Raw genomic sequence first — 144179 nt, forward strand, 5'->3', positions numbered from 1 at the left:
GACCTGGGGGCTGGAGAGATGGCTCAGAAGTTAAGGGCACTTGCTGCTCTAACAGGACTGGGCTTCCATTCCAAGCACCCATATCAGGAAGCTTACAGTCACCTGTAACTCTAGTTCCAGGGGCCCCAATGCCCTCTCAGTCTTTCTTGGGCACCTACACACATGGGATGCATATATATACATTCAGGCATTCATATGCACATGAAAAATAATAAACCTTTAAAAGTTCATCAAGAATCCATTGGAGGCAGTTTCTGCTTTGTAATTTTAGAATATCAGAATGCTGCACTGACAGATGAATGGCTGGCTAAGCACATCATGACACAGCCACACAATGAAATAATACTCCGTTATTTAAAAAAGGAATTGGAATGCTAACCCAGGCTACAACATGAACAGTTCTTGAAAACGTGCTAAGTGTACGAAGTCAGACACCAAAGAATACTAGTATACTTGCACAAGGTACTTAGCATGGACAAAAATCATAAGATAGACAGTGGAATGGTGATTTGGTTTGTGTTACAAAAATGAAAAATGTTCTGGAAATGAATGGTGGTGACATGAATGTACCCCAGACCACTGAACTGTACACTTAAAAGTGGCTTAATAAACGTAATTTTATGGATATTTATCACAATAAAGAATGTAAGAAAAGGCATTTAATCTGCTTGAGCCACCTTTACGAATATCACTAATCAGGAATGCCTTCAATAACAAATTGATATTCTTCCAGGTCTAGAGGCCAAAGGTCAAAGTCAAGCTGGAGGAGTTGGTGTGGAGTGAGGCCTCTCTCCCTGGCTTGTAGGTGGCCACTTCCTCACATCTCTGTGTCTTCCGCTTTCGATAAGGACAGCAGTCCCATGGGGTCAGGGCCCCGCCCAAGTGACCTCATTAAACTACCTCGTTCAAGGTCCTGTCTCCAAATATAACCTCATTGGGGGCTAGAACTTCAGCATATGAATTTTAACGGGGGCACACTCTAGTCTACAACAGAAGGTGACACTGGCTGAGAAGTGACGTTGGCAAGTGCTTCAAGCATTGGGGATATGAACAGAAAGCTTCCAAGGGGAACTGTGTTGAGTGTGGAGTTCCTTCTCAAGCCACAGCACTCAGTGGATAATGGCAATGATTATCCCTCTTTTTTTAAAAAAAAATCATATTTGGGATGGCAGGCCACTAGTTATGTTCTTATGAGTTGTGGGCAGAATTCAGCAGCACCAGTTTGTGAGTCTCTGCAAATCCAATATGCCTCACGGCTTAGAGATATTCCAAGCTCTGAGTGACCTTTAGTCCCAAGCTGAAGTGTGCAGATCCTGAGCAACAAGCCTGGGCTTGGCTTGACCTGCTAAGAACAGGTGGTTTGAAAACTGTCACTCAAACTAACCCAGTTTCATCAAAAGATTACATAAAGAAAATTGAGGTAGGCTACAACCCAGACTCCTTGAGAAAAGCCCCAGGGTTGTGTCTCCTCACTGACTCCCTTCAGTTCTCTCCCTCCAAACAACTTCGTCTAAGCAAGAAATGAAAATTGGTCAGACTGGACTCAGAGCTGAAAATACTTTCCGAGTGGTGTTTACACCCCTCCTTGGCTGCTCGGCCAGTTCGTCCTCACCTTCTGTTATTTGATTATAGAAACTAACCAGTAGGTGTTGGTTTGGAGGACTCAGGTTGAGGGTGTGGCTTTCCTAGGAATGTGCTTCTTTAGTCTGAATGAAGCTCTTGACAACTTTATTTCTAAAGTAAGAATGTGCACTCTCTCTTGCTTTCTTCTTTAAGATGTGTGTGTGTGTGTGTGTGTGTGTGTGTGTGCGTGTGTGTGTGTGAGAGAGAGAGAGAGAGAGAGAGAGTAGTATGTGTATGTATGTGTGTGGTGAGAGAGAGAGAGTAGTATGTGTATGTGAGAGAGAGTAGTGTGTGTGTGTGTGTGTGTGTGTGTGTGTATAAGAGAGAGAGAGTAGTGTATGTGTGTGTGAGAGAGAGAAAGAGAGAAGTATATGTGTATGTGTGTGTGAGAAAGAGTAGTGTATGTGTGTGTGTGTGAAAGAGAGAGGTATGTGTGTGTGATAGAGGTGTGTGTGTGTGTGTGTGTGTGTGTGTGTAATAGAGATTGGGGGGATACATATGGGAAATAGGAAACAGATAGCCCAGAATCCTGGCTCTGGCTCTGCCCTTGCTGACAGGCAGCTCTTTTGTGTTACAGCTTTCTGTTGCGTGACAAAACCCGCGAGCAAACAATCTAAAGCAGAGATTTATTCAGACACATGGTGGCAGAGGTTTCATCCATGGCCATTTGGCTTCATCACTGTTAGTCCTGTGATAAGGCAGAAAACATGGCAGAAGGCGTGGAAGAGGAGGCTGCTCATGTCAGGGCAGTCAGGAAGCAGGGAGACAAGAAGGGCTGGAACCAGATAAACCTTTCAGATTGTGTCCCCATTAACCTCATTCCTTGAATCAACTAAACCTCATTTCCATTACCCCTTTACTAATTCTATGGAATTATGAATCTATCAGTGGTTTAATCCATCGATGCAGCTAACAGTCCATGACCACTTCCTAATGGCTTGATGCACTAGCCGTGAACAAAACCTTCAAACCTGCAGCCTTTGAGGGGGCATTTTATATCCAAGTTATAACACCCTTCTTTTCTCTGCAGCTTAGGTCTCCATTTCTGTAAATGGGGCTCAGGTGAGCTGCCCACCCTTGGGGTGTTTGTGCACGGTAAGATGGTAGATGAAAGCAGGGGTGCAGAACACTCAGGGCATGTTGGGCAGATGGCTCATGTTCAATCTTTGCTTCAAGTGTAGGTATTAAATACTGAATCCAAAGCTGGAACAGATCTTTGAAACCAGCGTTTCCTTCATTTGGAAGATGAACATGTGGAGGTCCAGAGAAGGGAAGCCACTGCTTAATCACAAGGATTGAAGGTTCATCTCCTCATAAAAACCATACATTGTATTGTGATGGCATTTAGTGGTGATTTCTCTAAAAAAAATTATTTTTATTGGCATATGTGTGTTATAGATACTAGTGGGTTTTATGCAGACAGTTAATTATATTATGTACACTGACCATATCCACCCCTCCCATATGCTCTACTCTCTCTTCTCTCTCTTGCTGGTCCCTTTCTTTTGATCAGATAGACCCCTATCTACTTCATGTCATATATATGTCAACACCCCCCAACCCACATACACACATGAGTTTTTTATTTTGTTTTGTTTTGTTTTTTTAGTGAAATCACATCATTTGCAGAGAGGCAGATGGAACTTTAGGTGGGTCTTTGGGAGGTGACTAGATTGTGACAGTGGGGCCTTTATAAAAGAAGCTAGGCAGCCAGCTCCCGCTCACTGGTGTCGGAGCACAGATGATTGAAGAGAGGTCCCAGTGTAACTGTGGGTCATCCTGTCACCCCGATTCTCAGATACTAGCCCCAGAATGAAGAACTAAATGACTTACAGCCACTTAGTTGGTGGCATTCCGGACATCAGCACTTATGAACTAAGAAAATATGACAATTTGGATTCAAGACCAGGCCTGACTCCAAGGTTTTTGCTCCTCTAAAGGACACAGGATGCAACCTTGGTTCCTTTAGGCAGGGAGGACCAGGATTTGACTATGTTCACAGTCTTCTGCCCCCATCCAGCAGAGGAGAAAGGCTTACTTCAGGCTGCAGACTGCAGATCCGTGGCACTCCAGAAGGTTGCCACTCTTGGAGCTAATTGGCTTCCTCTGAATTTTTCCTGGGGTCTTGTCTTCTCCCCCCACCCTCACCTGGCCCAGGTACCTGTAATATTTCTCTGTTGCTGCTTCCTCCCCAGCTAAGATCTCCTTAGTGTTCTGATCTTCTGTGTGGTCCTCAGGTACTTGGCCCCTTCATTGTGATGTAGACACTGGGGAGAACCTGACCCCACCTGAGCTGTAATGGACATCTCTGCAGGCACAACGACAGACAACCACATGGACAGCCAGTGCAGACTGCTTCCAGGAGGTAAGAGTGGGTAGGGCCAAGCATGAGAAAACTGAGGTGGGTTCAAGGCAGGCTCCATGATTTTGACACCCTTGCTCACCAAAGACATGCGAGCTCATCCTTTCTGTCAAATCAACACAGGAGTTAGGAAGCCTGTGGAGTTGGGGTGCCAAGAAATAGACAAAGACCAGACCTCAAAAAGGGACTTCCAGTACAGGTCCTGATACTGCTGCTATCTAGTAGTTATGGGCTCTCATGGGGTGCAGGCGCCTATTACCACAAGTTGAGTGGTTGTGTGGATATCATATTCTCCACAGTGGGCGGCCAGTAAACACACAGACGTCCAAGCAAAAAGAATCTGTTTAGCTATTGACAAATTCCCAGTTACGGAACTTGCCATTGAGGTGACTGGGGGCAGCTGAAATGACTTTGGTAGTACTGATCTAGGAGCCAGCAGGAGAGTCTGGATCAGGTTGTTGTTTCTTCCAGCTTGGCCTCACATCTCCTTGTTATCAGCCACAGCTAAAGTATGCGAAGAGAGAAAAGTGGCCATCTTGAGCTTTACCAGACCACCGCTATATGCCAGGCACTGTGTGTGTGTGATATGCTATCTCATTTGGTCTCAGTAGATTCAGGACATGAACACTCCTGGCCTCATTGTATAAAGGAAGAAAGTTCAAAATGGGAGTAGCTTGCCCAGGGGAAGCCTGACAGACCTGGCAGGTTTGAACACAGTCTGTTTTAGGGAACTTGGGATCGGGGTTGACGAAGCATTCAGGGAAGATCCTGTAACCCCAAGATGATGGTGAAGGTTACAATGAAGGGAAAGAGGCTTTGGGAACTTGGGGCTGCAGAGGGCCAAACAAGACCTGCTTTCCTCCATTCTTCACTGTGTCATGGCATTGCAGCCCACAGCGCCCTTCTGCCATATAAGGGCCATTTCCAGCTACTTTTAATTTGGAGCAAACTAGCCGCTCCCCTGTGGTCCTGAAGTTAATAGGATGTCTGTGCAGCATTGTCAGGCTAAGCATCCTTGGATAAATTATTCTTGCCTGCATTAGGGTTCTCTAGAAGGGAGGCCAGGAAATTTAGGGGAGACAGCTTTGGAGTGTGGCTTTCATCTGACTGTGGAGACCCAAGCGAGCATCTGGCCAGCTGAAATAGGTCAGTGGAGTGACGGGCCTGTTAGAGAGGAGCAAGAATGGGAGAGCTGGCAGGCAGAATGAAAGCTACTGCATGTGGACATAGCCAAAGCAAGTGCAGATCTCAGTGTGGTAGTCCCGACCTGGGGCCTGGCAGGCAGCTAAGATCCAGGAACCCAGTGGTTGAGCTTTCTGCCTACGGCAGGGCACCAACCCTGAGGGGCGCCTGGGAGGGAGTGGGCTGTCTGACATGGCTCTAGTGCTGGCTTATCTTGCGCTGCTGGGACAATGAGCTAACAGGAATGTGGTGGTAGGAACCTGCTTCCCCTAGCAAGGGGCTGAGCTTGCTAAGGAAGGGGTAGTGTCTTTTCTTAATAGAGGCCGTTACCGTATCTCACAGATCCCAAGTGTGAAGACCACTGATTTCCCAGACAAGTTCTAGCTGCCAGCTCAATGCCAGATGACCGACTGCCCCAAACCATGCCTGCTCCTCAACAGATAAGAGTACCTTTCATAGTTTCTCTATAAAAAGAGAAAGTTGTGGGGAAGACCTCTTGTTGGTATAAAGCCCATCTAACATCTGGCACATGCCTTAGCCCTGCCCACTTCTCCAGGAGGTAACAGGGATGCTGAAGAGCATGGGTGTGGCTATCATCTGTCCTTGGCCTGCAAATGGTCCCTTTTTTAATAAAGCATGTTCTTTAACTCAGGTCATATCTCCTTCTGGAATTTGTCACAACTCCTGAATAGTAGGTGGCTGCCCTGAAGAGATCCAGCTGCTACAATAGTTCTCAACAGGCCCACCATCACAATGACTAGGGAGTTAGGGTGGGCGACTCTCTGCTGGACAAGTGGGGAGTGGCACAGGTGGGGACATCTAAGCTCTGTAAGTGAAGAACAATGTGCCTGTTCTGGGCTCCATGGGAGCTGGTGTCTAATGTCAGCGCTGCCGTTTCCCAATTGGGCCACGTGGTCTAGTTAATCAGTTTCCTTGCCCTGTAAAACTGGGATGGCAATTCCTAATTCCAGGGTTGGGACTAGAGCCAGGCAAGGGGGATGCACAACAAGCAAAGAGAGCACACATCCTTAGTTCTCTGCAGCTGCAAGAAGAACATCTGCCCTACTAACTGCCTGCCCTTACTTCATGATCCTCAGTAAATAATAAAAAAAAAAAATCCATGCCCAGTTGGCCTTGCTATTCTCAGATCAAAAGCAAAGACCTTCCAGCACTCAGGGACCTTGTACCATTCACTCTCACAGCTGGTAGACAACAAAGTTGGGATGCAAGCCCAGCTGGCCTAAGGCAGAACCCATGCCAGGTCCAAGGTCAAGCTTGAGAGGACCTGGGACAGAAGTAGGGAGGAGACACGGGGGAACAGTGTGTCTTCAGGTTTGTAGTCAAGTCTTCCCTTGCTTAGACAGGAACAACCTGGTCTAAGTGGGAAAAAGAGTTGAAACCAAGGCTTTGTCCTTGACACAGATATCAGTTCCCAGTCTCCTCTTGTCCTGTTGCCTCATGGGTGGCCTGGACCTTGCTGTGTGCTCTCCTGGATTAGGTTCCTCCTTCCTGCTTACTGTGGCTTTGTTGTCTGTGCCTCGGGTAGCAAATTAGTTACAACGCACAAAGGAAGAGGCTTTGAGCCTCCCCAGAGTGCAGCCTGCACCATTTCTGGTCTCTAGTTCTTTGTCAAGGGTTGGGAATGAGGAAAGAGAAGCAGGTACCCAGACCTTGAGTCTTTCCAGGCATGCAGCCAGAGGCTGGACTTATATAGTAGGTGATGACCAGGCTGTGGGAGTCACACAGCTCCCCCCTTGTGTGTGTGTGTGTGTGTGTGTGTGTGTGTGTGTGTGTGTGTGTGTGTATGATGTTGACTGACTGCCAATGTCTTTCTCAATTGTTTTCCACTTTATTTTTAGGGCCAAATTCTCTCAAAGAATCTGTGGATAACCCATTCAACTAGACTGGCTGGTCAGCAAGCCCCAAGTGTCTTCCTGTTTCCACTTCCGTGGTGTTAATGATTGTAGACATAAGCCACCATGCCCAACATTCACAGGGATCCAAACTCAGGTCCTCATGCTTGGGTGGCAAGTACTTTATGCACTGAACCATCTCTTGAGCCCAAGAGTTATGTTCTTAACTCCTAGAAAGGGGTGAAGAAAGAGGGGTGCTCAAATATCCTTTGACGGGCTAGTGAGACGGCTCTGCAGAGAAAGACATTTGCTGAGACTCCCAATGATTTCAGCTTGATACCCCGGTCCCATGTGGTGAAAAGAGAGAACTGACTTCTGCAAGTTTTCCTCTGATGTCCACATACATGCTGTGGCAAACATACACACACACACACACACACACACACACACACACACACACACACGAATCACGCATCACTAAATACAATAAAAATTTTAAGAAGTATTTTTGCTCACAGAAGGCCTTCTGGAGAGCAAGCTGGACAGAGATTAAACATCATCTGGTGCTGGGCACCAGCCCAGCGACATAGAGGATTGAGAGCGAGAATGTCCCTGCCCTGAGCACTCACAGCCCTGAGGGTACAGGCAGTTAGTAACAGCCACATTCACCCACATCAACTGAGTGTAGTAACAGAGGGTACTGGTTCCATTTTATTGATTAAGAAACTGAGGCCAGAAGTGAAAGATCTAGCCCAAAGCTTCCCTGCCTGGGTGGAGGGTCCTGCGGGGGCCCAGTCTGATGCCTCCCATTGAATTTGTGATGTGTGTGTGTGTGTGTGTGTGTGTGTGTGTGTGTGTGTGTGTGTTTAATTACTTACTTTTGAGACAGGGTCTTCTTAGGTTGCCCAGGTTGATCTCCAATCCCTATGGTCAAGTTATCCCCATGCCTCAGCATCACAAAGAGCCAGGTTCATTAGGCACCTGCTCATTAGGCACCACCGTGTCCAGCTTGGGAAAACTTTTAAAGCAAAAGCAAACCATGGAAGAGAGATCTAAAACAAATCCAAACAGAGCTGAGGCAGGGGGAGTGCCAGAAGTTTGCTTGCCCAGCTCCTCTCGGAGGACATTTGAGACCATGTGAAAGTCCAGGCAAAGCTCTGAAGGCCCAGGCTCCTGCCCCTGCAGAGTTCAGCTAGGGTTGCCCTTCAGGTGTGGGACAGGTGACCCACAGTGATTCCCAGAAAGTGCCTGTGTGAGGCCTCCCCCAGCCCACAGGCTGGTGGCTCTGATAGATGGTACATTTCATTCACTTAATTCTGCTGATGAGCCAGCCAGGCTCTGTGGTCATCACCCTGGCTACAGTGGGAATGGAGAATGTGTGCTAGGACCTCCTGCAGTGTAAAGCTAGTGGGGAAGGCAGCCTTTCAAATACTACTAAGAGGTTCACACATCACAAACTGTGACCAGGGCTGTGAAGGCAAACGTCATAACCAGTGAGATACATGTTCAGGGAGACCTGAGCAGTTGTCTCTACAGCTGGTAGGAAATCTGGGTCTCTTGGTACCTTTGACCAGTCGCAAAAGTGGGTGTTGGCATGAAGGGAAGGTGACCAAGGACCAGGAGGTGGCAGAGGGGCTGGCGTGATCTTTCCCCATTCCCCAGGCATTTCCAATGACATAGAGAAGGGGGAGGTTCCCAAGGTTGGAACAGGAGCATGACAGACGCGTTCATTTCCCAATTCAGAGAAGGGCAGAGATTAATTCTGCTTTGGAGGGCTAGATTGTTGCAAATCTAGAATTCAGTGCAATGAATCACAGACAGCTGAAAGCAGAATGGAAAGCAGAAACCATGATACAATCATGACGTGTCCACGCAGGATGGAGTCTGAATAGTACACGTTGTTTACACACTGGAAAGCTTTCATTCTGGACTCAGTGAAGACCTTTCTCAGTTCTCTGGCTCCAGGTCTGGCCCAGCCCCCATTGCCAGCACTAATTTGGCAAATATTTAGCCAACACCTGGGTTCAGCCACACTACTCTCCCTGCACACGTCTGGCCCAGAGCCATGGCTATGTAAACATTTGGTCCTTTCTGCAGCGCTGAGGCCAAGGGTATAGGTAAAGTTCAGACACAATCCTCCCCCTCCCTCTGTGTGCTGCCTCCCCGAGACCTAGTTCTTAGGAACCTGCTATTGAAGCAGCTTAGAGGAAGGCCAGGCAGCCACTTGGTCCCCAGTGTAAGTCCTAATCAAGTTCCTTCTATGTCAGGTAGATCTTAGTTTCTGGGATTCTGACCAGGTGTGTGCATGCCTGTGTGCGTGTGTGCGTGCGTGCGGTGTGTGTGTGGGGGGGGGTGTTGTGGGTCTTGCCTCTGCATAGCTGGCCTCTCTGCAGAGATCACCATTCTAGACCCACCAACTGTCTGCCAACCCCATCCTCCCTCTCCCACCCAGCCCTGCCTCGTCTCCACCTCAGTTTAGAAGCTACAGTTTAGAGGAGCCCCTCAGCCTGCCCAGGGACATGTCTTCTGTGCTTACTGTCCACACCCACACCCCGGGTTTCTGTACATCTCAGTACTCAGTGTGGTGTCTAGGGGGGGACCCATTTTGGGATCTGCGTCCCATTAGACACTGCTTTCTTACAGGGGAAGTTGCATCCATGAAATAATGTATAGTGTATGAGTGTGGCACATCAGAGATAGGTGTCCAATGCATAATTAATCTTTCCTCTCTCCGGAAGTCTGTGTCTCTCTTACACACACACACACACACACACACACACACACACACACACACACGTCCTTTTGACACGCTCTTTCCTTTGCTGACTCAATTCCTCATGTTTATCTCTTCTGTTGCATAGTGTCACTCTGGGGTCTATAGACCCACTTTTAGTTAGCTAAAGAGTTTCTGACCTTGGTCCTGGAGAGGGCTGAGGCTGGGTCCTTCATCATACGTGCATACCCATCTCAGCCTCTGACCCACTTCTTTATATCTAGATACAGCCACGCATTCCACAAAGGGATTCCACATGTGGATTTCCTGGGTCTTTGCAACAGTACACAGCAGGAGGTAATGAATTCATTTTACAGATGGAAAAAAAAAATCAACCAGCCACGGAGAGGTTGTGGCTTTCCCAGGTGGCAACGTTGGAGCCGAGGCCTAGGCTTCTTCTATCTGGGCTGGAGCTGTTTCCGGGGCACATCAGAGAGTAGAGGTGGGGTAGGATGCTACCTCACCTGTCAGTCCCTCAGTCTCAGAGGTTCTAGAACACCCTCACTTGTCCTAGGACAAATGGAGAACTTGGTTAAGTCTCATGCCCTGCTTTCTCCTCCTGGAAATGAAACCACTGAGCATTGCTGCAACTGTGCCCTGCTCATGTCCCGATCTCTGCCCTAACCCCCAACACTGGACGCTTAGTCCCCCGGGATATCCTGGAAGGACAATGTCCTAGTTCAGGAAGAGGCTGTGGAAAGGGTGGAGTCATTGAAGACCTAGGAGAGATTGTAAGAGGCTCTCATAATCCTTGTCACAACAGCCACACAACTGACACCAGGCAACCCTGTGCAGCTGGGTACCTGGGCAACGTCATGAGAGATGGCTCATGAGAGATGGCCATCCACGGCTTTTGCCTCCTCAGATTCTAGGGTTTGAGGGCTTCCTCCCTGAAGTCTGCAGCTTCTAGTGTCTCCCCCCCCCCAAAGACTTATTTTTCCAGTGAGAGGGCATGAATATTTAAAGACATTTTCCCAGCCACTGGAACCACACCACACTGCTGCTCTCCCTTTAAATTTATGCCCAGAAAGTTGTCCAAGTTCCCTCCATGTCCCACCGTCCCTGGCACAGAGCATCAAATAGAGTCCCTGAGAAGTTAGCCTCCCTTCTGTCAGGAGGGTTACCAGGGCTGCTGGCTGGCTTTGGGGGCTGAAGATGTATGTGTAGTCCTGATGCTTCTCCATGGCCACACAGAGAATTAATCTGCAAACCTCTTGACACTTCAGTACTTGGAGAAGGAGAAAATCGGACATGGGGGGGACAGTTGTCAGAGACAGCAGATCTGTGGACAGAGTCCAGGAGCACAGGACCCCCAAATCCCAACAGGGCAGCCTCAGCATTGACTGCGGAGCTGATCAGGATTCTGAGTTTACCACTGCATAACTACTCCAGCCCCAGGGCCACCTCCTGCTGCCCCCCATCAGCATCTCTGCTGTGCAAAATTACTCACAGCCCACTGCATCAAATCTCTCTCTTATCAACAAAACACAACACTCCCAGGATAAGTTTTTAAAACTCCAGTCACGCCAAGCCGCTTCCCAGGCTCCGGGAAGGGTTCCGTTTCTCTGCCCATCTATAACCAATCAGCCACACATCGCCAACTCCATTTCTAAAGTTCCCGGCAATTACAGCCTCCTGAGCTCCCTGGCAGGGCGCCTACCTGCCCAGGGCCAGATCAGGTTGTCAGCAGCCTCTAGTCCCAGGTGCTTGTTCCTCAGCCTCCTCAGAGACTCAAGACTCCCGCATGCCAGGAGTGGCACACTCTGCACACACGATGTGACCAGTCAGGTCACATCAAGGCAGAACACAATGATGGAAGTCAGTCTCCCTACCTTTGCTGAGGGTCCCGGTGATGAGTTTGAAGACGGTCTGGGCAAATTTCACGAACCCGAGCCTGCATCTTTTGGAGCAACCACTCATAATGGTAAAGGTGAGGCAGATTCTTCGGTCAGCACCCAGAAGGGATGGCACCCACCTCGTGTGCCTCTGGACCTTGGAGCCTGCCTAGGTGAACCCTGTGAGATGGATGCACCCCAGAAACCAGTCTCCGGCAACAGCACAGCTGCCTCTGCAGCGAGTCCAGCTCTGCATCCAGAGAGCCTGCAGGGCAAGCCCTCCCTTCCTATCCACCCCCTCCTTCTGTCCACTCAAGTCCTCACCACAGGAGCACCTCAGGATGCCAGGGCTGGGACGGCACTGCCAGGGTACCTAGGGCTGGGAGAAGACTGAGATGCGAGTGAAATTGAGCAGAGCAGGGAGGGAGGAGCTGGAACCCTCCCAGGCTTTGCTGACAGTCTTGCCTACATGGCAGCAGTAATGTAGCAATTAATACTCCAGTCAGAAGGGAGGGACTGCTACACAAAAACACAGCCCCACAGCTCCTGCGCTCCGCAGGCTCACTTCAGAGCTCACTCACTCTTCCACCCTGTCCTTCCCAGTTAAGCTAATAGATCAATTCTTGGAGCCTTGATCCAGATCCAGGAGCATGCCCCACAGAGCAGGAAGCTGCAGCTGCCCCAGGCACTCAGTGAAAAGTTTGCAGGCAGCCTGGGACCAGCCTGATTTGTATCACAGAGAGGCCAGGCTAAGTGGAGAGCCAGAGCACAACCCCCAACCAGCTGATCGCTCCATCTTGGGTGGGAAGACAGTAGGTGCTATATGCCTCTCTGACTCAGGATGGCCAGTGGCTCCATCTCCTGGCTTCAGGAGCCCCATCTCAAAAGGAACTGTTAGAATCTAACCTCTGCCCCTGCAGAGCATGCATAAGTACCTGCTGCCATTAGCCCCAGAAAGACATAAAGGGGTGACAGAGGTTTCACTAAGTTCATCACAATGCAATACTACAAACAGAAACTTCATGTAAAGTTATGTAAACCTTATGTAAAGCTCCACCATTGCTTAATAAACACTTGGCTGATATTTGGTATAAGAAGACTGTATGAGTTATAAGGGACCTCAAGGGACATCTCATTGCTCCACAGTAGTTCCATTTCACTTTCTTGGTGACTCAGAAGGTCACTGTGGTGGACTTGGGCCATGAGCATCATCGACAGATGCTTTGCACCTATGTATGCACAGCAGTTATGGAGTCCACCTCCTGAGCCCAGCCATTCCCTGGGAAAATCTCTATTCTACCCTGGCTCCTCTCTGTGACCTTCCCCTGCTGGGTGATCCAGAGCAATAGGTTGGAGAAGAGCTTTTGAATGGACCCCGGAATTGACAGGATGTCAGATAAACCAGAACCCAGAACTCATGCTGTGTCATCTGTTCTCTCTCTCCTGGGAGTGACAGGGAAGTAAATCTTAAAGAAATAGACCTCAGCCCTTTGGGTGGTCACCAAAGAGGTTCAGCCCCAAGGAGAGCTCTGGGAGACAGTCTGCAAGCTTTTCTCTACACCCCCAGTCTCTCCAGCTTTGTTAGAGTGCTATGCCACTATTTACACATCAGTGCTGGCAGAGACTATCCCACTGTGCTTGATGTCTTAGCCTCTGAGACAGCTACCTTATCTACCCTTTACTTTTAGGCATTAAAAGCCCCTGTTACAACACACATAGTTACAACATCTCTGGGGATGTAAATGGTACTTAATCTTTTGTTCACTTATTCACTTGTCCAATATTTACTGAGCTCCCAGCATGCAGAAGAGAACTGGGGGGAATCTGCATTGAGAAGCTGAAGCCAGTGTCTGATGTCAGCAGCAAACAACTTGAGCATCCTTTTCCTTCTGCCTTGAATTCTGTCTGGGACAAGCAGTCTGTTGGACAGTGTCACCCATATGCACAGTAAGCCGTTCCCTTCATTTGGCCAATCCCATGTTCCAATCATTTCTGGAAGCACCCTACATACACATCTGATGTGTGCTTTGCCAATTCTCTGTGTCTCTCACTACAGACAGGCCAACAACTAAGATTCACCACCACACTTAGTCCTTACTGCTTGGGTCCTGAGGTTTAAATAAAACGAGCAAGCTCATTGGAGCATCTGGTACAGTACATGGTGAAGGCTACTGTGTCCATTGCAAGGCTGTTGCTGCTGCTTTCATTGTTCAACCTGTTTCCACTACTGCTACTGCTCCCATCCTTGTCTCCAGAACATCTCCAGAACATCTACACCACTGGACAAGGGTGTTGCTCACAATCGACATTCCTAAACATATGCTGCTTGCCCAGATTTGTGGGAATGCCATGGGAAGCTACAAAGCAGGTATAAGATGAAATCTCCGTCCGAATACAAACTCATTCCAAGAATCACTGTTTACATCAAGTAAGGCTAAGAGAATTACAGAAGAAGGAAAGAAACTTAAAGACAGTGAAGGTCTTTGCGTGGGAAGAGTTAATAGATGCAGAAACAAAGCCATCACATGGAAAGGAGGAAGAAAATAGAGGCTGTACAGGCAGAGCCTCAGAATTCTGGGAACTGCCAGGCTCAGTTTTTATCTTTCCCAGCAGCAACTCAAACTCAAAAAAAAAAATTGGATTCTTCTCTGTTCTCTACAAGGCATCATGTGTTTGAACTCTGTCATAGATAAATGAGTCAGGCCCAGAAAAGGTCAGCAATGTCCAAAGTCCCACACAGCAGTATCCCACGAACATAAGCTGTGTGTTCATTGCACCAAGAACATTAGTAGAGAAGGAAGCATTGAGTTTATGGTAGGAGATATAGGACAAAATCATGCTTAAGGACCACACTGTTGTACAAGAAACAGGAGACAGAGGGAAAGAAGACTTGCTGGGTAAATTAGAGCATTTGAGCATGGATTCCAGCATCCAAGAAAAATGCTGGGCATGGTCAAATGGTCACATGCAGAGACAGGAGGACCACTGGGGCTTGATAGCTGCCACCTAGATCCAGACCCATCGAGAGATCCTATCTTAGGGCAATAAGGTGGAGAGTGATAAAACAGAACACTTAACCTCCTCCAATGGATGTCCTCTGCGTGTGAGCACAGCCATATATGCCCCACCACCACAGAAAGGAAGAAAGAAAAAAGGAAAAGAGGAAAAAAAGGAAAAGAAGAAAGAAAGAAAGAAAGAAAGAAAGAAAGAAAGAAAGAAAGAAAGAAGGAAAAGAAAGAAAGAAAGAAAGGAAGGAAGGAAGGAAGGAAGAAAGAAAGAAAGAAAGAAAGAAGGAAAGAAAGAAAGAAAGAAAGGAAGGAAGGAAGGAAGGAAGGAAGGAAGGAAGGAAGAAAGAAAGAAAGAAAGAAAGAAAGAAAGAAAGAAAGAAAGAAGAAGGAAAGAAGAAAGGAAAGAAAGAAAGAAAGAAAGAAAGAAAGAAAGAAAGAAAGAAAGAAAGAAGGAAGGAAAGAAGAAAGAAAGAAAGAAAGAAAGAAAGGAAGAAAGAAATAAACAGGAACCAAGCACTCAGGCAGCATAGAGAAACTAGCTCACCAGCAGGCTTGTAATTCCCTCTGCACCGCAGATGTGCATTACCAGGGGAACACAAGAAGTCAGACTTATGCTCCACCTGACTCCACTGTGGGAATCTTCACACACTGGCTCCAGGAGCAAGAGGGACTCTAGGCAGTCTCTGGGTGGTTGCACTGACTGGTTGCACCAGGGTGGGTGCACTGACACATCTGAGTGCAAAGATAAGAGGGTGGACAGGATTTCCACATGAAAAGAACAGGAAGGCTATCCTCCAGAGGATAGCGATGGTACCACCATGCACTGAGGTCCTTCTCTGAGCAAACGCCCTGAACGTTTATTTTCCATAGCACAAATCCTTCTTAAACTAGTGAGGCAGCCATTATTATAGCACTTATTCCATAGCCTAGATATGGAAAGTAATGTGATGGGGGTCAGGGAGGGATGGAGGAAGGGAGAGAGAGTGAGTGAGACCGACTCTCGCTGGATATTCTTGGCTAGCCTAAAATTCTTTTTTTGTTTTTTGTTTTTTGTTTGTTTTGTTTTTCGAGACAGGGTTTCTCTGTGTAGTTTTGGTGCCTTTCCTGGAACTCGCTTTGGACACCAGGCTGGCCTCAAACTCACAGAGATCCGCCTGCCTCCCGAGTGCTGGGATTAAAAGCATGCGCCACCACTGCCCAGCCAAGTTGCCCTAAAATTCTTATATAGACCAAGTTGGCCTTAAACTCATAGAGATCTACCTGCCTTGTCTCCCAGCCTCCTGAGTGCTGAGATTAAAGGCAGGCTTATTTATTTCATGTCTTATTAGGGTTCCAAATTTAAATGAATAGCACCTTTAGAGGGTTATGTTTGCCTTGCTATGGGAGAAAGCGAGCGTTTGCCCATCATAGTTGTAAACTCAAGGAGAAAGCATGGTCCTGAAGTAACACTCTCTCCACGGTCATAGTTGCAGGGTGGGGAGAGCAGACGGGGTGGTCCAGCCAGGAAGCTGAACACAGGCACTGCCTATCAGAGCATTTCATGTAGGGACTCAGGAAGCTGGTGCCGTGGGACTCGGGAAACTGATGGGAACTTGGAGGAGTCACAGAGGTGACATTACAGGAACCAGCTTCTACCTTTTGAGATGGACCAGGAGACAGACACAAAGGAAAGGGAACGAGATCCCCTGGATCCGGAAGCTTGGCAGAAGGATCCTAGAAGGCGGGGACACAGTCCTTCCAGGAGGCTGTTGCTGGACTGTTTTGAGGTCTCTGGTCAGGAATGATGAGGATGTTTCTGGTTTTTGTTTTTTGTTTTGCTTTGTTTTGTTTTGTTTTGATTTTTGGAGTTCAAAATCACAATGATGATTCAACTCCTAGAGGCAAATCCCTGCTCCTGCTGAGGGGATGTTGGCAGGAGAGGACAGCCTGCAAGAAACATGTTCCTCACTCCAGCCAGCCCTTCTTATGCTCTGTTGGAGGTTGGCATGGGGCCACTGGCAAAGCAGACATGTAGATCTCAGCTGTAGCTTGCACATCCCAAATCCAGAAGGGAAGGAGGAACCCTGAACTTGGTCAAATGCTAAATAAGCAGCATGGTCTAGATATCATCTTTTCTAATACCCCACGATCTTTTTACTGGTACTTGTTCACTCAACAAATATTTATTCAACACTTTCTATAAGCCAGGGAGTAAGGATCCTAAGGTGAGTCCTACAAAACCCCTTCCTATATGGAACTTGTAGAGTTTGAAGGGGCGGGAGTGTTAGGGTCGCAAACAAATGAAAAGTATGGAACCTCCCAGAACTTGCTGGGAAGAAGAAAAGGTAGATTCTGTGGTAGTCACAACCATCATACAGACATCAGCAGGATTTTCCCCTCTGGCCCAATATGGTTCTAGGTGTTGGGTTTGGGGGATCTCACCCTAGTCATATTATAAACTCATGAAGCATTTGGACACAGTTATTGACTCTACCCGTTTATAGATAGATAAGAAAGTGAAGGCTTACATGGGGCTCAGTGGAGCTTCACTTCATGGAGGGCAAAAAGAGAGGTGGAGTCAATGCAGCTAGTGACTGAGAAGCGAGGCTGGGGGAAGGAGAAAGCTCCAGGAATTCCAGAAGCAAAAATGGTTGGAGGGTTTGGAGGATGGGGTGTTGGGAGAGAGTGAGCTCTAGGTTCTGAATGTCTTAGGGGATGGCACCATCCCTGGAGTGGGAACTGGAGTAGGTACTCAGGAGAGAAGGTGAGGACTAGAATTCTTATAAATAAATTATTCTCATGGCTGCTAAGGAAGAAAATAAATGTAGCAACCTAATAGGCTCCAAATATTATCATTTAAATGCAGGCTTACATAGGTGGATTAAAAAAAAAAACAATTTCCTGAGATTTAAATCTGATTTTATTTTTTCCTCCAAGCTTCAGAAAAATCAGTTCTGCTTGAGTGTGGGCCTCAGAGAGGGAGTCTGCTTGCTCCAGGGTGGACCAGCTCCATGTTCTCTGTGGGAGTTTGCAGCTTCTCCGTGCTATAATTGTGAACAAATGGTGCCTGAGAAGCCAAGGGCAATTCATCAGCACTGTTTGCAGAGATTTTAGGGCTCACTGCATTGAGAGCAAGGCACCTCATCTTGGGATCTGCATGCACTCTGCTCTTGGCTGTCAGCAAGTCTGTACCCCGCTAGGCCCCCAGAATGAAGGATGCTGCTGCAGGAGCTGTCAGGCAGAGATGGGAAAAGACTGCTGGTCCCTGAAGCTTCCCTTTCTCTTCCTATTGCCCCTGGATACTAAGCGTCTCTAAGCCCCACACTGCCATGACGGTATGCCCTGTCCAATTCCATATTCTCCCATCCACATTTGTATCCCATGATAAAAACAGACTCACTGTGGTAGTTTACCGTGTAACCATGGATGAGGAAACCCTGGTCTAAATGGGATACCAAAGGCTACCAATTTGGGTGGTGGCTAATCCTGGCAGTAACCCATACCCAGCCTTACAGGGCAGACTAATTTTCCTCCTGCTTTCTATAGCCACTGGAAGCACAGCAAGCCCCACAGATACAGAGTCCAAATTCCTAAATAAATTTTGATTCTGGATGCTACTTCATTTATAGCAGCCACACTCACGCTCCCTGCTCCCTTCCCTAAAGATGCCTCCCATGGTCCCCTGACCAGCAGGATTAGTCAATTCATGGAACCATGGAATAATGGAGTTGTGTCTGTACACACATCAGTGTTCAGTGCTGTGGTCTGGTGTGGCTTGTTCCTTAGCAGCACACGTTGGAACAGAGTCCCCACTGTGAGTTGAAATGAGAAATCATATTCTGAATTTGGTGTTTAAAGGTATGTTTTGAGAAGGAAACCAGAGTGGAGCCCCCACTATTGAATCTTAGTGGCTTTGTAAAGGAAGAGAGAAGCAGTACAGGACACATGCACACCCTCCCATCTCTCACCATATGATGCTCTGAACCACCTATAGATGTCACCAGCAAAACTGCCATCATCACATGTGGCCCCTTAACAGATGCCGAGTCTCCAGAACCACAAGCCAAAGTAAGTCTCTCTGCTTGTCATAGCTTACCCAGTCTGTGCTATCACGCCACTGTGACTTCATACTTTCTGTAAAGCCTCACCCAAGCCTCACTGGTCCCATTTTACAGATAAGGAAATTGAGTTCCAACAGTTGATGTGACACACATGGCTGGACCACAGTCACCAGCCTTCCTGCCTCCTTCTGCATGCTCACACCCTTTCACCAGTTAAAGGTCTGATTTAAGTATCATGTTTTTCAGATGGTGCCTTTGGCTTTGGGGTAGTAATGACCAAAGAAAGCTGTCTTCTCCCCTTGAGGAACATGATCTCTGAATTTCTCCTTTTCATACCTTTCTTTAATAGACCCCACACATTTGGAGCTGCACACAATGAAGGATGGGTGAGGGGTTTAGAGAAACTAAAGAAAAGTGGAGACTCCACAGAGAACAAAGAATAAGCCAGGGGAACATAGAGCAAAGTCTCTGCCAGTCAACCCAGGACAGGACGGGCAGCAAAGGCTCCACACCGCTGGCAGAGCTTTGCAGCATGGATGCTAGACAGCAGACCCTGGAAAGTCCTCATCAGTAAAACAGCCTATCGCGGTCTTCCAGGAAGACCTCTCCATCCTCTGGCTCACAATGCCTTTCCCCTACCAAATGGGGTGAAATTCCATCTCTAGATATTTGTTCTTTTAATTTCTGACCTTTCCATCCCAAAATGCAGACACTCCCAAGATGCTACATCTAACTCCCCCCGCCCCCCAGTATCACACCCTGACCCACAGTTTCCTTGATTATGACCAGGGATGAGGGTACATCTACATCGGGGGGGTGGGGGGAAGAGATCCATGAAAGTGAAGGGAAGAAGGAGACCTTGTTACAACCTGCAGCAGGGACTTCACATACAGGGAGTGTGGGTCTCGGCTTTGAAAGCTGAGCCCTCCACCACAGGGGAAACTGCTCCTTCACATCACAAGACTTTTTTCTCCTCTCAATCCTGACCTTTCTCTACCTGTCTTTCTGCAAATCGCTTCACAGCCTCCAGCTCCTAGGCAATGCTCACCGAAGAATCAGTAGTCCTCCTAATAGGTCTGCCAGGGCTGAAGAGGAACTTCTCCCCAGGGGTCCAGCCAGCAGGAAGATCTCTCTGGGGGTGACACTGATGAGGTTTTCAGTTGGAAATGAGTGTCCCAAAGTGGCACACTCATCTCTCAGTGCTGTTTTGAGCTGGTGGGGACCACAATCCATGGATGCTCAAGTCCTTCTGTAAAAGGGCATGGTGTCCACATAAGTGTCTACTCTAAGTCAACTCTGGATCCCCTCTGATGGCCACTACAAATGTATTGGTCAGAGAACAATGTTAAGAAAAACATCTATCCACTTTCAGTAGAGATGTGTCTAAATTTTTATTAGTCTCCCCCCCTCCCCCCCCCCGTTTATTTGTTGAGTGGTGGACACATGTTCAGGCCCAGAGAATAACGCTGGTGAAGGGTCTCTCCTTCCACTATGTGGGTTCTGGGAGTCAAACTAGGTCCACAGCTTGGTGGCAAGTGCCTTTACCCACTGAACCACCTCACAAATCCTAATTCGCTGTTATTGTGTGGTTAATTGAACCCTTGGATGTAGGACCTCATTTGGAACATGTTGAGAGTGACGCTGAGTGGATTTAGGAAAGCTGGCATAATCCACTTTGTGTTCATAGATGCCCCTCAGTGCCCTCAGCCTGAGTTCCACGTGTCCCCACAGCCTATCCCTAAACAAGTTCACAGGAATATGCTTGACATATTGATCTTTTTTTGGGGGGGGAGGGGACTTGCTCAGTTAGATCCGGTCCGAGCACGATCATAAAGGTCTTGGAGCCCCTGAGAACTGAATGGGCTTGCTCCTGTGCTATGGTTTGCATATGTCTCCCCAAAGTTCACAATGGGGAAACTCAAGCCCCGAATTCACTGCTAATAATTAAAGAAAAAAAGAGGGACCTGAGTTGGCACAGCTCTCAATGTGGAGTGCCCTCTCCCGTGGCAGGATAAAACACAAGGCCCTCACCACATGCCAGAGAGATGCTGGAGCTCTGTTCCTGGATTCCTAACTTCCAGAACCATGATCTAAATAAACTTCTGCTCTTTAAAGATGAGCAGGGCTCAAACATTCTGATACATTCTGAAGACTATTATCTACATGCACACAGCTCCGTTACTCCGGTTCTTTAAACTTTTAATTTCCTATTTTAAACATGAAAGCAGAGGAGGGACTATTTGAGAGAGGGTTGGGCCACAGAGAAGGACAATGGTAAGTAACAAAGTATAGTGATAGACACACACATACGATGCTGTTACAATGAAACCCCATTATTTTACATGCTAACAAAAATAGTGATAAGAGTGTGCATGAGCAGCTCTTCTGGTGTCCTAATGGCTGGGGGACTTTCAGTGCTGAAATGAGAACAGTCCCCAGTCATGGGGTGGAAGCAGAGTAGTCAGCACCCTGAACTGCAAGCAACCGCCTCGTTTCTGTCTGCATGCAGACTCTTGGTTGGTTGTGTTCTATGTTTTGCTGCGCACCCTGTCACAGACGGCCCTACATCTTCTGTGGTGCCACAGATTGTCAAGGATTAACAACAGTAGGCACCCAGCTCATTTTGCTTCTGTGGGTACTCAGAGGGTCATTTGTGCAGACTGACTTGCTCACCACCAGGTCAGCCTGGCTGTCCTTCTCCATCCCAAGGCCATTTGCCAGGAAAGGTTAGGGGGGCAGGGACGGCGGTTACATGAACAAGATCCAGGCAAGGCAGCTCCAGGTCTTCATCAGAACGTTGCTCTAGATACCCACTCAGAGACTCCCCTAATAAAGGGAACTTGGAGGGGTGTTTGCTAATTTATTAGGTGACTAAGAGTCTTTTAGATACGCAACTCATTTTGATAATTACATCAGTGCTTGGAGGACCTCAGAGCCCTATAATGGATGGACATCTGGAGACACTGGGAGCTTACTCGGGTCCCATGGAGTAGGATGCTATGCAGGCACTGTTTCCCAGACTCTGGGCCATTGCCCACTTCAGATCTGAGAAACCCGCCCCTTGTCGTGGTGCCCAGTGCCTCAGATGGTGAAACCAACTGAATGATTAATGCAACTCAAGCCCAGTGCCAAGCTGGTGTGTTCTGGGAAGGGCCAGATCTGGGGGAGGGGCATGAAGGTTTTCTGCTCATATTGACTTTGTGTCAGTTTCCTGCACCCAGCCTGTAGCCCTGTTGATCACAGAGGACACATCCTGAGTGATTACAGACACACACGTTCTTCCCTGCATCACAATACAGGTAGCTACTACGTCTGCATTAACCAAGGCAGAGCTTGTCATCTGGGTGAGCCTTGTTTCCCTCATCATCCATAGGCTTGTCTACCAGGTGAGAAATAAATCCAGCACACAGGATTTGATTTCTAAAGGCAGGTTGTTTATAAAGCATTAAAGGATGGTTCCTGAGGATGGCAGGTAGCTTGCTTTCTAGACCTTCTATCCCTGTGAGTTCAGACAACTCTCATAAGCTAGACAAATGAAGACCTTTAGGTCCACAGCTAAACCCTCCAGGGTGTCCTAATCCCCCAAGGACTTATGAGTATCAAATACCTGTGACTCTGCCTTCCTAACATATAAGCTGTCTCTGAACACGAGCCCCAGAGCTGGGTGTCCTTGGACTTTGGAGCTCCAGAGTAGGCCGAAAGGCTGAAACAGTTGTATCTGGAGGATTTTCCTTGTTACTCTTGCCTTTTGGCTTCAGCATGGATGGAGAAAGATATGAGCTACCTCGGAGTGTTACTGTAGGACCTCACATGACACACCTTCATCGAGACTTTCTTGAGTTTGACTCTGTAGTCTTCATCTAGGGAACTAATGTTTTTTAGAGATCACTATGATTCAGAAAAAGGAGAGGCCTGGCTGCCCTCTCCGGGTATGTGTAAGACAGGCTGCTGAGGGCTACCTGGCTTTATCAGCTGTCAGTTTTCACCCCTTTATGTCTGTTATGTGTATGAACGGGAGGAACAGGAATAGATTTTTTTAAGATGTGTTTATGCTAAGTATGAGTGCTTTGCCTTCGTGTGTGTAAGCACATCACATACCTAGATTCCTAGAGAGGCCAGAGAAAGAGTGTTCGATCACTAGAGTTAACAGATGATTGTGAGCCACCATGTGGATGCTGGGAACCAAGCCTGGGTCTTCTGCAAGAGTAGGAAGTGCTCTTAACTGCTGAGCCATCTCTCCAGTCCATAGAAATATACTTCTTTCGAAGGTAGAAGGGAGAGAGAAGGCTGCCCCTGAACTGTTCTTTGGGAACGGGTTGGCTTGGGTGAGGTATGGGTCCTGGATATCCTCTTCATAAGCAAAATTGTCTGAAGACACAGCAGAAGAATTCCGCTATTCTAGAATCTCAGAAAAAAATTCATGTGCAAGAGCTGAAGAGAGAGGAGATAGAGGCTGCCCTCCACCTACTGCGAACAGCTGGAGGGCTTTGAAGAACAGTATATCTAATACTAGACTTTAAATTGTCTGCATGGCTCCCAGTCCCTTAAACCCCCTAGGAAGTAGGCCACACACAAAGTACTTGTCAGGTTTTCCATTTTAAAAGTGGAAATTAAGGAATGTAATTGATACAGAATAGACTAGTACATACAGAAAGCCAGGAAACTGCCAAGTCAGTGGAAGCAAATGTCCAGAGCTCTAGGTGCCTGACCAGCCCTTAACTCTACCTATTCATGCACCATGTCCCCACTGCACACACACCCCACTACACACACACACACAGGCACAGGAGCAGAATGATTGGAAGAGAAGGATCCTATATACAATGGAGTCACATTCTCACAAAATTAATTTGGTTCCAAGCAACACATCAACTTAGCTGATTTCTGAGCTATGAAAATAACAAAAACACTAACGTCAGCTTGGACACTGTCCTTTCCAGAAGTACTTCCCTATATTTGTCTGTTTAGCCGCAGAATTCTGAGTCTCAACTTTCAGACAAGGAGAGTGCAGACTTAGGAGGTCACAAGACTGCCTCAAAGTGACCCCTTCCAGGGTCTGTGCCCACGACTGTTGGATGTCTGTCGACTCAGCAGAGAGGCATCTGTTTGCAGGAGTTTTCTAATCATTAGGGTATTAAGCAGTTCTAAAAATACAATAAGATACCTTCTAGAAGGTGAAGCTGAGCCAGGAAATGGGGTTGAAGACCCAACTCTGTCTTGGCTCTGGACAGGATGAGGGGTGAGTAGAAAAGAGGCCAGTCCGTTAGGCCAGCAAATGGAATGATGTGTGTTTGACCTGCCAGAGGAATGTTGGTGAGGAGACTCAGTCTCCTGAGGAGGTCTGAGAGGAACCACACACAGCCAGACCCCCAGGGACCTGCATGCATACAGATGGAGTTCAGAGTCATGATCTTCAGAGGAGTGAGCATTCTAAGATAGGTTGGCTTTCTGCCCTTAGGGACCACAGAGTAGCCAATTTGTACCAGGACCCTGCAATAACCTCCCAGACTGCAGAGGTGGCCTGTGGGCATTTCTGAAATGCCCCGCTTTGTCACTAGAGGGAGCCCATGTTCCCACTCCTTTCTGCTCCAGAGATGTGGGAGAGGGAAGTGGACTTTCTTTCTCACCTCTCAACAGAATTTAGGGAATCAAGGAGCAGATACTGTGATAGATGCATCTATAAAATGATTGTTGTTTCTAACTTATGTTGTGAGACCCTGCAATACCCAGCCTAAGCAATAATCCTACGATGAACTTACGACCCCATCTCTGGATTCAGACTCTTCTCATGACCAAATGCACGGTCTAGGGACCCTAGAACCAGGGGACTTAGATAGAAGAAGCAGAAGAAGTCACTCCATTGGGCCAAGTCCCTATTTGAAAGAAAGCTCTGCCTCTCTGGAAAGGGTAGGGAAAGCTGTGGTAAAGCAGGATTTATTGGACCTCTCAGATTTTCCAGGCCTGACCCTCTGATGGATTTCTTCACTCCAGCTATGTGCCCAACAATGACAATAAGCCCCACCACTCACCAAGGAGGCAGAATGCAGAGTGATTAGATCTATGGGCTCTGGATGCAGACAATTTTGCTTCCAACCCTTCCCAAACTACACAGAACTGCCACAGGTCCAGGAACCATGTCTACCCTCTGTACCACAAAACCCCCAATGCCTAGAATAGAGCCTGGCGCTGGAGGTCATTAAATATTTTATGAAAACACCAAGAACACCATTCTCCAGTGTGTGTGTGTGTGTGTGTGTGTGTGTGTGTGTGTGTGTGTTTAACCTTGGACTAGTTACTTTGTGTCTTGGTCTGTTTTATTTGAAATGGAACAAAGGATACTAGGCAACAGAGTGGTACAGGACAAAGGACAACACAGCTGAAGTCCCTGCTCAGAGTCAACAGCCATATGCTTCAGTGGTGGCGATTGGATCTAAGCAGCTGCTTGTGTGTGTGTGTGTGTGTGTGTGTGTGTGTGTGTGTGTGTGTGGTCTAATAGGGACACAAGCCTATTGTTATCTTATTTCACAGTCGAGGAAACTGAGGCCAGAGAGGCTGAGTGAACTGCTCAACTTTATCTTGCCGACAAGTGGTGATGGATCAGGATTTAAGACAGGGCAAGAGGACTCTATGGTTTTGTTCCTGTGCTTAGCATTAGCTTGCATAGAGCCCTTCTCGACATTATATTCCATAAATGACAATGCATGGTTTCTGGTTGTCTTGTGCAGATTTCCTGTCAACCATTTCTGCATCTGGCACTAACTGCTGATGCCCGATAGCACAGGCACCTGGTCCTCTAGTCAAGTGCAGGTGTCAACATCACCCCAGTCCACAGCATGTTCAGATGCTGATTTCCATGGGCCTGAGACATTGAGATCAGCATCTCTATTGAGTTATGATACATCCTAACATACATATTCGTGGGGTAAAATGTGATGGTGACACAGGTCCAATTTGTGTAATGTTCAAACAGGGTGACTAGCATGCCTGTCGCCAGCATTCATCATCTCTGTGATAAGGACATCCAACAGCCTCTCGCTTAGCTGTTTGGAACCATGCGCAACATGACTGTTAATCTTCACCATCCTGCTGGGCAACAGAACACTAGGACGCACTCCTCTTAGCTAGATTGGAGCAACTTCTGCTTCCCCTTCCCAACCTCAGCCTACAGAACCCACCATTCTGCCTTAACCTCTAGACAACATTGAGGATTCCATGTGTGAGAAAGCTAATCCAGGATTTGTCTTCCTGTGTGTGGCTTATTTCACTTAGCACGTCTCCTGTCTCCAGCTTCATCACAGGACTGCCTTCTTTTCTGTGGATGACAGAGACCTGAATCTTTAACAAACACTTGGATAATTCTAATGCAAGTGCTCACCCCACTTTGGAAGTTCTCTCTCTCTCTCTCTCTCTCTCTCTCTCTCTCTCTCTCTCTCTCTCTCTCTACACACACACACACACACACACACACACACACACCCCTTCCTTAGAATTATTTAGCAGTGGATCTCAGGCCCTTGTGGCTTTCAAGATCCTCTGCCTAAGACCTACTGACTCCATTTCTCCCTCCCCCAGTCTTCAGGTACCACCTCTGTGGCCTGCCCTCCAAGGACAGTGCTGAGTTGGCTCCGAGGCAGCCACCCAACCCTGCAGAGAACATCACACCCAGAAAAGAGAGAGAGTGGGGAATTCGAGCTCTTCCCTGCATCTCCTTCTTCATCTCACTCAGCTTCCACTTTGGAAAAAAGGAAAATTGCCAAGTAATTGCTCCTTGACACCCCCTGCTGGTCCACAGTGATTTGTTTTTGCTGGAATTATGAGGGATCAGTGCATTTAAGTGGGAAATCCATGAGCAGTGCAGACCCTAAAAATGCCCCTCACATTTGATTTGAGTAAGGACGCCCTTTTTTCAGGTCATGTGTAGCCAATGAGGTAGAGAGAGCAGCCCCAGGCTATCTGCAACGGTCAGGAGTGACATTAACGTGGCTGTGAAGTGGCCGTGTGTCACACCAAGTTGTGCACTTTCTCACAGGCTCCTATTCCATCCATGCTTGCAGGAAGACACTCATTTATTCCTATTTTGCCGATGAAGAAACTCAGAATCAAGAGAGATGTCCACAGACACTGAGGGACAGGGCAGGGACCTAAGGCGTCACGCAGCCGAGACTAAGCTTCTGTGTTTCAGGCTGAAATGTTACTCCCTTTCCCAGGAAATGGGAGTCATGGCTCCAGACTTGTGGAGACTCCAAGTTATGTGTGTATTCCTTGTTCCTTTACAGAGGATGTCAGGAAGGTGCCACAGCCAACCTCGGGCTTGGCATCTCTCTTGAGAGTCCAGCCTCCACAAGTCAAGGTGAGGCCCCTAGAGGGATGGGGGAGGGGAAGAAGACCCTGCAGCTCCCCCTGGAACTGTGACATTTTTCATTGTTGATATTTCAATTAATTTTGGTTAGCGTATAGAGAAATGTCATCAAAACATTTTATAATACAGATAGCATTATACTTTGTTCTTATTTACACCCCCACTGCATCCCCATCCTGTATCGACCCTTTTGCTGGTCCCTTTCCTCTTTCCAAACAGTTCTTCCTTCTGCTTTTATGTCAGCATTCACAGAAAAACAGATGGAGCTAGACATTGTGTGAGGTGGAGTAAGTCAGATTCAAATATGGAATAAACACACACACACACACACACACACACACACACACACACACAGAGAGAGAGACAGAGAAAGACAGAGACAGAGAGACAGCTAGCCCGAGAGAGACAGAGAGAGACTGTTTTACTGGCTAACCTGGAACTCACTATATAGAGCAGGCTAAAAGACACCTTAGTGACATGCCTCTGGAGACTCCCTGAGGGTCCCCGCAGAGTGCCTGCTCTGAGATCTTGGGCACCAGCTCAGAGCCTGGGAGACAGTGACACCACTGTTTATCATCACAGTTTTCCCGTCTTGGGAACGCCTACCTAAGCCTGTCTCCTGGTGTCCTAGAAGTAAATAAACACTGGCGCATCTGAGAAGAATTGAACCGACCAAGAATCAACTGAGTTTCTGCGGAGCACAACCTACTTGAAAGACACACCTGCGCCATCTCACCACCTGGAGGGAGCAAGAAGTGAACAAGGGGAGGGAACTGATGAACTAGCCTGCCTCCATCTTAGGCTTAAAAGCCAGATTATAGTAAAGACAAACTAGGTTCATTCCTGTGTATGGTTAAACCTCTGTTTCTCAAGGATTGGGTTGTGTACCACCTGTAACCTAACTATGAATGCTTCTGAACTGCCTGTTTCAAGAAATGGCAACCATGTCTTTGTTTAAAGAAGTTGTTTATAACCATCTTGCAACCCTACCTTTGTTTCAAAAGGTTGTTATGACAACTGGCCATGACCACCTTGAAATCATGTCTTTGTTTCAGGATGTAGTTATGACTAACTTGCTATGCTTAGGTTCTGCGCCTGCAACCCCCGCCTATTATGCTCTCCAAATACCCTGCGTGGAAACCCCCTACCCGGAGCTATAAAAACCTTGTCTTCCTCACATGTAATGCTGACCTCTTGAACCTTGCCTTAGGGGGAGACGGCCTGTGTACAAGAATTTTAAAGTTTAGTTTAATGAATTGTTTCCTAATTAACTTAGCCATGATGATTTGGGTCAGTGGTCTTTCCCTTCCTATTATTAGGACTAACAGGAACCAACCAGAAGAGTAGAGAAAGAGAAAGATCCAGCAGCAGGCAGTGGAGAAAGGGATGCTAACACCATGACACCAGGAGAAGCATGGCCACAGGGGGTGTCTCTCTCATTTCATAGGGTAAAGAGTTTGGTAAGAGGCTTTCCATCCCCAAGACAGATGAACTGGGGAGATTTGTGCCAACCCTAGAAGAAGGCAGGTTTTCTCTAAAAGGGGAAGGCAGACACAGTGCTCCGGTGCTTTCGGAACCCTGGAAGTGAAATCCAGAGTCCTCTCCTCTTCTTCCTTTGGAACTGACCTAGTCTCTGAGGCTGAGGCTGCCCTGTGGTCCTGCACAGGTGTGGGACAAACAGCAGCATATGGTGCTGAAGGAGACGCTTCCACAGCCCATGTTGGGATCCACAGTATGAGCAGCATCCCAACTCCACTTTAATCAAAGATCATACATTGATGCAAGCGTCTTCACAGTAAATGACCAAATAGGCTCTAACCTGGGGCAGGGGTGTGGTGGATTCAGGGCTCCAGAGAAGCCTTTTGCCACTTCCCTAGGCTGACCTTTGAGACACTGCCACGGGGCCCTTCAAGATGCTTCAGCCCCAGAGCACATTCCCATAATCTCTGGGCACAATCCCTGATGTGATGGTATAGTCCAGGAAGAAACACCTGGGTCTTTATCAGACCAGCTGAAGGCTTGTAGGCCAACTATTCTTTCAGCTTTGCTGAAAAGAATAGTCTTTCTTAGCTGAACATTTCCTTTAGCTCTGGACCAAGAGGTAAGGAGAATGGAGAAGCTGCTCTGCCCTCTGCTGGGCAGAAATGACATGGTCTCAGTTAATAACAGCCAAGAAGCTGGGCTCATGCCACTTGGGTCTGCAGGTTGTCTGAGGGTATAAACCTGCCATGGTCAAGTTTGGTTCTAGAATTATCTTCCTAAGACATCTTGCTTTCTGTTCTTCACTGTGAGATTTGTAGGGATCCACACCATGTAATTTTTGATAACCCTAAGACCAGGGGAAATGAAGCAGGCAGCTTTAAGGTGACAGTGACTGTCACCTAAGACTGTCAGATCACAGCTTTGCACAAAGGCCACCATGACCCTATATAAAAAAGTTTCTCCAGAGAGATCTGCTCAGCCACTCCCTGTCACCCACAGGCTCCCATTCTCCTGGTTATTAATTGCCATGGCCAAAGTGGGTTGTATTATAGTATCTTCTGTCTGTACCTTCATTTTTTTCCTTTAAAAATCTCCTTGAATACACAGTGGCCAGTGCACTCTGGTGTCCAGTGCTCTGCTATAATGGAGGCTGTCTGTCACTGAGTGAGAGTCAGTGTGGCCTGTGGTGCCTCTCCTTCCTGTGTCTAAGTAGGATACAGCTAGAGAAGTTCTTTCTAGCAAACCTTTGGCTAGGAGTATCTATTTTCAATGTGTCTGTCTGATCTCTGGGTCCAGGAAGGAGTCTTGTGTTGACTAGTGACTGTTTGAATTTCAGTCTTCCTGTGGTTTCACCAGACAGTGATGTTTTGCACCACCCTGTTGCTGGGATTGGCTCAATGCTCTCGGCCCACCCTGTGACTCAGGGGTGGAGAGAGGGCTCTGCTTCCTCAGAGAGGTGCTGGGAGTGTAGACCAGCCTCACTATCACCAAGGAGTGCCTCTGTGGTAGACTCTGAGTGGCCTAGGAGGGAGGCTGCCAACAGAACTGACCCCTGGGGACAGCGAGCACGGCCAGAGCTGTGGCTACTTTCCCAACCCCTTGACCTTCCCTCATTCCTCTCCCCTCCATCCCACGTGGTGAGGTGAAGGATCAGGATGGCAGGAGGCACAGGGAAGCATTTCCACTTGAGAAAGGAAGGAGAGCAGAAGAGGTCTGATCAGAGCCTTCTTGACAGTTCATCTCCTTGTCTCCCAGGGAATCAGAGGACCAGCCCCTATGGCTGGCCACCTCCCCAGCAGGCGTCATTTCCTCTCCCACTATGATACCTGATGATGGTGGAGGAGAGGATGCCTGCTCCCTTCTCTTCTTGGCTCAGACTGTCCTGATGTCAGCAAGGGAAAGCATTGGGTGACCGTCCTCACCACTTCCTTCACGGCCAGAGGTTTTAGGGGAGGGGAGAGAGGGTGGCAGGAGTGCTGGAGGGTGCTGTGGGGTTCTCCTGCCTTCTCTCTCCAAAGGCTGCTGCTCCCAGGGAAAATTTGGAAGCTTCAGAGCAGCTGTGACACCCAATATTAATGGCCTGCTTCCCTTCCCATGGCCTAACTTGGAATGTAGTTACTAGTACCTCCTTCCACCTGGGACCCTGCAGACACTTCTGAAGGACCCCATGCTGCTCACATTCCCCCCCCCACTACCTCAGCTGTACACCAGGAGCCCCAAGCCCCGAAGATTTCAAATCCTTGACTGGGGACATAGCATCCTTTCTGGGAACAGGGACTGTGTTCTTTCCAACCTGTCATATAGTTATGGGGATTTCCCTTGGGGTTAGGGCCACAGCTTCTCAGTAACCCCCTTTAGCCCCAACTAATAGGAAGTCTTGTGCCCCAAACAAAACGGAATTGCCTGTGACTCATATCCAGTCCTAACTCTTGAACAATCTTACTTCTTGAGGTTGGTGGCTGGGCGTGGAGTGAGACTAGGGTCTGCTGGGAGTGCAAGTATGAATGTGTGTGAGTGAGAGAGAGGGTGTGCTCTGGTGGCCTTCCAATGAAATGCAGCAGCATTCCGGGTTCTGGGCCAGGGAAAACTATCTCTAAACCATTCACCTCCTTACCAGAAAGTACTCTAGCACTACCCAAACCTGTTTGGACATTTTTCCTTTCTTTTTATTACTTATTTATATATTTTTGGTGCTATGTAATTATGTTCGTGTATGTGCAGATTCACAGAAGTGTGCAGGTATGTGTGTGTATACATGAGTGTGTGTGTGTGTGTGTGTGTGTGTGTGTGTGTGTGTGTGTGTATGTGTGTGTGTGTATGTGCAGACACATGTCATAGTGCAAATGAGAAGGTCAGAGGACAGCTTGCCAGTTCTCTCCTACCATGTGAGTCCTGGGGATTGAACTCAGGTCATCAGGCTAGACAGCAGGCTCCTTTACCCACTAAACCATCTCAGCAGCCCTCTATTCATTTATTTTCCCTTTTATATGTATGAATGTTTTCCTTCATGTATATATATGCACTGGGTATATGTGCCATGTGTCCATGGAGGCCAGAAGAGGGTGTCAGATCTCCTGGAACTGGAGTTACCCATGGTTGTAACCTGCTATGTGGGTTCTAGGAACTGAACCTGGGTCCTCTGCAAAAGCAGTGAGTCCTCTTAATGGCTGAACCACCTGTCCAGCCCTTCCATCTCTTTTTAATTTTTTTTTTTTAAGGAGAAGAAAAGCAAGTGGAAGTACATGAAAACAGAGAAGTGAGCCATGTGCTCCTAAAGTAAGTTCCCCAAGCACGTGGGGGAACAGAAAGATGTCCATATGGCATCCTATACTCCAAGGCAGAGGAACAGAGAGATGTCTATATGGCATCCTACACGCCAAGGCTTAGCCTCATCCTGAGCTCCTGACAATCTCCATCTCCCTCATCAGCCTTGGATTCCAAGCCCAGTGGGGAAGCCAGAAGGGCCACTGTGGGGACATTACCACTTGCTTGGAGGCAGCTCTGCTAGAGGGTGGCCAGGGTAGTCAGGGTGTCTTCTTGAGGGCATCAAGGGTGAAGCTGTTTTAATTTTTGTTTTGCATATTGTTATTGTTGTAAGAGGGAAATGTCAATGTGCAGATAAACAAAATGGGGAACTGAGACTTGCCATGAGATTTTTTGCTTCTCTCTCTCTCTCTCTCTCTCTCTCTCTCTCTCTCTCTCTCTCTCTCTCCTTTTCTCTCAAGACAGGGTCTCCTATGTAGCACTGACTGGCCTGGAACTCACTGTGTAGACCAGGTTAGCCTCGAACTCACAGAGAGCCACCAGCCTGTGCCTCCTAAGTGCATTTTCAAACACTGGCAGAACAACAGAGCTTTCTGATGGGTTAGCCTAACTTCATCATCGTTCTCAATTTATTATAGGATAAGAAAGGGAGTTATGTTCGCCAGCATCTTAACGAGAATCTTACTGAGTCACTTTATCTAATCTTCCTCTCTCAGACTCAGTCAGACTTGCCTCTCCATTTCGTGGTAGGGAAACTGAGGATAGGAAGTGTCTTATCCTCAGATCTGAGATAAGGAACTAACATTCCCAATCTAACGTGAGCATCAGCAAACGTCCAGCGTTTACCACATCCTCACTGTCTTCCAGCTCCCTCCCTCTTGCTCCAGTCTGGTCCCTCTTGCTCTGTTCTCTTCTGTTCCTCAAAACACTGGAAGATCGTTTTCACTTGAGGCCTTCCTGCTCCTTCTGTTCCCTGGGAACTGTGTCCTTAGTATTTACCTCTCGTCCGTCTGTTTGCTCTGTGTCCTATTTGTTCCTTTTTGTCCAGCTTGTTTTGTGATTTTTATTTTATTATTATTCTTTAGATGCCTGTGTTTTGAGAGAAAGGGTACATGGGTTCAGACGGGAGGGCAGGCGAGGAGGACCTGGAAAGAGTTAGGGGAGAGGAAACCATAATCACAGATCTTGTATTTAAAAATCTGTTTTCAATAAAGGGAAGAAAAAATGTTAACTATTGCAAAAATAAACTGGGTTTAGCTTTGCTGATAGATATGAACAGTATCCAACACGAAGTGGATAGTCAATAAATACGTTAACTAAATAAATAAATATGAGGTGATTGTCTGCATGGAGTCATTGGGTAAGATCTAACCACACCCAAGGTGCACAAGTGCTGAGATGAACTGATAGTTGAGTGCTCAGTCCTAAACAAGACCCCCCCATATCATTTCCTGTAAGGTTCAGAGGATGCTGTGGAGGAGGGAGCAGGAAAAAAATGCAAGAGCTGGAAGCCAGGGAGAAGGACTGACATGTCATCTTCTTTGGGAAGACACAACCACCGTAATCACAAACTTGCCAGAGCTGTGGGTTCCTGTACCAGGTCTGCACAAAATAGGCTTGTTAAAGAGTCAGGATGGAGGAAGGCCTCTCGAGGCTCATCCACTAAGTCATGAACTGTTTGCTACTGATAGATCCAGGGAGAGAATAATCCATTGCCTTCAGCTGGGCAACCACCAATGACTTCCCTGGACTTTAATGGGCAGCTCCAATCCAACAACCACACAGCCCTGGGTAAACTAAATGCGGACAAAATGAAGGCCAAACTCATGAATCCAGGGAAAGAATTAGTTGGGAGGAGTTCATGGGAATGAGGGGGAGAGTGGGAGTCCGAATACATTGTTTACATGTATGAAATTGTCAAATAACAAAATTAACCAATAAAAAAGTGAAAGAAAAAAAAAACCCTTAAGGACACCACTTGGTTATCCAATTCCAAATGGTCATCCCTTTTGCAAATACAAACATACAAGTAACACTATACAGACTGAGCATGTTGTACTTAGGAATAAATAAATAAATAAATAAATAAATAAATAAATAAATAAATAAATAAATGCATATATACATATAACAATAATTAATGAATAAAGAGGCCATGAATTTGAAAGAGAGCAAGGAGGGGTATATGGGAGGGTTTGGGGGAAAGGGCACAGGGAAAATTATGGAATTACATTATCTCAAAAGATAAAGAAATAATGAAAAATTTCCCTAATGGAAAAAAGAACCACCATTACCACCACCAACAAAACAAACAAACAAACAAAAAAATGAAAACAGCAAATACCACCCTCTTGGAAGGTGATCCGGGTGTTCCTTTTAAAGCACCCCTCTGGGATACCACCCTGTTTACTTTTATTGTGGAGCACTGTTGCCTAAGCATGGCACCCATCACGATCTCAATCACAGTACTGTGACAATTTGCAGAGGACCTTCAGAGTCAACCTGTTGATTTTCCCTCAAACAAGGGGCGTCATCAGCCCCACACCTGAGATCTCAGCCACTCTCTCCAGCACCTTCCAGCTAGCTGGATGTCCATTTCCCCAGCCGCATATGGTCTTAGGTGGAGATAGAGTGTAGAGTCTGGAAGGATAACTGAAGAGGAGGTGCTATCTTCTACACTGTGGGGGAGTTCTCATTCACTGTGGAGTGAAACCTTCAGGTGGTTCAGCTGCTTTGTGGTCAGCAACTCCTGTGAGTGACCTTTTAGCCATGCTTTGCCAGGAAGCCCAATGATCTCATTGTTTCTTTATTCAAGACTTGGGTGGACTCCTTACCGTGGTGCCCTGTCTGCAATGAATAGATGCTTGGCCATGTCTCCCTGGGGAAAGCTCATACAGTCACTTTTCAGTGGCCCTCACTCACTAGCTTGCTTATTTTGATTGTTTGTGAGGCCCACTAGAAAGCATAGTTAGTGAGAATGGAAACTCAGTTTTCTTTTTCTTTTTCTTTTCTATCTACAGAGCCTAGAGAAAGGTGACAGTGAAGACACTAGAAAACACTTGCTGGTTGGCTAGGTGGATGGATGGATGGATGGATGGATGGATGGATGGATGGATGGATGGATGGGTAGATGGATGGGCGGATGCATTGGTTGGTGTGTTGATGAATAGATGGGCATGTGTATGAATTCATAGATGGATACATAAGTGAGTGCTGGGTGGATGCATGAAGAGATGAAGAGATGAGCAAATCTACAGATGGATGATAGATGAATGGATGGATGGCTTGATGTGCAGGTGGATGGATAGATTAGTGGATGATGGTTAGTGACTACTATGTCCCAGTGGGAGTGTAGGAATAATTGAAAAACTGTCCTCTGATCAAAGAGTCCACTAGGAAGTGCAAGAGACTTTTTTTTAAGTCAGGTGTATCAAGATGTAGTAGTGTTTTGAGCTCTGAGAGAGGCTAGAGGAACATTAGTGAGACAAAGGTGACCATGGAAAGCTACTCAGGGGAGTCACAACAATCTTGTCATAGGGCTTTCCTTGAGTCTACAGACAGCAACTGTGGCCTATCCTGTAGAGAACCTTGGCCTTGTAGAGAAGACACAGGCAGGATTAGAAGAACAGAGCTCTGTGGTATAATTGGAGTCTACAACAAACTTGATAGAATAGTATAGCAAAGATCAATATTCTACCCCCTAAGCTTGCTCATTAAAATAAATTTTCCATTTTAAAATGTTTTTAAATGTGCATGAAATTTGCAAAGAGTGTGTGTGGCATTCTCATGCATTTTATAGCCACCATGTTCCTTTATTATCAGCATCTTTTACAACACCTGGATTAGTTAGTATTGGTAGATTTATATTACCTAGAATCCACACTTTACTCAGATTTCTCTAGCTTTTACCTATCATCCCTTTTCTGTTCCCAGGTCCTATATCACATGTGCTCATCACTCTGCTTGCTAGCCTTTGTCAACTTGACAAAACTAAAGGAAACTTCAACCAAATAATGCTTCCAATGAATTGGCATGTGGGTGTAACAGTGGGCATTTTCTTGATTGCTAATTGACATAGGAGAGTCCAGCCCACTGTGGGTGGTACCCATCCTTAGGCAGGCAGTCCTGGGCTGTATAAGAATGCTACTGAGCGATCCGGATAAAGCTAGCCAGTATGCAGAGTTCCTTCACGGTTCTGCTTCAGTTCCTGCCTCCAGGTTTCTGCCTTGGGGTCCTGCTCTGGTTTCCTTTGATGATGGACCGTGAACTGTAAACTGAAATAAACCCTTTCTTCTGACAAGTTACTATTGGTTATGTGTGGTGTTAATCACAGTAATAGAGATGTAAACTAAGAAATCTCTTGACTTTTCCTATGTCTGATAAGTGGAGGAGCACTTATAAGGTATTGTGTAGAATGTTTGTGAACTGGAATTTATCTGCATGGTTTTCTTAATTAGGCTGAAATAGGGTTGGGAAAGAAAGGCCACAAATGGAAAGTGGTCTCCTTCCCTGCTGACAGCAGGTACTTTCATGATGCTGTTACTATTGGTGGTGATCTTGATTGCCTCATTAAAGTAGTATTTGCTACATGTCTTCAAGTGACCCTCTCCCTTCATGTGTGTTGTTTGGAGAGAAATCACTATGCATCCCAGACTTAAAGACTAGGAAGTTCCATTCCATCTCCTTAAGGACCATACAAAGCACCAATCATTATTTTCCCTAACTCTGGAAAGGTCTTGGGTCTTCTAGAGAGGTTAATCTTCAGTTTTAGCCTTCTGTTGTGACTTTATATTTTCCTCTTTCCCACCATGGGCAGTCCTTCAGGAGCTCATGAAATCGAGGCTTTGGTTCATAGTGTTACTGGTGTGGAATAGCCCAGAATTCCACTTTCTTCCCCAAGGACACATTGATTCCAGTTGCTGGGCTGTTTTCCATTTAAATGTCCTTTAGCAATAAACACGCTGCCTCCAAGAGTGGGCACTGGGCTCATTTTGTTTGCAATTGGCAGCTTGGACTGGAAAAGAAGGAGCTTCCAAAGTGCAGAGCAGCTTCTTTGAGTCCCCCTGGAAACTTAATGATCATTTCATGCTGTGTTGTCTTACATCGATGCTCCTATTTCTTGCTCTCCTACCCTTCCACCTCATGGAATTAGTTGAGTACCTGCCGCACAAATCAGATACATTGTTCATGTTGGGCATCCCTCATCTGAAAACCTCCAATCCAAAATGCTCCAAAATCTAAGACTTTTGAAAACTGATCTGATACTGAAGTTGTGTGATGGCTCACAGTCAAAATGCAATTGTAGTAAATATTTATAAAAGTATATATACCCAAGTACACACATGCGCATAATTAAAGATAATAAAAAGAAATATTTAAGAAAAAGAAAAACTCAGGTTCAGCTGGAACACCTGTCCATGCGCCACTGGATTGTAGAGGTTGGAACTGACATGAGGTCTTTGCAGCCTGGCTGGCAGAGGTCCCATGGATCCTTTCTATTCCCCATGTTCCAGCCTACTCAAACATCCCCCAAGCGTGTGCAACTCAAGCCTTCAGAGCTGTTTGTGAAATTGGTTACTGGGTACCGGGTTCCATTAGTTTTCCAAAGGGAATCCTTTGTGTGATTATAAACAAGTCTCAGATTTGATCTCCATCTCTGAGCATTATTGACCTATTTGTAGATAAGGAAGCTGAACTCTGGGTTAGGGAGGATTCCTATGTTAAGGAATACCAAGTTCAGGCTGGGCTGGGCTGGATGTGTATCTCTGGTATCCAGAAAAGATGATAGTCCTTCTGTCTTGTCTCCTCACTGAGGCCTATACACCAATTTACTTCCTGAATTGTGCACTGCTCACAGCTGAGTTCAGGTTGGAACAGCTGGAAACTTGTATTGAATAGAGCTACAATGGCGGGCGCACAAAGCAATATACATGCTTTACAGACATGAGCATGTGCCTGCGTCACCACATTCCCTGCTGATCATGTAATTCATGATCCCCTGTGACTTGTTGCTCAGAAAATGGAAAACAGTGTTTCAAAGCTTATTTGTTTGGGGTGGGGTGTTTGCCAGGGCAAGTGCGGAGGTCAGAGAACAACTTGCAGGAGTTTGTGCTCTCGTTCCACTAAGTAGATAATGGGGATCAGACTCAGGTTGTTGTGACAAGTGTCCTTACTCAGCAAGCCATCTTCCTGGCCCCAAAAATCATTTTTTAAAGTTAAAAAAATTAATTGAATGAAAGTAGTACACGAAATAAATTGATGCACCATGGTTTCTCTTAGACAAGGCAAGAACACAATGGCAATGTGTGAATGTCTCCAACAGAGTTGGAAGTATTGCTGAAGAAGATGGCCCAAATGGGTCAACTCAACTGCAAATTTGTCTGTTTCCACCTCTTAGGGTCAGTGGATCCTCTTTAAACACCCATTTGCTCTTGGCAATCCATTCTTTATATGCAAATATTGCAGAAAACCAGACCTAGGCAAAAATGATGGGCATTCTTGACCCAGTGCCTAATGAGTAAGGATGGAGACAGGTTAAGGTTTCTCTGGTTATTTAGATGGAACTTTCACATGTGTAAAACAGAAATCAAAAGTTCTTGCTGCTGTAAACTCAGGGACACAGGAGAAAGTGAATCTACAGGCAGGGGGCCCTGCAGGAGCTCCACCAGTGTCCCCTTTTGTCTAAGCACCCTTTTATCCCAACACTCACTGAAAGCATCTCACTGCTCCCTTGGCAGGTACCAGTCACTGTGCTGAGTGCTGACACTCCAGATTGGACAACGATCCAAGTCTTTCCTGCAGAATGAGACCGGCAGGGCACCAGCAGCTGACAGGGGCTGAGACAGTAACATTGCTATCATGTGGGCCAAAGGGACTCTGCTTTTGGGGGGAAGTGGATCGGTGATGATTAGACAGGGTTTAGAAGGCTTTATTTAAGCCAAGCAGTTATTCAATGTAGACAACTTGTTAATTTTAACTGCCTCTGTTTCCTTGTCTATGAATAGCAAGTAATAACACTTCTATAGACAGATAATAAACTTAAAGAGAAAGGGGAAACGCTATCCCATTAAATATGCACTGTGTGTGATTATTATCCTTTCATCTATCAAGGGGCACTTTGGTTTCTTCCAACCCTTGGCTATGAGTCTGCAGTGAACATGGAGTTGTGTATAACTCAGCCTTGAAAGTGGGGACTTTGTCCTATGTGCAGCATGGAGGAGTTTTGAGGACATCATGATAAGTGAGATAGACCTGTCTCAGGACACAGGTGGGTTATCCAACACAGTCAAACTCACAGGAACAAACACTGGAGTGACAGCTGCCTGCAGCTGGTGTGTGTGTGAGGGGGGATGAAGTACTGTCTGAGGGCCATGAAATTTCAGCATCAAAGAGAAAACCTCCTAGAGATCCACCAGACAGCAAAGTGCCAATGGCTAACAGGATGGTATGTGCACACACGTATGAAGGGCACCAATTTCATACTGCGTTTCACACCATAGAGAAAGGCTTAAGCAAACATTTCTGTGTATGTGCTTCATGAATATTTACATTTATAGAAAACAGATAAAAATGGGAGAGGATGAAGGTCCACTAATGTTTAGCAAAAGTTTGTGTCTAGAAAATGAGGAAAGAAATTCTACCAAGTTTTATTTCTTAGAACAAAGACATCTGAAACAAATGGGGCAGAATACTACCTCAGCTAAGACAAAAATGGTTGTGCATTGCTGTTTATCATCTTTTACGACTTTTGAAATATTTAGCAGTAGTAATTAAGAAGAAAATCATGTTTAACAAAGTGTTTGGCGTAGGGAAGGACTCAGAATGCTCGAGCCAAAAAACACAAACAAAACCCCAAAGCTCATTCAGAAGTCCAGAGCTCTGAGAATGTGCTCTGACTCACACACAGCTCACAGCTCCATGAGGCTGGGCTATGTGGGAGTGAGATAAAGAGCTGAGGTGGGGGAGGGGAGCGGGGGCACAATTGTGAAGAGTTACCACATCCTGATGTTGTGTGCTGCTTGGAATCCTTTGAGCCTGACCAACAAATGTTCCTTTTTATTCTAAAAAGTCCTCAAATATCCAATGTATGGTAAATCTAGCATTTCCAGTGTCCACCTGCAGTCTTAGGCCCACCTTTCTATAAGAATTGCCTGGCAAGTCTTCTAATACTTCAGGCACCTGGGATTCACCTGAGCTCTGAGTGGGAGGTTTTGGTGAGATCATGGGATGTGCATTTTCTCCAGGATCACCAGCTGAGAGTCTCTGACCTGCTGATGAAGTCTGGATTTACCTCCTACCCCCTTGCCATGCAGTAGGCTCCCTAGGGCAAGCATTATGGAAATGGAGCCTTAGTGAGTCAAATAAATATTCCCAGGAAATATAAAGAGGCATTGAGTTATGAAACACAAAACACAGTAAACACTGCGGGAAGTTAACTAACATGGGCATGTCTTCCTCTGAGATTAGCTGTTGTGCTGAGTACAAATCATCCTTAGCAGTTTCATAGGCCTCTCAAGGGCCTCAAATAAAGTTTGCTACATTAACTCAAATTATTGTCTATTTCATGAAATTCCTAAGTAGTATGTGCTGAAGGCCCACATGGTACTTGCCCCATGCTTTGGACTTGTTCCCCCTAATTCCATCTGATTTCCAATGACCCCCACCAGAATGTGATATAATGACTCCATTTCCTAACTGGGAAAACTGAGGTCCAGGGAACTCTTGCCCAAGTCAGGGTCAGTATTCCCATTCAGGCTGCTGTGGCCCTAGGGACCACAAGCCTCTGTTCTGCCTGAATCAGGACTCGCATGGGTATAGCAGTTCCCTGATCACATACTGCCTTGTTCTACCAACATTTATACTGGACATGCCTGGTATAAACCACACACATGCTAAGGTTTCCCTGGGGGCTTTTCCTGAGTGGATACACCTGACAAGTGCATGGCCTTCTGTTGTACAGTGTCCTGCTGGACATCAGTCATGCCTGATATCAAAAGATCCCCACAGCTGAGTTTGTTAACTTATAGAAGAAGGAGGGACGGAGAGGGTCATAGGATCCTTACTAGAGTACCCAGAAACTCCTCCCCATCAGTTGGATGCAATTCTGCCCTAACTGTGACCTCAGAGAGGGGCTAATGTAACATGGGCTGGGGGAAGCAAAAGGGGTGAGGCTTCATCTTTGCAGTCCTGGTGGTTCATCCTCCATATTGGTGGCGGCCGTTGGACAGTCACAGCCCAGACACTACATCCACATGGAAACGGTTTATTATAATAGAGAGATGTAGAGAAGATAGGAAGGAAGAGAGAAAGAAAGAGGGAAAGGTGCAGATCTTCCAGGGTGGCTGTGTAAGGTAATCTATACCCAGAACCCCTTAGCCGTTGTACTACAGGTAAGCCTAATAGACTCATAGGCTTCCCAGAATGAACTCTGGTGCAGTGGCACCTTGGTTTGCCATGGGGACCTTAAGAGGAGGAGGTAGCTGTTCACGTCTTCCCAGGGAAGAAATTTTAGCAATACCTACCCTCTATCATCCCCATGAGGGCAGGTTAAATGGGCACCTACAGAAGTGCAACAGGAGGAAATGTCACAAGATGACAAGACATACCTCTGTGACCAATGAATGGGCAGCCGCCAAATGAAAGCCTTCTTTGTCGAGAGCAGTGGGGCAAGCTGTAGACAAACATAAAAAGCTCATATCCTCAATCTAGCACGTCAACATCTAGCAACCTACCCTGAAGAAATAATCACAGCCATGTGTAGCCGTGGAAGTAGAAGAAAGCTTGTTTCTGAGTTGCAATAATGAAACTTGGAACCAACTTAAATACCCAAGCAGAGGGAATTGGGGGAATAAATTCTGGTACCTGCATTCCGCAGGATGCTCAACAGCCATTAAAAAGCTGCTTTGGGATGGCATTCTATCATGAGGAAAGCTGTTCACAATATGTTGAGTATATGAAACAACATTTAAAAATGCCCCACAGGGGTGCTAAATTAAATAAGCAAAGGCCTTTAGCTAGAGGCTGCCTCTGTTCTGAGTTTCTATGAAACAAACTACACTGTAGCTTGGTAGCCAGACAAACTGAAATCTGAGAGTGCTTTTTTTCTTTTTTCCTTTCTTTCTTTCTTTTTCTTTCTTTCTTTCTTTCTTTCTTTCTTTCTTTCTTTCTTTCTTTCTTTCATTTTTTTCTTTTTTGTAATGAATGGCCAGGTTTCAGCCAATCATAAACAGCTGATCTTTAGCCAATCACAGACGGCTGTGTCACACCACATCAGTCAGGTCATGTCTCTGCTTAGAAAAGACAGCTCCTCACACTGTGTGGCTCTCTGTCTCTCATCTGGTCTTGAGTTCTGCAGACTCCTGTATTGGTGTTTGCCCAAGTTAATGTTATTACAGCTATTGGAACCTGTCTTTTTATAGAGCCAGAAAGAATGGCATGAAAAGTGTGATCTCATTTGAAAAGTGAGAAAGTTTGAGGCCGGAGAAATGGATCAGAAGTAGAAAGCCCTTTCTGTTCTTCTATAGAACCCAAGCTTGGTTCTCATCACCCATGTCAAGGGTTCAGCCACCCTTGTTCTAAGGGATCCAATGTCCTCTTATGGCCTACACAGGTATCTTCATAGATGGCACGCACATACAAATCTTTTATAAACAGTGAGATACTTCTCTCTTTTGATAAAAGGAAATGCCAGCATTTTATTATTGCACTCATTTCCTCACTTGTATTTTGATTATGTTTCCATATGATTATGTTTTCTTCTGTAAAAAATATGATGTAGTTCAAACAAAATAAGTCGCAGACAACTAGGAGAGATTCTACTGATGAATATGTATGAAGCCAGGGTCCCCTGCTAAACCCTTCTGGCTGCTTTTCATACCTCTACCTTCTGACCCCGTGCGGGACTCTAGAAGAGGGACAGGGACTCACTACACTCTAGGCCAGTATCTCAGGAGTTTCCCGGAAATGGAGAAATCCCTATGCCGTGCTCTGGTGTACTCTGTTGTGTCAGAGGAAGTCTAGTTTCTCTGCCTTTGTGTACTCAATGGGTGTCCTTAAAACCCTTACTTCTGATCCTCTAACCCTTGCTGAACCCTTAGGTCCCCCTACCCCCAGGTCAAGCTTTTTAGAAGAAACAAAAGAGGAAGTTGAAGAACCACCAAATCTGGAAAGATTCCTACATGTTGAGAAATCAAAAGAGGAAGTGAACTTTCCTGAGACTTAGAATGCTTGGGGCTTCTCCAGGAGAAGCCACACCCACCTCCCTTTCCCAATGCCCTCTCTTTCTCCATGGCACTCCCTGACCCAGACACAATCTTCAGGGCGAGGGGGTCACCACCTATATATGGTACCCATCAGCATGAGGGAACATGTTCCGGTCATCCAGTCACCCAATCAAGAAGCCACCCCATGGTGCTTCCTTTGGCACAGCAGTTAGTCTTTTCCTGTACAGCTTGATGGGACGGTTATTTCTTGTTCAGCACCTTCCTCTCATTTCCTGAGTAGGAAGTTAGTTCTCTGAGGGTGGAACCTTGTCTGCTGTTCATGGCTATAACCTAGTGCTTACAAAAGTGCTTTGTAATACAGTATGGGTCAACTAAAAATCTGCCGAAAAACAAACGAACGAATGAATGAATGAATAAATGAATGAATGAATGAGACGTATACAGGAAAAAGAAAAGCTCAGAGTTAGATCCAGACACTAGGATTAAGCCCAACTTTACTTCTCACCTAAGGGGCTACCACTGAGTCAGTGTTCTGGCTGTGGAGAGAGATATACAGCATTGTGGATTTGCAAATGCCCAGAGTCCAACCAACATTCTAAAGGGTGCCTTACTATCTATTATTCAGAATAAAGAGAAAATTTTTGCTGTAGGATAGAGTGGGAAAGACTTTGATGGACAGCAAGCAGACAAGCTGAAACAGCACATTCCACCTCTCAGCAAAAGGTGGAAGAGTGGAGTGACCAGCTTTATGAACTTCTACCAGGTGGGAAGAAAATCTGAAGCTGTGTTTAGAAGTGAGTCCAAATTTCACGTATGCAAAACATAGTCCTCAAACCACATGCTAGCGGTATTGGAGACATGAGGCCTTGGGGAAAGGTTGGGTCTTGAATGGCCTGATGTGTCTGCAGGAACTCAGTCGTAAAAGCCTTCCCTCTCATGGTCTGTTGTATAAAATGAGGCCCTCTGCATGTTTTGATGCAGCCAAGAGGCCACCATCAGATACTGGTGCCACCATGTAGTCTTTATAAACCACCCAGCAATGGAAAATGGACTATGGCACCATGTCACTGGATCTCTCTGTTCATGACGATAGATTTGATGAACTTTCTGCAACCAGTCCCTGCGCAGGTCCCAGAGCAAACTGCAAGCCCACTGCCAGTGCTCAAGAGCAACTGTGGCTGAGAGTAGATGAGGGTCTGGCTCTATCTCCCCATTCTATATTCCCCATCGCCCTCCTGCCTGGAGTCAGTGTCTTCACATCTTACCAGACAGACTGCTGGAGTAGAAAAACCAGGTTAGGCATCTTGGCACCTTGTTCTTTTTCTTCCACATGATGCAGCAACTCTTGAGACCTCACAATTGGCCAGGTTTGCAGAAAAAGAGAAAGCTCAGCCAAACAGGACGGCACATTCTAGGGAGAAGGGGAGGACAGTTCAGAAGAGCTAGCACAAGGGGAAAGTGACAGCTGAGCAGAGAGGGCTATGGAGAAGCCCTGGAATGAAGGAGAACCGTACAGGAGGTACTGAGAAGCACAGAGAGTACAGGGGACGGGAGGCTGCCTTCCAGTGTGGCTCTCGATTCGCTCTTGGTGGCTTCAGGCCAGTGACTTCCCTCTCTGAGCTCCAAGGTCTCAGCACCTGCCCTCTTGCTTCCTCTGTGCTCTTCGCTCATTGGTTCTTTCTTTAATTCTACAATATTTCTTGACCAACTGCTTTGTGACGCTGTAGAATTTGGGGACTCCACAAGGAACCAGAGGTGACAAAAGCCACATTATCATGTCATGTTGATCCTTGTATGAACAATAATGAAGCCAGTAAAATATATGATAAATTAGTTTGGGATAAGGAGAAAAAAATAAATAAACCAGAAAAGGAGGAGAGGAAGCCTATTCTGAAAAGGTAGTTGTAACAGTTCATTTAATTATCAACTTGATACAATCTAATCACCCGGACAGAGAGTCTTAATAAGGGACTGGCTAAACCAAGTTTGCCTGTGGGTTTATCTCTGGGAAATGCTCTTGATTCGTTAGTTGAGGCAGGATGACCCACCCACCATGGGTGGCACCATTCCCTGCACTTGGAGTACTGGACAGTACGAAAAGGAGAAAGCTAGATAATGACTAAACACTCACGCATTCATGCTCTCTCTTGACTGAATGTACCTAGGAGTTTCCTGTCCCTTGGTTTTCCTTCAACAGTGGACCTTAATATGGTTTCATGAGCTAAAATAACTGCTTTCTCCCATAAGTGGCTGCTGTCTGAGTATTTTGCAACAGAATTTGGTAACGAAACTAGGACAGAAATCTCTGAGTCAGCACCTACAGAAGTGAGAGAGTGAGCCAAGAGGACACTCAGCCAAGAGCTCCCCAGTCAGAGGGATTTCCAAATGAAGAGCTGGCTGTGAGATGAAACTTGTGGGCCTCCATCTTTTACACCCTCCAGTTGGCCCTTCAAACAGGGCTCCCCACTTCACCTCAGCTCTGTGGTCTTTCCTTCACACATAGCTGGTCAAGATGACTTTCACATGTGAGCCAGGCGCCATCACTTCCTGTGTAAAAACCACCAAATGCTCCCACGCTCAGGACAGATGGCCAAGTCCATAGTGTAGTTCTTCAGCAGGTCTCTGAGCTGCGCTTTTGTCCTCGGCCCCATATACCCCTTCCCAGTCACACTGGCTTCACTGCAAGCCCTGGGATATCCCAGCAAACCTTAGCCTGGAGTCTGGATATCTTTCCCATGGTTATCCTGTGGGGCCTCCTAGCTCCTTTGGATGCCACCCATACAAACCTAAGTCCTGCCTAAGCTGGCCCCTCCCACCTTCTAGCTCCTAGCTGGGCTCTCCTTTCAGCTCCCATCAGTTCATGAGCTTGAGACAGGGGCTCTAAGAAGTCAAGTGTCTACGGTATGCTAGGTACCCCTTAACAGCCCAGAATTAATTCATCTTCTCCCAAACTCCATGAGGATGCTCATATATATTAACCACGTTTTGTAGATCAATATCTTGAGACTCAGAGAGGTTGAGGAACTGCTTAAAGTCTCCCAGCTGGTGAGTATCAGAGCAGGAGTCACATCCTGGAGCTTCCATGACCAGCCACAGCACTCTGGTCCACAGCAGGCAGAGCTCTGCCACGGTGGACACACCTATGTCTGTGCTGCCTCTTATGGCATATGTGACCATGGAGCATTTGAAGTGTGTACTGCCAAGGAGGCACGCCTTGAATTCGTTCACTCTTTTTTTCTTTAGATTAGACAGTCAGGCTGGTGGCAGAGGCTCAGAGCTCCTATTTGCTCCTCTGTTCTTGTCTGTCACATAGGCATGGAACTGCTCTGTGCTCAGTTTTGTCGTCTTTGTGGTTTGCTGTGGTGAGTATCATTTGGGAGACTAGTTTCACCATCCATGGAAAATCACAGTCTTTATTTTATGCAATCTATGCACATCCTCTCATGTGCTTCAAATCATCTCTGTATGGCTTGAACATCTAATGCAATGCTAACAATCATTAACTACATGGTTTAGAAAATGTCAACTAGAAAAGGTCTACATGTATGTAACACAGATTTAATTATCTTTTGAATGTTTTCAATCTGCAATTTGTTGACTCTATTGATACGAACCCATTATACAAATAAGACTGAATACATACATATATATATGTGTGTGTGTGTGTGTGTGTGTGTGTGTGTGTGTGTGCATACATATATGTGTGACATAATCACTGTTACACATACTGTATAGAAGTATAAGCTATAGTTCTATATACTATAGAAGATTATATATAATAGACACACAGACATGGCTTAAGGTTAGCTTGGCACAAAGCAAATATAAATGCTAATTAATTATCTATTATTATCACCCGTTAGGCCCCTTTAGACCAACAGTATGTTTCTCTTCACTCCTGCCTATTACATTCTTTGGCACAAAGCAGATGACCAACAAATGTTTGTTTAATGAATGAGTAAGTGAGCTGAACTAAGCATGGGGCTTTGACAAGGTCACAGAGGCATAATGGCAATGGGTCTTCTGGGAGCCCAGCAAGGAGTCTAGCTGAGGGAAGAGTGCTTATAGCCTCATGGGTCGACTGAAGACTGAGACAAATGGAAGGAACATGGTTTCAAAAGAATTTTCTTGGGATGGGGCAGGAAGGAGCACTGTGGTCCAAACAGAACATCCATAACTAAAAGATGTCTAAGGCTGTCACTGTGGAGCCAAGACCCTTTAGGACCCCATCTCTCTATAATGGAAGCCTCTGGATCTATTTCCCAGGGTTCAACTCTAAGCATGACACTGTGTTGATGGACATTGTTGGTGTGTAAACAATCTAACAACATTGGTATGGGAAGCAGGTGACAGAAGTAACAACAGTGACTAGCAGAGAGCCTCACATGATGCCGTGTGTCTCTTGTTGGACGAGGTCAAAAGTTCTGAAGGACACACCTGCAGTCAAGCCTGAGCGTGTCTGTACCACTCATCTTCCGTGAGCAGAGAGGAGGAGAACAGTAACCACTTCCTTTGCCCTTTCTTCCTCTTCCAACCCATGTTCGGTGCTTACATGACTGACCAGTTCATCCATGGGACTGCCACACAGTCAGGCACTTTACTCACCACAGTTTACCTCCATTCACCTCACAGAGATGCGGGTGTGAGCTTCGCTCTAAGCCTTAGCAACCCCAGCGTGAGTCACGGTTGTGTGACTTGAGTCCCTCATTGCCCAAGTAGGTCATGGGGTTCCTGTTGATAATTTCAAATCATTCCAACTTTTAAAAAAGACTTTGTCTTTCAGTAGTCCTCAGTCAGAGTGGCATGAAGCTCCTGCAACCAAAAGACATGTTTTGTTCAGCTTACATGGTATCTATCTATCTATCTATCTATCTATCTATCTATCTATCTATCTTTATCTATCTATTGGGTCTGTTTAGCTGATTGCATGAAGGCCTTACACTAGCCCAGTTAAAAGTACACCAACCTCCAATGGTTATATTATACAAGCTGTGAGGTTTTTTAACCCGTGACACCACGGGACAGAAGGGAAATTCTCCTCATTGCGAGGACATGCTCACTTAAGCTTCAGAGAGGCACAATCGAGCTGATCATCCTCAGCCAGCCCAGTCTCTATCAGAAAGTGGCATGTGTTGCACTGCTCACCTTGCAGCTGAATATCCTGGATGCCCAATGAGGGTACCACTGCAGGCAAATGATCCCTTGGACAGTAGTTTCCTGGTGTTTCTCTGTTGAATTATTGTATGGAGAGAATCCTCAGGGCCAGAAGAAGCAGGTCATCACCATTACTCGAACAGAGCAAAGGGGTCAAAGTGTGGAGGTTCTAGACAGTAAGCATATTGCTTATGGAAGGTAGCTGTTGGTGGAGAGGGCAAGTATATCCAGAAGCTAGGGGGATTGAGAAGGTAGATGAGTCCTTGGAGGTGGCTCAGTGACAGAGGTAGTTTTTTTTTTTTTTTTTAAAGTTAGTTGTTGAATTAGTTTCCTGTTGCTGCTTTAATAGGTTACATGGTCTTAGAGCAATGGTTCTCAATGATCCTAATGCTGTGACCCTTTAATACAGTTTCTCATGTTGTGGTGACCCTCAACCATAAAATTATTTATTGCTACTTCATAACTATAATTTTGATACTCTTATGAATCATAATTTAAATATCTAATGTATAACCCCAAAGGGGTCATGACCTACAGGTTGAAAACCTCTGAGATTTACAACAATACAAACACATTGCCATACAGATCTCAGATCAACAGCACGATGCATCTCCCTGAACTAAAATCAAGGGCTCTCTTTCTTTCTCCAGGTTCTAAGAGAGCATCCTTTTCCTGGCCTTCAGCAGCTTCCAGAAGTCACTCATGTTTGACTGTATCCCTTTCTCCATCTCCAAGATCAGCAGCATCGTATCTCTCTGTCTTTTCTCATTGGACACAGCTCTTTGTTCAATCTTCTTACCTTCCAGCAAGGACTGCTGGGAACAGCAAGCCAGGCAGTATTCCAAGCTTACCGCTTCATTTCACAGGGTCTCCTCAAGTACACGGAGAAGCCAAGACTGCTATTTAGGTTTCCCCATCCTTGTGGGAAACCAAGGCACAGAGAGAAAAAGTTGAGTAGGTCGCCCAAGGCCATTCAGCTGTAGTACAGTTGTAGAGGGATTTGATGGTGTTATTCCCACACTCTGGTCTGAGGCTTCATCACTAGTAAGTTCTCTCTTTGGAAAGAGGTGGTAGCTGGAGCTTTCAAACTTTCGAGGGAAGAGAAGCTGAGACTGAGAGGCTGATTCTGTGGGAGCTGTGGTCATCCTGTGGTCCCAGGTTCCCCCCAGAAGCTGCCCAAACAAGGAGAAACAAACAAACAAACAAACAAACAAAAAACCCTCTCTGTCAGAGGATGTTTCCATTTGGGGAATTCTGGGCTTGAAGCTGTCTACACAAGACTTCCTGAATCACACATGCAAGACGACCTGACACTGCCCATTCACTGGTCATGGGATGGGAAGGGGACTGTGTGAGGAGAAAAGAGGTATTAAAGAAGTGGGGTGTGATAGAATACATCTGAATGGACTGGAGAGATGGTTCAGAGGTTAAGAGTTCTTGTTCTTTCAAAGGACGTGGGTTCAGATTTCAGCACCCACTTGTAGCTCATAACTGTCTATAACTCCAGTTCCAGGGGATCTCACACCCTTCTCTGGCTTCTGTGGGCACCAGGCATGCATGAGGTATACGTACATACATGCAGGCAAAGCACTCCTTCACATAAAAACACAATTTTTAAAATGAGAGAATACATGTGGCATGAAAGAAAAAAAGAGGGATCATTGGGGTAGGAAGGTGCAAGTTAGGAGGCAAGAGATTGGGGGAGAGGATCAGGGGAAGAGGATCAATTGAAACAATGTATTATAAAAAATGCCATAATGAAATGGACTACTTTGTATGCTAATTGGAAAAGTAGCCATTTTTTTAAGAAGCCCTAAAGTGACAAAGTAGGCAACAAGGGACAGTGATGGTAGGTGGTAGGAGCAGTGAAAGCTTGCTCATAAGAACCTGGTGCTTTTATCGGCCTACCCCAAGTTTTAGTTAGAGCCGGGAACCTACGTCATCTCCCTGGCTAAAGACTGACAGGGGCCCAGTTCTGCTAAGGGAGGTGAAGCAGTGCTCTGAGGGGGTCTCACGCCCCAGCAGCTGGGCAGCAGCAGCTACAGAGCTCAGTGAGCTGAGTATGTGGCTGCCACATTCTCACACACTGCCTGCCTGCCTTGTGTTCTGCAGACAGGATCCTGATTTCTCACCAGAAGCAAATAGTGTTGGCATTTGCTGGGGACAAGTGAGGAGCAGGGAATTTTGCAACTGAGGCAGATGAGACATGGCAGGGAAAAGATTGACTCGTCAACACAAGGGGGTGGGAACAGACTAAGGGTACCCTTGCATTTTTATTCTCTAGGCATGGCCCCAAGGTGCACCTGTTGCTCAACATTGTACAAGCAGACCTCCTTCTGCTCTCAGCAGCATCCCTGGTCCTTGCTAACATGTCTGATCACCCTCTGATGGTACTCCACAGGAGCTTCGCAGAATAAATCCTCACTACAGGATTCTTTGTGTTTCTTTTGTATCTGTCTCTAAAGTGAGGCAGACAGAATGAAGCAGCTACTGAGAGCATCATGGCATGATAGCACAGAAAGGAAGTACTAGCATTGTCTGGAGGAAAGTAAATAAACTGGAAAAGGCTCTATGTTACATCTAGTATAGCTCAGGCATGTAACACTAACAGCTTCATTTATCAACAAAAGTACCAGGAAAGATGTTAAGTGTTATTTGCATCCCACTAAAGACAAGAAGAACCAGGGAAGTAGCATGTACAAGGTCTTAAGTTCAATCCTAGCTCCACTAAACAAAAATATAAAGATTGGATTATTTTCAAGGGAGCTCAAAGTCAGACACTCCACTGGTGGGGCTTTGCCTCCTGCCAGCCTGTGGACCACCATGTAGTTGTACTAGACTACCTCCTTTATTCTCTTTGAGAGTGTATGGACAAATTGAACAGTCATGTGCACCTGTTCTTGCAGAGTTGGGGCCCTGAGGATACAGGCATCAGAATTCCCGACCAGCACGGTAACCTCCTGATCCTTCACATCCAGGGCCCTCACATACCTGCAAACACGTTTTCAGAATCAAGCTTGGAATGTGAAGAGCCAGGCAGTGACTTGGGCCTCACTGGACCCCCAATGGGAAGGATGGAATTCAATGGTCTTTTTTCTTACTCAGTTTCCCCTTCTCCTCCAGTACCTCACTGCCAAATCAGCCTGGTGCAGCAGAGCTGTGTCTCTGCTTGCAGTGCTGTCTCTCTGCTTGCAATGCTGTGTGTCTCTGCTGCAGTGCTGTGTCTCTGCTTGCAGTGCTGTGTGTCTCTGCTTGCAGTGCTGTCTCTCTGCTTGCAATGCTGTCTCTCTGCTTGCAGTGGTGTGTGTCTCTGCTTGTAGTGCTGTGTGTCTCTGTGCTTGCAGTGCTGTCTCTGCTTGTAGTGCTGTGTGTCTCTGCTTGCAGTGCTGTCTCTCTGCTTGCAGTACTGTGTGTCTGCTTGCAGTGCTGTGTGTCTCTGCTTGTAGTGCTGTGTGTCTCTGCTTGCAGTGCTGTTTGTCTCTGCTTGCAGTGCTATGTATCTCCACTTGCAGTGCATATTTGAAGAACAGCCTGTATCACAAACACAGTGTCAGACTCACTCTGCTCCTTTATCAATAGAGAATAACATGCAAACATAGAACCATCACGTTAGGAAAACCTAAAGGAAAAGGGTTTCAAAGCCGGGTGGATGTGACTGGCAAGACCTGCTCTGGATGAGCCTGGAAACCGTGTCTCTCTTGGCATCAGAACCCACATTCTACCTCTGGCTTTCTGTGGGGCTTTCAATAAACAGGTATTGTTCCTTCACCCCTCTTTTCCATTTGCAAAGTGGGCACACATGCCAGATTCCCCTCTCGTGCAGTGGTTGTGAGAGTTACATGGTATAATGAATAAAGGCCCACCTACCATTCCTTCTCTCCAGACCGTGGAGGCATCCGGGAAGCGGTGGTAGACATTCTCGATGCTTCGACTTCACCTAAAACATTCACCAGTCCCTGATCTTGTTACTCTTTTTAACCTCAGACCTTCCTTTCACAATGAGAGGCAGCTGGACTGTTGATTTTGTGCCAGGAGCTTACATCCCTTCCGTTTTTTATTCTTGTGCTCTGTCCTCCACCCACTAACCTGTCACGTTCCAGCTGTCCATGAAAGAAAGCCAAAGAAAGCTAAGGTTTCTCGTCTATTAGGCAGGGAAGCTTGCCCCTCTCTCTTGCCCCTGTGTACAGCCACCCACCTTTCCTGCCACTTGGGGTGTTTTCTCTCTGTGACATACCTATCTGAGTTCAGGCGACTAAAGCAAAAAACAGGACAGAGAAGAAGGGGAGGTTTGGCAGGAAGTCCAAATAAGCACTTCCTCCCATTCACCTTGAACTTCAGTTGAACAGCAAAGCAAGAGAATCAAAGCAAGGAGACTTGGAAAAAAATGAAGAATGGAATCGTCAGGCACAAGGAAGTGGAAACTATTACCGTCCTTGCCTTGCCTAGGGCAGCTAACTCATATTTTCCTCCTCTGTTATCCACGGATGGGGGAGGTGAGACCAGTGTCCAGGACGGGTGGGAGGGAGCTCTCAGAGACTGTGGAGACAGAGAGAATGTTACCTGGAGAAGGGCTGGGATGGGGCTGTGCAAGTCCATTTTCACCATCTCCTAGTCTGCAGCCCCAAGAAGTGCTAGCAAGTCCTGGTCCTCCCCAGGTACCAGTTGCTGGAGTCCTGCCCCCTAGTCCCTGAACTTTCTGGAAGGTATTCTCTGTTCTGAACCACAGTGTGAGGTGCCAGGTACAGTGCAGGACTCTCCAGTGACTCTCCTCCATTGGATCCTCTAATCAACCGCTTTTTGTCATCCAGGATGATCCCATGAACAGATGCCATCTTTGCTGCCTGCCTCTAAGCATGGGGTGGGGTGGGGGCTTCCCTTAGCCTCTGCCCTAAGAAGGACAACATATTCTCATGTATGAAGTCTCTACTGTCCTCTCTTCTCTGGCCCGATGTGACAATTCTCCAGGATCCTCCACCACAGCACATGCAGGAGCAGCAGCTCCCCAGCCAATTTTCTCACCTCTAAAACCAGTCAGTAAGAAATGTGGTTATCACCTCTGCCATGTGATTCTGCTGTGGGGTAGAGGAAAAGGGTGGGTGCTGAAAATCTAGGCTTGGTGAAGGGAGGGAGAGAGGGAGGGGGGAGAAAGAGGGAGGGAGGGAGGGCTGGCTTAGCCTCCACTGTCTCTGTCCCGATGTTCCAGCAGTCAGACAAACTGCAAGCATCACCTTCTTTCCCACAGCTTCTTAATCCCCATTCTATGAGCCCCCACCACTGTCCCTGGCTCAGTGTTGTTCTTGTGTTGTTCTTACCTGACCTTAAGACATACAGTGGGTCCTCTGTGTCTGCAGACTCTATATCCACATGTTCAAACAACAGCAGAGGAGAAATATTTTTAAAACTTTGATCCACACTGAATGTGGATAGAGTTTCTTTTCCTTGCCATTATTCCCTAAACAACAGAGTATCACAGCTACAAACATAACATTGGTATCCTTAGATATTATCAGTCTGCTAGAAATGGTTCAAAGTATGTGAGAGGGTGTATATATATTATGTATAAGAACTGTACCGTTTTATATAAGGAACTTGGGCTCAGACAGATTTCAGTACCTATGAAAGATTCTGGAAGCAATCTCTTGCTTTGGTTAACTTTTCAACTTGTTCCTTTTTAAACACTGGGTTTCTCTACCTGGTTAAGGTCGAAAGAGATGGGGTGGGACCAGTTGCCCCATCGAAGAGGCTTCCGTGCTTCTACTGCTGGGCCTTGGCTGGTCCCCACCTGCTACTCTGCTTCATGCTCAAAGCCAACAGAATGATACCCCCACCTTGATGTGAATTGAGGTCTTGCCATCCTGGTACCACTGCTGTCTTGGGATAAATGGAAAGGCCTGCCCATTTTACATGTAATAAGACCTAGTTTGGAACATACTGTCACACACATTGTCCTGGGTTCCTGAGAGCTGCTCTTCAGAGCTGCCCTGCCTTGGGAGTTTCTAGAACACAGGAGATGTGAAACCTAAAATTATTGGGAAATCACTCAGAGATAGGAAGAGGACAGTCTTCAGGCCTGAGACAAAACACTTCCCCTTTCATAATCTGCTCTCTCTTTGCCCTGATGCTTTATCTGAGGTATGGGTCTGTGGTCCACTGTGCAGGGACCAATTTGAAAAACATTTCAAAACAGCAACTCACCAGCTTTTTGTGAGCTGCGGACCATAAGCTGTATCTGTGAACACAGGGGCTACTGTTCAGGCTCTGCAGACAGACCTAGTTTGAACCCTGACTCTATTCTGAGCATTGTCAAAACATCCCAGAACCTTGAGGAGGTAAATGGTAAGGGATAGTGGTTCTGGACTCAAGTATACTCTTGACAAGACTGGGATGCACAACCTCCTTGAGGAAAATAGGGAGCAAGCAAACAGTCCCCATGGATTGTTCATCTTGGCCACTTTTTATTGGATAATTTTTCCAAGGGGTGTCATATTTAACAATATTTTTATTCTATCGTCTGTTTTTCTGTTGTTGGTTTTTACCCTGATTTGGGTCAACAATATTAAAAAAACACAATGCTGACCCCCCCCCAAAAAAATCCACTATTGCTTTTACTTTTAAGAATTATCTGGAATGTTCCTTTCCACAGAAGTTCTCTATTTTGAGACTTTGATTGATTGATTGAGGTCCAGAATCCTTACCTATCCACTCCATCCTCCAAGGCCCTGCCTATAGCCCAGTTCATCCCATGATGTCTTCTTTACTCTATTTGAAAATGATTTCTCTCCATGATAGCTGCCATGTTGCTGATCTGAAAAATGAAGTAATGTCTCTCACTATTCGGGGAGCTTTGGGCAGCAGGGCAGTGGCCCCTTGGGCATTATCAGTAGTTGAACACTTAATGTTGAGCACTTAATAGTGGGTTGATGCCTCATGCAGATCACCATCATGGACCACTTTTCAGGGCTGGGTCTGGTACTTCATCTGTATCTCATTTAAGCTCACAAGCAGGCAATGAGACAGCTACTAGAGGCAGTGGGGCTTCCTGTAGTGTGTATAAAATGGAAAGGATTCACGACTAAAGCTACCATTGAAAAAGCTTCAGGAAGAGCATCTCGGGTAGCAATAGAGCATTATTTAAACACTGGAATAGAAATCTGTGCACATGTGTGAGTCTGTGCATTCCCATATGTGCAGGCATGTATGAGCATGTATACATGGTACACTGGCTACCTTGTCTTTACAGGTTGCCATATTGTACCAGATATATTTGCTTTTAGCCTCAGGCCTCACTCACTGCCAAGGATTGTTTCAGTCTATGAGATCTGTTCAGAGTCTGAGACTGAAGGAGGATGCAACAGATTCCCATCACCTATCTCCAGGAAATATACTCTTTGGCTAGATACATGGTAGACTCAATAGCAAGTGGAAGAAACGATAGTAGACAGAAGACAAATGGAGGAAGCACAGTGTATAGAGAGTGTTGTGCCATCAATATTAACACTTCTTTAAACTTTTTATCTGTGCATTTGCCTAGCAAATGCATCCAAGTTGTATGTGTATAACTGTTCTGTTTTCCTGCCTTGTAGGTATGGAAACTAGTTACCTAGACTGTCACTGAAGGGACTCGTGCTGGCCCAAACATGGCAAACATGGCTCTGGCAGGCCGTGCCCTTCTCCCCATTCCCTCTGCCTTGCTAAAAACTATTAGATCACATTCCTAAAATCAAAAGCCCCCTTTGGCTCACCTAGTTAACATGCCCAATTAAAGTTAAACACCTCATCCTAATACAGATTTTCCCTTTTCCCTTTATAAACCGCCATTTTCCTATAGACCAGGTCTGTCTCCTCTCTATCCAGAGGCTGTCTTTTGTTCCCCCTCTGGAATAAGCACCCCTCCCCTCTCTCCCTTCTCCCTTTCCCTCTGTCTTGTCTTTGCCTCATATTCCCTGCTCTTTGTTCCTTTGGGGTAGGCAAATATCCTTTGTCCTGAGAACTTGGTCTTGGGGTGACCTGAGCTGATACTGGTCCCTTCAGTCACTCCATGCCCAAGACTATAGTGCAGAAACATTCATATCAGGAATGGAGCTGGTCTACTGCACTGTAGCACCCTTCACCACTTGGAGCCTAGCTGCCTCATTCACCAAAGATCCACTCATCATAACACAAAGAAGCAGCTGAGGGCGTCTCAGCTTTCGATAAAAACAAACTGGGGTGGAGGGAGGTTGGAAAACATGAAGAGACCATCTTCCTTCCCCCACAGTTCACTAGAGGATGAAATTATAGATAATTTTAGGGAACTGTCAAAAGAGGCTATTATCTGCATAGTCCCTGTCATGCAGGAATGTGGTGTCCAGCTTTGGGTGTCTAGAATTCTGATGGAAAAAAAAAAAAACTACTTAAACTGAGTTTAAGTCCCCTTTTGGCTGGGGTGTCTGGGCCAGTGGGGAATTACCTGTCTCTCTGTCTCTGTCTCTGTCTCTCTCTCTCTCTCTGTCTCTGTCTCTGTCTCTCTCTCTCTCTCTGCATTGTGAGCCCACAGAGCTGGTCTTCCTTGTTTACTTATTTAGAAGTCAGCAGAGGAAGTGGTAAAGGAAACTAGCTGAGTCGTTTTCTGAGAAGAGACCATATTTGTTCACAGGGGAAGCCACGGCTTCTTGGGATCTGGCCACAGCAGAAACGACGCCTGTTTGACAAGGGTGTTCCTGAGTGTAGTTGGGATTTGAAAGAACCAAAGACCCCTCGGAGTTCTGGATCTGAGCTTTTTCTCTGTTCATGGCTGCAGCACCTCTCCTCAGTTTGTGAGCTTCTCCCTGAACAGCAGCCATGGCCTTGAAGAACGTGCCCTTTCGCTCAGAGGTCTTAGCCTGGAACCCGGACAGCCTTGCTGATTATTTCAGGAAGGTGAGTCTTTCACTCTTGTGCTTCTGGTTGGGCTGGTATGCCTTCAGTGGGATGGGCAGAGAGTAGAGGCGAAATCTGGACAGGATATGGAAGGTGTACAAGATAGCCTCAGAGTTACCGTTACCAACTGCAATTGCTACCATACTGGGAGGCAGATGGACTACTGAGCTTTCCAGGCAACGTGTCCTGTAGAGAAAGATAGTGGAGGGGATCCTCACATGCATAAGCCCCTAGTACATACAGATGTGCATGTAGTGCTCCACAGACTGTGTCCTATTAGACACAATGCACTGTAATGTGAGTTCCGTGTTAATGATATGCACTAACAGTGTTGTATCTCAGTGTCAATATTTTGTTCAGCTGAAAAGTCAGCTCAGGGAGTTTGAGTGATCCCAAGTTCTTGTGTCTTATGAGATCGGATTGGATTGCAATTGTGCCTACTTAGCTTTAAAGTTCATGCTCTGAATGCAGAGGATGGCTGTATTGACATCCACTTACTAGAAAAGGAGATATGGAGTCCCAGAGTAGGAAAATGAACAGACAGGGCAGGAGGGATGGACAACAATATTTGGGCATCCATTGTTCATGATCCTACAAGAGGGCTAGTGTCTGTTTATTGGTTGGAGTCTCACTGGAGCTTTATGAGAAAATCCTAGGACACATGACTGCTCTAAGGCAGCCGTACAGAAGAGATAGGAGGTCTTATGAAAGACATGGGCTTCCATTGTCCCCATGCCTACAGATTGGCCTCTAGTTCCACTGATATTCCAGACAGTGATGAAGATGAGGTCCTAAAGCTCAGACCATAGAAGTCATCTGCTTTGCCTTCTACTTTTTCTGAAGAAATGGGGACCCAAGGGGTAGAAGAGGATCCTTGGGGTGTATAATCAAATCTGTAATATATACAGTGGTTCCTTCCCAACCTACAGAAGAAAATGTGAGCATTCTGTATTAACTTTTTATAAACCTTGGTTTGGTTACTTTCTCCCCCTAAGGTAAACTTCTCTTTTATCAGCATGAGTGGAAATATGATTAGACAATTGACTTTTTGAACCGTGTTTTGTTTTGTTTTGTTTTGTTTACTACTTTTCTTAACTAAAAGTGAAGTAAGTTAGGGCAGAAAGGTAAATTTGCCACAGTGGAATGAAGCAGTGAATTATTTCAACAGAGCAATGAGAAAGGAATTGAGAATTAAGGCAGGGAAGTCTGGGGAGGAACCGAGAGGCACAGAAAGGCCCATGTTTAGTGGAACTAGATTATTATGTAATCCCATGGTGCCACAGATAGTGTGCAGGTCAAGCTCCCTTCAGCATAGGGTGGGCCTTAGGGAGGCCAAATATACATCACTCTGCTTGAGTTAAGAGAGAGGGGAGTTTTCTTCTTGGGGATCACAGAGCTTAGTCAAAGCCACATCCCAGAGACAGGCCTCACCTTCAGGAGGCAAAGGATCAAGAGTAGGAACAAGGAAGCTGGGGAGGAATTGGTAATCCTAGAAGAACCAGCCCCTTCCACAGACACAGATGAGACCCTTTAGACCCCGAGCTCATTGGTCCCAGAGAAAACACTCCGTGAAATGAGCACAGAGTCACGTAAGGATGCTCTTGGATGTCAGTGTGCCATTAAAGGACTGACCAGCAAGTTTAATGTCTCCAGCAGCAGTCAGGTTGGGCCACTGAGACTTCTACCCAGCTCTGGAGTCACGCCTTGGTTTGAGTTGTACCCTTTCTAGCTAGCTTGGGGACTTACTTTCCTTCAGTCACTTTGATTCTCTGTACCTCGATTTACCTAAACAGTAAAACAGAGGTATTAACAGTAACTAAACAGATGACATGGCAGTGAGGTTGAAAGGAAATGTGTGTGAGGCATTGAGTTCCATGTTCTACCTCACCTTTATCCTGCTCTTCTAAGCAGAACCTGACTGGGGAGGTTGGGGCAGGCTAGTGAGACTTTTTGACATACTGCTTTAGATACGTGTGCCTTGCCCTGTACTGGGGATGGAAACCATGGGGATTAAGGCCATAATCTGCATGTCCCTTAACTCCTCCGATTGGCTTAGGGCTAGCAGGAGAGTCACTGGCTCATAGCCTTGTGTTATAACCCTGTTAGGTTTCTACCTCACTCTGTGACTTCAAGCCAGACCTTCTTCTCTCTGGGTCCCAGTCAACATCATCTGCAAAGCTGAATAACCACTTGGTCAGTGCCAAGATTGGTGTCTTGGGTGCTAACGGAAATCACTTAGGGTGCTTGTTGAAATACAGATTTTAGGTTCCACAACTCAGATCTTATTGGACTGCATCAACTATCTAGGTTCAAGGCTAGACCTCTAGCTTTGATTTGGAGTCAAGGCTGGTACTCTGCAGAACTGGCAATTTATCTCATAGTGATGGTGGTGACATGGATTAAAGGAAGCTGGCAGTTCCAAGAGTCTGCTACACACCCTGAGTGTGGGTCAAGGAGACAGCAACATGCTGCAGGTGCTGCCTGCCCTCAACATCGACCTATAAATCAGCTTCCCAAGCATGATGTTCTTTCTGCCCTTCTAGACTAGGAGGTGAAATTTTAAGATTATTATTATTGAGATGGGTTCTTGAAGTATACCCCAGGCTGCTCTTGGACTGACACAATCCTGTCATCCTGCCTCACTCTCCTGGGTGCTAAGATTAGAGGGGTGTGCCACCCCCCAACTATATTTACTTTTCACATTTGGGGGGGACAGTGTAAGATAAGAAATGGATTTTAAAAGTTCCTTCAAAGAAGGTTGAACGATTTGTGAGAAGAATATAAGGTCCTCAGAGAAAAATGTGTTTACCTTAACTACACCAGACTTCAATCTTGGAGGTATTTCTGATGTGAAGTTTTGTGCTATTGAGGACAAGGTGAGGTGGGTGCACCACAGTCATAGGTTAGCTTTGAAAATTAACCAAGACCTTTCAGGCACTTACCTCTGTTGATTCTATCACTCTGTTCAGAGAATTTGAATTCAACAATTCAACTTACATAGAAAAAGTTAGGCAGAATGACATGCACTGCACAGTATATGCTATCTAGATGGTGTTTTCGGGTGCGTTCCTGATCACTCACTGTGTGCGCTTATGTATGGGACGTTTTTACTTTAAAGTCTAATCTTCATGGAAACATTAAAGCCCAGTTCTGAAGCTCAGCTGTCACCTATGTCACCTTCCACTGATGCAAAGCTTCTTAGCCCTCTGTGTCTCTCATCCTTCACCTGTGTAACTGGAGGATTAAGTGACTTACAGCTGCTTTGGGGTGGGAGCAGGGCCTGCCACGTGCAGAGCATGCAGTGCTAACTAGCAGCTGCTGGTCTCACTGCTGAGCTGGCAGCAAGGGAAATGACCTGAACATTCAGTGGTTAAAAATTATGGGAATTATTTAGTAAAACAGGTCCTTGACAAAACATTTAAAACAAGTTTTTCATAGTTCCAGACACTGTTTATCTTGTTGTTTTAGGTCATTTACGAGGAAAAACAAGTCATTGTAACAAGACTGAACATGAGTTGATTCCTCCCTCATGCTCAGAAATGGGCTAGGCATAAATAACTGATGTGGTCACTAAGATCATCTTTGGGGACACAAGACAGAAGCTGGGGGTTGGATTCTTCGGTCAGTTCCTTTCTGCTGTCCTTACTACAATGTGGCCTTTGAAGCTTGAAGCTTTGAAGACAGAGTGTTTCCAGAGGTTCTGGTCCCAAGGACTGGAGTGCACAATTTCTCAATTTCAGGCAGTCCCCGGGGGTAGTGAAATATGGCTAAGGTGAGGACCTGGCTCCTCTGTCAGACAAAGGATCAGGAAGGGGCTGGCTAGCCACAGGTACTACGGATTGCTAAGTTCTGGAGGAGGCAAAGGGGGGACCACAGGAGCCTGTGGCACTGATGGCACCTTGTGCTTCTCTGTGCAGTTGAACTACAAGGACTGTGAGAAGGCGGTGAGGAAGTACCACATTGACGGTGCTCGGTTTTTGGTAAGCTTTGTCCAGTCCCATACAGTGAAACAATGCTTGCTTGTGCGCTAAGACAAACTGTAACTATCCCTAGTCATCCCTTCTGGGCACTTTGCTTTACTCTTTAACAAGGGGAGAAAACGAATTTAAAGGTCTCGTGGGAGATGTCCTCAGATTCAGAGTGAGAAGGGCAATCAAACTGTATGGCTCTATGTCATAGCTTTGTGAAGCTTCACTGTGAGACTTGAAGCTAGATGAAAGGGACCAAGACGTCATATGCTGCGGCTTGCTCCACAGCACACCAATCCATTTCCTACACTGCATCCCTGCCCTACTCTGCTTCAACTTCTTTAGTGATGGTAGGCTCACCACCACCTGCAATTTTCTTCCCCTTTCTGGGAACCTCTCAAGTCTCATGCTGAGATGAGTACCTTTCCATCCTAGATAATGTCACGTGCTGGGGACAGAGAAATCATAATATATAAGATTCCTGTCTTCATGAAACTTTTTAGGAGAAAGATACCTTCACAAATACCTTAAACCAACTCATTTACAAATGAGTAAACATATGCAGAGAAGCTGTGATTTTTGTCTTAAGTCACATATTTAATGACTAAACCAAAGCATGACTTTAGCTTAGTCCTACACTGTCTAGGTTTTGTTGTTGTTTTGTTTTGTTCATACTGAGCTTTAAATGAAGAGAATTCCCTAAGTTTTTTGTTCTTTTGGTTTTTTGAGCTGAGGATCAAACCCAGGGCCTTGCGCTTGCTAGGCCAGTGCTCTACCACTGAGCTAAATCCCCGACCCCTAAGTTTTATTGTTGCTGCTCTTGCAACTGCACTAAATTGTATGTTTCATTCTGATGCTTTTGCACTGAGAAAAGAGACACCACGTTTAGTACAGAGGGAGGGCAACATCTTTGAAGAGGGTCCTGGTTGCCCTGCTGTCCTGGCTCATCTTGAGTAAGCATCTGTCCTCTGTCCCTAATTCCCCTTTGCTTCATCCTCTGCTGATGGGACACACTGTGCAGGGTCACAGTTGGAGATAACAATGGCACTTCTCAGCTATGTGGCTCTCATGTGAGTGCCAGGCTTGAACTGATGTGATAGGACCGTTGTTTCCTTGGTTGAGAGATGGGATCTGAACAGCCATCTCCTCTGTTCCATCTCTGGGACCTCTTAGCCCTTCAGAGAAATCAGCACAGCCTCCTCACCCTCTGAACCGGGGGGGGAGTGCAAAGGGGGCAGGAGCAGCCAGAGAACAAGGAGCAGAACCCAGTGGCTGCCCCAGCAGCTGGGGTATTCTGAAATGCACTGTGCTCTGGGTTCACTTTGGAAGTCTTGATCCGAGCTCTAGTTACTCATCTCATACCCTGCCAGCTCTGGAACGTCCTGGACTACTGTACTATTGAAGCGAACAGTGTTTGCTATCTTCTCTTCCCCCTTCTTTCCCCTCTCCTTTGCCTCTCTTCTTCTGTTTCTTCTTCCTTTCTTCCTTCGTCAGTGTGGGAGCTAGTAGCCCCACCCCCATCTGTCTTAATGGCTCATTTGTTTAACATGGAGAAGAATGGAGTCTTGGGGTCTTTTCTGGTGAGAGATTGAGATGCTGTACTTTGAAAAGATGTAAGAAAAGGAGGGATGTACTTGATGGGTTAACTGGGAATGTATGTGGTCTTCAGTTAGTAAGACATGTACAAGTGGACATGAAGGGCTGAGCGACTTCTGGAGGAAGCCCTGAATTTAGGTCCTATTCAGTCTATGGAAAGCCTGGGGGTTTTATGCTAATCACTCCAAGCTGGCTACTCTACCTCTAGGTTTTATATACATATTATATATTATATATGTGAAATTATGCATATATATGTAATAGGCAGAGGAAGAGGGGAAAGGCAGAGAGTAAAGGGTGCATGGTGCTTGGTGAATGTGCCCTTATCCCCTTTGTAAAAACAAAAAAAAAGTGAAAAATAACCCTTATTCTGGAGATCTCATCTAGTAGACTGCAGATTACACCTTACTGGCCTCAAGTGACCCCACCATCTCCAAAGTAATCTGGGGAGTTAACTGTTTTGCACAAACACATTTCCCACCCTGAACCAAATTCAGGTTCTGACAGTAAGGAAGATGGAAAGAATGGACACTGGGATACAAGCAGCCCTGTCTGCCCCTTGCTTCTCTGCCAGGGACCTTGTTTGTAGCTCTCCTGTCTCTGGACCGCTTTTCTGAACTCAGCACATAATCATGCTTCTAAAATCCATAAATCTAACTCCAATGAAGTTTAGCCTAGGATTGCTGGAGGGTTTTGAAAGAAAGGGAAGAGTGAGTTCTATCACATAGCAAAACTCCCAAAGCCTGTTTCAACATTCCTCACCTTCCTTCCCAGCTGTTATCCATGGTTTAGAAGACCTCTTCCTCCCAATATCCTCCTCTTCTGTCTCCAGTCATGGTCATGTATACCTTCTCCTCCATCTCTGCCTCAGCTTTCTCACCTTGTGTCCTCCTCTCCGTCACTTCCAGAGTGTCCCTCTGGAAGACCCCAAGATTCCTTCAACTCACCATGCCATACTCTGAAAAACGCCTTGGCTGTCTATCTTCCCAGGATATGGCTGTTCCTTCATCCTTTCACAATAACTTAGGTGGCCTGACAGGAACCTGGTCAGAAAACTCACCACAGGTTAATAAAGGCTGGACCTGATGTTCCAACAAGCATCTTGCCAAGACGCCTCAGTCTTAGCTCCTCTGCAGACATTAGCCCAGAACTGCTCCCTTCCCATGCAAAATCCTGGGGTGAAAATATAGGGAGGAGGCTGCCAAATTTTGCCCACGAGACAAATTCCGTTTGCTTTCATAGATTTTCCCAGTGTTTGTTTACTAAAGTATTTTTGTTTATAATTCAGGAAATTTTTATGTAAGATTCCAACTTCAGGATTCCCTTTGAAAAAGTAAACCTAAGGGTGTGGTGATGATGATAGTTCTCTGTCATTTCCTCCTTAGCACTTGATCAGGGCCCCTCCTGTGAGCTTTAACCTGCCTGCCATGTGTGTCTCTTCTTTCCAGAACCTGACAGAAAATGACATCCAGAAGTTCCCTAAGCTGAGGATGCCGTGAGTACACCCCGGTGGGCAGCAGGATGGGGAGCAGGTTGGAACAAAGACCTGCTCAGGGGAGATTGGGTCAGGTGTATATTAATGCAACTTTTTAAATGGTAAAATCAGGTGGGGAAATTGAGGATAACAGCAGAAGAGAAGAAGGAAGTAACGATCCAGTCAGTCACGCTAGTACCTGGATTCTTTGTCCAACACAAACTCCCAACACCAGATTGTGTGCTTCATTTTCTGCCTTTTTGATAGGATAGCTTGGGCCCATGAGCACAGTACCAAAGTCAAGAGACTCTACGGTTTCATCATGATGTCTTTTAAAAGATTATTTCATGTTAAAATTATGTTTGTCTGTGTGTTTGCATGTGGGTATGTGCATGAGCGTAAAGATGCAGGTCAGGCCAGAAGAATGTGTCAGATCCCCTGGGGCTTAAGTTACAGGCAGTTATGAGGCACCTGATGTGGGGGCTGGGAGCAGGATTTGGCTCCTCTGTAAGAGCAGTATATGACCTTAACTGCTGAGCCATCTATCTAGCTCCTCATGGCATCTTCATCGACTCACTGGTTTAAGATTTCAAGACCTCTGTTTCTTGGTTAATAAAATGAACATGGATCCAAATAAATGATGACAAAGGAGATCATTTTATCTGTCGATACTGATTTCTTGGGATAGCTGCTATTGGTGTGATGTTAAGAAGAATGTTGAGGATAAGGAGCTATAATCAATTAGTAATGTCTACCCTGGGTGCTGAAATGGGAAGCAGCGGTATGCATATTGTGACATGTATTTGTCATTGTCCTAGTAGAGACCTAACATGCTCAAATACAGAGGCCAGACAGGTGATATAAATGTTCAAAGTAGGACAGGTTGTAAACACAAATTCCCATTGATTTAGCTTTCTTTTTGTTATCATTGAATATGAGTGTCTCTAGAGTAATATTTTTATGCTAAAATAAAATAGGAAATTATGATTTTAAAGACAACCAGTAGAAAGGTTGATTGGTGGTGAAATAGTAGGGGGTAGTGCTGGTTATGGCAAATCACATATCACGTGTTCCATTCTGAGAGCCCTGCAGCCGCTCAGCCCTAGCCAATGTGGACCCAATGCTGGCCAATCTTTAAATTGATCAAAAATAGCTAGAAACATGAGTTCAAATGTTTTGTGTCTCAATTTTTCAATACTAACTCAAATGTTTTTAGACATTGTGAAATTAAGCATAAAGCTACACATGAGTTGGATTTGCTCTTGGTGTTACTGGTTTGAAACATCTACTTTGGGCATTCCCTAGAATCCCTTCTCTTGTTCTAAGGGCCTTAGACTGCATAATGATAAAAAGAAAGTATCCCAACAAAGTAGGAAGCTGGAAGATTTCTTGGGTATGTAGGAAATAAAGAAAATATACTTAGCCTGGCTATTTTTTCTTCGTCCAGAAAAGTGAATGTAACCAAAAGCTTTCATGTATCCTGCAGCCACTTGGTCCCAAATAAACACAAAGAGGCTTATATTAATTACAAATTGTTTTGTCTATGGCTCATGCTTATCGATAGCTAGCTATTACATCTTAAATTAACCCATTTCTTTCCATCTATGCATCGTCACATGGCTTTGTGGTGTTACCTCTTCTCTGGCATGTTCCTCCCTCAGTGGCTCCTGGAGGCTCTCTTGACTCTACCCTTCTTCTCTCTGTATCTCTGCTTGGATTCCCCACCTGGCTCTTATCCTGTCTTACCATAGGCCAAAGCAGCTTCTTTATTAATCAAAGGTGGCAACACATGTTCACAGCACACAGAAAGACCATCCCAGAGCAAGTAAAGGAAATAACAGCATTAAGAGTTCACCCTTGTGGCTGCCTACTTTGTTAGAGCTCCCTAGAATTTTTTTGTAAGCACATATGGCTGATTCAGTTTTAGTTACATCTAAGATCCGGTTCTACCAGGCCACCAACATATTTCATTAGCTACAGATATGTGGTGACTACTATAGTAGTCTCTCTTCATTTGTGTTTTTGCTCCCCATGGTTTCCATTACCCATGACCAACTGCATCTGAAACACAGTGCAATAAAATACAGAGAAAGAGAGAGGAGAGGAAAGAGACAGAGACAGAGCATCCACACAGCTTTTATTTTACAGTATTGTAACAGTTGCTCTATTTTCTTATTAGTTGTTGTTGTTAATCTACTACTGCACCCAGTTTATAACTTGGCCTTTCTCAGAGGTATGCTTTCATAGGCAGAATCATCATATATATATTCTATCAGGCTCAGTACCACCTATAGCTTCAGGCATGTCTGCTGGGGGACCTCCTGTGGACAAAGGGTGGTGGTGACTTTATATAAGAGTATGGATACTAGACAGTCCCACCAGTACATGAATGAGTTCTGTTAAAAGTTACACTTATATTTTTGGTTGTGAGCCTAGCCTTTAATGGCTGAGCCATCTCTCCAGCCCAGCACTCGGGAGGCAGAGCCAGGAAGATCTCTGTGAGTTCAAGTCCAGCCTGGGCTACCAAATGAGTTCCAGGAAAGGTGCAATGCTACACAGAGAACCCCTGTCTTGAAAAAAAAAATTAGACACACAAGAGGCAGAATTGTTGGCCACAGACTAAGCTTTGGTCATTGTGTGTTTTAAAAATCATCAAAAGTTTAAAAAAAAAACAATGGGAAGTATAATTATAGGTCTACATTCTATTGTGACAGCAGTCAGATGAATCTGATGTGCATTTCCCCTTTACATAGGATTTATTCTTATAGTTTACCTTCAACCTCACCAATAGAAACACAGTGGCGACTCTTATGCTAACCCTCACCTTCCAGTCTCCAGCCCAAGGCAAGGAGAGCAGGGAAACTGAGTCTGATGGAACCTCAAGTTGAGGAGGCAGAGACTCCAGGAGATAGAGTCCATTAGAGGAGAGCGATGGATAGAAAATGTCCTGGAAAACTTTCCAGGGTCCCCCTCTAGTAGGGTGCTGGTGCACCGATGCACTGGAGGAAGCCTGTGTCTGACCAAAGACCTATCAAATCAGAGAAGTAACAGAAGCTACAGGGTTGAACGTGTCACCTGTTTCTAGCAGTCAGGGTCATGGTGACTCAGTCACCAAGGAGAGTGTGCAGGAAGGCTGTGCCTCCGAACAGAGGAATGATCGGTCCTAATCTGCAACCTATTCTGGCTCAGCCTGGTGAGCCTTACAAACAAGGCAGAGATGATGCAGACTGTTTCCAAGCAACTCTACTACATCCTCCCACAAAACATGAATGTGCAAAAACATCCACAACTACACAAAAACACAATGTGCAGTATCTAATCAGTAACAGGCAAGGACATAAATAAGAAAATATGACTCAGAGTGAAAGAAACAAATGCATTAAAACTGACCTATGACTGACCCAGATAGCTGGATCTATCAAAAAAAAGCTCTGTAGTATCCAAAGTCAAGCTGAGAGACAGGAAACACAAGCAGATCTGCGCGGAACTTCTCGAGATGAAAGTGTCTGGGATGAAGGGTAAACTGCTGTAGTTTCACCAGAAACTAGGCTATGCACGTCAGTGTGCTAGCTAGTTACTTCTCTGTTGTTATCATCTACATTATAACCAACAGCAGCTGGGGAAGGATGGGCTTATTTGACAGGAAGGTCACAGTCCATTATCCAAGGAAGTCAAGGAAGGAGCTCAAAGTAGGAACATAGAGGCAGGAACTGAAACAGAAACCTCTGAGGAACAACAACAACAAAAAAAAAATGCTTACAGGCTTGCTCCCAGGCTCACATTCAGCTACCATTGTGTACTTCCCAGATTCATCTTTTCCCAGGGGTACCACTGTCCATGGTGCACTGGACCTTTCTCCACCAATTAGCAATCAAGAAAATACCCCATATCCTTGCCTACAGGCAATTTCCTGGAGACAGTTCCTCAGGTGAGGTTCCCTCTTCTCTGGTATCTCTAGTTTGTGTCGAGTTGACAACTAACCAACCAAGTCATTGAACATGAACACAGAACCAGAGAAACTACCCAAAATCAAATGGAGGAGAAAGTATCGGAGTCAAAGATCATCAGGGAGCTGGAGCATGGGTCAGTGAGAGAGTGCTTACCTAGCATTCCTGCAACTCTGGGTTTGCACTCCAGTGCTGGAAGTGGGCAGAGTATCCTGCAACTGTGCGGCCACTTCAACTAGCTGAATGTGCAGAATTATGGTTCTCAAAAGATGTGCCTGCCGAGAGGAGGAGATACAGAAATAAATGACATGAGGAAATAGCAACTGAGACATTCCCAAGTTGGATAAAAATTGTTATGTTTACAGATTCAAGAGGCATCACAAACCCTAAGCCCAAGAAACAGACGGACTGCTGATCTGTGATGCACCACCATCAATTTTCCCAAAAAACAACTGACTAGAAATAAACAGTGAAGAGAAAAACCACCCATGTAGTCAGAGAAGAGAAATCACATGACACCCTGAGGAGTGACTAAAGATGGAGGGGGGAGCAAGTTCTGTCAGAAACAATGTCACCGAGAAGACCCCTTAAGTCCCGAAAGGGGGAACAGTGTCAAGACCAGCCCCCAGTGATGCATTATTTCAGAAATGAAAGTGAAAACTTTAACCAAATTACCTTGATTTAGTCTTCATTATATTTACTGCTACTGCCCAAATGATAATCAAAATGATGCCTTAATAATTAATTGCGAGATTCATGAGAAAGTTAGGAGCCTCAAAAGACGTTTCTCTTTGGTCAAAAGTGACTGAAGATGGATGTGTGTGTGTGTGAGCAGAGCCCATTGTTGTACTGTGCTCTGATGTGGTGTTTGCTGAAGTTTCTCATCATCTAGAACTGTGCCCAGCATACAACCAGCAGTCAGTAAATGTGTGTTGTCCAACAGCTGACAGATGTAGGTAAACTAGGGCCTTTCCAGACATGTAAAGTCTGAAAGAACTCATTACAAATGCTGAGCCACACTACAATAACTGTTAGAGAAAATCTCCCGGGGGGAAGGAAATGGCACCTGCCGCTAGTGTGGATGTTCATGGGAGGATGGAAAGTGTCAGGAAGTGGCCATGTGCTTGTAGATATATATTTAACCCTTTGAGGATATCTGACCTCCATCTCTCGGTTCCTACACAAATTACTACTTTGTGACTACCTCATTCTCTTGGTGAAATGCTGCTAAATGCCTATGATGTTTCAAGACTTGTCAGTGCGGGCCTACAAAGATAAATGACAGATCCTTCACACGCAGTACGCTTACATTCTAACTGGAAGAGCAGGTAAAAGCCTATTCACAGTCAGACATAGTGGCACATGCCTGTAATCCCAGCACTTGGGAGGCAGAAGCAGAAGGAGTTAAAGGCCAGCTTCAGCAACACAAAATGAGTTAGAGGTTAGCCTGGGCTATATGAAACCAACCCTGTTACCAAAAAGAAAAAAAAAAAAGGAGAGGGAGGAAGGTAAGGAAAAGTGATAGAAAGGGGAAGAACTGTGGATTCTGGGAGAAGGAAGCATGTTGTAAAAGCACAGAGGCGAGCATATTCATTGGTACTACTACTGTGTCTGAGAGTCGGGATGTGTGCAACAGAGCAGAGGAAAACAAAGAGGCTAACACGTAACACGACTAGTTGGTATGTGCAGTTCACAGTTTACAAAAGTCCTGTGAGCTTCTGTAAGGAAGAGTTAGCTAAGAGAGTGTCCCAGGAAGAATATCAAGGAAGACATACATCTTGGATCTGTCCAGGGAAGTGTAAGAGATGGCTTAGGGGGGAATCAGCTGGGACATGAGAGTGAGTTAGATGTAGATGCCCTCATGCTCGCAAGACATTGCAAGGATTCTGGGCATGCAGTCTCAGCTCTCTGAGCCTCTATTTCTCATCTGTAAAGTGGAGAGAGTGATGGGACTGACCTCAAAGGGTCAGTGGGGAATTAGAAGAAACACTGGGGAAGTACAAATAAAAACAAACAAAAATCCATTGGATAAGAGAAGCCTGTCTTTTATGTATCACTATCAACCAGCGCGGTTTCCCACTTTTTTTTTCTATATTTCTGGGAAGAGAGGGTTAGAGAAGGGCACTGGCTACAGAGCAGGAGGGATTGCTTCTAAAGCTGAATGTGCCTCCTGCCTCCATTGAGGTCCTGGGGAAAACTACTCACATAGTCTGAGCCTCAGTTTCCCATCTGGAGAAGGAGAAAGTAATAGTACTCAAGGAGGGAGGAATATTAAAGGAACATAAATTCCTTGGCTCTATCCTTTATAATACAGATATTTAATAATTAGTATTCCACCATTTATACAGAGTTTGGTTTGTCTTGGCCATCATCTTGAAGGCCAACGGGAAAGAGATTGTAGACAAGTACTGAAGCAAAACAAGATCACATGTCTGGATATTTCTGTATCCTTCCCCACTGCTTATAATATTAACTAGACAATGTACAGAGAGTGAGAGACTTTGGAGCACTCAGTCCTAAATGGGATGTCTTTACCAAACCCTTCTCCTCGGGGTTCAGGGAGATGTGCAGAAGAGAAGGCAGATGAACTGTAAGAGCCAGAGGTGATGTGATTCCAAGGAAACAGTGTCTTCCAGATGCAACAGGACTGATGCAACATGAACTCATAGAGACCGTGGCAGCACATGCAAAGCCTGCTCAAGGTCAAGGCAGACAGGTCCCAGCTCCGAGCAGGGGAAGTAGACACAGGCTCCTGCCCATAACCATAAAGCTATCTGCAATTGATAGCCAAGGAGAAATCTGTTTTCTTCAATGGAGTCTCATAGGATATATTAACCACACTTCAGGGCAATCCCCGTGCCCAGGAGTAGCTGGCCAACACAAAATGAGCTCAACAGAATTTTGTAAGGGGGAAAAATACCAAAGTTAAGTTAGATTTTATTAAAAGGTTGATTCCGTAATGAAATTCTCTTTCTGCAAATACAGTTACTCTCTCAGGACATGGTTGCTAGTCAAAACACCCTGAACATTTTAATAAGGCGATCTTAGAGAAAACAATGGAAGTTCCCTTTACAGAGCCTAGACTGAGCCTCATATTGTAGCTAAGGATGGTGGGGGCAGCACTGGTGTGGGTGGTGCAGGCAGCAGACTGGCATGAGCTGATGCCCTTCATAGTTGACTTTCACTGTATCCATCACATACAGTGATTAGATCCACCAGAGGGGCTATGTAGAGTTCATGTGTCTCTCTTGACAAAGCCGCAAGCTTCCTAACAGCAGAGACCACCTTCTGTCTCATCTACATAGTGTTTATCTCTATACCTGGGGAAGAGAAGGCAATGGGGAAAGAGCAGAGGGGGAGCCTCAGAGGAGAAAAGAACATTCCCTACCTACAAATAAACAATCAGCCCCCAGCAAAACAGAAGCATTTATGAATTCAAAACCTACCTCCAACCTTCCCTCTACCACCAACTGGCTAATCCCGGTCCAGGCACCCAGCCCTCCACAATTCTTCTCAATGAGGGGTGCTTTATCTCAGGTGCCATTTCTTTTCCTCCAGTGCAAGTTCAGGAAACTCTACTTAAGGCTCTGCTGCATGTGGACACAGATCCCCAGTTGCTGCAAGTTCCACATTGGAGAAACAGAGCTAAGTATATCTGCTTACCACTCAAATGGCTGTAAGGTCCAAGTCAAATGTAGGCATGAAGGCCACTGAGAGAGAAGCAAAGAGGTCATGTTGCTCCCCAAGGCTTTCCGACCTACATGCAGGGTTCCACTGGTATCTAAGAGGACTTGAAAGGCCCTTCCTGAGTCTTCAGGACAGACATTACCACTCTTCTCTGGCTAAGGAAGGACTATGGAAGGCTTACCTCTTGGTTCAAAAATGTCAATAGTTTCCTTAAAGAACGGTGAATTGGTGAAATTCAGAGCAGAGGCCATGATGGTGCAAAGGTGTTCTGGAAGGAGGGCTGAGGGCAGGGTTGAAGGAGACACCCTGACAGTGCCACTCCAGGCTGGTGCAGATGTCTACCCCATCCAAGGCCTTGAGTATGCTGTTCTAGAGGGACCCCAGGCAAGAGAGCAGCCTTTCAATGGAGCATCCCAACCAAAATGGGGTAGGAAGCACTTTCACTGGCCGAGCTATGACAAAAACCGGTCTTGCCCTCACCTCATTGGCTACTGAACATGGGACAAGGGCAACAAAACTTGAATTTGCGTGAGGCAATGCCTACTCTTTCTGTGTGCCTACTCACGAAGCTCTTCTTTCTCTCTCTGCCCTGCTCTCCCACATTTGTGCTCTCTCTTCTTCCTGTCCATCTCTTTGTTCAGGAGCGATCAGCACATTTGATCCAGGGTGCACAGGGGAGATATAGTTTGGTAAACCAGAAAGGTCTATTGAGCAGAAAGTGTGGAGGCAGATCCCAGGATCCCAGATGAGGCCCTATCAACTCTAACTCTACTCCAACTTTATTCCCCTTGTAATTACAAAGTTCCTTCTCTTCTCACCTTTTTCTCTTCCTTTTTTTTTTTTTTTAAGTAACAATCTCCATTGAAATCAGAGCTACTTTGCAAGATTTTCTGATCATTAGAGTCACCTCAGGGCTATTGGGAGTTACTCTCTGCCCACTGTGGATTTCGTGGATTCCAGACTAGACCTGGAAGGGCACCTAGCCCTTCCTGATGAGTAGGCAGTCAAGTAGTCAGGTGCAACCTATTTATTACAAAAATTAAAACAAAGAAAAATCTGTGACCTTTAGATGGAAAATGCTTTGCTGAAGGCAAATGGGGTGCTGGCCTTGGGGAGGGACATTACGGTCACAATGTCATGCTTGCAGTTTCTGTTCCTTGTGCATCCTTGGGAAAGATCTGAGCATGTGATGATGATGACTGGCTCTCTCACACAGCAAGTTAGAGATGCTTTGGGGCTGGGAGCTAAGCCATTGTGTGATGCCATCCTCTTGCAATGGCTTGACTTCCTTTTAGAGGTTCAGTCCCTTCCCAGGACCAGCACCACCCTCAGATGAGGGGAAGCAGAATAAACTGTGTGGATGTCTAGCCTTCTCTTCCTCCTTCCCTGGTTGGGGAGAGAGGGTTGGGGGTTTGTGGGGAGAGTGAGAGTGAGTCATCTCTGCCATTCACTGTCACTTGATCCACTGGGGGTGGGGTGCAACTTTGTAGGTCTGTGCAGTGGTTGCAGCCGCTTGGCTGCCCTGCAGCTAGCAAAGCAGTTCAACAGCCTGCCCCCGGTAGGGGTCCCAGCAGCTTGGAAGAGTGCTCAGAAGCAAGCCCTCTCCTCAGCACCAGGACTCTGGGAGGCCAAGCTTTGCTGCCTGCAGACAGCCTGAGCCAACCAGCCCTGTCAGCTCCTTGCTGCTGTGTGTGAGGCCTGTGGTTTAGCATTTCCTTCCTTTCCAGCTAGGGCCCCAGCAGCCCCAGCCTGGCTGTTAGAGATAGATACCGGTAAGAAATGTCACAGCACAGAGGGGGAGACATTTTTAAGAGTCAAAGCATGTGGGAGCCCCTTAAAGTCCAGCTAAGCTCTGTGGGATGGGAGCATTGAGTGCTGGCTCAGCTCCACCTTCCTCAGACCCTTGCTGAAATGGTACCTAACTGCTGAACACTGGTAGTTTTAAATTGTAACCTCACTGTCCTCCTGTCCAAGCTCCCACCACCATCACAAGAACATACATAGTACCTTCGCACTTCGAATAGTACTTCCTCCAGTATTCATCGTCATCTAGGTGACAGCATGCACCTTTGATCCCACCCCTCAGGAGACTGAAACGGGAAGATTTCAAATTTCAGGCCAGCCTGGACTACACAGTGGGACCCTGTCTCAAATAAACATTCATTATTACTCTCTCTCTCTCTCTCTCTCTCTCTCTCTCTCTCTCTCTCTCTCTCTCTGTCTCTCTCTCTCACACACACACATACACACACATTATTGTTTTTTCTCATTTTTGTGTGTATGCATATGCATGTAGGAGTGTGTGTATGTGTGTGTGTACACGCGCGTGTGCACGCTCTTGTGCATGTGATCGTGTGTGTGTGTGTGTGTGTGTGTGTGTGTGTGTGGAGACAAGAGGTTAACTTCAGTTTTCATTCCTCAAGAGCAATCCACCTTGTTTTGTTAGAACAAGGTCTTTCACTGTGATTTGGGGCCTCAGCTGCCTACCCAGTGAACCCCAGGGGTCTGCCATCTTTGCCTCCCGAGTGGTGGGATCACAAATGCACAGTACCATCCCTAGCTTTGATGTGGGTGGTGGAGATCGACTGGACTTATACCTCAGGTCCCCATACTTTGTGCAGCAAACTTTACTGATTGAACCACCTCCCCAGCCCCCTTGTCTGCTTCTCTCCACAACCCATCAAGTTCAAGAGCACAGCTGCTTTTGGTGTTGAGTGCCCAGCAGAGCTCCTGGCCCTTAGAGGGCCCTTAATGCATGTTCTTAAATAAGCAGGCGACAAAAGAGGAGTGGCTGCTGTAGCTGTCCCCACCTCCCATGGCAGGATGCAGGACGCACTCTCCTCTGGCCATCCTGTAAGAGACCTTTAGCATGCCTGCTATCTGTTTGAAACAACCACTGCTGCATCACATGTGGCAATAGTCATGTCACAAACGTCCTGATGCTGTGCTTAGACAGAACTAGGGAGTGCTTCCCACCCCACCCTGCATTTTAAAGCACCCTTCCTCTAGACCAGGGGTTCTCAGTCTTCCTAATGCTGTGACCCTTTAATATAGTTCCTTGTGTTGTGGTAACTCCCAATCATAAAATTATTTTTGTTGCTACTTCATAACTGCAATGTTGCTACTGTTAAGAATTGCAATGTAAATGTCTGATATGCAGGATATCTCTGATATGCCACCCCCGTGAGAAGATCATTTGACCTCCCAAAGGGGTCATGACCTGCAGTTTGAGAACCTCTGCTCTAGATGGTGACTGAAGTCTAAAGCTCCGACAATGACATTATTGTGGAGGGCTTACCATTGCCTTATTTGTCTGTACTCCTGAGTTTCTAGGCTCCTCAAATTCATCTGCCCTGTCACTTGGATGACATAGGAGGGTACTGAGAGCCCCTGGGAGTGAAGAAGGAGAAAATTGTTAGGGTTGTTAAGGACTGCCTTTGTTAATCTAACAAGTTTGTACTAGACCAACCTGTCCCCACGAGCTGCCAAACAGCAAAAGAGACACAGACTGAACATCACTTTCACAGCTTGGAAGAGGCCCAGGAGTGCCCAGGAAGGAGACAGCACAGAGAGAATTGCACAAGGTTGTGGGACTCTGAAGGGGTGCTGAGATGCAAACAGAGAGGGTGACTTTGTTGTGCTGGTGTGTGTGTTGTGGAGACAGATGGCCCTCATCATTAATCTACAATATCCCTTCTTTTGTCTGAGCCTCCATAACCCCCTGAAAAAATATAATTGGGATGATTTCTGAAGTTCCTTCAGTCACATAATCTCCAAAGAGCACCAAGTCTGCTTGCCAGGGAGGGCCCTGCTGGAGTCGGCAGTGTGGAGTTTTGTGTTTGGTGGGGGGCACGTTTGAGGATTGCTAGGGTCTGCTTGAGATACAGTCCTGGGAGCCAAGGCTGTCCCTGTGCCGGGTTTCAGGGACTTGTTGGTTCTGTATGGATGTACCTGAGCATATGGTATAGTCAGTTATTTTGGCCAGAATTTGGCCTCAGGGGTTGGATGATTCAAAAGTTATCTCCCTCTGCAAGCTGTACTTTTATTGGGGATGTTTTTCTAAGTTTCTATAAAAATCCATGTGACAGGGTTGGTGAGATGGCTCAGCAGTTAAGAGTACTGGCTGCTTTTCCAGGGGTCCTGAGTTCAATTCCCAGCACCCACATGGTGGCTCACAACTATCTATAGTGGGATCTGATGCCCTCTTCTGGCATAAAGTTGTACATGCAGATAGAGCCCTCATAATGCATTAAATAAATAAATGAATCTTTAAAAAGAAACAAAAAGAAAAATCCACGTGGGTGATTCAGTTGTTCATCACTGTGACTGAAAAGCCAAGTAAGACAACTGAAAGAAGGTTTATTTTGGCTCACGGCTTTGGAGGTTTAGAGCATGCTCTTTGGCTCTGGGGCTTCTGGGTCTGCTGGTGAGGCAGAGAGTCAGCGTGGAAGGGTGTGGAAGAGCAGAGCCATCCATTCATTTCATGGTAGCCAGAATGCAGAAAGAGTCAGGAGAAAACACTAGGTCTAAGATGCTCTTCGGGTACCAGGCTCTAGAAACCAGCATCTTCCAACCCTGCAGCCCTCACTTCTGTAGTTCCACTTCCTACCAACAATCTACTCAAAATCCAAATACATAAATGTGTCCATGCCTACACAGCTTGAGACACAAACCACGACAGCTCCCAGTGTCCTGAAGAGTCCCCTTATCCTTCAGGGACCTCCATTCAGGTGAAACCCATCTTTGACTTCACTGGAGAAAAGAATTTCAGGATGAGCCAGTGTGAAGCAGAGTTTGAGTTTATTAGAAAATGAAAAGAATGTTTGACATAGATTTAAACACAGGGGTTCATAGAAGGAGAGACTCCCAGAGGGAGAAGAAGCTACACAGAGGAGGTGGGCATGGGCTTCTTCAAAGACAGTAGCCTCAAGTGTCTTAGCAGTCCCCATATAGTCCACTTGGTTTCTCACAAGTTACAGCAGAGCAGACACCAACCAGTCTGTCTCATTTGATAAGGGAGATTATAGGATGGATCCATGGAATTACAATATTATAAAAATAAACTATGAGACACAAGATTATGCAAAGGGGTGAAGACATGTCCTTCACTGCCAGTGGAGTCTAGTAAGACTCCTGAAAAACTGTAGGTTTTTAGCTGGGATAGGAGAAAGGTCATGTACACATAGGTCTTAAGCACAATTTGTTGCTGTTTCAAATTCTTATTAAAATATCTCTCTATAAAATGTCTCTCTATAAAATGTCTCTCTATAAAATGCACAGCTTTTGCAGCAAATGTTGTTAACTGTACTAGAGTTCTTGACTTTAATGTGGAGAGAGTCTCTGAGTAGCTCCTGGGTGAGGGGCTCCTCTCTATGTCTCCATCATTTACCCATTTTTCTGTCCTGCCTCAAATGAGTCAAGCTGCCACTTAAGTCAGAGCACTCCTGATCTGATCATCTCTGGAAACATGCTCACAGACACACTGCAAGTGTGATGACCTAATCTCTTAGGTGTCTCTCAATACAGTTAAACTGCTAAGGAATATCGATTATCCTATACCATAGCACATAAGCAAGATTGACCATCATACTATGTCACTAAGCAGATGCAAAGAGGGACAATTCAGGGAGATAACAGATGAACAACAGCTCATTGGAGGTTGTGATATGAAATACACATGGGCCTCTGGGTCTAGCTTATGGTTTGATCACATGTGTGAGCAACATGTCTGCACAGTGAGTGATCAACCAAGGCTCAAGGGACCACACTGTATGAATGACAGATCAGTAAGTGATACAGCTCCAGTATGCAGATCCTAGGGCCCCAGACCTTCAGAGCAGGGACAAGGCAGGTATAAACTGACTGGTTTTTAAGAAGAGCTCAGAGCCAGATTTTGAAGGCTCAGTAGATGTAGGTCAGCTGATGATGGAAGACATCACAGGAGCAGAAGAAGTGGTTGGGACTGGGTCAGGTCCTGAGGAAAGAGGGGACAAGGTCTAGCCAGGTGGGAGCAAGAAACAGAGTTGAAGGTGTGAGGCTGGCTTTGGGAAAAGGATGGACACAAAAAGATTGGCCAAGTTTGGCCTAGGGCTTGGAGGTCATGTGGGTCAGAGAGCAGCAGGGAGCTGGAGGCTAGCAGGGGATTGTTTTGTCTCTTCATGTGTGTCTTTCTCTTGCAGGCTTCTCAGTAAGTTAAGTCAAGAGATCAACAAGAATGAAGAGAGAAGAAGCATTTTTACACGCAAGTGAGTAGGCAGCTCCAGCCTAGGCACCACTACAACAGAACTCAAGAATTAAAATCCCAAGATGTGCCTTTGATAGAATCTGTAGCACTGTTTTTGCCCCCTGCTGCTCCACCTGTGATGGTCCCCTCTGTCCCAGGGCTCACAAAGAGAGTGCCTAAGGAGGGGAGGAAGTTTCCACTCCCTGATGAACACTTTGCCCCTGGGTCCAGGACATCAGGGGAACCTTCCCTAGATTGTTAAAGAGTCACAGGCTGTGACACCAGTGTGGCTTTAGTGGACTCCAGAAACTGAGGGGCAGCTTAACTCTGGTTGCCAAGCAATGAGGGGACAAGTCTTGGGCAGGGAGATATAATCCCCACTGGTGCAGAGGGCTGGACTGAGGAAAGGAGATGCCATTAAATGGACAGGCTATTGATGCTGTTGTTTGCCTTTGCAGAACCCAGGTTCAGCGATTTCCAGAGGAGACAGGTAAAGGTACTGGGGCTGAGATGCAACTGTGTTAGGAGGTGAACTGTGCTTCAGTTCTGGCCTCCTTGAGTACCTTTCATAGGACTCAACTCATTAACTTACTAGCGAGGTCTTCATCATAAAAGAGTTTGGGTTCCCACTGAGAGGAAGAAGGATGCCAGTCTAGAGGTATGCTGCAGAACTCTACTTGTTCTGTGGGAGAGCCTAGACTCAGCTCTGAGCACCTGAGCTGAGCCAATGTCTCATTTCTGAGCCTTTCAAGCAGTTTTCCATTGTGCAATTGCACAAAACATCTAGTAGAGTCGGGTTCCTGGACCCTACCCAGTCCTGTTTACTAAGAAACCCCATGAATAAGGTCCTAGGTCTTACTTTATGAAAGCAACCCTGGGTAACTTTATATACATACAAGAAAGATTAGGTACCACTGCTGCTCTCTGGTATAATGAACTCTTCAGATAGAAACGATATGGCCAATAGTAAGTTGCTCTCTTAGTATGTTTTCTGTTGCCATTAATACTGCTCCTAAAGCTGGTTACTTTATGAAGGAAAGAAATTTATTAATTTCAAAGTTCTAGTGGTCCAAGAGCATGGTCCTGCCTTCAGTTTGACTTTTGGCTAAATCCAACTTCGTTACAAATAGCATCATGTGGGAAAACATGAGACTCGTAAGGGGCATAGGTAGAAGTGACGTGCCAGGAGTGTGCTTGTAACAAGTAATCTAGTCTCCAGGCCCAGATGACTGCCATGACACCTATTCCAGTCCGGAGAGGCCCAAGTCAGTCTCTGGAGAAAGATATTGATCCATTCATGAGGTCCCTTTGACCTAATTATCTCTTAAGGATCCCATGGCTTCTCAATACCATTACATCACGATTTAACATGACTTCTGGTAGGGTAAACTGTACTCAATACAACAGTTGCTGGCCCTGAAGTATGTAGAGGGAAGAAAAAGGGCCTGTGATGGACACCGGGATGGAGATCTGCTCTGACTCTGTTGGGTGCTGATGGTGGTGTTATCTCTTTCACAGAAAGCCATGAAGAAGACAATGGTGGCTGGTCATCCTTTGTGAGTATGGTTTGGGGCAAATCACCTTTATAGTGATGGCCAGAGTGGCTTTACACTGATCATCATAATGCTGATAAAGGAACAAGCTCCCTCCACCAATAAGGCATTGAAACATCCCATTTCAGGGCCCAGAAAGGGCCCGGCAGTAAACATTTCCAGCTTTGGAAGCCCAGAAGTTTCTCCTCTACTCCTCAACTCTGCTCCTGTGGAATAGAAGCCGCCACGGGCAGTGAGCAAATGAGTGAGCTCAATTGTGTCAGGAGAGCTTCCTGGAAGAATATGGAGGTGGGGCTGTAACTTGCTGGCCACACCATCGCTCGCCACAACCAAGCCTTATAGCAAATCCTACCCTCTCTTCTATCTTTCCTGGAGATCTATGCTGCTCTAACTCTTCTTCTTACGGACTTAAGTCACCATTGATGACACAGGAAAGAGTTCCAGAATGCAGTGTTAGGGTCACAGTGACAACACCTTTCAGAGTCTGATGGATTGTGCATCCCCTCACCTCAAACTACACACTGTCACATGCATGAAGCCGGGTGGGGACTAAGAACTCTGTGATAGAGAAGAAAGCAAGGAAGCCTGCTGGAGGGTGTGCTTGTGAACACCCCTTTGCTAGGGAGAGGCAGATCTGGGGGCCAGGCTGCCCAAGTCTAAGTGGACTTTCTGGTCTCTTTAGGGCTTTAAAAAACATTCATGGAGGGAGTATCCCTTGTCTTATTGGGATTAGAGTAACTGAAAGCATTTCATTTGAAAGAAAATAGGTTTTGGTAAAGTATTTTTTTTATGGAAAAACAAAGGAATGCAACAGATTTATTTTGTACAAAAGAAACAAGAGAATAGGTTTCCCCAGATGAGTCTGTGCTTCAGCAAAGCAGCTGGGTCCCTGCCGAGGTTTGTCTTAAGCCCTCCTGTGCTCAGCCGGAAGTTAGTCTTCAATCCTATCCCCAGGCCACTATACTTTATAGTTTGCTTCTGTGACAGATCTTCCCGGAGGATGCTGGGATCCTAGGCAGAGCTCTCACAGAATCCACACTGTAAGAATGTCATCCTGTGACATCTGTACAAACTGTGCTGTTCTTCCTGTGTTCACAGGAAGAAGATGACTATGAAAGTCCCAACGACGATGATCCGGAAGGGGAGGACGATGGTGACTACGAGTCCCCCAATGAGGAAGAAGAGGTGTTGGCGGATGATGTTGATGATTATGAGCCTCCCCCCTCCAACGATGAGGAGGCTCTGCAGAACTCCATCCTGCCCGCCAAGCCTTTCCCCAACACCAACTCCATGTACATAGGTAAGAGCCTCTTTGCAGCCTGCTGGCCCTGGAAGCCCTGGGACAAGCTGCCCATTGAGCTGCTCTGGGTGCTGGGTTTTGCTCAGCTTCTGAAAAACTGGGTGGCTTGAGACCAAAGAATCTATCCCTCTAGCCATTTCGTCAGGCTAATGACAGAACAGAGGACAAAGGCTTACCAGAAAGAGGGCAGCTGTGTGGCACTGCCTTTTGCAGACTGTCACGATGAATGTGAAGGTATTTGGAGGGGTGGGTCCTGCCTTTACAACAAGACTGTTTTGGGATGTTCCTCATCTGCCTGTTTCTCTCCACCCATATATCCTTCCTCGTTCACTTGTTCATTATTTCACGAAGTCACAAATGTTACTCATCTCCTCTTGTGAGCCAGATAGCATGTGCTGGAAGCTACTAGGAAGGGAGATGCACATTTGTCTTGTGGGAATTACTTTCTAGTAGAGGAGGGGACAGAAAATGAACAAAGGCACACTTGGCTTCCTCTGCACCCAGGCAGCGATGTGTCTAACCCTGGGGGCTGTGTTGTCATCTGCTTCAGATTCCACTCCATCACCTCACTTCATGCACTGAAGGACAGAACACTAAAGCCAACAGGCACGGAGCTTCAGTCATCATTAGAGCTGTTTCAGACTTAGGAGAGTGGGGCAGAAAAGGGAAACCTGGTTGGTGAGTGTCTCTCAATGTCTGTCACAAAGACAGAGTGATTGAGACAGACATCATCCTCCAGCACTCTTAGTCTAGTGGGTGAGGCAACACCAAAAAATTGCATGTGTTTTTTCATTAGCCACCATGATAAATTGGTTCGCTCCCTCAGGATGTGACATTTGAGTGACAGTCTTTGTCTGATATTAAATAGAATATTGAAAAAGAGAGTTGGTTAAAGGAGGCTGAGTGGGGTAAGGAAGGAACATTTGAAGCAGTTGAAATGGCTGTGCAAAGGCTCTGAGGTCCCAGGGAATATGACATATCGGAGGAGCTAAAAGGTGGCCTGTGATGTGGAGAAGACCATGCTTGCCCTCACTCTGAGCCCATGCCTTCCAGAAGGGAAATGGCATTCTTCCTAACACAAGGGTGGATCAGGAGAGCACTCAGGGGTTTTTAATACCCCAAGTCCCAGACTCCCTCCACACTCCTCCTAAAACTAACATAGTCAGTTAGTTTCTACAGGTGTGATAAAGTGAAAAGCACAAGATGCCAGGAGGCCCTTGGCCACTTGCTGCTCATGCCTCACAGTTCTACTCTGGCCTCTCCCAGCCAAAGGGGTAAGAAACCCCAAACTCTTCAAGCTGCTCTTGAGCAATTCTGTGGCAGTTCAAGTAATGTGCGTGTCTTAGGTGAGCCCATGTGCTATTTAACTGGGTAACGGAGTTGGGGGCCAGCTCCTCCCTTAAAGGGAGGAGACAGGCAAAAGGAGGAAGTAGGAGGGTGAGTCCAGAACATTTGTAAAAACAGAACAAGGGGCCTGTGAGGGGCAGCAGCTAATGTAACACTGATAAGCAAGTTCATGTGCAGTGTGAGCATATGCATGCAGGCTTGCACACATGTGTCTATGCATGCATAAATGTCAGCATACAAACGTGTTTCTAGGTGAACATGTGTGCACATGCATGTGAACATACACACATTATGTGCATATATATGCATGCAGATTCATGTGTCCATGCATGTATACATTTGTATACCCATAAATGTAGAATTGTATCTGAAAACATTCACTGGGTAATTCTGTAGAGGATTCCTTTTGGTTGGCTGGTTGGCAGTGTCTCAAATATCACCTGTTTGAAGAGTCAAACCAAGCAGGAAGTGGAGCAGACAGGGATCAAGGACTTCCCGCCTCCTGTAGGACTCAGCCTGGGTCAGACTGTAGCTGGGACTCCTGCTGGTGCTGGTGGAGGTCTGGGATCCCAGGGTCAGGTGTTCTTGGCACCTCAAACTGCATGGGTCGGCACAGCATGTTCCAAGAGAACCCTGCACTTAGGCAACACTGTCTTTCAAGTTTTCATTTCTTCTCTCACTTGAATATTGTGCTTCCACAGACCGGCCTCCCACCAGCAAGGTTTCCCAGCAGCCTCCGGTGCCCCCACAGAGACCGATGGCCGCCCTCCCTCCCTTGCCGACAGGCCGGAATCACTCAGTAAGCCTTCTCCCTTTCTTTCAGGCCACTTTGTATCCACAGCAATTGTTTCATTAGCAGACAGAAAAGGAACTAGACATCTTTACCTGATTCTAAATTTGTAAGAAACGGTTACGCCAGGGAAAAGGCAAGCCTGCATGCTCCACTCAGTGGTCTGATTTTGTGGTGACACATAAGCAGTGTCTATTTATGTCGTAAAGTTTATTGGCATTTTTTTGGTACCATAAACAATATGAACTGTGTGTTTAATGAGGGACCCGCCTTCCAATATTCATCTATTTAACTGTGGGAGAACTGAGTCTGGTTCGGCATCTCGTGGTGTTGTCTAGGTTCCCAATCTAGGCCTCCCTCCTGCACGCAGTATTGCGCCACCTGCTGGCCAGATCTTGAAATTTCAGGGATGACTGCTTTCAGGCAACAAAATTTCCAATGCAGTGAAGCCAGAGGGAAACAGTGGTAGCAGGCCCCCTTTTCCTTTCCTTTCAGCATTCAGTCCAGCTGCTATGGAGCTCACACAAAGCTAAAGGAGTCAGTATCTGGCAATGTGCTCTTTCTCCAAGTGGCCAGGGCACGTTAACAACTGTGACAAGTGTCCAAGTGTCAGGACCAGAAGGGAAGATTAGGATGAGAGGAGGGCCCTGGCAAATACAGAGTCCTCACTGTAGTGAGGACCTCCTTCTCAAAGATGGCCCCCTCCTGCTGGCACAGCACTTTTGCAAAGGGGCTTCATGGAGCCCCATGTGTCTACACAGGCATTTTGTTTTTGAAGTCTGGAGAATTTCACCTCCACCACTGGGAGGCAGAATTTGCCCATGACATTAACAGATATTGATTGGGCAGCTACTACACACCAGTGTTCTCTGTGCCAGGAGAAGAATATGAGCAGCCCAGAATGCCCTGACTTTCATGAAGTTTTGATGATAAACAAGTAAATAGATGTAGAAATGGTTTGCATATATTGTTAGGAAGGCAGAAAACCAGGTAATGTGACCAAGGGTACCAAACTGACAGAAAACAGAGAAAACATCCCACTCAGAGGAAACACAGCCACAGAGATGTTCAAGAGTATGTATGGGCTCTGGGTTTTGTGAGAACTATAAGGAGACCCTTATGTAGGGATCCTATGAGCATCAGAGAAGAGCACACAAATTCCTTAGAAAGGCAGGCAGGAGCATCTCATGTAGGACTTCACATGGGGCTTGGGTTTCATTTCTGATGTGACTAGAGCCCCTGGAGGCCTTGGCAGGAGTTTCTGCGTGCTCCTTTGCTGTGCAGAAAGCCCTTTGCATGAGAGAATGAGGAAGCTCAGAGAGGAGGTGACCTCGGCAGCTCAGCTGACAGAGGGGATGGTGAGCTGCCGGTAAGACCTGAAGATGGAGAAAGGGGAGCAGGTGCAGACAGACTTGGAGAGACAATGCCACCAAGTCTTGCTGAGGTATGTGGAAAAGCTTCCAAACATTTGTTTGTTTTGTAATTTCATGCAGCCTCTGTCTCCACCCCAACCCACCCATGAAGAACCCAGCAGAAATCGAAACCACAAACCAGCAAAGTGTAAGCCTAGGGTTGCCTTCTGCCCACTGGCCCACCTACCTCATCCCCAGCCAGTAGCTTTTTTCTTTTAACTGACGTCAGCCTTTTCTACTCCAGTGCCTCCTCCATCAATAGACAGAAGCACAAAACCTCCCCTCGACCGCTCATTGGCGCCCCTTGACCGAGAGCCCTTTACACTAGGTTGGTATTATTCATATTTTATGCATGATAATAATGGCTACTTTTATAGCGAGCTAATGCACTTTTTTTTACACACCATATCATTTTACTACTGTGTTGTTGTGAGAAGCATCCTCATTTTACAGAGAAAGAAACTGAGGCACAAAGCAGTAACTTCCCAACATCACTCAGCTACCACATGATGAAGATAGAGACCTAAAGCCAGGTCAGCTGATCTGAGATCCCCTGCTCTTAGTCTCTGGGCTGGGCCTGCTCCACCACGACTGTGAGTTGTGTGTACTTTGGCCAAGTCACAGAAGGAAGTATCCTGGTACCCAGGGAGGAATGAGCTGAGAGGAAGAGCTCTGGGAGAGCTGTTATCAGCTGTTTGGGTTGCTACTTCTTGGCTGCTGACCCAGGGGGTGTTTTTTGCTTAGGGCACAGTCTCACAGTAAGGAGGATGTTCTCTTAGGAGAAAGTGTTTTCTAAAATTTTAAGTACCATCTGATGTCAAAATTGCACTTTACCATGGATGTGTGCAGTTGACAAACACTATGGACTTTTCTCATAATTATGATTCCAGCTACCTTGATTCTAGCTACCCTTACATAGAGTTGTTTTCTAAATTCAGCTCTGAAATTTAGCTACCATTTATTGAACATCTAGTATGGGTCAAGCACTTTATATCCTTAGGTCAAGCCAATGAAGAGAGGTTGTTATCAGCCCCACCTTTAGATGAGGAAACAAGTTCAAAGAGGTTGAATGATGTGCTCAATTTGCATAGATAAGTTAAGATTTTCAAACCAAGTCTTTTGGACTTTGAAGTGGGTACTTTTTTTTGGGGGGGGGGGTTCGAGATAGGGTTTCTCTGTGTAGCTTTTGCACCTTTCCTGGATCTCACTCTGTAGACCAGGCTGGCCTCAAACTCACAAAGATCCACCTGCCTCTGCCTCCTGAGTGCTGGGATTAAAGGTGTACACTACCAACGCCCGGCAGTGGGTGCTTTTTTGTATCCTAGCACATGACACTGAGGACCTGGGCTTTGAACCTCCTAAAGACTGGGTGGATCTTGGCAGAAAGAATCTAAACTAAGTAGAAATAGAATCCAGGTCTCAGTTCCATCCTTTCTTCTCCCCAGTGGGACTCTGAACAAAGCCTTTGTCTTTTCTTGGCCACAGTCTTCTCCTTAGTTGGCCAAACAACTTTGAGATCTTGGATTGGAAGCTTCAGCTTGCTGTTATTTCCCTGATGCACATGTTAGCTCTGCTGATTCATGAGAAGCTGTGCTATCCATTGAGTTTAGAGTTCATTGTAGAGAGCTGTACACATTATATAAAAAGGAGCCAGGTGGTAGTGGCGCACGCCTTTAATCCCAGCACTCAGGAGGCAGAGACAGGTGGATCTCTGTGAGTTCGAGGCCAGCCTGGGCTACAGAGTGAGTTCTAGGACAGCCAGGGCTGTTCCAAAGAGAAACCCTGTCTCAGAAACAACAACAATAACAACAAAGTAGATAGACTTGACCTGAACTCTAAGCCTTCTCACTACCACGAGCAAGGGCGTCAGGAAACTGGAATACTGCACATTCATCTTCAGACACACAAATCACTCCTTTAAGTACTTTTCTACTTTTGCAGACATTTTAGAAATAGCATTTCCCGATGATACAGGTTTAACTTTGGAATTGCATCATTGTCCAGATGTTGCAGAGGAACTAACTTCTGCTAATGCTTAGACTCTGGCCATAAAACTCCTAACATGCCCAGAGTATATGCATATTAAAAGCTTGTTATTTGGTTGGTTGGTTGGTTGGTTGGTTGGTTGGTTGGTTGGTTTCTTATGACTCAAATACTTTTTGACCAAGGAAAATCTACTCTGACCAAAGAATGTTAATTTACTTTTGGGGTACCCCTTTAAAGAAGGTGTTCAATCTCAAACTCTAAATATTTCCTAAACTTCTGTGTGCCATGAGAATGCTCTTCCCTTGGCCAGTGAGTTATTCAAAGAAGACAATTTTCTTAGACCTTCCTGGGTCCACCATGAACTCAGACCTTGTGTGATGCTGTGAATATGTGATTCCAAGTGGACGGCATCAGCATGCACCTTAGGGTGCTAAGTATGGGAGGGTGGGAAGAGAGAGGAGCTAGCCAGCCAGCATTTGTCAGCACCCACCTATCCTGTCCCTGGCCCTCACAGAAAACCTACACTAACTTCACAGCCGTGGAAACTGAGATCCAACATGCTCAGATACTATCAGGCCTGCTTCTAGATCAGCTAGAACCTCATTAATAATGTTTTTATCACATAGAAAAACAAAAGATCACCTAACCCACAGGGTCTCAGATACAATAACCTAAGTTGTTTTGAATAACTTGGCATTAAAGAACCCTCATGGGTATAAATACATGGCCTCAATACCATCTATTCTCAAAAAAATCAAACAAGTGAGCAAACAAAAATCACTGTCACTGCCACCACCACCACTACCATGACCATCCCCACAATGACCACCACCACCACCACCACCATGACCACCACCACTGTGACCACCACTGCTATCATCACTACCACCACCACCACCACAACCACCACCACCACCATAACCATCACCACAATGACCACCATCATCACTATTCAAATTGTTTCTGATACACCAGGATGGTCTCTTAAAACCCTTGTTCCCAAGTTAATAATTTTTTCAGAAACCAAATACCAAGTTCAGAAACATAATACCAAGTGTTTGAAGGAAAATTACTCCTTCATGACACACAGATTTACTTCAAAAATCAAAATAGGCTGGACAACAGATGCTTAAGCAATGAAAGAAAAATAAAATCCCAAGAAGACATCAATCCATGTGATGCTCAGTTATACTAAGTCACACGATGAAAAGAAGCACAGACCCCCACATCCCATTAGCATGTACACAGCTGTGTGACTTGGACAAGCCAGGCAGTATTTTTAAGCCAAGAAGATCAGGTGCTCTGCAAAAGATCCTTCAAGATCTGAAGTCCCAGCTTGAAGTCAGTCTTCCCCAGAGACCCAGACATAGTGTTCATTAGAACCTGTTTCTCAACCTCACACCTGTCGCCAATTGAATGTTCTACTCTCTTGTTTCCAGGAAAGAAACCAACATTTTCTGACAAGGTAAGCTGTTTTTCTGGTTTGTTTGTGGTTTTAGTTCTTATTTTGATTTTTTTGGTCTTGTCCTTATTCTTTGGAAAGTGCTGGACCCTCACACATCTTCTCTAATGTCTTACAGCCCTCAGCCCCTGTGGGAAGGTGAGCCTCTACTGTATTGTATCAAGCCCCAGAGTTTCCCTGCAGCTCTCTGCCCAGTTAAAGTGGTTTCTTACAAATAAATCCTTTCTCTGTACACTCAGCAGGACTCTCGGGGATCATTTACCCAAGATACAAAAGCCTCCTTTGCCACCAGCCATGGACAGACACGAAAGGAATGAGAGGAGCGGACCCTTGACAGCAAAGAAGCCACCAGTTCCAAAGTAATTGTCCTGTTCCACTTGGAGAAGGTCTTTAACTACCAGTACTTGGGAGGGCAGGGACACCTTTCCTTGCTGGTTAGATGAAAAGTACAGAGGTCTGTGAAGAGGATGGAATCGAGTTGAGGAGCGAGAAGTACCTAGTGAGGAGCACAGGGTGGCTGCTGTGGGAGACCCTGTCTGAAGCAGGGTCTCGTTTTTTTTGTTGGGCTTTCTCTACCTCTGTTGGACTGAAGCCTGAACAGCACAGATGCTGTATTTGTCGCTTTTTTTTCATGAGAGAGCAGAGAGGAAGGACTGAGTGGGGTGTTTCTAGGCCAACATTAGTCTCTTTCTTACAGCTCAACCACTTTCCCAACCACAAGAGACTGAGCTTGGCTCCAGCAGCTTTACCTCTGCTCCAGTAAAATCATGGATGGTCTAGTTACCAAATGACACAAGTGTGCCCGGGTTTGTTGTGGGCCAGCCAGGCTACTCGGGGAGGGAACAGTGAGGTTCTCATCTGTCTATCAAGATTCATAACCACCACCCTGGCTTGGCTATTGTGAGGATTTAGTCAGGACTAGGGCTAGGGTGTGCCAGGAAAATTCTCTATCATTGACTTTCATAACATTTTAATGCATTATTTAACAAAACGGGAAGAAGTGAAGGATGATGGGAGAAACATCTGGCATTAGCTATTCAACAAATTGTTCTTCTCTTTCCTAACTTCTTTCCCTCTCTCCCAGGAAGTATAGATGCCTCTGCAGCCCTTAGATAGCTATTGTCAAAGCTGTTGGATTGGCTTGTTCTTCTGTGCCAATGGCCTATTGGAAAAGCCCAGAATGGGGACTTTGCCAACTGTTTTCTTATTACTTGAAGGGCAGACCCTGTGGTGTCTGGTTTAAAACCTCAGCAAAGAAGAATATTACTGAAAATGTTTTTATTTGCTTGGAAAAACATCTACTCAGTGAAATTTAATAGCTACTAAAAGCTGACTAAACATATATATATATATATATATATGTATGTATAATTATGTAATTATTTGCTACAGTAGCTCTGTAGAACAAAGGTTTGCCTAGCTCAGCTTGCAATGATAACAGAGCATCCTGTGGCCAAATTTCCCTTCTCTCCTTCTCCCCAGCATTTCTGCTGGCATTTGCAACTTCCCCTTGGGCCTCAGTTCAGTGGGTTTTATTTCTCCTTGTGCAAGATACTGAAATTATCTCTGGGGCTGGCTCTTTGAAACTCTTGATGTTCACTTCTGTGCTCTAATTCATTTCAGGCATGGACGGGGACCAGACAGAAGAGAGACTGTAAGTGTGAAATGTCACTTAATAAATGTTTGGCACAGAGGCTACCAGTGTAGGGGCTGGGGAGGAGGGACTCCATCTGCCCCTCCCTCATCTGAAGTCAGGTAATGAGAGCAAGACCTCCAAAGAGTCTGTTAAATACCAGTGTCTGCAGCTTTACTGAGTTCGTCAGGCTGAACGGCCTTGCTCCCGTCCCTCTGAGAGATCCCGGGTGGCTGGCTTCTTGGCAATCTCATTCATTCCCAAGGGTAATAGCAAGGAGACTGGGGCTCAGGGATGGATGAAAGGGTCAGGAAGATGCTGCAGAGTCTAAGTCTCACACGAAAGTTTCCAACCTGCCTCTTCTCCTTTGAAAACGTCCACAGCTCACAAAAGAGAGGGTTAGTGTTGATAGATGCTACTTTGATGATAAGTTAATATCTCTTACTATTTTTCCCTTACAGGATGAAGATGATGGTATGTCTAGAGATCTTTTTTACAACCTATTATCATTTCTTAAAACTTCCATTCTCTCATTTATTTCTGATCAGCCATTTAAATAGAATTATTGAGTATGGAACTCAAATATCAAATTAACATAAACAGATATATATATATATATATATATATATATATATATATATATATATATATATATCATTCGCTACACCTCATGGCTGTAGTAAAATGGAATCACTTGATTGGTGATTTGGTTTACCAAGGGAAACTTAGGTTCATGTGTTCAGAATACCCAACTGTGCAGAAAATTGCATATACATCTTGATAGAAAAATTTTTAATATTTTTACCCTCTTACATACATGGGTACAGGATGAATAACTGTGAATAAACAAAATAGCATATAGTTTTGGCTTGCAAATGACAAAATTAAATTGTAAATCATCTCTGAAATTCACAAGTTTCCCATTAACAATTTTCTGCCAAGTAAGTAGTTCAAAAGTAAAATTAAAAATCTACTATAGAGGGACTGGAGCGATGGCTCAGAGGTTAAGAGCACCAACTGCTCTTTCAGAGGTCCTGAGTTCAGTTCCCAGCACCTACATGGTGGCTCACAACCATCTGTAATGTGATCTGGCGTCCCCTTCTGTATACATAATAAATAAATAAATCTTAAAAAAAATCTACTATAGAGAACAACAATTTTAAGTGCATTCCAAGGTGGTAAATTATCTAGAAAAAATATGAAGTAGATTATCTTCTTACTATTTGCTAATTATATCTGAACTTTTGGATTTTTGTCTCTCCATATAAACTGGTTTTGGGTTTGGGTTTGGTTTAAACTGGGGAGGTACTCTGAATGTCCAGATTTGAATTCGGACTATTCATTTTTCTCTTCTTCCCCACAGTGCATCAAAGACCTTTGCCCCAGCCATCATTACCCACTATGAGCTCCAACACATTCCCTTCAAGATCTGCCAAGCCCAGCCCCAAGTACACATTCCCATTGTCTCACATGCCGGGAGCCTTCTCAGAAAGGTTGGTGGTTGAGTCACTCAGTTCTAACTAAGCATAATGTCTGGGGCTTGTGTTCTAGCTTCATGTCCATTGCTTTGATAAATTCTCTGACAAAAAGCAACATAGCAGAGAAGGGGTTTGTTTTCTTTTACAACCTAAGGTTCTAGTCCAACACTGCAGGAAAGCTGAGGTGGGAACTCAAGTAGCTAGTCACATCATATCCACAGTCCAGGGCACAGAGAAATGAATGCACCCATGCTATCTGCCTAACTTTTTCTCTGGCTGGCTTTCTTCATTCATATACTGTCCAGGTCCTAGCCCATGAAATAGTGTACTTCCGGAGGGCTGGATCCTCCTACCCCATGTAATCATTAAGACAATTTCCCACAGATCCACCCACAGGCCAATGTGATCTAGATAATTCCTCAGTTGAAACTGTCTTCCCAGGAGATCTTAGGCTGGGTCACATTTAAAAGTTACAACTAAACTGTTCAGGTTAGCATTGTGGTAAATGCCGGATAGCTTGAACAAGAAAGAAATGAGCCATTGGGCAGAACTATCTTTCCATACAAGGGAAATGAGCTTGGAGGACAACCTGAAAGCTCAGTTGTTCTTGGAGTTTCTGAGCTTGAGGAGAGTGGAGGCTGACTTGTCTCAAGATTGTCCCGAGGTATGGACATGTTGGCAGAAAACGGTGGGTGTTTTCACTTGCTGATTTCAAACAAACAAACATCATTAAGAAACACAGTTAACTGAAGTTCTTGGGAGTCTCTCTTTCATCTTGGATGGCGAAACAGAGAATGTGCCTTGCACATGACAGGGGCCAAGCACCCATGCTCGGGACCTGTCCTCAAAAGGATTGTTTTCTCTAAAACTAGAATTTCTCAGGCATAATAAGACCATGCAGAAACAGAGCCATGGCCAGGAGAACTGAGCACAGCCCAGACCATCCTTGCCCAGGCAAGCCACTGTACTGCCTCAGGCTGCTCCCAGGGCCTTTGACCTGCTACTCCACCAACCCTTTAGTATTCAAAAGAAGCCCAACTTCTCACCCTACATACTGTGTAAAATGGAACCACCAGCACAATCCGTCCACCTCTGCCAACTCTCTGGAGAAATTCTTAAGCCTTCCCTTTGCCCCGAGGTCTTCATGCCTTCTTTCTGTTCATTCCTGCCATGTCCAATTGGGTGCATTATCTCACATGGCTCTAACCACATCTTTTGTTCTTGAAAACTGCCAAGAAGATCGAGTGTGCCGAGCAGATGTTTACTATGTGGGCTAATGGCTGGTGTTGGTGCATCATAGCACAGAGGGAACAGATAGCATTCCAGGGCCTCCACAGATTTCCTTTCCCATCCCAGCCTTGCAAGTGTATCTCAGATGCAGCAGCACCCAGCACTTCTGCCCCCTCTCCCCACCCTCTCCTTGCAGACCAGCATCTCCTGGCCATTTACTGTTCACATGCACACCAATTAGTGTGTCTTCCTTCTTAGCCATTCTATAGACTCAAAGACCTCAAACCACAGCCCCATTTTAAAAGAGACCTTTAAATTTCATTTATGAGCTTTATTTTTATTGTTGTTTGCCTTTGACTTGTGAAACCTGTTAGACTTTGTCCCTCTTGGACACCAGTGAAGTACATCAAATAAGTTCCCCCTTCCATCTTCCATGATGCCAGGGAGGTGTGCTGGGCAGCAATAACAAAGCAAGAAGCACTAATAGTCTTCAACCCAGCTCCCCTGTCAGGTCCCATCATGCCAAGCCAGCTTAAAGCTCGTTCTTTTTCTGTTCCTGCAGTAACATTGGCTTCCAGCAGAGTGCCTCCCTGCCTCCATACTTCTCTCAAGGTTTGTACTTGTTTATGATCTCTGCCTACCAACATGACCATATGTTTACAGTATAATGTGTCTCAAAGCCTTTAGGCAAAGGCTTTTCCCTAAAAGTATATGACTTCTTCATTCAACAATTTAATGTCTGCAAGGTGCCAAGGGCTGTTGGAATGAGACACTACATAAAATCACACACACACAAACACACACACAAACACACACACACACACACACACACACACACACACACACACACACACACCAGCAGCAGCAGCAGCAGCAGCAGACCAGCTTTAATCCCTCATCTTCCCACCCAGTGCTATGTCCCTGATGGTTTGATAAAGAGCTCAGAGCAGTGTTTAACTTCCTTGTCTCAGCAATGAATCTGCTCTCAGGTTATGAATTGGGAAGCATATTCAAAATACAAATTACAAGAACCCAGCCCCAGAGATTCTGAATCAAACCAGATATGGTGGCTCAAACTTGTAATCTCTACATGGGAGGTGGATTAAGAGTCTAAGACTAAATAAACAAATAAAGTGTAAGACCATCTTAAGCTAAAGAGCCAGTTTGCAGCTAACCTGGGCTAAATGAGCTCATGCCTCAGAAAAACAACAAAAGTTTCTGATTCAGTGGGAGAGTCCAGAGGCTTTCCTTTTCCAAAGATGCTGCCACTGAGTGTCTGCTGTAAGTGTTCCCAATGTTCAGTGTGTGTACAGATGCCTGGAAATCATGTTCAAGTGGATCTAATTCAGAAGGCCTGGGTATCACCTGAGACTTTGCATTTCTAGCAAGTTCCCATGGGACACTGATGCTATTAGTCTAGTTTCCTCAAAGGTCTGTGAGACAGGACTGCACTGGGATGGTTTTTAAAGCAAGTGAGCAGTTGATGGCACCCTCTAGTCCAACAGTTCTCCATCTTGGGGGATTGCGAAATCAAAACAAACCAGAAAACCACAGGCACCAGCGGCACTAAAACAGCTCTCTTCTCAAGGCCTTCCCTTTGGCTCTGTGAAGACACTGAGAGCACAGTATCTTTTCACTGCTGCCAGTGTGTGCTCACACATTGTGGGCCCATGTGCGCTGTGGTGGCAGGCATCTATGGAAGGTCTGCTTTTTGCATGTTCTTATTGAGGCACATAGTCAATGTTGCTGTTTTTATAGATGAGCCCACATTATGTTGTATGCACGTTTAGGGGTTTACTGAAATGTCGGGGTCTTTTCTCAAAGTTCCACCGGCATGGTATGGAACACAGCCCAAAGAACCTTCATGGTTTGAAAGAGGAAGAAATTATTTGTCCAACCTCATATTCTTTTTTTAAATTAACTAATTTATTTTACATCTTGGCTGCAGTTTCCCCTCCCTCCTCTCCTCCCTTTGTTCCCACCCTCCAATCCATTCCTCCTCTACTTCTGTTTAGGAAAGGACAGGTCTTCAATGGATATCAACAAAACACAGCATATCAAGTTGCAGTAAGACTAAGCATCTCCCCATGTGTAAAGGCTAGAAGACCTAGTATGAAGAATAGGGTCCCCAAAACCAGTAAAAGAGTCAGAGACAGCCCCTGCTCCTACTGTTAGGAGCCCCACAGGAGGGCCAACCTACACAACTGTAACATATGCAGACTGACCAGGGCTAGTCCCGTGCAGGTTCCCTACCTCATATCCTTGAAAAGATGAATGCCCCTTCTGTCATGGGAACATCTGTGATGGATGCGCTATGAGATGAGAAAACAATGGCCAACGGTAAATTAATTTTCATAATATTTTGCTTTGAAAGGTCCCAGCAATAGACCACCTCTCAGGAATGAAGGTAGAAACTTACCCTTGCCAGTTCCAAACAGGCCGCCGCAGCCTCCATCTCCTGGGGATGAAGAGGTAATACAGCTATTTCTAATTTCTTGCCTTTCTTCCTAGCCAAGGGACCGTATTCTCCCTAGCAAAGGGGCCATAAGAAATGCTCATCAGCTCCTCTGCTGTATTTGTGTCTTGTTAGTTTTGTTTATTGCCATTTAATTAAGAGCACAGCTGTTGCCGGACAGTGGTGGCACACGCCTTTAATCCCAGCACTCGGGAGGCAGAACCAGGCGGATCTCTGTGAGTTCGAGGCCAGCCTGGGCTACCAAGCGAGTTCCAGGACAGGCTCCAAAGCTACACAGGGAAATCCTGTCTCAAAACACACACACACACACACACACACACACACACACACACACACACACACACACCAAAAGCACAGCTGTGAAGCTCAGTGGTCAAACCTTTGCCTCGCATTGGGTGAAGCCCTTTCCTAGATTGACAGCACCACACACAATAAACCAAAACCTGAGGGGAAGATGTAGATGAAAACTAATGTTTTCTTTATTGTTCTTTCAGTCTTCCAGGGGCATTAGGAAATGAGAAAAACAATTCCATTTTTTCATCTATTTCCTGGTTTACAGCCTTGAACAAGGAAGTCTCCTAGTTGCTCCATTAAAACAAATTTTTCATTAAGTATGTTACTACTATATAATAAGCAGAAGAAGTTCGTCTATCTCTGTCTTTCCAGATGAAAGTTTCCATTATATAAGGGAGGCTCCTTCCTTTTGCAGTCAGTGAAATGATAAGGAAGCAGTTTGCACAAAATGCCTTCCATGTAGCCCCATCTAAGTGATTCACGTCAAGAAAACAAATGTTTCAAAGCCCAGAGAACTGAGGTGGTGATTTATGGGAAATATTAGGTTTTTTTCTTTTCATTTCTTTTCACTTTGCTTATGTAAATAACTTACAGTGCTTTTTAAAATGTATTTGCAGACTTCTCTAGATGAAGAGTGGTACGTCTCATATATTACCCGGCCAGAGGCAGAAGCTGCTCTTAGGAAGATAAACCAGGTATCATTCTACAGTTTATTTTTATGCAGTTATAAATGTTAAAGGAGGAAGGGAAAAGGTATAGATATGCACTAGGACTCAAGTGTGAGCTAGCTGCTGTTCCTGCTGCTAGGTGCTGTTCCTTTAAGAGCCATTAGTACTACCATCCTACCCACTAGCATCCATAGACTGTTTCCTCCAAGCCATCACTACACATCAGCTGGCAAATATTAGGCAGTTTCATTAATGAATGTGTCTCTTTTTGGTCAAAGGAATCATGTAGCATTTCAGACATCTTACTCGTTCATCTTCCTCTTAACACTCGGTTACTATTCAAGTTCATGGGAAAGACCCATGTTGAAGGCGTAGCTTCAAAGTCTTCTACAAAGACTATCTTCTAGATAGTCTTAACCCAGGTCCAGTACTGACCCTTAACCCCCAGTCCCTTAACCAGAGATGGGAGAACAACCCTTCACCTTCCACACTGCAAAGCGACCGTTTTCAGTCCCAGCAGCAGGTCTAGTCATCCGTCTGTCTCTTTTAAACCAGGTTTGTGAGTTTGGGGGAGATTGTTTTAATAAATGGGAGTGCAGGGTGGGCCGAGGGAATCTTCAGACTCCCCAGGTGACTCTGAATTCAAGCCAAGCCTGTGACTCACTGATCCAGAGAGAAGTTTCTTTACCAGATATGTTCTGACTGGGTCAATTAAGTATGAATAAAAGAACAAAGGAACATGGTTATTGCATATTGATGGCTAGTTAAACCCCATTCTAATTAAGTGGATAGAGGAGAGAGTGGTTTACGTTAGTTTTACTAATTAGCTCTATTTTAATATTAGATCTTTGTCATGTTTTATTACATTGCAACAATTCTTGTATGAAAATTTAAAGTACAGAACAAATCTCATTTTATAGAGTATTGGGGGAAAGGGTGACAAGAATATAGGAAGTCCATATTCTCTTTTGTTCAGGTCAGAGATGGGTAAAAACTAAATACAACAAATGTGTAGGGTAAAAGGGGGTGCATTTCACAGGCAAAAAGTGTATTCTAAGTGAGGATATACAAAGGAACATTTAGACAATTAACAGATGTGAGCAGGTATCTAGTAAGTGAGCCACCTTATGTCTTATGGCTCTTTACTCACCTACTGATTGTTTTTATTACAGAAAAAAATTTACACTAAGAAGCTTCAAAAGCAGGGTGGTACTGGCACATGCCTTTAATTCTACCACTCAGGAGTCAGAGGCAGGTGAACTCTGTGAGTTCGAGGCCAGCCAGGGCTACAGAGAGAGTTCCAGGACAGCCAGGGCTACACAGAGAAACCCTGTCTCCACAAACACAAACAACAACAACAAAAAGTTCCAAATATGTTAACTTGAAAACTTCAGATGCAACCTCAGTTGTCTTTCTTCACAATCAAAACATCCAAGGTGCCTGGGGTCCCCAGCTGTGAGGAGAACTCAATGTTAATTGACAAGTGGTAGCTTTGTGGGCCCCTAGAGGCTTGTCTCTTACAAGCAACAAGGGCTGCCTTTCACTGCTTCCATTAACAACAAGCACCTATTCTTCTAGGACGGCACTTTCCTGGTTAGAGATAGTTCTAAGAAAACAGTAAACAATCCGTATGTCCTCATGGTGTTGTACAAAGACAAAGTTTACAACATTCAGATCCGTTACCAGGAGGAAAGTCAAGTATACTTGTTGGGGACTGGACTTCGAGGAAAAGAGGTAAGGACTTCATACTTCACTCTTTCCACCAATTTTATGCTGTATAGCAACCATGCAGTTAAATCACATGCTATATAGCAACTATGCAGTTAAATTGCATGCTGTATAGCAATGATGCTGTTAAAACACATGCTGTATAGCAACGATACTGTTAAACAACTTTAGTGAAGCCCTCCACTTACTGAAGGAAAGAACACAAATACTCTGAGTTATTTACTCCACTAGAGGGGTCTTATATTTTCAATCTAAATAATCCAACATCATAGACGTAACCCACTTGTGGTGCTTGGGACTGAACCTGGGGCCTTGTGCATACCAGTCAGGTGCTAACACAGAGCTCTGTTTCTGGTCCTGAAGTGTAACTTGTTTTTTCTATTTTTTTTTTTTTTTTTTTTTTGAGCTGAGGATCAAACCCAGGGCCTTGTGCTTGCTAGGCAAGCGCTCTACCACTGAGCTAAATCCCCAACCCCTGAAGTGTAACTTTTAAAATTAAAAAATAAATAAATTTAAAAATACATTTAGAAAGTGTCAAAGGTAGTATCATGTATTTTGATTTCTTTTGACATAATTTGAAGGTAAGATTATGGTTTCCTATAAAACTTTATTTAAAATGCCATTAGAGGGGCTGGGGAGATGGCTTAAAAATTGAGTACTTGCTACTTTTGCAGAGGACTGAGGATCTTTCTATTCCCAGGAGCCACACTGAGTGGCTAACAACCTCCTGTAACTCCATATCCAGGGGCTCTGATGCCCTCTTCTGGCTTCCATGGGTACCTGCATGCACACAGTACACATACAGACAAGCAGGCACACATATACACATCAATAACAATTAAAAAATTTAATTTGAAATCCCATATAATAAAGCAGAGAAACCTAGAATTATTGCTACAGTGATTATTGAGATGCTTGGGGCATTTATTGCTAACTGAGACATTTGGCTCTGTGAAGATGGCCATATTACCAAAGTAACTTTTCTGTTTGGACAAGTCAACTCTTTGATGTGAATACAACCATTAGGCTGCTTTTGTATACACACACACACACACACACACAAAAAAAAAAAAAAAAAAAAAAAAACCCAGCTGATTGAAACATTAACAGAATGAGAACAATTCACTAATAATTTTAATACAAATACTTTAAATCAGTGACAATGCTGAGTATAAAGAACATGATTTTGCTCAAACATTTAGGCCACCTGTTCACTGTCGACAAAGCTGCATAGTTTCTCCAAAGGCAGAATATCACCTCCCAAGATTTCTCTTGGTCTGACATGACACGTTTCCTTGGAAGGAGGTATCTGAACAGTTTGTCTTGGAACAACTACACAATCCAGGTTAGGTAGAATTTGACTTCTGGTCACATCTAAAGAGATAAGTGGGACCGACTGTACTGAGTGCTCCAGGTTATAGATGCAAAAACTTGGCTACTGAGCCCTCACATTGTGAGTGTGGAGGTGAGAGGGAAGGGATGGTTATACCATGCTAAAGCTTCACTTCTAGAAATGACCCCCATCTGACCTCCTGGTTCCTTACACCTCCTAAGAGTTTGGATTGTAGAGATGTGGGGATACAGAAACCCAAGCAGAAATGAAAATCAGAGACCAATACCAAGCCATGGGTGAGCCACTACAGAAGTTAAAAGTTTTTAGTTAAAAAAACCACTTTTATTTTTGTGTGCACCATGGCACATGTGTGGAAGTCAGAGGACAACTCATAGGAGGAGTTCTCTCCTCCCTTCCTGGGGACTGACTTCAGGTCATCAGGCCTCAAACCACTGAGTCATCTTGCTGGCCCAAACTAACATTGGTATCTCTTACTTAAAATTTGTTGACTATGAGAAAATCTCTAAAGTACTTGACAAATTTTATTTTTCCCACAATTTTCCCAAACTGATTCGAATTGAAAAAAAATTATGAAATGTGCACTGTCCATTCCAATGTTAACTCATCTTCCTATTTGACTTTTCCAGGACTTTCTGTCTGTATCAGATATTATTGACTACTTCAGGAAAATGCCACTGTTGCTCATTGATGGAAAAAACCGAGGCTCCAGATACCAGTGCACGCTGACATATGCTGCAGGGTGTCCATAGCAAGTTAGCCAAGCAAGTCAGTCTCCCGACTCTTGTCAATGCAGGAGGATCAAGCAGCCTTAGGAAGTGGATGAACACTTAGGACTAAAGCAGACCCTCAAGGTGGGCAGAGTTTTGCCCTTTCCTTTAAAAAGTGTTTGAAGATTGCTGAATATCCCATAATTTATTTATTTTCTTCAATGTCTGTGAAGTGCAGACATAATCACGTCCATATATGAAGTCTAAGAGTGAATTGCAGTACTTCATCTCAAGACATGAGATTTTGAACCATCCATCTCAAAATACAGTACTTTACATACTACAGAAATAATGTGGGGCAAGTTTAAGAAGTACTGAAACTGATTGTTTTTTGATCTCACATGTTTTATAATGAAACTTTGTCAGTCCAAGGCAACTTGTTTTTTACACAGCTTAAAACAATTAACTTTCTGAGCATCAATAACTTAAGAGGCTCCAGAAACATAACCCCATTCTTTCTTATTTGGTTTTTCAGGGAGTATTTGCATATATTTTTTATTTGAGATAAATGCATGTTGGGATAACTTCCTGGGATTAAAGTTATCTTTTGCTTTACTCTTTCAGATCCTTAAAACAACTTTATTATTTAGTCCATGCTGTTATATTTTGGTTTTAAAGTAAATGTAAGCTACAAATTCTATAAGAAAACAGTTTTATATTCAGTGATGCAGCTTTGCTGCCAACACGCTGGGGGTTGCTTCTCTATTACAGCCCCCCCCCCCTGTATCTACATCCACAGTGTACCCCTCCACTCCTGTCTTGAAAAGCATTCTCTAATGTTGAAGATCTCCTGGGACAATGGAGCAATGCTTTGTATACACGTGCACACACACACACACACACACACACACACACACACACACACACGCACACGCACGCGCGCACATACGCACACTTCTAGCCCACCTCCCTGCTAGATAAAGCTTGTATTAGTTGACTTTCACTTAGAAAGCTTGACTTTTGATCAGTATGGTCACTTGTTCCTGTTCCTTTGGGCCTGTGATGGTTCATACAGGATACTGAAATCGTGGCTGGGAAGCAAAAGCAAAGAAAGATTTGGTAATCTCCTTCAAGGGCATGCACCTACTGACCTAACTCCATCCCACTGGGCTCTCCCTCTTAAGGCCCAACATTGCTGACTGTTGCCCTCGCTCTGGACCAAGCCTCTAACCTGTCCAAACAGCTCTGCTTTTCTGTCATCAGCACAAATGTGCTGTGAAACTCCTATCTCTTCCTTCTCAGATTGACTTATAAATCATTCACAGCACCTCAATTCTCCTTCAGTTTATAAATCACACTTAAAGCATACAGTTGGGTTTCTGGCTTATGTTGCATTACCATTTTCAACTATATGACATGGGGGTGATGCTTGTTAAGTACAAACTGTATGCCAATGTGAATTTTGCTTTTCCTGGGCTAGCAACAGGTGGCATGAAAGTCTTGGTCAGTCATGTGACCACCAGGGTACCCACCAGTACTTTACAGTGTTATATGTTGCAAGTGTTTTGTTTTGTTTTGTTTTTTCCCTTTTTGGGGGGGTATGGAAATTCAATAAATTAAATATTATCTTGAGTATTTTAAGACAAAACAGAGTTTGTGTTAGGTGACTTTGCCCAATCACAAGCTAAAAGTACATGATCTGAGCATGTTTAAGGCAGGCTAGGCTGAGCTCTGATATTCAATAGGTATTGTCAGTAAATAAATTTTTAGTTCATGGTATTTCTCCTTGCCACTGTAAGCTTTATCAAGACATCAATGTAGGCTGAGGAGAATTGCAGTTCTGTTCATGATTAGCGAGCCATGACCTAGTATTCACTGAACACTGACATGCCTTGTTCTTCTAATCTCATTCCTTCAGGACTTTCAGCATCACTGTGTGACGTTTATTGACAAATGTTTTGATTTCTCTGATTTACACAATTTTCAAGTGGAAAAGAATAGTCTAAACTCATATTTTCCTGAGTTAAAAAAGGGACCTTAGAAGTAAGTCCGCAGGTCACTACACTGAGCTAAGGAGAGGGCAGACTGCAGCAGGTCACTACACTGAGCTAAGGAGAGGGCAGAATGCGGGAATGGCTAACAGATGACAGTGACGCTCTGCAAACTCGTCCTCACACGCCCAGAGCTCTCACCTGGGACCCAGAACTTGGGAATGCTAGAGCTGGAAATGCACCATACTAATTACATCTCCTCAGCAGGGCTCCAAAAGGGATCAACAGCGCCTGCACTGTGTAAAACACTGAGTAGGTCCTGGGGAGAGAGCAGCAGGAAACTGCAGGTATTTCTCCATCTAAAGGTGATGAAATTTAAGGACGTGGTAGATCTCAAAGCACTGGTTGCTATGATAATCAAATCTGTCAACTTAATTGATCTTTTTATTTTATTTTCTCAAGACAGGGTTTCTCTGTGTAGTTTTGGTGCCTATGCCTATTGTGGAGGCTGCCCTTGAACTCACAGAGATCTGCCCGCCTCTGCCTCCAGAGTGCTGAAAGGCTAGGCTCACAACCAAAACTTCACAGTATTTTAGGGTCACTTAAGGGTGAGTCTGTGAGGAGGCTTCCAGAGGGGTTCGACCGAGGAAGGAAGACCCGCCTTAAGTGTAGGCTGAGTGCCCAGAGCACAGCATCTGTCTTTCTGCTTCATAATGGCGGATACAGTGTGACCAGGTGTCTCCCAGCCCACTTTGCCCTCCCTGTCAGGATCAACCATATCCTCTCAAAGTGTAAGCCCAAACCAACCCTTCTTCCCTTAAGCCGCTTCTTTATCAGGTGTTTGCTCACAGAAACAAGAAAAGTAGCAGTGGATGACATGAGAGAAATGAATTTGAGTCTCTTAGGGTAAGGGTTACACTCCTGGGACTTCAGTCCCAGTAGCCTCACGTTTTCAGGACCAGTGTGTTCCTTTGGGTACTTCCAATTCTAGTCTTCTGCCAGTCTTGCCTATCTGAGCCATGGGCCTTACAACCCCAGCTGGACCTATCGCCACTGCTCAGCTCTCTGCTCACAGATTAACATCTTAACAGAAGTTAAGGGACCCCTCTGAAACAGAAAACCAGTCCTTTTGAGGGCCCCCCCCAAGGCAAAGCTGTCTGCTGCTACACTACTACTCTCTTCTAGCCAGCACATGGAGGAAGCCTGTCTACAGCAGAGAGAACAAGGCTAGCATGTCAAACATAGACAGGTCAATTTCTGACATCAGACTTCCAGCATTAATGGAATCTGTTTCCCTTTTAGACATTAAAAAATAAAAATAAAACAAAAACAACAACCAAAAAAAAAAAAAAAGCTTTCAAGCAGATGCTATGCTCATTTATAATTTTATATAGTTTTAAGTTATACTAATAAACTTAGTTCTTCCAGATTTTTAAGTCAACGAAACCAGGAATTTAAAACAAATACAAAAAAAAAAAAAAAATTCAGTCAGATAAACTGATAGAAGCAAGGGCTACATCTGGTATCTCAGGCTCTTCAAATGGGTGGCTTGTTTCTGCTTCCTTGGGGTCCTCAGTCTTCTTGGGCTGGCCAAAATGAAGGTTGAGGTCACACAGCAGGATATGGGAGAGCTCTGTGTAAGGGAGAAGACAGAGTGCCACTGGTGTCATAACAACTGTAACTGCTTTAAGGAGCTAGCTATTCCTAATTTCTAATGACGTTCTTCAAATATTTATGATCAAGCTGCCGCTGAGGTGTGACCCATTTTGACTGAAAACCATGGTATACTAGAAAGACCCTCCACCATCTACTCAGCTATCTTCCTACACTGCAACTTTGTGTAAACATATCTTTATGGTTTAGTGTGTGTGTGGTGGTTTGCCCTCCTTTGGTGGTGTGCCGATTAGTCTTTGTTAACTTGACACAAACCAGTCGTATCTAGGAAGAGAGGATTTCAATTGAGGACTTGTTTATATAAGACTGGCCTGGACACGGGATTTGGGAGCATTTTCCTGACTGATAAATGATGTGGATGTAGGCAGTGCCATCTCTGGGCAGGTGCCTAGGTGTGTAAGAAAGCAAACAGAGCAAGCCAAGAGGAGCAAGCCAGTGAGCCTCATTTCTCTGTGGCCTCTGCTTGAGTTCCAGCCCTGACTTCCCTTTGTGATAGACTGTAAGCTGTAAGGTGGAATAAACTCTTTCCCAGTTGCTTTGGTCGTGGTGTTTAATCACAACAATCGAAAGCAGACTAAGTCAGGGCGGGGTGTGAGTAGGTTAGTATTTCTCTCTGTATCTCAAAAGACATGTTTTTGTCTTTTTATTTCTGCCAACTGCTCCTAAAGACAACATTCTTTTACTGACTCCCACCCCTCCAAATAGACTTGCAGAGGGAAGCTTTTACTAACTCAGCTGTTTACCCTTCAGTTTTACTATTATTGGTCCTCTTCACAGCTGAATTTTGTAGGTACATCATCCCACTTTTTGGGGGGGGGGCAGGCTTGCTCCTAACACTATATTTGCTTTATTTTTCTCATTTGTTATCAGGAACATGATACCTCAAATGTCCCCTAGTTAGTAAATTGCTCTTCTCCCTATTCAGAACTTGGCTATTCCCCTATTACAAGTCTCCTCTCTCCCAAGGTATTTCTTTGTTTTGCAGTACTAGAGACTGAACTCAGGGTTTTGTGCAAGTCTTCTTAACAAGACAATTATAATCAGTGGGAACACTACCCTAGCTGAAACCCACATTGGCTCTCCCATGTCTTTTATAGCAGTGGCATGAAAACATGTTGTTGACTCCATCCTCACCTTTCATCTTCTTCATCTCCAAAGAAATTGTATTAATGTTCTTAATCATGGCTTCTACTTTGTGCTTGTGGTCATGATGATGATTCTTAAGCATCTGATTATAAAAGAGAAACAGAAACAGTGTTCAGCTCAGAGCTATTTACGTTGGGGCTGGTGAGATGACGGGGCAGTCAAGAGCACTTAGAGCTCCTTCCACCTAAATTCAGTTCCCAGCACTCACAGTGGGCATCGGTCTCTCCCAACTGCCTATAACTCTAGCTCTAGGGGATCCAATGTCCTCTTCTGGCCATTTCAGACACCCATGCACAAATGGCGCACGCGCGCATGCATGCACACACACACACACACACACACACACACACAGTTGAATATAAAATTATAAAAATTATTTTTAAAAATAATGTGTATTTTAAAAATAAGGTAGGTAATTTATAAAAGAAAAATAGTTATTTTAGAACTAAAATCATTGTTTTTTCTAAATGGTTAGGCCAGTTATAACCTAGGGAAGCATCAACTTTTTGTTTTTCCAGGTTTCAAATGGAATTGCACTTGAAAACAATTGCATATGGAATTCTTAGGGTGAAGTTTCTTCTTTATCAAACCACATCCACAAGATGGGGCCCTTACAATAGAAACAAAGTCCCCTCTACAGAAATCCTCAACATCTCTAAACTACCTTACAATTGAGCAATGGTGTAGGAGATTTCCTAATTTTATGTTTATTCATTGTCTCTTACTCTTGAACGACAGTGCCCACATGTAATTTCTTTAAAACTAAAATATATATAATTTATTGACAAGGATAAGCACACGGTTGTCTGAAATGTATAAACCACCATGTTGTGTTATATATAGTACAGTAAATATGTCTAACCAAGACTGTGTACAGAGAGATGGCTCACTAGATACGAACTAACCTTTTAGTCAAGCCTGCAAAATGACTTGGAAAAATAAACCACAATTAGCTCAGACAACTCCTGTTATGTAAAAGTTGGGTAGTTACACATCAGGATTTTTGTGCAAGACAATTAAACTAACCTCCAAGTTGGGCCTTGTCTTTGCACTTTTCTGAATTCCGGTCATTTATCCTATTTTCCCTCACTCCCTTTACAGCAGCTGGAAAAACTCTTTTCCAGACATAATAAAACACACTTTGCATCCACCTCTAAGTCCCTGAATATTAAAACAAGAATGCCAATAACAATCTCACTTGGACACGCCAAACCCAGGATTCGGGTTTGAGGGGGGGAAAAAGAAACATGGTTTTAAATAATAAGTGTAAAACTTAACGAATAATGATAAAACCTGAACGTGAAATTAATGGGAAAGCCCTGAGCCCCACACTGTGGGTAGAGGAGTGGGTGTCAGGGGGCTTAGGGTGCCCGGATCCCACAGGGCTGGCGACAGCTCAGCTTTACCGTCATTCAAAGGACGCTTAACTGGGCGGATCCATGCCCGAGGACTGGACAGCACCAAGGCCAGCACGGCGAGCGTGGAGGGCGTGGCATCACTAAGGCACCTGCCCACAGGGCCCGTCCCAGCCCTCAACCCTGGGCTGGCTCTGTGCAGAAGCCTCCCTCCTGAGCCCCACCCACACCCCGGAGGACCTCTGCTCTCCGGGGTCACCGGGTTCCACTGCCTCACCCCAGTCCCGCGGCCGAGGGCGGGCCTAAGGCAGCCTGGAAGTTTCCAAGGCCTCATCCACCCTCCGCGTTCTCCACCCACCCCGCAGCCCGGAAGTTAGCCCGGAGACTGAACGGCTTCAAATAACTCTCACCTTTCCAAATGGCCACCACAGAGAAAAGCCTCGTCGCCTTCAACGAACCAGGTGCGGTGTGACCCTCAACAGTCAGCTAGGTGTGGAGAGATGGCGGGGAAAACCAGGATAGGCTTCCTGATTGGCCAGCGTCTCTGCCTACATGATTGGCTAGTGTCTCTGCCTAAAGCATTCTGATTGGGTAGTTTCTTTCACCTATTGCATTCTGGGAATTGTAGTCTTAAATAAGCAACTCAATGGAAGAGTCTGGATTCTAGGCCGCAAATGACTCCTCCTGAGAGGACCAACAAGACCTCCTTGGCATTTTCTGCTTCCTAGGTGCCGACTTACCTGTGTTCGCTTTCCACAGTGCAGTGCTGGAGCAAAGGGCGGACTATAGACTGACGATTTTGGTTGGAAGCGGTCTTTACCACTCCGTCAGTTGCATAGATACAGATAAACGTGTAACCATTCTGAGACCAAATCCCCTCCTCCATCTTATGGAACAATAATAAATATCTTGGAATAATATTTTGTGAGCTGAAATAATTCATCAGAGGTGTTTGATGAGTGGTAACTCTCCCATTCATAACAGTTTGCTTTTTTTCCTTTTTTTTCCCCCTGAAAAATGGTTTCTCTGTGTAGCCCTGGCTACACTTTGTAGAGCTGGAACTCACTTTGTAGACCACTCTGGCCTCTGCTGAGATTAAAGGCATTCGCCACCACCGTCCGACTTGCTGGTGTCATTCTTACAAATTTTTCCAATGAGTAGGATACAAATGAGCTGACAGATACAGTGGTTTCTTGCCAAGTGGAGAAGCTGGGATTCAAGCCATCTTTACTTGCTTCCAAGAGGAATCCCTGCCACTGCAAGTTTAGGAACTGGCCCAGGCATTTGACCTGGTGTTGTGGGTTATTATCCTAGACCTGCTGAGACCTTAGGTCTCCAGCACCAGGTGCCAGACGACATTCTGTTTTACCCAGGCCTGTCACACACTACAGGTGAGCCTCCCTGACAAGCCACAGCACAGTCTGTTGGTCATTTTAAATTGTGTTTACCTTCAGTTTAACGATGTAGAATTTGTCTGAGGCTGAGTTCATTAGATGAGGAAAGGCGGTACAAACGGGACCGTATTTTACCTTATGTGAGCTTGCCTCTTCAGAGCCTGGTTTTTGTTTAAACAGGTTCCATTGGTCAGGAAAGTAGCACAAACTGAGACTTCATCTGATTGGAATCAGAACTGCAAGAGGAGTCACTCCCCATGAGCACGTGTTGCTTGATACCTATGTGTCTCATACAAGCATCCTTCATATCACTAGTGAGATTGGTCCATGCATTTGGGGATCCCAGGTTAGCTGCTCACTAACAATCCTTCCCTTTCTAAGGCTTCCTAATCCTCCATGTGCTAGATATAAATTTTCAGATTCCTAGAGACAGCCTTCCTGAATTAGCCCTCTACCGCACTGTGGTTTCATACAGTTTCCTGTGCCAGTACTTCCCTCACTTAATATTTTTAACACAACCACTTGATGTCTTGTTTCTGTTTGGTACTCTGAGTTAGGAGAACATCAGTAGACACTAAAGAATTGACAACGGATGTTCTCTGAGCTCACTGTGTGTCATGCATTGTGTTAGGAGCTTAACTCCGACAGCTTTGAAGCAGCTATTATCCCAGTTACATAGAAAAAGCAGCTTATTCTCACACAGCTGAATTCCTGCCCTGCTCAAGGGTCCATAGCCAGGAAAATGGCAGACCCACAGAATTCATCATGTGTCTGTGAATTTGGTCCTTCTGTTATTTTCTCTGCACCATTGTGGCTGCCTCCTAGGCCACATTACCACCTGCTGGGCTAGCCTTTATCCCTCTCAAATTCTGAAGTGTTGGAATGATAGCCCCCAGCACTTCAGAACACGACTCTATTTGGAGTGATTCTAAAGATATGTTTGTGCCTTAAAACGGAGGAGTTAAGATTGGACCCCATCACCTCTTAACACTTAACAGCACTTTGTACGGAGAGGAGCTCTAGCATTCAGAAAGAACCAGGAATGTTCCCACACAGAGTAAAGGTCATTTGAGGACAGCAGGAAAGAGGCCATCTGCAAGCCCAGAAGCCCCAGGAGGAACCAAAGCTTTGCATCCTTTGGCCTGGACTTTCCAGCCTCCAGAACTATGAGAGGCTTTTTCTGCTGCTCGAGGTACTCTAACAACGGTGTCATGTTAGGACTGTCTGGCACACGGATAGACCCACTTGGGATGGTAAGTGAGCCCAGCCTGCCTCCCCAGACTTTGAGCAGAATAATGGACACACAGGCACACAATGTGGGGTGGCCAGCACAGAGTGAGTGACATTCAGTTTCTGAATCAAGGACACCAACAACACAAAGTAAATGGAACCAGCACCAGCGTCTTACAAAAGCAGGGATAACTTAACTTCAAAAGAGCAGGAAGGACACAGCTGCAGAATATAACTGACTTACAAGAAGAGCTCACCATCTGTCCTCACCCCCTTTATTTTGAGGAGGAAACTTCACCTCAGAGCTTCGTGGTTGAATAGGTATGTTGGAAATTCCCTGCAGATAATAGCAGGAAGAAAAGGTGGGGGATTATTTAAGAAGAACTATTGTTTAAGTAGGTGTGTGGAGATAGCACTGGAATTGGAGAATCCTATAAATCAAGTGATGAGGAGGGCTGAGACTGGGTGGGATGTGGGGTTCCGAGCACAACGAACCTATTTCAGAATCCATCTAGGGTTTTCAGTAACTGCCATTGCCTCACTTCCTGTGCTTAAAATGCCTCTTACCGGACTAACAGACGTTTTGGTAAGCTCTGTAAGCCTCCCACCTACACACCGGCTCTGAATCCCTCTTCTAGATAGACTGGAGTGACTGTCATTTGCAACAGCACAGCATTTGCTATTCACAAAGAAATGACTTCATAGTTCTTTTAAATAGTCATCGTAAGAGGACAGACAGATGAAGAACTCGGAAAGGTCAACTATGGCAAGCTGCTGCTTTAGGAGATAAAGACTACTTATTGCAGTGTGCTCCCTCCTTAGACAGCTATGTATTCTGTCTTTGTGGATTTTTTTCCTAAGAAAATAAAACCATAAAAGCATGATCTGCTACTTACAGCTTGGGAATCTTATCGTTGAGACTCCTTCCCCTCCCCCACCCCCCCCCCACAAAAAACTATTGTCTTTATTAACTTGGTAGCAGTTGTTGATCTAATGCTAATCAAATAAAAGAGATTAAAAAGCTGGTGAATTCCCCAGAAAGAGGAAAGCTGTTGCTGAACAAGGTGATTAAGCCTTTTATGGAGCTGAGTGTGAGTCCCTCAGTTAGCTTTATTGCAAAATCCTGACATAAAGCCTTAGTCTCTTGGATCTCAGGGCTTCTGATTCTCTCCTCTGTCAGCTCATTGTCAATTAGAAGTGCTAGTCACCGAGTCTAAGGACCAATGGATGCTCCAATTCATAACTCCCTTCTGAACACGGCTACCTAGGAACATGAATTTGGGAGGTAGCAACCCTGAGCCCACACTATCATCATTATCTGAAAGGCATGACCAGAGCCAGAAATATGAAAATTTCCTTTGTGTCCAGATGACCAGGGCTTTCCCATGGCCAACTACACCATGGAAGCAAGAAGCAATTGGAAGACCTTGGCTCCTGGGATAGAAAGTGAAAGTTAGAGTCACTGCCATCTTCCAGGAGCTGGTGTCTTCAGGCAGCCATTTGTTTTTTCTCCCAGGGAAATACCTTCTGAAATGCAGAAAGATGTTAGTAATGGGAATCTACATTGCTCCTCACTTACCTCCAAGTAAGCAATTACAGTTGTATCCCAACATCTCTCTCCCTCTGAGACAGGGAGCTACTCAGATAAAATACAGGTTATTCAGCTACATTGGAATTTTACAGGAGCAACAGAAAATTTTTAGCACAGAGGTCCTGAGTGCCTTGTATGACACACTTAGACTGAAAATTTGTGATTTATCTAAGATTCAAATTTAACTGGGACTCTGCACTTCTGTTTGCTAAAGCTGGCACATCCCTATCCCAAACACTTCAACTGTGAACACAGCGGTGTGAAGCCTTTCAGAGCCAGTGGGTACAGAAGCCAAGGGAAAGCTGAAGCCTTCCAATGTGCTGTTCAAAACATTAGCACAGATACACTTACTGTGTCAGAACTGGGCTCTCCTCTTCTGTCAGCCTCTCTGTGAAGCAAGCGGGGGGCTAGGTGTCGGAGAAAGCTGATGCTGCTCAACAAGGAAGCATTTTCAACACTTTCTCCCCTGTCTTTTTGTTTGAAAACTCTCAGTGCTTGGCTCCTTAGATATCCCTTTATCTAGCAGGGCATATTCATGACACAAATTGTGTTTATTTCCAGAAATCCACCAATCAGAGGATGCTTGTCTCTGTCCCCAAATAAAATATGTTTCTACTTTTATTATGTCAGCCCTCCATCCCATAACAATACTTCCTCTGTTTATTAAAGGCATAGATCCTGATGTGATGGCACCTCCCTCTGGGCATTGTGCTTCCCCACCCCCCTGCATTCTCATCAGCTGTCCATGGAGTGAGAAATGAGCATCTTTATGAAAGGATTTATTAGGTGAATGAAGTCAATTACACCAGAATCTAAGTATGCTCATCTTTTGTTATGAAAAATGCTCTATGTATAGGAGCAGATTGGAAGAATATCCAGAAGCATATTGGCAAGGATTGCTAACACTTATCATTACAGGATTTAAGTCTGATTTCTTTGTATTTATTTGGTTGTAACTTAACCCAAAGAGCCTTCTCTCTATTTTAAATACTTCTGATCATTGCTCAACATGGTGAATCAGCCATATTCAGGCAGAATTCCTCAAACCTTACACTGTACCACAGTGACTCAATGGGTGTCTAAAAAGGCAGATTCAGGGACCTCCCTCAGAGACTGACTTGGCAAATCTAAGGAGAGGCCCTCTGAATCACCAAGTCCAATCCCCTCCTACCTCCACCCCCATCTCTATTGTAACCTGGGGGTCTGTGTGCCTACTACACCTGAAGGAACGCTGGCTTACAGCTTCACTGGGTATCTTCTGCAAGACTCAAAAGCATGGCCACAACCTAACGTACTACATTCAGGAACATTTTCTCTTTAGATATTTATGCAATTTCAGATCTAAATAAAATCCACATAAGTAGAGAGGGAAGTGTTTGGGTAGAATGCCTCCCCCAGCTCAGACGGAACCAGACTCCTGCTGTCTGCTTTCATCACTGACGTGGGAAGAAGAAATGAGAGCACACTCTCAAGATCTTTCCAATGTAGCCCATTCCTCCCGTTTCCTGACCCTTTTGTTACTACTCTCTAGTTTTGTTTACCATCGTAATGGAAAGTCTAGAGCTAATGTCTAAGATATGGTTTATAAAATACATGCTTTCAGATGTGCGTTTTTGCATGCAAAGCTCTTCCTCTTTCCATCTCTGCTGTCATGCCCTGGTGTCAGGCAACTTCTTTCCTACCCCTGATCCTTGCAAGAGTGTCCTTACTGGTACCCCACAGCTACTCTTGCCTGCTGGGATCCACTGGAATAAGCTGTTGAAAGTGTAAATCCGAGCATGCCCTTCCCTTCCTCTGAGGACTCCAGCGATTCTCTCTAGTATTTGGCACAATATCTCCTTCCTCACCCTGATCCGCGGAGTTCCACTCTCCCTTTTCCCCTCTCTCTTTCTTTCAGTTCTGATACATGCTGCCAACAGTTGTACCACAGCTGTTTCTTTCTGACCTTCACAGACGGGCTCCTTATTGTGTTTAGGAAGCATGCCAACCACCTTCTCGGATCACCCCATCCTGCCATGAAGCCCCTTCTTTGCCTCCACGCAACACTTGCTAGTATTTGGGGAATGTTCCCATCTCTATGTCTGTGTGTTTGTTGTTGGGTTTCGAGCTTGTTTCTTTTCTTGTAACATTTCAAGGGAGTGCACTGTCCTGCTGACATCTTCTGCCTTTTGCCTAGCACAGCTCTTGGCAAACAGTAAGTATCTTTATTTAGCAGCTGGATGAACAGACAGGCCCTGGCCATCACAGTGCCCTAGAAGGTCAGAGAAATTTAAATGAGTTTTATCCCCTGGTACTCTGCAGGATGCGAGGCTGGGCTTTGGCAGTAGAAGCTACACATGGGTATCTTCTGAGCCCTCTAAAGAAAGGTGTGACTGGGCAGAAGTAATGAATTGGAGCCATCCACACACAGCAACCACAAAAGTGTTCACTGAGCAATGGAGAGCAGACTCAGAGATGTTCTAGAAGCTGTGCCAGCCCTGCAAACTTCAAGACAGCCATGTGTAGGAAGGACCTTGGGAGGGCATCAGCTGTGGATCATCGTCTGAATAAAAATCAGATGACTTAGGATCTGTCCAAAATGAAGGATGTTTTAATACTTTGTGTGTAAAAACACTGGTATTTTGCTTCTGTTTTATTAAACAGATTTTATTATTTTTCAGAATCTTGTCAGGGTAATCACTTTATGGGTAGATGAAATATTTAGCCCTGCACTGCACGACTTCTTTCTCAGCAATTACCTTGTGGCACTTCCACTGTAATTAGGTTCCCGCCCAGGATTTTTCCCTGGGTCTGGGTAATAAATGAAATATGACCAGAATTTAAATTTGTCAATTACAAGCAAGCACCATGGGTAAACACACAACAGAGCCATGAATTCCAAACCACAGGCTGTTGCTGGGGGGCAGACACTCTGAAAATTAAAATGGAAATAAAACTACTGACTGGCAAGCAAATAGCAGCCCCCACAGAAAGCAGCTCTCCCCTAACACTCTTGCACGATCCTTCCATATGGTGAGCTCTTGATTACAAATCCTTCTAGCTTGAAAATGACAATTCCAGGATCGTGCGGTATATTTGCATCAAAGTAATCCATGGAGGTGGTGCTTGCCTGTCAGGAATGCATTTCCTGAAGCCAGATCAGGCAGTCTGGAAATGTGGTAGGCTAGAGTGCCACAGCATCCTGCAGCCTGCTGGGCATGCTCTCTGGGCTGCATAGGGAGATCAGGGGATAGGACCTAAGATCTCCCAACAGCTTTCCCCAACCTTCAATTATCGCTCCTGTGGGGCCCTCTGCCGACCATCTCTAGTACAGGGGGATGTCTTAGGATTGGTAATGTTAGTGATTGACAAATTATATTTCATTAAAATAGACACAAAATGCAAAAAAAGTTTGAACTTTCGACTATAAGAACTAGGTAGGTGAAACAGGACTTCCAATTTTTGCAAACATACTGTGTGCCATCATTTATTCATAAAACCAGTCTTCCTTGAGTCTCTCTTCACTGTTAATTACTGTGTTATGTTTCATGTACCTAGCACCGAATTCAAATGGACAGGTCTTTAGCTACCTCGGAGGCCATGATGTGGAGGAGACAGGCAGGAGTTCCCAGGACATACTAACACAGCCCGATGAGGCTAAGGACTAATGACAGGATGAGTAGTATATCATTAGGAGGATTGGTTGTTATGGAAACTTTGTAGAGTGCAATTACTTATACAAACCAAGATAACAGTACATCATCAGGACACATTAGGCCCTATAAACTTATGGGACCACTGTCTTATAAACTGTCCTTTGCTGATTAAAGCATCCTTATGAAGCTCATGATGTGCATATGAAGTGAGCATTTAAATAGACCTCGTCCGCTGTTGAGGAAGGAGTCATATCTTCACAGGTGTCACATGGACCAGGTAGCTTCTAGGAATGGCTTCTCTGAGGAAGGGACACCCAAACTGAGGTGAGAAGAAAAGAGCTCTTTAGGCAGAGAGAGCATTGTGTTCAAGAGCACTGCATCAGGGAGCAGCCTACAGATGGAAGAGACTGAAACCATGTCAGTAAGGATGTAGAGTAGTAGCGGGCAGCAAATAGTATAGGGCAGAAGAAGGCAGGCCCATCAAGATCATCCTCTCTCTCTCTCTCTCTCTCTCTCTCTCTCTCTCTCTCTCTCTCTCTCTCTCTCAGTTCTTGACAGAAACCATCAGGAGGTCTTGTGTAGTAAAGAATATGATCATATTTGTGGTTTGAAAAAATGACCTGGCTAGAGAAAATGCTGGGAATGTATAATACATAGACTGCTACACAGAATATAGTTAGGAGGGTGTCATAAAGTTCATGCCAAATTCGACAATGGCTTGTTTAAGATGGAAGTAGAAGAGACAGAAACACAATGAACACAAAATGTAGGAGGTAGACTCAGCATGCACTTGGTGATAGGTGAACTACTTGGAAAATAGAGGTGTTAGGCATAAATCTTTGATTTCCCATATTCCATGATTAGAGCCTCAGAAATGATTTTAATTTTTTATATGCATTGATGTTTGACCTGAATGTCTTTGTGAGGGTGTCAGATCCACTTGACTTACAGACCCTTTTGAGCTGCCATGTAAGTGCTGGGAATTGAACCTAGGTCCTCTGGAGGAGCAGCCAGGGCTCTTCACTGTTGAGCCATCTTTCTAGCCCCCAGAAAGGATTTATACCCACTTTATACCTGAGGACATGGGGGCTTAGAGAAGCTCAGGGTTGGGCTCAAGCTCACTTGGCTGGGTAGAAGCTGGGCTATGTGCCTCTACGTTGTGTGTAAGATTGCCGGGGCATTTCCCTAGGAATTTATCTCCCCTACATCCTCTCCACACATCACCTGTATCATTGAGACCCCAAAGCATTTGTTGAGTTTATTTTCCATTCCTTCTCCCTGTCTAGGCTGAGCTGGTTGTAGCCAAAGTCAGGTCTTATTTTCTGGTTTGCTGAGAGACTCAAGCCCTTTATCCTTGTGGAGGGGTATGTTCCAAGACTCTTTGAGGGTGCTTGAATCTTATATAATAACAAACTCTTTCCATATCCTGAATATTCTTATATGTATGCCATGTCCTACGTGACTTGGGTCCTGGAACTCTGGTTAGGGGGAGTGGGGGATGTAGAAAGGACAGATACACAGACCGATGTTTATTAGGTCAGTATGGGAAAGGGGGATTAGCATGACCAGTCCCATACCAAAGTACACATCCACTCCCTCCTTCACTTACTGGGGGCTTCCTTTGCTTCCCTATATGTGTGCATGCCTGTGATAAAGTTTACTTTAAAAATTAGGCACAGTGAGAGGTTAACAAATGCAACAACAAAATAAGACAATTACAATATATTCGTCCTGGTGTTTTCTGTGGCTGTGATAAAACACTGTGATCAAAAGCAGCTGGAGAAGGAAAGAGTTTGTTTGATTGACACTTCCCCACCACAGTCCATCACTGAAGGAAGTCAGGGAAGGAATGCAAGCAGGAACCTATCGGCAGGAACTGAAGCAGAGACCGTGGAGGAACTTACCGCCTCGTTTCTCCCCATGGCTTGCTCCTCTTCCTTTTTTATCCAAGCAAGGACCACGTGCCTGGGTGTGGCACCAATCACTGTGGACTGGGCCCTCTAACATCAATTAAGGGAATCGTGACAACTTTCAGTTGAGGGTTCCTACTTAGGTGGTTCTAATGCGTGGCAAGCTGACATTAAAACCAGCCATCACAATATTACAATAAAAGTTATCTACAACTTACAAACATTTATGTAATTTTCTACTAGATATTTTAATAGTATACATATTGTATACTATTACGGCAGTAGTAATATAGTTGACTACAAGTAACTGAAACCATGAAAAGAGAAATTGCTGATAAAGAAGGACTCCTGAATTTAGTTCTATAACTGACCCAGATTAATCCAGGGACTAGAGAATAAGAAATGTGCCCCAGTTTCTACAGAAGGTAGCCAGTTTAGAGGGCAAAGTGCGTTTAAAACATTTTCAGTGGTCTAGTCCTTGCACCAAGGCCACATTTGGGGGACTGAAATGCAATGCTCAGAAAAGTCTGTTAAGAAGAAACCATAAGTTTCTAACACCCTAGCCTGGTGTAGCTCTGGATTTAAACCCAGTTCCACAATATGCACTCTAATGGTACTTACCGGCTCTGGGGCTTTGGCTTCCTCCAGTACAAAATGAGGCTCATTTAAGAATTTACTCAGTAGGGTTGTTGTGAGGATTGCACTTGGTTTTCTCTGCTAATATATGCTAATGTCCCCCTCCCTTTTTTTTAAGGATAAGAAATTGCCTGCTTACCCAAGAAGGGGTTAGAGTGGGAATTTCTCTTCTGTTGGCCCTGAAGTTTCTGTCATTTACAGACTTCTTTCCCCATGGTTTATTCTGGAATGAAGAAAGAGGAAGCTGGCTCTCTGGAGGTCCTCAACAAGTTGACAGATGTCCCCTAAGGCAGCTTTCAACAGAGAACTATTCTTTATTATAATTATTATTCTTTGTGATTTACAGTGTGTCTATAAGCCTCTGGGCACAATCATGGAGCAGACTGGAATGAATAAATCTGATCTGTTCCCTTCTTAATTCATGACACTGACAAAATTAAAAATGGAGGCAGGTGGGTGGGAAGACTAAGCAAATGAAGTACCCCAAGCTGGATTCTGAGGCAGGTGCGGGGCGTGTGCCAGAGCACGACCTAGCCAGAACTGCAACTGTAGCCAAGACAGATGGTCTAACACATCAAGAGAGCTTGAGGACTCCCCAGAAAGCCACAAACCTTTCAAGTCTAAGCCCATTTTATTCAAGGATTCCAGACCTCTGTGATCATGCACAAAAGTGTTAGAACAGTAGATGCACTGCTTACTGCTGTAAGCCTACACAAGGGGCTGAAGGTCACATATCCCGCTATGTGCAGAACTGGGTTCACATTCGAGTTCAAACCACAGCCTATGGCTTTAGCCTTTACCATATATTGGTTTTTGATATAGTTTATTATAGTTGCTTAAATATTTATTGTACAACTATGAATTCATCCAAGTGAATGAATACCCAGTATACAAAAGGAGCTTAATACATGTACATGGAAGTTTTTCTGTCTTCGAGTACTTTCCCACTGAATTTCCCCTCCTCCCTTATTTCCCAATCATATGACATTTACTACTAAAAATAGGCATATTAGAGAAAACTATTGTTTCCAAAGCCACTAAATTCATTGTTGGGATCTTAGGCCCACATATGAAAAGGCTTGGCTGTCTGCAGTATTGGTAGATGGTGGAACCTTAGGAGAAGGTGCATAGTCAAAGAAATTTAGCTCACTGGTGGCATGCCCTTGAAAGGGATATTAGGACCCTGGCCCATTCCCAGCTGTCAGGAAGGAAGCAGTTTCCTCTGTCACAGTCTCATGCACAATTACATATGCTGTTGCTACAGGCCACAAACAAGACCAAAGGACTGTGTACAGAACTCTGAACCTGTGAACCCAATGAGCGTTAATGTCTTTTAAGTCATTCACTTCATGGGCTTCGTCATAATGACACAATGCAATAGCAATAGGAGAAATACTGACACTCAGACACTGTGCCATCTCTCAAATTTCTTTTCTCTCCAGTCCTGAGAGCTGTAGTGAAACCTTCACACCTACCTTAAAAGTGGACGTATTTTCCCCATTACACTGTGCCACTTTTTGATCTTGGGAGATGGCTCCATGCGCTACTGAGTCAAGAGATGATAAATGGGAATGGTCCTCAGTGGGCTTTGTTGTCTCTCTCCCAAAGGCAGAAGGATCCAAACTCTCCCCTCAGCAAGATGTCAGGGAACATGTCACATCACTTTGGGATGTTTCCTTTTAGTTGATGCCAGAGGATGCCTGAAAGCTATGTGTTGCAGATGCCTGGAAGCTATGTGATATGAAGCCCATAGGAGCAACTTCTCCACCAAGGCCAGGCCCGGTCTTTATCCAGGCCACAAATACCTTCTCCACATTGCTAGACTTGCATACTATAGTCAATGTATTCTTTTTAAGGTAAAATTTTTGAATAAAAGAACTGAAACCTTCCACCATTAATAAATGACATTTGTGGAGACAGGTGTGTTTAACTTATTTTATACAGTGCATATGTGTATAAAAAAATATCACATGACACTCCATTAATATATTTAATTATGTGCTAGTAAAAACAATAAAAAGAATTCTAAATACATTTAATTCACAATTATATTTATGTTAGGGAGTATATAAGAATGACAACTAAAATACAATACCCAGAAGTGAAATCAAAATACTACTTTAAATGAAAAGTGAATAAAGCTTCCAGTTAGCACATGTGCCCCATAGTATGACAACAGTCACCTCCAGTCTCTTAAGAAACTGTCAGTGCTTAATGTACAGCCTTCTAGCCATCCCCACCTCCTTTATTGTACAGCTTTTGAGAAAGGATTGGTCCTTCAAACGTCCTTAATGCTTAAGAGGACAAGAAAAGTCCTGTTGTCCCTTCCAGAGAGAACCCAGCCATAATCTCTGTTATGTAAACTCTTTCAAAGAAGCAGTCTTTTCAAAGCTGTTGCTAAGTTATTTGTTGCTATAGCAACACTTGGCCCTAGAGGCAATATACAGCCATCCTGACTCCAACTTCCAAACACTCGTGGCCATTATCTCCCTGATACCCTAGGGGAAGGCTCATTTTGCCAAAGCTATTCATTTAAATCAGCAACTCCCATCTCAATTATTTGAATTTCTTGTGCTTGCTACCATGTCCTATCAGGGGCTCTCACTGCAGTTAGGGCAACATATTGAGGTCCTGAGGGATGGGGTCAGCAATTCTTGGTGTTCAGGATGTCCGGGGTAAACAACGTTCTTCTCCTCTACCAACTCTGATGCTTGTAACCCAGGGCAAATTGAAATGGTATTAGCGGCTGAGCGACAATCCTGTCCTGATAAAACCGTGGCAATACCACATTCACTAAAGCCAGGTAACAGCTGGACTCAAAGAACAGAGACAAATCTGAGACCATTCTGAAGTGCTCTCAGAATGTCACGTGTGACTGCAGGATATTCTCATTGTAGGAAGATGCTCCACATGCTTAATACCTATGGTCTCACGTGATTTTGGCAAAAGCAACATTTTACATAAGAGAAAAAGAGGCTTAGAGAGATTAAGCAATTTGTTCTCTGGGTAGAGGGTGGCAGTACTGGTTGATTCCAAATTCTTGCTGTCTCAGAGCTGCCCACTTATTCCTTGAGTTGCCTTGAAGGCATGGAATAGACAAGCATGGCGCCTCTACTCAGCGCACAGGGCACCAGGATTTTTTTAGCTGGAAGACGCCATCGCCCCCCCACTGGTGGATGGCGAAGCTCAGCCCTACAGATGTGCTACACCCACTGCCAGGTGACTGCTTGAACGGAGAGCTTGGGCTTGCAGTTATTTGCCTCTGGAGCCTCAACATGGCACTTCCTGATATCTAGAAATCATTAAGCCCCATGCTCTTATTTTGGCAAGGGAGGAAACAGACTAAGAAATACTAAGTGGCTTGATTAAGGTCAACTTTTGGGGTCTAGAGAATCTCCTCCCAGCTTTGCCAGGAAGATGGTTCTTCTGTGTTAGTTACTTTTCCCATTTGGTCCATCTCTGTGACCAAATACTTGGCAGGGGAAAAACACAGAAATGAAACAAGTTTTGTTTTGGCTGACACTTTCCGAGGGTCAGGTCCGAGGTCGTTTGTCTTAGGGTTTCTATTGCTGCGATCAAGCGACAGGACTGAGAGAGTGCAGAGGAGGGAGAGAGTGCAGAGGAGGGAGCGTTTATTCGCACACAGTTCCTTACTGCAGTCCACCACTGAGGGAGTCAGGACAGGAACTCACACAGGGCAGGATCCTGGAGGCGGAGCTGATGCGGAGGCCTTGCAGGGGTGCTGCTTCCTGGCTTGCTCCTCATGCCTTGCTCAGCCTACTTTCTTATAGGACCCAGGACCACCAGCCTGGGGATGGCTCCACCCACCATGGGCTGGGGCGTGTAGCCCCATCTTACAGAGACATTTTTCTCAATTGAGGTTCTCTCCTTCCTGAAAACTCTGGCTTGTGTCAAGTTGACAGAACTCCAGCGAGCACAACCCATGTGTTCGGGCTGATGTCATTGTGGCCCAAGTGTGTATACATGTGTGGGCTCGTGGGGATGGGGGTCACAACCAACAGGAGACAGAGCAGCAGACACAGGAAGGAGCCCAGAGCTAAGAACCCACATGGGCTTACTCATCAGCAACCCGCTTCCTCCCGTGATGCCTTACTTCCTGAAGCATCCGCAGCCTCCCCAAATAGCACCACTAACTTTTAAAAATGAGCCTGTGGGTGACATTTTCTTTTCAAACCGTAGCAGAGTCTTTAAGATGTCTTTGTTTGCAGATAGGCCTCTTTTTGCTCAGGCCACATCCCCAAAGTGACTGAAACACAGCACCTGAAAAACATGCGTTTAATGTGGGTGTCAGTGCAGCATTGAGCATTCCCATTGGCTAGTCTAACTTCATCTTTCTAACCTATCCTCGCATCGTAGGGGTGGGCCCAGGGAAAGGATGACATGCCTGACTTGATTGATAACTTGAAGGGATTTTGAATCACCATAGAAACAAACCCCTGAGATTTTCTAGATAGGGTTAACCGGGGTAGGAAGACCCCCTTTAAATGGGCAACACCATTCCACGGCCTGCAGTCTAGGACGGAATAAAAAGGAGGAAGGGGCCTGAGCAGCTACATGTATTCTTTTACTCTGTTTCCTGATGGGAATGCAATGTGGCCAGCTGCCCCATGATTGTGCCACTGTGTGTCCTCACATGATGGATTGTAGCCTTGAACTGTGAGCCTTTCTGCTATTCTTTTCAGAAATAATAGATACACGGATATTTAGTTGTCTGTTACTCTTGCTCCTTCCCTGCTGGGTCACCCTAGATGGCTGCGTCTCTTCTTAAGGTCTTTGCTCCATCATTCAGAGTTTGTCAATTACCTCTTGCTCTAGGCTCTATTTGCTTCCCCTTTACCTTCTAGGTTTTAGCTAGAGACCCACTCTCAGAACTCAACCCTATCCAAATTTGCCCACACTATGGCAAGCTGTCACTGGTAAATTACCCAGTTTGCATGTGCCCACTGTTTCCTGTTGAGACCAAGGGATGCACTCACTCACTTCCTCTCTGACTCATCACCACCCTCATTTCCCACACAATAGTCACCTCAACCAGTAATTGCTTCATTTATTATGTATTTGACTTCTTGCTCTAGAATGAGCTAGGAGAGGGATGGGCTTTCCGGACATATTACCAAACATTTGCCCTACAGCCAGGATGTCCGTTTTCACAGCCTGGCTGCAGCTGTTTACAGTGAGACCTACAGACTGCTGACTTGTTAACTAACATGGTGCCTTCTTCAGTGGAATTATTCAAAGACTTCTGTTTCAAGATGGGAGCAAAGACTATTCCAGGTCTCCTAATCTAGGTTGCTTTTTCCTCTCTTAGCTTTGTCCTGATGCCAACCCCCCCACCCTGCCCCCGTGGCTGAAGGCCAGAAACACAGCTACCCTGCAGGAGTCACATTCATTTGAAGAGGCATTTGTGTCTCGTTGTCTGTGAGCTGAATGACTGTGGGGGCTGTCGCCCATCCAGTCATCAGTGGAGGTTCCTTTGCCCTAAGGAACCAGGAGAGCCACAGTTGCCTAATAAACCCATCATAGTCCACCCAGATGATTTGGCAAAGAGTATTTAGGAGGGGCCTCATTTGCCATTTATTTAGTGCCTAAAGGGAGACCAGTTGCATTTCAGGGACCAGCATGCCAAACATCACCAGTGCTAGAGGCCCTGGTTGCTTTCAAGGACACTTGTATCTCCATTTTATTGGTTCAAACAGCAAATCTTTCATTCAGTTGCTTGAGAGAGAAAGGACAACCCTGAGCGTGCAGGCTCTGGTTGCCAGTGAACTTCTGTGCCAATCTGGCTTCTCCTCTTACTAGATCTGGAACTTGGGGGGATTCATTTAATTCTTCTGAGCCTCAGTGTTTTCTTCCGAAAAATTGGAGCCCAGACCTACTTCCTAGGGTTCCTGTAAAGATTAGTCTGGATTAAGACAATGTGGAACAAGCATTGAGTGTGCATTAAGTTCAATTTGTGGTAACCAGTGGTGCAAGAATTCCCAGCAGTCAGGGACGCTGGGGTCTTTAAAACAACCCAGTATCTCTCTTTTTAAAAATAAGCAGTTATTTAATTTATTTTGATATTTGTGCGTGTGTGTGTGTGTGTGTGTGTGTGTGTGTGTGTGTGTGTGTACATGCATGTCTAGGTGTACCTGTCGGTGTCAGAGGACAACTTGTAGGAGTTGGTTCTCTCTTTTCACCTCATGGGCCCTGGGATAGGACTTAGGTCATCAGGCTTGGTGGCAAGTGCATTTTGGCAATAGTCCAACATTTATAGGCTTGGTGGGCATGAGATTTTCCTCTCTTAGTGGTCCAGCCAATGAGAACAATGCATTAGTGTTTTCACATAGTTCTCACACCATTTAACCTAGTCCCTGATGCTCTTGCAACCATCCTCCCTCAGCCCAGGTCTGTGGTCTCCCACCTCACCAGCACTGTGGCAGAGCTGAAGAGGAACCATGCAAACTAGAGGAAAGTGCAGGTCCATGTTCACCAAAATGTGCTGGAGACCCATCATCCATGTGCTTAGCTGGGTGATGCTGTGCATCCCAAGAGCCTTAGATTGCTCATGTGTGACTATAGCATGACAATCATTTGGGTCCAGGGCTTGGAAGTTGAAGCTATTTCTGTTATACTTTGGGTTTTATTTTTACCCTTGGGGAGTTCCTAATGCTCTTGGGATGAGTGAAGGTGGCTGCAGTGCCAGTGACTGGCTTCAGTGGTCACTGTCTCTAGGCACTACATGCCTGAGCTTGCCAATGCAGTTACAGATGGTGACCTTTGATTCAAGTACTTAGATGACCCCAAACCATTTTCTCCCCCTGCTGTCAACCAGAAGCCTCACAGATAACATGAACACTTGATTAGTGCATATTCAGATATGTACAATATATGGTGAGAAGTTGTCTAGAACCATGAGAGAACCCATTTTTACTGAGATATATAGCTTCCTGGAATGAAGAACTGTCCAAGGTTGGGAGGATGAGAATCTTATGGTGCTTACAAGGCTATTGGCTCACGGCTAGCACAGGGGGAGGAGGCTATAAAGTCACAGAAGTACTAGATGTCTTTATGGCATTGGTACTTTTCTCTCCATGGTGAAGGGTGCCTTGTGTGGTGGGTAAACATTTCAGTGAATGTTAACATTTCATAATCTGTATATATTTATAATAGTGGTTCTAAAAGCAGTCCATGAGCTCCATAGTTTACGGATTTGTGGCATAGCTAAGTTCTTCTTAACCATTTTTTTATATCTCTGGGCTTTGCAGTTCATTTATTTATTTGTCATAGGAGTTTTTCATTTGTAGTAAGTTTTAAAAGAAATCTGCGTATACTTAGGCTGTGCCACCCACCTACCCAAATCCGTATTGCTGTGGGTCAAGATGTATTCAAAAACAATGTCTTGACTTTTTTCTCCCTCCTGTCTTTCCCCTCCTTCCTTCCTCCCTTTCCTCTTTCTTTCTGCAATAGCTGGGCTGAAACAGGCATCAGACAGGCTAGTTATGCAGGTGGAGCATCACATGGCTGCTTTCCAGCACTCAGAAGGGAACAGTGACCCTGACCGTGGCTGTTTGAGGTTTAGGGCGGCTCAGTGCAATTCTGATTGCTCAATCCTTCATCGTGTGGGATAAAGAGCCCCGAGCCTGGCTGCCGTTCTCACCCATCTCTTGTCTCTCCAGTGCACCTAGCGACCAACCTGCTGTTATTCAGACGTGCGAGCCAGCTTGTGCCACAGAGCTCCGCCTTCGCCCCGCTTGCCCTGCTCACCCTGTCTTTTTTCCTGCACTCTTGCTGAATGTCTCACATACTTCTAGACACAGGTGCTCATTGGGACATTAAATCTGTGCTTATAGTGTGGTCTGTTTGCCAATCGTCTCCCCAGTGAGAGACACGTAATAGAGCATTTTGACTAAGTTGTTTTATGGCTGTGGAATCTAGTAATCATAAACTTGTGTTTTAGGTCTCACGTTTTTTATTTTATTTTTCTACTAATTCATTTTTATTGCACTGCTGTTCCTTGATGTCCACAGAGGATTGGTTCCTGGACTCCCACAGACACTGAAGGCTGCAGATGCTGAAGTCTCTTATATAATAAAATGCTGCGGAATTTGTATAGGAAATACATAAATATCCCATATAATATATATGGCACATACACACATATATAATATATTTGCCACATTTCCTTTATCCTTAATGAACTGTAATATATAACACAAAGTAAATGCTATGTGAATAGTTGCTGGATTGTATTATTTAGAGAAGAATGGCCTAGAAAAAGTCTGTATGCAGGGCAGACACAGGTTGTTTTTTCTGAGCACTTTTAATTCATTGTTGGTTGAATCTGTGGCTATGGCGCTCAGGTGCCTTAGTCTGCTTTCTACTGCTGTGATAAAGACCAGGGCCAAAAGCACCCTGAGAAAGAAAAGGGTTAATCAGGCTTCTGTGCCCTGAGTCACAGTTCATTAAGGGAACACAAAGCAGGAAACTGGAGGCAGGAGTTCAAGCCCATCCCATGGAGGAACTCTGCACACTGGTCGGCTTCTCCATGGCCTGCCTGCTCAGCGTGCTTTAGAATATATCCCAACACCGTCTGCCCAGGGTTGGCACCATCACGATGGGCTGGATTCTCCCACATCAGTCATCAATCAAGAAAATACCCTACAGATAGGCCAATATAGTGGAAGTCCTTTTTCAACTGAAGTTCCCTTTTCCCAAGTTGACAAACAAACAAAACCAAAACTGCAGCACAGCAGGGGTACAGAAAACTAACAACATTGTACAGAAGTGAGAGGGACTGAGAAACAAAGCAAAATTCACACTTCCCCACAGTCAGCGAAACACTGCTCCAAGTTTTAAGTTTCAAACTCTTACCTTTCTTTGATTGACTCACCTCCCAACCCATCTGTCCACTGCTGACTGTCCTGCCCTTGACCATTCACACATGCTGCTCCTTCTCCTGACTGTCCTGCCCTTGACCATTCACACATGCTGCTCCTTCTCCTGACTGTCTCTGCCCTTGACCTTTCACACATGCTGCTCCTTCTCCTGACAGTCCTACCCTTGACCATTCACACATGCTGCTCCTTCTCCTGACAGTCCTATCCTTGACCACTCACACATGCTGCTCCTTCTCCTGACAGTCCTACCCTTGACCATTCACACATGCTGCTCCTTCTCCTGACAGTCCTATCCTTGACCACTCACACATGCTGCTCCTTCTCCTGACTGTCTCTGCCCTTGACCATTCACACATGCTGCTCCTTCTCCTGACTGTCTCTGTCCTTGACCATTCACACATACTGCTCCTTCTCCTGACAGTCCTACCCTTGACCATTCACACATGCTGCTCCTTCTCCTGACAGTCCTACCCTTGACCATTCACACATGCTGCTCCTCCTCCTTGTCTCCATCTAGACCTCTCTGCTCTCCAGCCTTCTAGGGTATTGCAAATAGTCACTTCTCCAGCCAGGCCTTCCAAACACTCTCATGTCACTTTAGACAAAACTCCCTTCCCTGCACTTGATCCCAACTAGAATATCTCCTGGGAGTTTTGCTTTGTTTCTCAGTCCCTCTCACTTCTGTACAATGTTGTTAGCTTTCTGTACCACTGCTGTGCTGCAGTTTTGGTTTTGTTTGTTTGTCAACTTGGGAAAAGGGAACTTCGGGTGAAAGAGGGCCTCCACCATATTGGCCTGTCTGTAGGGTATGTTTGTGATTGATGATTGCTGTGGGAGAATCCAGCCCACTATGATGGTGCCAACCCTGGGCAGACGATGTTGGGTTATACATGAAAGCACACTGAGCAGGCCATGGAGAAGCCAACCAGTGTGCAGCGACCCTCTGTGATATCGGCTTCCATTGCTAAATAGAGGACCCTCTGACCTCTCCATCCCCGACTATAAGCTCCAGGAAGGTAGGTTTTATCATGCTGGCTTGCTCCTCACCAGTCTATTGATTTTGATTTTCTACAAAAAAAAAAAAAAAAAAAAAAAAAAAAGCCTAGCACAGTACAGATGCTCAGTAAACATACTTTTGGGTTGTGGGATGAGTAGGAAAATGGTAAAACTCAAACTGTTGTGGATTATCCAATTGCCCCTGAACAAAGTTACTTATATCTCACTATCTTCATTCTCTGGGGTCTTAATATAAGTTTTTAAAAATAGTGTTTCATAAAATACCTTCTCTTAAAAGTATGGCTTTGCCATCATGAAGAGCTGGGTTGAAGGCCAGGCTTTCCCACCAATCAGCTACAAGCTGGTTGAATTCTCAGAAGCTGTTTTTCCACCTGCTGTATTAACTCCCATTTCACTGAATTCCGGGTACTGAAGTAATTCAAGTGAAAACACGGGACACAGCTAGGGAGAGGGCTCAGTAGGTAAAGTCCTTACCATACAAGCATAAGATCCTGAGTTCAATCCCCAGAACCCATGTGAAAGCGGGGGGGGGGGGGGGGGGGGGGGGGCTCATGCATGTAATCCTGAAAGGACCAAGTAGACGCCATAACAGGCTGCTCAGTCTTCTCTCTCAGAGATCAGGCCTCAATTTCAGTTTCTTGAGACTTGAGCAAGCAGTTTCTGGGAGGGCCATGAACAAAAGACACAGTCCTTGCAGTAGCTCTGTTTCTGCACATACTCTGACTGTTAAGACAATTGTTTACTGTCTGAGACCCTGCACCAACTTAGAGCTACATGCACGGGTCAGTGTGAACATTCAGCTCAAGGACAGAGCCTGGGACTTGTCCAAGCCTGCCGAAAATGATAACTGTAACCCCAATCAGTAAATTCAAAAGTTACACACCCTCACCCAATCATATAACACAAAGGTTTGTACCACCCTGCTTGCAGTTTTTCCCTTTAAAACCCCATCACCCTGAGAGCTCTGGGCTGTCCTCCTCCACCTGCTTAGTCAGAGTGTTGGACACAGACCAAGCTCCGGTTTGCTTGTTATCAATAAACTCCTGTGTGTTTTCATCAGATATCGGCTTCGTGGTGGTCTTGCTTGGGATTTGGATACCACAATCCCAGCTCTGAAGAGGGAGGCAGGGAGATCCCTGGGGCTTACTGGCCAGCCAGACTACTCCACCAAGCGGGCTCTGTCCGATCCAGTGAGAGTCCATTTTTTATAAAAACCATGTGGGCTCTGCCTGAGGAATTATACCAAGTGACCAGCTTTCAGTTTCTTAAAACACAGGACAGTATAGTAGGTTTTACTCTGAGATATCTGAATAAAATAATATAAACTATAATATAATGAGAACCCAATACTTGGCTCATAATGTTTGATAGTAATTAGTATCAATTATAATTATGATAAATAATTCTTCTCCCGATATCTAAATTTTTCAGCACCAAGATAATTAAAAATGAAACAAAATGCCTGTAAACAGTGCTCCCCAAACTTCTCTGGGGCCCAGAGAATGGTCGGCAGCTCAAGTTCGCTTACACTGTTTGGATGTGGTTGTTAGTAACAGCAGGGGGCGCTGTTTCCTTAATAAAGAGCCAACAGGACTCCCAGCAGCTGAGAGCTCTCTGGAGTTTGGAAGTTTGAATGAACAGCAGCAAGCTCCTTAAGGCAGGAATTGTGAGGTTCTAACCAGAAACATATTGAGCCAATAGCAGGCCAAAAGAGCCCTGAAGAGCAGGCTCATTTTGTGTTTGGCTGTGTGTTGGCGTCTTCCCTCTCCTTTTGTCTTTGTCCTATTTATTTAGTTTTGATAGTAGGGGTTGAACCCAGAGCCTTGCGCATGCTAGGCAAGAGCTCTGCTGCTCGGCTGTCTTTCTAGCCCTCTTCTCTTTTGCTTTACCATTTATCGTTAAGCAAAGGAAGAAAACTACAAAATTATACTCTAAAAACTAAAAGCGCTTTTCAATAGTTAGGTACATTAACACCAGGAGAGAAGAGGAGGGAGGAAGAGGAGGAGATGGAGGAGAAAGAGGGGCACTGGAGATCTTTGAGGAAGGTCTGTTTCTAATTCCTCTGTTTAGAAGGGTGTACCTGGCCTGGTAAGATGGCTCAGCAGGTAAAGGAGCTTGCCACCAAACCTGAGGTCCTGAGTTTGGGTCTCAGGACCCACGTGGTGGAAGGAAAAATAAATAAGTAAAGAAATGAATACGAATAAGCGTAAAGTTTGAAAGAAGGTCTGCTTCTCTGTTTGGTTTTGATTTGTTTGTCTTTTGTTTGTCTTTTGTCATGGACAAAGTGCACTGCAGGTTTTTTCAGCTTTTTATCCATATTCATCAGGGTGACATTTTCAGATGGGATGGTTTCCAAGATGCCATGAGGCTCAGCCTTGGCCTGTTCTCATGATTATTAGCAACTTGCAGAAAGACTTAGAAGACTAGCTTATCAGATCCAGGCATGTATAATATCTGCACATCTCTCTCTGATCTCAAAAGCCTTTCCTGGCCACCCACTCCAGTTGGGGTGTTTGTCTGAGCTCTTAGGACGGCCATTGTTCTTACCACAGCTCTCAAGTGCTACCATGTAACCTGTTTACATGCCTGTCTTAGCTAAAGTTCTGAATGAAAACATAAGGTCCTAAGAAACAATGGTACCTCATTGTGATATCATGTAAAAGGAAAAAAAAAGTGTCATGTTTATGTGGCCTGATGTAAAGTGTCAGTCCTAGTCTTAAGAACTCGACAGAAAGATGGGACAGGCCAGTGCTGGCTTCACAGATCTGCCTAGAGGACAAACCCCTCGGGCAGAGGCAGACCCAGGTTGGGGAAGGAAAATGGGGAAGACTCAAGGTGGCACCCTAAACAGGATTAAGAGGAGAACACCTTGTGGAATGTGGGCAGTGACAGTGGTTTCCATAGGTGGTTCTAGATATTCACATCTGGAATCCAGGGTTCTAAAGAGAAAGGTGCTTTGCTGAGCAGAGACTAAGACAAAGCAAGAGAAGAAGAGCTTGAGGCACAGAGCATGAGGACCCCACGCTCAGATGGTGAGGGAACAGGGGTACCTGAGAGCTGTGCCTTCTTTGGACCCACAGCCCGGTGTTCTCTCACCTCCTCCGGTCCTGACCCTCAGTGCCTAACAGCACTCTGAGAAGTAAAGGACATTAAATATTACATTTATTCGGTGTCCCCTCCACCCCCCCCGCCCAAGGAAACCTCCAAGGGAATCTGATGACAAGTGAGTGTATTAATTGTTTGAACAAAGATTTCTTTGATGCCTCCTGAGTATAAGGCGTCATGCTGGATCTGCAATTCAGGGAGATGTCAGCGTCACAGCCTTTAGTGGAGTACGCCGGGAGCTGTTGGCACAACTGGTCAGGGCGGGCATATGTGTCGTGGTCACACTGAAGAGCGGCCTGAGCAGAGGGCCAGAGAGAGCTTCTGAGGAGTGGGGTGCTGCGCCACGTGGTCTCCGGGCTGCTAGGCTGTTTCTCGGTCCTCCAATCCCCTTTCTATATCTTCACTTCTTCCATACTCAGAACTCTTTGAAACCCCGGAAAGGATTCCAAACTCTGATTCAAGGCAGGCCTAGCCAGGGTGTTCCAGGCTAGGGAGGGAAGGAAGCAGTATATGGGGAGAGGAATTCCTTCTAAACTCTGGAAGAAACCTTGCAGTTCTCAGTCGTGACTTCCTGACCACTCTGTGGTCTGCTAGTTTGCAACTCTGGGGTCTGACTGCCTTGAGTCATAACCTCTGGCCTAGGAACAGAACAGTGCAGGCCTCAATCAGTTAGCTCCTTGTAAGATGGGGATGGAAGATCTTCAGAAAGAAGACAGTCTGGACTACACAAGAAGTGTCAGAAAGAGCACCCTATACATGTGGGCATCATTGTTGTTATTGCTTTGTATCTGAAATGGCATTTTAAAATATTCTTTTAAGATTTATTTATTTATTATGTATGATTGCAGGCCAGAAGAGGGCGCCAGATCTCATTACAGATGGTTGTGAACCACCATGTGGTTGCTGGGAATTGAACTCAGGACCTCTGGAAGAACAGCCAGTGCTCTTAACCTCTGAGCCATCTCTCCAGCCCTGAAATAGCATTTTTACTCACAGTTACCCCTGCATGTGAAACAGATTAAACCAAAGTTGTATTCCCTGAAACAAAGGAACATGGCTTCATGAATGTTTTTGTCGAGGTACCTAAACATCTGTGCACATATTTCATTTTTTTCCCTTTTAGTGGGGACAAAATAAATTGCAGAAAATGTTACTTTATTATAAAAAGGGAAAAACCTGTCTTGCTTAAATTATGGTGATAAGTTAAATGGCGTTGACCTTACTTTTGTGTGCAGATGACAGAGGCAGAGGGAATACCGAATGAACCAGAACAGTCCGGAACAGCTACCATCAGCAGGGGCCAGCTGCTGCACAGGGGAACTTAGCCTTTGTGACATCACCTAAATTTTCAATAAATTCAAGGATTCAGACTTAAGAAGTGTGTGTGTGTGTGTGTGTGTGTGCGCGCGCGCGCGTGTGCGCATGCACACGCTTGCATGAAGTTATATGTGTCACACTCATGTAGGTACCTGAATGGGGCAGGGGACATCAAATGCCCTGAAACTGGAGTTACAAGCCACACGTGCCACCCAAAAGGTAGGTGCTGAGAATAGAGTCTGGGTCCTCTGCAAGGACAGTAAGAACTCTCACCCACTGGGATTCTCTTCAGCTTCAGGAATCCAGATTTTAATTAAAGTCCCCTGAGTTAATTTTCTATTACCTTCAGTTGAATTCAAACATACACAGTATGCTTACAGCCCAAAGATTTTAGATCAGCCCTTGACCATTGAGTTTTCAGCGTAGCTTAGTCAAAGGCCCATGCTCAACACGATATTCAAAGTCCCTCATATCCCATTGTCCACTCTCCTGGAATCTACCTTTATTACATTCCTCTAAAATGTTCTAAATTTTTTGCCTTCTAAGACCCTGTATGTAGGCTACCCTTTTTTCTCCCATCTGCTTGAGGAACCTAGTGCTCAGTAATCAAGTCTCAATCAAATGTTATACACCCCCTCCTAGAAGAAGTCCTGAAGTATGCCCCTCTGCCAGGAAACCTTCCGGCTTTTACTGGCTCTCAGGAACAATAATTACCAGCTACCAACACTGCTCCATGACCCAACTCCTCTTGTCTTCATTGGGAAAGATTCTTGCTGTTAGGCAATGAATTACACACTGCATTTTAAAAACTGTGATTTGTTTCCAAATATACAAAGAAGAAGAAAGATCAGAAGAATGAACCCATGTCTATCATCCCACATTCTCAATAACCATCTGCTTATGAGCAATCTATTTCATTTGGATCAGACCTCATTCCCTCATCAAAGTTACTTTGAAATGAATTTCAGACATCATGCCTTCTCATCTGCAACTATTTCTAGATATTCTCTAATAAATGATGCCCTCATTGCAGCATGGACAATTTTTAAGAACATTTATAGAGGTTGACAGACTGGCATCATGAATCCCATTAGCTCATTATCTAACTTTAGTGATGACAGATTCATGAGCGATCTTATTTTACCTGTATCTTCCCTTCCAAAATGATTTTCTTAAGTCAACATTTCCATTCATCAGTAAGCATGTTGTGTTTCTATAAATGAGAACTTTTACCATGAAACAGCCTATTTGTAAAACAACAAAAATTTACCTCCTACTGCACACAAATTCAGACTGGATCAAGAGCTCAATATGTAGGAGATCACAGTTTGTAGTTCTTAGAACAAAACATAGAAGGAAATTTTAGTTAGGCAATGAATTATTAGATATCGTACCAAAATACCAGAAAACAGCAAATGTTGTTTAATTTGTTGTAAAAACCTTTATATACCAAACAACATTATTGAGAAAGTTAAAAGCACAATTTCCAGAATAAGAGAGGCTATTTGCAAATTCTATACCTAATAAAGATCTAATATTCAGAATAATAGAGTTCTCATAACTCAACAATCAAAAGGAACAACTAATTTTAAAGAGTCTTGGATAGATATTTATCCAGGAGGAAATAAAATTGACCAAGTAGAGAGCATAGATTAACATCAGCCATCATTAGGGCAATCTAGGTTCAAACCACTTTATACACAATAGGATGGTTATGCTAAGACCCTGAAAAATAATGAGGGAAATGACAAAGATATGAGGATCCTTGTCCACTGACTATGGGAATGTACAGCTTCTGTGAAAAATAGTTTTGTAGAGCCTTAAAAAGTTAATAGAATCATCTAGAAAATCCACTTGTAGGCATGTATCCAAAACAATTAAAAACAGGTGCTCAAACACATCCATGTACACACCTGTTCATAACAACACCACACAATAACTAAAATATGAGAGTGGAGTAAGGGTCTGTTAGAAAATGAATGGATAAATTGTAGTGTAACTATATGCCGGATTACCATTTAGTCATTAAAAGCAAGAACTGACACATGCCATACAGTGAATTAATCTAAAAAATGTGCTAAGTGAAAGGTGTAAGACACAAAGAAAACATTTTATATTATCCATTTATATTAAATTTCCAGAATAGGGCAACCATAGAGAACACTATATTGCGGTGGCGCCAGGGGAAGTGGGAATCAACTTCTTGATGGAATGAGTTCTATTTTACAATAAACGAATGTTCTGGAACTAGACGGAAACAAATGTATAACGTCTTGAAAGTACTGAATACCATCAATTTGTTTGCTTTTAAATGACTTATTTTATGCTATGTGAAGTTGATTTCAGTGCAAATAAAATAACTCAAATATTATCTTCATCCCTAAAATGCAACACATTTATTTAATATCAAGTATTCAGTTTAAATTTTTATCTTTGAAACACACACATGCCCACAAACGTGTGCATACACACACACACACACACACACACACACACACACACACACACACACACACACAAGATCGCTTCAGTTGGGATTCAAAAAGATTCATACATTCTAAATGGCATAGAAAGATAGATCGATAGATCGATCGATCGATAGATAGATAGATAGATAGATAGACAGACAGACAGATGATGCCTCATAATCTATAAATTGCTCCTCTGTCTATCTCTCTGTTGCTGATGTTTTAATAAAGAGATGTCTTGCTGTGTGGGTTCTCAGTTTTGCTCACCGTATCCTTGTGAGGTTGACATACCCCTTCATTCCTACACTGTCTGTGGTTTGAACATTAGATCCCGGGTTATCACAAGATACTCTATTTTGTCTTTTGATAGCATGGCTTACTCTCTGGTATGTAAAGTCTGACTGTCCTTTAGTGACATGAGAGTCTATGGACGGCCATCAAGTAGAACCATTGTGTCACTAGTTTCACTAGGGATGTATGAAAGTGTCATATTCTACTTCCTACTGCTTTGATTAACTTTAGTCCTCCCACCCAGAGAAATGTCCTAACTTTCAAATACAGTGCCACTATGCAGCCCAGGCTGGCATCGAACTGTGAATCCCTCTCCCTCCACCATCGGAGTGCTGGGATTGTTGGCATGCAATGACATACCAGACCTGAAGTATTGTATTTACATTACATAGGACTTGTTTGAAAAAAATAGCCAGATCCCTAAAATCTTGCTGAAGTGGTCCTTTTTAGTATCTTTTCTAAACACATGGATTGGAGCATCATTAATAGTTTCTAATGCTTTGAATTATTATCTACATTGCTGCCCAATTTGTCCCATTTTTGGCTAGTAGGGACCATTTCAAATGTCTTCAGATTTGTTTGTCTAAGCCCTAGTAGCTCTAGATGACTTCCTGGCTGTCCTCCTCTGGCATCCCTGGCTCTCTCTAGTAGTTCTGTGCATTTAGTGGTTTCCAGCTGAAGACTCGATTGGAAAGAAAATCCTGCTGGTGATGAGGCTCAATTGGTAGAGTGTTTGCTTAGCACACACGAAGCCCTGGGTCCCATCCCCAACACTGTAGCCTCAAAAACCAACCAACCAATCAGTTGGTCAATCAATCAATCAATCAATCAAGTCCTCTGCTTCTGTAAAGAGCATCTGGCTGTAAAAATTTAATGAACATTCCTTCACAGATGCATCCTGTTGAAAATAATACCCCACAACATGGAAGTTCAAGGCATTTCCTATTCACTAATCCAGCCTTCAAAATTAGCCATATGAGGTGAGAATGCCCCCAAACACGCATCATTTGCCATGCTAGGGCTTCATGCCTTTCACTCACACATTAACACAACATGCCACAATCTTGACATTAATGTCACCATCTCAGTGACAAAGGAACTGAGGTTCAGAGTCAATGGAATCACCTGCTCATGAATGGCAGTTCACACAGAATGATGTATGTCACTGAGTCTAGTCAGGTGCTCCCAAGTCTGCAGCACAGTGGGACTGGGCCTACCTAGAAGGTGGGTGAGGTGGTCAGGTACGTTTTGAGCTCTTCAGATGCCATTCCATTCTGTTTTGGGTTATTATAGTGAATACCACTATTGTATTTTATGTTTAAAAAAAAAGCTCTTATGTAACATTAAAAAAGTGTTATTACTGAAAATAATGAAATTTCACTTCCCACTACCTTAAAGAGAAGCTATGTTTATTTCTGTCTGCTTTATAGATGTCTAGGAAGTCAGGGATCTTTGGAGAATCCATTTTAGGGGTTTTCCAGGGGGGACTGCAACTGTTTATCAAATTCTCCTTGATTTCTCCCCACTGGAATTGCCCATGACAGGTAGCCCAAAAAGGGTTTTTCTGTGTGCCTCCTTCCCACCCTTCTGAACCAATATTGAAATAAAACTTTGAAACAAAAATGCAGAATAGTCCCAGAGGCCCTGAGGTTACAATCTCTAGTCCTCTCTCTTTTTGGAGTTAGCCTCAAATTATTTACTTCACTCAACACTTTGCATAAGGTACTCTTCTAAGCATTTTACAAGCATTAACTCACTTGTTCCTCCCGTGAAGCCCCTGTCAAGTGAGTACGATTATTATTGTGTGTCCCAAATTAAGAGACTGAGGCACAGAGGGCAGGTCATTCAAATGAAGAGTCTGAGGCATAGAGGGCAGGTCATTTGCTCAAGGTGATGCAGCCGGTGAGCTGTGGGGCTGGGTGGAAGGTGACATGTCTGAATACACCCTACCTGTCCACCTGAGGCTCTGCATCTGTGACATTTAAGTCTGCAGGACTCTATGTTTGGGGAGTTAGTTTCTATTGGTAAATGTGCTAAGGGAGGGGGGACCACTTTCTAGACCCTATGATTATCTCACCTGACTCCAGATTTTAAATCCAATTCATCAGTTCACACCTGTCTTCTTCTGGATGCCAGATGACCAGAAAATTTAAATGGTGTGTTTTATTTTTCCATAATCAGATTTCTTCTTGACAAAAGAAACAGAAATCCTGTTTTAGAGATAGCCCCTGCTTGTGGATCCCCAGGCACTATAATTGAGCCAACATCTGGTTGAAGAGGCAATTACATTTTAGGTGTCTAGTCAAGTTTCTATGGCAGCAGCCCCTGACCATCTACGCTTGAGTCTTTTACGTTTCATTATGGGTTTAAGGATGATAAACATGATGATAGCATCGAGGATTCTAATCTTTGTTTTTAATTTGATTAACTTTATTATTAAAAATCTTGCAAATAAATAGCATCACATGACAAAATTAACCAGACCCAATGTTATACATATCAAAGTATTTTTAAATTATTTAATTTTATTGAGATTATAATATAATTGCATAATTTTTCCTTTTCCTTTCCTCCCTCCAAAATCTCCAGTATACCCTTCCTTGCACTCTCTCAAATTCATGAACTCTATTTTTTATTTGTTATTTGTCTGTTGTTTGTTATATATTATCTGTGGATAAATATATATTTTTTCTAACTACAACCTGCTCAGTTTGTATAATGTTACTTGTTTGTGTGTTTTTAAGGCTGACCATTTGGTATGAGATAATCAATAGGTGTGCTCTCCCTTAGGGAAGACTATTTCTCCTACTCTTATTATTCCTTAATTGCCTAGAGTTTATTTCTAGGTTTGAAGCCTGATAAGCCATGCCCCTCCTTGTCCATTTCAGCATGTCTATTGTCCCTGTTCAGCTCATGTTTAGGCAGTCATATTGGTGAGGTTTTATGGGTGTAGTTTCTGACATTCCTAGGAGACAAAATGTCACAGCTGACTCCCCGAAGGGAATCCTAATCTTAGAGCTCACATCTATTAGGTGGTCACTGAAGTCGAAGAGTATTAGTTTCTGTACTGTTTGAGCTTCACAATAGGGCAACGACACTGAGACAGAACCAATGCATACTTCAGATGACGAAATCAAAGTCAAGGGATAATAGGCAAGGTTCTTAAAACCAGAGTGAATCACCGATGTGGAGTTAGAAATTGGTCTGAAAACCAGGATGTGAATTATCTTTTCTAAATGGCCTCTTACATTACAGAGGCAGGAGCTTAAGGCAAAACTGCCATCAGTAGGCAGAGAAATTCAGTTTAAAATTACTTCTTTCTGTATTCATCCATCCATAAATATTTCCCAAGTTATGATTGTTCTAGGTCATAGACAATAGCAGAGGGATCAGGACCCAGTACTTCGTGGACCCACAGAGACCCTGTCATGGAAGAGAAGGGGGTCTTTCCAAAGAGATTAAGATGATCATGAAGTCAGGTCCCTGGTGATGCCCTTTAGTGCCATAGCTGTCATTTAGGGTTTAGCAAAGACCACCATGGGGATGCAGCAAAAAAATTAAAAAATAAAATAAATAAATAAATAAATAAATAAATAAATAAATAAACAAACAAACAAACAGCAGGAAAAGCTGGAGGTAAGTCAAGGGACATTCTGGGCATCAGAGATGATACACTTAAATGTGGGTCAAAGTAAGATTATTTCAGGGAGATACAAAACAAATAGCATGATTTCAATAGGAAGCAGTGGTGGAGCCTTCCAAAGAAGCTTCTAGATGAGGACTCTCATGAGCTGTCTGCTGCAGCCTTTCTCATCCCCTGTGTGTGAGGAGCTATAGCCAGGGAGTGGGAGTGGACTTGACAAGGACACCGCCACTCTGGAAAGTCAGAACATCTGATGATGCTGGTGACAGCATCTGCTATATTGCCAACCATGTCTAAACTCCCTGTGGCTGCTCATAAGGCATCTGAGGTCCCAAAGCAGGAAACAATATGAGTTCTTTCTGAAGACACTCCTCAAGAAATAAGTTACTATCCCAGCATAGGAGAGATGCTCCAGGGGCATGGAGGAGAGACTAGGAAATCATCATACTCAGCTTGGGGCATGCCTGCCACCGTATCCAGAGGCAACGAGTGCATTTCGCTGCTGGAGAGGCAAACTGTGGACCGTTTTGACATTGTGTGTGTCTATAGACCTGAAGAGTGTGATTCAGATTCAGACAAGTTTCAGTTCGGCCTGGAACTTTGTCCAAGTCCCTCTGTCTCTGGTTTTAATGTCTCTGAAATGAGAGTGGTTGTATCCACCTGTTCGGGGACATTAGGTGAGATGATGTGTGTAGAGACTGTTCTACCATGCCTGGCACATAGCACTTGATAAATGATGGTGAATGCTGTCGTTCTGAGCATGGCTAAGGAGGTCAGTGACCCTGACAAAAATCCTGTGGGCCCAGCATGGGACTGTGAGTTAGGAATCTGAACTTTTATCTACTATTGCTGTGAGACACAACACATAGATTTTAGTTTTGAGATTGTTTTTTTACTTACTGCTTTTTGGGTGAGAGAATTGTATTAGTTTGTTTGGACTGCCAGACAAATGCCATGGATTGGGTGGTTTAAACATAAGAATCTCATTTGTTTCAGCCCTGGAGGCTAGGAAGTCCACATTCAACATGGTCACTTTGGCTTCTGATGGAGTTTGCAAATGGCTCACCTCTGTCCTGTGTGGTGGAGTGTCAGACTAGGGCTCCACCTTCACGACCTCACTTCACCTTGACTAACTGCCTCATTCCTGATGCAGTCACCCTGAGAGGCTGGGTGAGGGTTTCAATGTGTACATTATGGGCACAGTTCAGTCCACAGCAAGCATATTCTTCCTAATTGTTATTTTAATTATTCCATCAATATGAATGCTATCATTCACTTGGTCTTTTCCTTCATTCTGGACATTCAGCTTATATCCCACAATTTTGTTGTTGAGACAGGCTGTGTAGCACAGGCTAGCTTTGAACTCATGAACCTCCTGTTCAGCCTTCTGAGTGTTCTATGATACAGGTGTGTACCACTAATGACAAGCTGTTATTAAATTTTTTAGGATCTCTAAAAGTATCGCTTTCCAAAATGTCATAAGTTAATTTTTTAATTAATTTTTGTTAGTTAATTTACACAAAATTATTCATTCTGTTCTACCTTTGACAGTGATCGAGAGTGAAATTTTCATGTGCTTCTTTACATGGGAAAATGTCTCCATCAGTTCAGATATTACTTTTACCATTTAGTGCTTAGTATAGACAGACCTACAACATTATTCTGCAGTTTTGCTTATTTCTATTTTTCTCTGAGCAGCAACTCTAACCCAAAGGTAAGCCACAGATGATATCGGCTTCAGCAACAACAATCACGATTCATTAAAAATGCTTAATGGTTGTTTGTACTTTTTAATTACGTTTGTGTGTGTGTGGGATGTCTATGTATGTGTGAGTGCAAAAGAGGACCTTGGATCCCTTGGAGCTGGTTTTACAGGTAGCTGTAAGTTACCTGAGGTAGATTCTGGGAACTGAACTTGGACTCTCTGCAAGAACAGTAAATGCTCCTGACTGCTGAGTCATATCTTCACATCCCACTATTATTTTTTAATTTGGGAGGGTTTATTTACTTTCAAGAGGAAATGATAATCAGCAGATGAATTTTTAAAACATGTGACTTCGTTCCCCTCTCGGGGTCTGGGTCAGCCCTCCCCTGACTTGGCAGGTGAGGGTGTGAGAGCAGCCTTTCTTCCCCTCTGGGAATCTTTACCCTGGTTCCTTTCAGTCCTCACTGTTTTCAGGCTGTGCAATTTGTCCCCCTCATTGCTCTCTCATGCCTCACACCTGTCATTTCTTCATCCCACAATGCTCTTCTCCCTTCAGGGGACAAATCACCCAGAAACAGGCTCTCGGCCAGCAGTGAATACAGACATTCCACACTCCAGTGCCCTTAGGAACCAATGATGAATAGCTTTCAGGGCCACGTGAATTTAAAAACTGGACATGCAAAGCTGAAGGGATGAATTAGACATGGAGGAACTTCAGAGAGAAGCAGAACAGGGCATGAAGAGATAGGAATGAGCTGAAACCATTCATGGAGTAGGATTCAGGGAATTCCCATGAGTTCATTATGAACCTGCCAACTTTTCCTTTTCCTATCTCATAAAGTGTGTTTGGGTTATGACTTCAGAAGCATGAGTGTGCTCATTAGATTGGTCCACTGTGAACATTTCATCTCATCTGTTTTCTCTTTGTACACACACACACACACATGTGCACAGCAGACACTTTTCCTGAGCAATATGAGAATTGCAGTTAACATAGCCCTGTACCCATGAATGTTTCCCTGTGAGCTTCTAAGAACGAAGACATTCCTTTGCATAACCACCATGTGAATTTGAAAATTGATGTGACTTTAAAAATTCAAATCTGCTGCTCACATTCTACTTCTGTTAACTGAGCACTGATCTTTACAGTGAGTTTCCCTGAGGTACAGCATCCCGTCCAGAGTCGGGTTTTATGTTTCGGTATCTTATTTCCTAATCTCCTTAAATGTGAAATGTCTCCATCTTTCCCTCTCTTTGCATGAGTCACTTTCTGAAAGTCACTGGGCTCACCTCAGTTTGAATCCTCACTTTACCACATAAGAGCTGCTTGACATGAACTGCTTCATCTCCTAGGCTCAGTCTTCTCATCTACTAAATGGGGTAGCAATACTATAAGCAGATACTTATAGTATACTATTGAAGGATAGCAATGAGACAGATAAGAACAAGAATGAGATGTATTGAAAATCCAACAAAATCATGCTGCCTTAACCCCCTACCCAGTTACCTAGAACCTTTGCAGTGATCAATACATTTGGTTGATTAGCAATGGGTAAGTTATTGGTGAGTTATGGTTAGCTTCACCTTTGCCATTTGTGGTTACGTGGTCTTGAGGAAGGTGTTTGCCTCTTAGTGACCTAATGTCCTTGGTTATTAACACAGGACTTTCAGCCTCTTCCTCCTGGGGCTGAAGGAAATCCCCCAGGCCAAGTGCTGGGGTGTGAGAGTGTGCGTAGTGGCCTTGCCTCCCACCTCCCCTCTTAGGAACCGCCCCCTCCCTTTCATGCGGAATTAGCCAAAGAACAGTTTGGAGGCATTAACTCTGGGGCCGAATTCTTTCAGCAGGTGCAAGTCCTGAACACCAATGCTGCTAGCTGTTGAAAGTTGAAGCTGGAAAACCCTGTGGAGGGTTTTTTTTTTTTTTAAACCAAGTGTATTTTGGAATAATCTCCTCTCTGTTTTTCAAACAAACTGTCACTGTGGGTGTGGTGGGGTGTGGGTTGTCAGTTGTCAGACTGCTGGGTGGCTGTGATTATTCATTGTTGATTGAAATTTGAGTCTGGACTCTGTGACCTTGGTATCATCATGGAAACTCTGGTGTGAGCGGCCATCCAAAGCATGGCCGAGGCTTGGCACTGTCCCTCCTGGAACTTGCCACCCAGGTCTTCCCTGGGTCAGATCTCAGTTCAATGTCACCTCCACAGGGAAGCCTTTCAAGGGGCTCTGTACATAATGTTGGTTGCCCTTTGAGGTCCATTTTCTTAACTTAATCCAGTCTTCTGGGTGGCTTGACTGATCTCTTCATCTGACTCATGTCTGTTCTCCAGCAATGTCGGGGACCATCTGTATTCCCTTCTTCTGACTACCTGGCCCATGACACAGTGCTCGCCCTTTTCACTGGCCATGGGTTTGTTGCCTCAGTGAGTGGATCTTCTATTTTGCTCCCTTTTGGCAAGAACAAAGTAATGAGTATGTCATGCTCTGGACCTCATCCTGGCTTTGAGGACACTTCAGGGAAGCCGAGAGGGTGTCAGTGGTGGATGAGTTCAGACTGAGTCAGAAGGAAGATGCATTTCACTCTCCACTCCCGAAGGAGCAGGCAGGGAGGGCAGCTGTCTCTGTGGGGAAGGATTTCTTCTTTTTCTCCTTCAATTGCTTCTGGTTGTCACGGTCCCTCCCGTTCACCGTGAGTGTAAGAGAGCACTTGACTGAGGCTGCCAAGAGATCCTTTCTGAGCTGCCTTCGCACACATGGACGCATTCCCTGTCCACAGAGCTGCAGGTGAAAACAGAAAAAGGAACGTGAGCCTATGAAGTGAGGCCACCGTTTTGGTTGCTTGAAGTCATGATACTCACGGAACATGAGGGAGAGGCATGAGGCAAGAAAGAAGAGAATATGAATATGATAAGAAAAAAGATCAATTTTTGAATCTACTTTTAAAAAGGAACTACTTGTTTTAAATGGGATAATTAACGAAAATTTTTTTATCTGAATTTGTCAAATATTACTGGACTGGACATTGTTATATATAATGGAGTTTTTCTCCTGAATTTGTCAAATGCAAATGGACTAGACATTGTTTAGGTATTTATTGCTTGTATATATGGTATATAGTTATTGTAGTTTTGTATATAGTTTTTCTTATATTAGTTATAACATGACACTGTAATGCCTTTGAGCTCTCACAGTATCTAGAATCAGGGTTGAGCTTCAGGTCCTTGTCAAGCTGCCTTGTATCCAAATGGCATGGATTAGTGTTCTTACTCTCTCAAGTATCAGTTTCTCAACTGTAAAGTAGGCATGGTGATTCCTCTCCCCTGTGAGTATGGTGCCCACAAGATGCTGCCTCCAGGGCAGGGCAGGGCAGGGCAGGGCAGGGCAGGGGGTGAGCTACATGGATCCTTCTGGACAAGCAAGGCATCAGTATGTATCTCATCTCGCCTACACACAGGCTGGGTTACACCTCACCTTCCTCAAGCCTCTGTTTGCTCATGGGAAAACTGGCTGTAGTAATGCATTTGGTCTTTGTGTCTTTAGGCTTTCCTTCCATTGATTCAACCAAAAATGAATTAAAAAAATTAAGAAAACTTGTATCAAACATATGTAGGTATTTTATTATCAGTATTAGCAACACAGTAGAACACTTTACAGTATTAGGGATTAGGGATTATTGAAATTATATGGGAGTGTGTTTACAAGATACATGTATATCTTATGCCATCTGATCTTAGGGACTAGAACAATCCTGCATTTTGGTATCTGCGGGGATTTCTAGAGCCAGTTTACAGATACCAATGGCCTAGGTCTCTTGTCCTAGCATATTTCCAAAGGCTCTTGAGAGACCCATATAGAATATATATATATAATTTTGCATCAAATGCCACTAAGGTATTTACTGTTGTTTAGAGCCTTATAAATTTAGACCCAACCCACTCAAAAATAAAATATTTGCTGTAATGTGTCATGTTAGACACCCAAACTCATAAGTAAAGGAAAAGATGTATTATTCAATCAATTCCACAAACAGAATCAGTGGTCTGTACCCAAATGCAAGATAGAAAATAGGGAATGGTATTTCGAAGTTGAGGGAGTATGGTGTTGTAAGGACATACCCTAGAGCAGTGGTTCTCAACCTTTCTAATGCTGCAACCCTTTAATACAGTTCCTGGGGTTGTGGTGACCCCAACCATAAAATTATTTTGTTGACACCTCGTAATTGTAATTCTGCTCTACTATGAATTGTAATGTAAATACCTGATAGGCAGGATATCTGATGTGTGACCCACAGGTTGAGAATCACTGCCCTAGAAAAGAAAGGAGCCCTCCCCCAGCCTTGCTCCATAATGTCCCTTTGCCCAGAGCCATTCATGTATTTGAACTCCATCATTGTCCCTCTGGAAGCAAAGCCAGCAGCTGCTCAGCTCTCTTATCCTGGATGCGCATGTTCCATGGCCGGTCTTAGAGTGTTGCCTGGTTCATTTGTGGACAGTGACAAATAGATGGCCTGTGGCTCAGAGAAGCAGGCTGGAAGTGACCTTCTCTGACTCCAGGTCATGGGTTTGTTTGCGAGAACACAGACACACAAGTGGCCACTGACAATATGTGTTCCAACATCACATATGGGGCATATTTTGCTCAGAAACATGCCCTGTTAGTTGTTGAAACCTTTTTTGCATTCCCTGAAACAAATGGCACTATGGTATATTTTCTTTTAAGGAGCAGTAAATAAAAGTCTTTCATGTTGACAATGATAATATTATATTCTACAATTGATTTGCATTTTTTTATTCTGTGGATTTTTCTGCTTGGTATAAATCCCCAGGCTGAAATGCACTGGGCCTCACTCAAGGATCAGCAATGGGTTTTGTCTCAGGCCTGGATAGCTATTCTATCTGCAAGGATCTGGCTGTGCCCAAATGTAAAGAGGCAATGCACAGAAAGGAAGAGCGTGCCGTGCATATGTGTGTAGGTTTGGGGAGATGCACATGGTGCCTGCCAGGATCCTCAAGAGATCCACTATCGACGTGATCATCAGAGGGAGCAGGTCTGAGCTACATCACCCACAGCCCTGCCAACCGGGTCCTCAGGAAAGCAAGCAAGAACACAATGCCTTTTTGAGGTTCATGGAGGAACTGAGCTCTCATCACTTTCTATGGGCCTTCCTGAGCACAAGATCCTCTCTCTTGCACCAGCCAACGCAGGAGCTGCTGATAAACCATTCCACAAGCTTGAGCCAGAGTTAATGCTATCCATTGACCACCCACTGAGCACTTGCTGTATGCTAAGCATTATCTCATTAAACCCTCACCACAGTCCTTGCAAGGTAGGTGCTGCAGCTGTCCCCATTTTAAAGATGAGGGGACCAAGACCTAAAGTCACACTGTGGCTAACTTTCTGCATAGGAATTCAACCTCCAGGCAGGTATGGGTGCAATTACTGGTGATAGAAGAAAATAGTTGTCTTGGGAAGCCAATCAAGGTGATCACAAAAGCACTTGTTCCTACACCTTGCCTTGGGCTAGCAGTATGAAAATACTTAGAATGAATGAGTTTGTGACTGTAATGGGGTGGTCACGTGGGTTGCATTATTTAGTATGGGTGAGCCTCTGGGACTTCTTTGTATTTAGACCAAGGCTGTGTCCCCTCTGCTCTTCCTGTGGGCTTTCATTGGTGGAGAAGGTAGAAGATGTTGAACAGGAACAGCTAAACACCTTGAGCTTAGCTGAAGAATTTGGTGGTGACTTTACCCCCAAACCCTTAGAAAAAAGGACAGACATCTTTTCACTGTTTGATCTTCATGCTGG

General features: G+C 44.9%; 3 protein-coding genes across 5 annotated transcripts in view; 1 reads left to right on the forward strand and 2 right to left on the reverse strand.

Annotated features, from left to right (window-relative positions):
* Kcnip1 (potassium voltage-gated channel interacting protein 1) overlaps positions 1-12087 on the reverse strand; it is a 405992-nt gene extending 393905 nt beyond the window's left edge. The window contains exon 1 of one of the 2 annotated variants that reach the window (XM_036197224.1): positions 11626-12087. In XM_036197224.1, coding sequence (XP_036053117.1) covers positions 11626-11713 — 88 coding nt within the window. In that variant the 5' untranslated portion in view covers positions 11714-12087. The remainder of the gene's footprint in view (positions 1-11625) is intronic. The other variant, XM_036197226.1, reaches the window with a different exon arrangement.
* A 44710-nt stretch (positions 12088-56797) lies between these two features.
* Positions 56798-99933, forward strand: Lcp2 (lymphocyte cytosolic protein 2). 2 transcript variants are annotated; one of them, XM_036196620.1, is made up of 21 exons: positions 56798-57055; positions 60973-61035; positions 64068-64114; positions 77907-77972; positions 78409-78440; positions 79469-79506; positions 80602-80803; positions 82852-82949; positions 84434-84500; positions 84597-84680; positions 87778-87803; positions 87919-87938; positions 88040-88159; positions 89424-89454; positions 89895-89907; positions 90797-90926; positions 92704-92753; positions 94516-94613; positions 95529-95606; positions 97158-97313; positions 99288-99933. In XM_036196620.1, exons 1-21 carry the CDS (start codon positions 56978-56980, stop codon positions 99408-99410), a joined length of 1620 nt encoding a protein of 539 aa, XP_036052513.1. In that variant the 5' UTR covers positions 56798-56977; the 3' UTR covers positions 99411-99933. The 2 variants fall into 2 exon arrangements, with proteins under 2 accessions (XP_036052513.1, XP_036052514.1); XM_036196621.1 differs by having other exon boundaries at positions 88043-88159.
* Positions 99934-102738: 2805 nt separating this feature from the next.
* C8H5orf58 (chromosome 8 C5orf58 homolog) lies at positions 102739-110158 on the reverse strand. Its single transcript, XM_036197069.1, has 3 exons — positions 110101-110158; positions 104168-104261; positions 102739-102992 (listed from the first exon to the last, which is right to left on the reverse strand). Exons 2-3 carry the CDS (start codon positions 104259-104261, stop codon positions 102844-102846), a joined length of 243 nt encoding a protein of 80 aa, XP_036052962.1. The 5' UTR covers positions 110101-110158; the 3' UTR covers positions 102739-102843.
* Between the last annotated feature and the right edge of the window lie 34021 nt (positions 110159-144179).

Source organism: Onychomys torridus, chromosome 8 (assembly GCF_903995425.1).
Source record: "Onychomys torridus chromosome 8, mOncTor1.1, whole genome shotgun sequence".
NCBI classification, from domain to species: domain Eukaryota; kingdom Metazoa; phylum Chordata; class Mammalia; order Rodentia; family Cricetidae; genus Onychomys; species Onychomys torridus.

Coding starts and splice junctions, on each gene's coding strand:
- Lcp2 (XM_036196620.1), top strand. CDS start 56,978: ATGGCCTTGAAGAACGTGCCCTTTCGCTCAGAGGTCTTAGCCTGGAAC. Junction 88,160..89,423: donor AAGAAGCCACCAGTTCCAAA/GTAATTGTCCTG, acceptor AATTCATTTCAG/GCATGGACGGGGACCAGACA. Junction 92,754..94,515: donor GCCTCCATACTTCTCTCAAG/GTTTGTACTTGT, acceptor TTGCTTTGAAAG/GTCCCAGCAATAGACCACCT.
- C8H5orf58 (XM_036197069.1), bottom strand. CDS start 104,261: ATGCTTAAGAATCATCATCATGACCACAAGCACAAAGTAGAAGCCATG. Junction 102,993..104,167: donor GGAGATGAAGAAGATGAAAG/GTGAGGATGGAG, acceptor TCCCTTACACAG/AGCTCTCCCATATCCTGCTG.